This window comes from Brassica rapa, chromosome A05, assembly GCF_000309985.2.
Source record: "Brassica rapa cultivar Chiifu-401-42 chromosome A05, CAAS_Brap_v3.01, whole genome shotgun sequence".
Taxonomy (NCBI): Eukaryota; Viridiplantae; Streptophyta; class Magnoliopsida; order Brassicales; family Brassicaceae; genus Brassica; species Brassica rapa.
Genome location: NC_024799.2, coordinates 9,307,528 through 9,429,050, shown reverse-complemented (window position 1 = coordinate 9,429,050; position 121,523 = coordinate 9,307,528). Strand labels below are relative to the sequence as shown.

Below are 121,523 nucleotides of genomic sequence, written 5' to 3'. Positions count from 1 at the left end.
GATAATGTTGGACACGGGATTTCGCAATCCCACAAAACGTGACCAAGAGTAGCAAGTGAGACAAGAGAGGTGCTGCTGCTGCTTATAGCTTGTCCCGAAAACAGATATCAAGAGTACAAATGTTGAGGAAGATGAAAATCGATGAAGAAGGAAAGAGGGAGAGAAAAGTTTGTTATGAAATTGTAACTTCCCGTCTGCTCACTGTTAATGGGGTAATTCACGCTCGTTCTCTTGGTCTGATGGGTCATCCACGCCCATTCTTTTGGTCTGTGGACCTTATCCGTTTGTTCCAACGGTCGGTGCTTAATTTTCAAAGATCCGAAAGTCTTGTTTTACTGACCCTGCAATCACCACCCGACGCAATCACCATCCAATTTTTTTCCGTGCTTTGGCCTCACTTACACGATATCACAAATCACGTCCTGATATGTCACATATTCTTTCACTACTCTAGTGCAAGCACGCTTAACTATGAAGTTCTAAACGGGTGTATAAACGAAAAGATAAACCAGCTTTGGTGACATAGGTAGCCAAATCAATTCTCTTAAACTTTTCATATATCACAACTTGGGATGTTACATAAATATTCATCTCAACATTAACTGTAACTATATAGTAAAGTCAGCTTTATAAAAAAGTGTTAATCTACCTAACTTAAGCTTAACCACCATCTAACCACACTAACGTATACACTGAGTTAACAACACATGAATTACATGTGATACACTCCCTCAAGCCTTCAATCCGGTTCAGGTGGAGGAGTTTAAAGGTTTGACATAGACATCCTGTCAAGAAGAGAGTGAAATGGTCCAGAATGAAGTGGCTGACTTTAAGGAAATTTTCTCGTAAAAGACTTACAAAACCAGAAAAAATTTAAAGAGATTATATCAGTAAAAATGCATACTGATTTTTTTTGTTTGGTCATAAAAAGTTAGTTGTAATTTCACTAGCATTTTAAGTTAATTTTTTATTTGATTTAATTTAGAGTATGCTTTTACATTTAAAATCAGCTTTTAAGTCATTTTAGACAATTTTCCCTTAACTCATTTATATTAAAAATTGATAAGAATAAAATTTGACCAATGCAAGACATGTTTAAAAATGCCATTACTCCTGTTTCATTTTTAATTTTTTAAAAATAAAGAAGAATTTCATGTTTACCACTTTCAATTGGTACAATTCATGTTTACCACCACTAAAGAGACATTTTCAAAAATACCTTATTAAAAGATTCTTATACCTTTATTTTATATATATAATAAATAATTATTTAAATAAATATTTTTTATGTTTTTGAATTATACTTTTTCAAATTCGAACTTTTTTTATAAATGTTTTTTTAAAATTCTTTTATGAATATTTTTTCAAATTCTTTTTTTTAATAGAAAATTATTTTTGAAACTATTTTTTAAAATTTTTAAATTTTTTGAATTTTTAAGTATTATTTATATATTTATTAGAAACCTAAATTTTATAATCCAAAACCCTACCATATCCTTCAATTCTAAACCATAAGTCTAGATTAGTTAACGTTAGAGTTATAAATTTCTTTTATCCTTAATTCAAAGTGAATGTAAAAGTGGTTAATGTAAACATGAAAAATGGTACTATGAATGTAATATTTTTGGCAATTTCACAAAAAAAAAATATATGAATAATTTCAATTTGATTATTATATAGGTATATTTATGTAAAATTTTACTTAGAATATTAAAAACACGAATAAAAATTTAAATGAACGTATGTTATTCTATAAAAAAAATTATAAATAAACGCAATGCATATTAAACTTAAGATGGTCACTTTATTAAAAAAATGTGTTTTGAAATTGTTGATCAAAATCAAAATTTCTTTTAATAAAATAACTAGATTTTTATCCGCGCAACCGCGCGGTTGTTTGTTTTCATTTTTCTACTCACAAATTATTGTTTTAGAACATCATCATATACTTAAATGTTTATATAACTATTTCAAATACAGTAATTTTATAATTTATATGTTATAATTAATTAATTGTTTAAAACTGTATGTATTTGTCACTTCTTATGATATATTTATCTTATTGTAATTGCATTTAATTATTAAGCAAATTAATACATTCATGAGAAAAAATATTTGAAAATTATTTTGTATTTAATTTATGCTAAATTCTGAGTCGTCTTTCAAAGTTGTATTTCTTTTTACTAATTTTTTAAGCTTATTTATTTTAGATAATATATTATTGTATATACAAAAGTCTAAGATATGTCAATTTTTAGACATGTATTATATAGTTTTCTAATTTTAAGCCGCTCTATCATCATATTATATTTTTAAAATAAATAGTTTATATTTATGAAAGTAAATTTTATAAATTTATCAGTTGAATATACTATTATCATATTTATTTTTCATTTTATCAACGATAACTTAAAATATATTTATTTTATCAGTTGAATACATTAAGTTATTGTTAAAATATTTTTAGATAGATTTATTAGAATTATTAAAATATAATATATAAATATATATTATATTTAAAGTGAAAATATATTATGATTAAATTAGTTACAAAGATTTTATATTATTAACTTTAAAGAAATACATGTTAATTTTTATACATGTATTATATTGTTTGCTAATGTTAACCCATCTTTCCACATATTATATTTTATTTTTGAACATAAATATTTATACTTACGAAAATAAAATATATAAATTTAATATAATTTTATTATATGTAGCTTAATATAATAATTTATTTTAATATGATTGATTATGATTATATAATAGATAAAATATTCTAAAGTTTTTTATTCTCCATTTTATAAATGATAATTGAATATATTTATGTATAATAATATTTCAAACTAATTTTAAAATTAGTGAAAATATTTAAATGTAATTTCGAAAATGAAGATCTTGTAAAAATCGTTTAAAACAGATTTGTTAGAGTTTTAAAATAAATATATATATATATTTAAAATAAAAAGATATCAAAAGATATTATGATTAAAGTATTTTAAAGATTTTATGTATTATTAGTCTTAATAAAATATATTTGATAAGATTTCTAAGTGATGGTCCAAATTAAAAAAAAAATCAAAAAATAAAAGAAATTATAACTTCTATTTTAATATATAAGATATTTATTTTGTCCGTAATATTAACGTATGTTTTTTTTTTCTTTTTTGGTCAAAAAATATTAACCTATGTCTAATTGTGTGTGATATACGGTTCATGTAAATAGTAATCAAATTTCAAATAAGTAGAAAGTACAAACCTTTTTCATTCATCATGTTGAGAAATCTCAGAGGTAGATTTCATCCCTTCTGGAGCAACGCCACCACCAAGGTGCGATACTCCACTTGTTCAGCGGATGATTCACACGAACAATCCTCCTATGTTCCTCTCACTGATCACCCGAACTTACCCGAATCTCCCAACGTCTCCGTCTCTCGAGACACCAGAGATTACATCTCCGCGATCCTTACCTGCAAAAACGTGTCAGAGGTTGGGAAAATCCACGCGCGAGCAATCGTCAATGGCTTCTTACAAGACCTTACCGTCGCAAACAAGCTCCTTTACATATACTCTCAACTCAGAGCCATAGCTGATGCAGAGACTCTGTTCGATGAAATGAGCGTTAAGGATCCCGTCTCCTGGAGCGTTATGGTTGGTGGGTTTGCGAAAACTAACGATTTCGTCAATAGTTTGCGGGTTTTCAGAGAGATTCTTCGATCAAGTTTGAATCTTGATAACTACACGTTGCCTATAATTATTAGGGTTTGCAGAGAGAAGAGAGATGTTGTGGTAGGTAGATTGATTCATAAAGTAGCGTTGAAGTCTGGCATGGATTTGGACTGTTATGTTTGTGCTGCGCTTGTTGATATGTACGCGAAATGTGGAGAGATTGATGATGCATGTAAGCTGTTCGATGAAATGCCTAAGAGAGACCTTGTGACTTGGACCGTGATGATTGGTGCGTGTGCTGATTCAGGGAAGCCTGATGAATCGTGGGTTTTGTTCGAAAGGATGAGGAATGAAGGGATTGTCCCTGATAGAGCTGCTGTTGTCACCATCGTTAACGCGTGTGCTAAGCTTGGAGCTTTGCACAAGGCGGTGATACTTCATGATTACATCCGCTTGATGAATTTTCCTGTTGGTGTGGTTCTTGGAACAGCTTTGATTGATATGCATGCGAAATGTGGGAACCTTGATGCTGCGAGAGAGATGTTTGATTCGATGAAGGACAGAAATGTTATCTCGTGGAGTGCGATGATTGCAGCGTACGGGTATCACGGGAAAGCAACTAAGGCTCTTGAGCTTTTTGATGTGATGGTTGGAGATGGAAGGTTACCTCCTAATGAGATCACTTTTGTTTCTCTGCTTAATGCTTGCAGCCACGCAGGGTTTGTCAAAGAGGGTCTCGAGATTTTTGATTTGATGACAAAGTACGGCGTTAGGCCAAACGTGAAACACTATACTTGTATGATCGATCTCTTGGGTCGAGCTGGTAGGCTCACTGAGGCTAGTGGGATGATTGAAACCATGTCTATTCAAAAAGATGAAACTTTATGGGGTTCCTTTCTCGGAGCTTGCAGGATCCATAAGAATGTAGAAATGGCAGAGAAGGCTGCTATGTTCTTGCTTGAGCTACAGCCACAAAACCCAGGTCACTACATTTTACTCTCTAACATTTATGCAAACGACGGTAAGTGGGAGGAGGTTGCTAAAGTTAGGAACTTGATGAACCAACGAGGTTTAAAGAAAGTCCCCGGTTATACTTGGATTGAAGCTAATAACAGAACACATAGGTTCAAGGTTGGGGACAGGACTCATCCTAAGTCTAAAGAGATATATGATGCTCTCAGGGACTTGACTGAGAAGCTTGAAGAGGCGGGTTTTGTCCCTGATACAAACTTTGTGTTGCATGATGTCGATGAAGAGGTTAAAGTCGGGATGTTATCTTTACATAGCGAAAAGCTAGCGTTAGCGTTTGGTTTGATTGCGACTCCTGAAGGTAGTCTCTTAAGAATCACGAAGAATCTCAGAGTATGTGGTGACTGCCATAGCTTTTTCAAGTTTGCATCATTGGTTACAAAGCGAGAGATTATTGTAAGAGATGCAAATCGGTTTCATTGCTTCAAAGAAGGTTCTTGCTCATGTGGAGACTATTGGTAACTTCAACTTGTTCCTTCTTGTAACAAGGTTAGTTGAATCTTGACACCATGGTTAAATCCCGATGAAATTATATTTGATATATCTTGAATTAAAGACAATACTCTGTTCAACTCATCAGCAATCTGCCATTGATGTGGCTTCTTAACCGCCAAGAACAGTTCTTTGAAATCATATGCAAAGATAATCCTATGGAAATATAGGTTTGTCGCCCATAAAAATATAGTAAATATCGCATAGTCAAGGGTCACTATGTTAGAGAAAGCTCTTCGACTATGAATTACCACCATTCCTCTCTAATTTTACATTTTTTTTATTTATTTATTTACAAAGCGATCTGTAAATAAATAAAAAATTGTAAAATGAAAATCAAACTGAAATAAATAGCTGTAGAATTTTCTTACACCAATGAATGCTTCAAATATTATTTATGCGTTACTATTGCTTGTATTCATCAATATAAGCACTAATACCATCAATAGCGTCCATGCATCTCACAAAATTTTCAAGAAATTGCAATCTAAGTCAATGTTCTTGGAAGTAGTGAACTATCTTCACAGAACCGGCTTTCACTTTCAACCTCCCCGACTTTGGATCAACGGTAGGTACATTGTCACAACTTATTTGTAGTTCATATTTATTTGGTCGTCATACTATTTTCAGAATTATTGACTAGAAGTCTAAAGACCCTGTATATTATAGTAGAAATCAAAAGAGTTTATTCTGTTAAGCTCAATTTCTTAAAGATATATATTTTACCAGAATACACACGTCGAAGATATTGTTTCTAGGAGAAAAAATGTGATAATGTATGTGGTTGTACTCTTTTTTCTTATCATGGTTTTTATCCCATTGAATTTTTCCGTGACAAAATTTTAACGATGCAACAGAAAACACATAAACTCTAGACACCCAAAGGAGATATTATAATTTCAAAGATAAAAATCTATTACCGTTTTGGAGTCTATGAGATCAAGAGAATCAAAGAAAATGATCAAGTCGTAGGAAGATTCATGAACCGCATAAGAATAGAGATGTATGTGTCTTACATGTTCATTCAAGTGACAACTTATCAATTTAACAAGGCGTTACACACTGCCACCAGGGGCGGACCCACCCTTCGAGAGGGTGTGGCATGTGCCACATACTAAATGTCTAATATAAAGAAAGAAACATATTGATGTTGTCAGCTCTGATGGTTTGATGGCTAAAAGGTGCCACATCCAACCCATGTTCCAGCACCCTGAGTGTTTTTTTTTTCAAATTATTTTTTACTTTAATGTATTTACTCACATTAATATAAAATACGTTTCCTTTTCTTCCTTTTAGATCTAATAGTCCTTTCTTCTTCTTTGTTTTTTTGCTATATAATGGAAAAAGATTTATTTTTCTTCTTTTGCGTTGATATTAGCTTTTACCTTTTCCAAAAGAAATATTTTTATTTGTTTTATTTTATTAACTTTATTTTAATACATATTAAAATAACCAATAAAAAGTATTTGATATAAAAATATGTTTATCTTATTAATTGACTCAAGTTTTTTAAAGTGATTTTTTTAAAAAAATAATTATTCTTTACAAAATTTTAATTATATATTAATAAATTGAATTATTATTTAAATTATAATATATATATATATACGATAAGATTTTATAAATATATAATGTGCCACACATTAAAATATTTTCTGGATCCGCCCCTGACTGCCACATCCAAAAAGTCAGTTCATCTTATCAGATTATATCGCCTCAAAGGTCTCAACCTATACATGAGAGGAAATCATTTCGTGCTGTACTTTTTTCCCCTAAACCATAATTTTTTCCATTGAAATTTTTGATAAATTTTTTAATGAGGCAACATCTACGACATTTAAAAGCATTTTAGTATAATGAACATCAAAAAAAACTGTTCTGAATATTGTGTGATATTCCTTATAGAACGTGTTAGATTTACTTGATTGTCAAGTTTACTTTTTCTCCAAGTTATACTTAGTTCTAAAGCTATTGTAATCCTATATAAATGATTCATTATTCATGGAATAAAATACGCCGAATCTTTTATTGGTTGCTGATTTTTTAGCTAGGAATATTCGATCTTTTCACAGATCTCTTTGTTTTATTAGTTGTTCTATTCCGGTCTGTTTACCCAGACCACTTCATGTTTGAGTAATAAAATAGCTGTTTGTTGCAAAAAAAAAAAAAAAAAGATACACCGAATCATTTTCTCTTTTTTACTTATAACACTTTCTCATCTTTTAGCTTCTTTTTCTTTGACTATTCATTATTTTATTGGCTTTTAGAGAAATCCATGTAAAAGTGAACCTATCAAGTGCTCTAAAATACTTCGAGGTGTCTCGCTAAAAAGTGAGGAAACTATAGTTATTAGTTAACACCGTAAATTGAGTTCTCCTCACGATCTGATGGTCCGTAAACGTCCAAGTAAACAAAATGAGCAATCATAAAATTGAAATTTTTTTTTTTTTTTTTGGTCTAAATGTTAAGATTTATAACCATTTTCTGAGTTTTACATGTTGTGAAAAACACAACTTATTACAAAAAAGAAAAGGGGAGAGACGAAGAGAGTAACGAACAGGGAGCGATCATCATACAACAAAGAGAGAGAGAGAGAGGGAGATTAACTATATGGTGAGACAATCCATAAATACAGCTCGAGAAGGGAGGGAGAAGGAGCAGCCACAGCTGGGAGCGACAGCAACCTATCTCGCATAGCACGATCCACCACCCTAAAGAATGCCTCTTGAGTCATCGAAACATCTCTGAAGATTCTGGCATTCCGCTCGCGCCATAGGTGATAGATAATAACTTGATTCAACAGTTTCAGCACAGCTACCGCCCGCGAAGCATGAGTTCCCCGCAATTGATCACAATGAGCCACCACTGCTGCAACGGAGGAAGGGATAGACGCCAAGAACCTGCCACAAAAATGATTCCAAACGACAGCAGCAAACGAACACTCAAAGAAAAGATGGGAATGAGATTCATCAGCATTAGAACATAGCACACAACCTGGTGGAAGAGATATTCCCCAAGAGATCAATCTATCTCGTGTTGGAAGTCTTTTTAGAAAAACAGTCCAAGTAATGAACGAACAACGGGGTATCTCCTCCTTAAACCAAACCACTGAGTCCACCGGACCATCGGATTTGGAGTACGCAACCTCTCCCAAGTAACTGGAGAAGAGAAAGAAGCACCAAAGCCACCCGATTGCAGTCGCCACAAGTGGACGTCACTACCATTAGCGGCACATGGAACTTCCATACTGGTTAGTACAACTTGAAGCGTTTCAGCATATTCAGAGCGAGCAGGTGGTAAGTGCCAGTGGCCATCACGAACCCCTTGCGAAACAGTAGCATTGATGGGGATCCTAAGGGACGCAGGCCCTGAGGTTCCGAAGAGAAGATACAGAGGACCCAAATCATTCCAAAAATCGAACCAGAACAGAGCTGTATTCCCATCACGAATGTCGCAACGGAGGTAGTGCTGAAGCTGTTGTCTCAAATCTAGCATACTTCGAACAGTTCTCGAGAACCTCGGCGAGTCATTTACAAGCCAAATGCTTCTCCCACCAAATCTGTTACTTTGCAGCCAGGGAACCCATAAGGACCCAGAGGCCGTGAAGAAGAGCCACACCCTCTTCAATCTGAAGACCATCTCGAAATCTTCAAGCTTTCTAAGACCAAGGCCACCCTCCTTCTTAGGTTTACATATATCAGCCCAGGATACACGTGCTCCCGCCGCAGAAGAGGTGTTATTCCTCCATAAAAAACCAGAACAGAGAGAATCAATTTTAGCATAGAACCATTTGGGAAGAACAAAAATCGAACTCCAGAAGTTGACCATTCCATAAATAACCGAAGATATCATCTGAACCTTTCCAGCAAACGACAGAAACTTAACCGTCCAGGAATGAAGTTTAGAAGTTATACGGTCCAAAAAAGGTTGCAAAGTAGCAGCGGAGATCCTCTTGGGACTTAAAGGTAGACCTAAGTATCTTGTTGGGAAGTCACCACGCTTGAAACCTGAGAGATCAGTAAGGACAAATGCTTGGATTTCTGTGTAGCCTCCATAAAAAATCTCAGATTTTGATTCATTAGTATCTAACCCTGACCAATCCTTGAAGTTAAGCATTACACCCTGTATACCCGCCGTAGACTCAGATGAGCCATCAGAAAAAACGAGTAGATCATCCGCAAACAGAAGATGGGTAAGCTTAGGCGATGCACAGAGTGGGTGAAGCTTAAAAGCTCCATCAGCCTCAGCCTTGTTCAGCAAAAGAGATAGTACTTCCATCAGCATAATGAACAAGTAAGGAGAAATAGAATCGCCTTGACGGAGGCCCTTCCTACCCTCAAAGAACCCCGCTAATTCTCCATTAATGGAGACAGAAAAGCGTGGAGAGGAGATACACTCAGTGACCCAAGTGATAAACATAGGAGGGAACTGCTGTGCTTGCAAAACCTTTATCACAAAGTCCCAACAGACAGTATCAAATGCCTTGCGGATATCTATTTTCAGCATAGCGCTCATGAGACAAGAGGATTTGTTATAATCCTTGATGAGTTCAGTTGCTAACAAAACGTTCTCCCCAAGGCTGCGTCCTTTCAGGAAAGCTGCCTGATTTGGACTTACACACTTCGACAAGATAGGCTTTAGGCGATTTGCGATGATCTTGGAAATGAGCTTGTAGACAATGTTACAACAGCTTATGGGTCTGTAGTCACCCAGCGAGCAAGCCTGAGGCTTCTTAGGAATTAAAGAAATAGCTGTAGTATTCATGTCCTTGAGCAAACGTCCATTCCTAAAAAACTCACAAACTGCCTTGATGATATCCCCGCCCACAGTATCCCAAGAGGCACGAATAAACTCAACAGAAAAGCCATCTGGTCCCGGGCTTTTATTCAGAGGCATAGAGAATAAAGTTGCTTTAACTTCAGCTGCAGTAACCTCCCGCTTTAAGTAATTCTGTTGAAGCTCGGAGCAACGAAAAGGTAGAAGATTACGAAGCTCATCCGCAGTGGCCGGAGAGAGGGGTAGATCAGTTGACCCGAGGATCCCTTGAAAATAATCTGCAGCATGCCCTTTAATGTCGTCCATTCCATAAAGCAAATTATCATTGGCATCTTTGAGGAAATGAATGTGATTTCTTGAGGCATGATTAGAGACTACACGATGGTAAAACGGAGTGTTGCGATCTCCAAGACCGGCCCATCTAACTCTTGATCGCTGTTTATAATATTTCTCTTCAGCCTTCAGCAGAATGTTTAATTTGTCCCGCTCTAAATGCTCTTCCCGCGCCGTAGACTCTTCAGGTAAGGTAAGTAAACGCCGCTGTAAGTCATCCACCCTTTCTTTCTGAGCTTTAACTCTCTGAGAAATACCACTGAAGTTACGCTTGTTGAGTTTACGCAGTGGTCTCTTCAATAACTTCAGGGAGCGAACCAGTTTAAACTGATCCGTACCCATAATATGCTCACAATTCCAAGCTCCACTAACTGTCTCAGCATACTCCGGATGATCTAAAACATGATGAAAGAATTTGAAAGGTTTGATAACCTGGCGTCTGATGGCGGGCATACGAAATAGGCAGGGAGCATGATCAGATTGAGAAGGATCCAGATAGTCCGCAAACGAGTCAGGGAAGGAAGAAGACCAAGACTGGTTAATAAAAGTGTGATCAATCTTTGTGGAGATTGGATTATCATCCTGACAGTTTCTCCAAGTAAAGGGCAACCCTTTTGCTTGAGCTTCAAATAGTTGAGCATCCTGCAAACCAAGATTCGCTTCATCCATTCCAGAGTCGTCAGTACGCGAAGTGAGATGATTGGAGTGGTGGGATGAACGCAGCATCTGATTGAAATCACCCAGGACACACCACAGAAATACTGATACCGGAGTTGTAGCCTGTAAATCCACGAGATTGACCCATAGACTCCTCCGATCCTCCAACAAGTTGAAACCATAAACAAAAGTGACCGTGAAGGTAATGTTCTCAGACAGGAGTGTGACTCCGCAGGTGACTGATTGAGCTGATGCATGGTAGATAAACATTGTAACCCTCGGATCCCAGACAACAACAATACGACCTGAATCATTTGCCTCATAGTTTCCATAATAGTTCCAATCCCTCGGAATAGCTCTCAAAATTCTCTCTTTATTATTCTCCAAAATATGAGTCTCCAAAAAAGCTCCAAAATAAGGCCTATGGATATTAATCCAATCTTTGGTCATGGTGTGGCGTCTTTCACTATTCAGTCCACGAACATTCCACGCAAAAAAACACATATCTATATTTTAGTTGTGTTTGGTGACCCTGCGGCCACACTTCCTGTTTTTAACCAGGACGAAGGGGTTGTCTGGATCCTCCGTTGGATCACTGTTGTCACCTAATTCTGTATCTGCTGGGGCAGACATCATCTGAGAAGTATACTCCACCACCGTTCCAAGAGCAGAGCCAGGAGCAGAAACCGACGGACCCTCGCTGTCATCCTTATGAAGATCCTCAACATCCTGATGATGAAAAACCATAGAGACCGGGTCAGAGACCGTATCATCAATTTCTGAGGTAGCCAGCACGAACCCTTCAGACGTAGGCATAGTAACCCTATGGAGGTCAGACTCCTCTATGCCCTCATGATGTACCACCACAGGCGGTTCAGAGACCGTAGCATCGACTGCAGTTTCAGTCAGTCCTTCTTGACAAATTTCACCCTCCTCTAAAATCTCTGCATCACCAAACCGAGTAGATACTGCCGGGTCTTGCACAAGGACATCAATGCCACTTCGCTCACCAGCAACCTCTTCATCATTAGCACGGACCACCGGAACATAACGAGTAACCACCTTCTCCTTAAGCTTATCTCTAGACCGTCCAGGCCTTGATTTAGATCTTTTCCTTGACGTTTCAGGAACGAACTTCCTATTACTCTGTTGTCCATATGAACCAACAGAGACTCCAAAAGTGCATCTATCTGTCTTATGACCGAAACGCTGACACGCATCACATTTGATTGGAAGCCAAGGATATGAAACATCAATTTGAACCTCCCTACCATTTGAGAAACCTGAGACTATCTTCTGAGGCAGTGGGGCAGTAAGGTCAACCCTGACATAAAGTTTTGCAACTTCGAAGTTTTCCTTGCGTTCCGTTTCAGGAGCTAGGGACTCTGGTTTGCCAAGAGCTGTTGCTATACGGCTCAAACTCTCCTTGTTAAACAATAGATAGGGAACATTCCGCATCTCAACTGGAATTATTGCGCTTGTAAGCGGAGGTTCTTCAGGAGAGTAGTCGGGAGACCAGGGAGCCACAAACATAGGCAGACCACCAATATTCCAACAGGTCCGCGATAGAAGAGTCTTTGGATTGTTGACCCGTAGAAGATACATACCCTGTCCAAGATTATGAACAAAGATCCTAGGGCCAGTTCTTGCCCACACTGCATTAACCACCCCAATAATCTTTCCCATGGTGGGATAATCACCATGGAAACGAGCATAGATGAAGTCTTTGAATTCCAGCTTCGCAGCCTCGATGTTCTCGTCTGGAATCAGGACAAAAGGGACACCGGAAACATGTTCCGAAGGAGAACCCATCTCTTGAAGCTGAGCAGAACTCCTAAGAAGCGCAGCATAATTCCTCTCAGGACTGATTGTATCCCCAGCAGAATTGGGAGGAATAAATTTTTGAGGAGAAGCCCCAATCAACGGCAACATACCACCATCGGCGGAGCTTCCGAGCAGAACAGATCGAGATTCAGCAGAGCCGTTTGAAACCTCCGACAAAGGAGGAAAATCAGGTACCAGGGTAGAAGAAGAAACCCCCAGCGATGGCAGTAGAGCACCACCAGAGCCGGAGCTAACAACTAGAGCGGATCCAGATCCAGATAAGGTAGGAAAAGTAGCCGGGGAAGAATTTGTCGGAGGGTGCGAAGACCCAGATACAGCTACGCCTAGACCGGCGAGAGAGATCGACTTGTTCTTCCTCATGCCCATTCCACCACTCCTTCTGGAAGCACGCGCTAGATGGAGGACTTTAAAAGACAGAGCCAGAGGCGGACGAGGTTTCTTTTTCTTGACGAGCATCGGAACATCAGAGAACACAGAGTAGCAGAAGAGAGGGGGCTGAGAGTTCTCACCGGAGAGCGTGATGCCCACCGACGGCGGATCTAGAGCACGGAGCCTTATCACCTTGACAGTCGCACTTTCCTAGAGAGAGAAAGAGCCGTTGATTCGACAATTTAAATTGAAATTTTTCATATCTAATCCACCGAACATTGTCATCTCAAACTCGTAGCATGGCTTGTTCGCCAACCCATCTCATCAATGGCGTCTCTAAGAATTCAGTCCATTAGTATGTTTTCTTCCAAGTTTCTATACTCAATCTACGTTACTTGAAGTAAACCAAACCTGTGGTTGTTGGATTATGATCAGGGTATGGCCTTTATTTCACGGCATGAAGTACCTTGGCAGAAAGTGCACTCATCCATGTCCTCTATCACTTTTGGCAACTGCTTCCTTTGTTGAGAAATAAAACAGTTTTCTATTATCCCAAGTTCCAAAGACGCTAATACAGAGATTGTTTAAACTTGATCTGCTCCTGGTGTGAAGGATGAACAAGAGTCTATTCTGAATAAAAAGAACCTGCCGTTTAAAGAAAAAGATGGTTTTGCCAGTTTGTAATTAGTTTAAAAAAAACGTTTCAGTATTGCAATTATAAGTTCATCAACCACTAACTAAAGATTTGGAAACTAAGACTTGGCAAATAGTTGCAAACAAAATCCAAGACAATGTTTATGAGAATAGCAGCAAGATAAATATGTTAAGAGTTGAGACTACAACATATAGTTAATCAAAAACTCAATTTCAATATCTGAAAACAAAATGAAACAGAAAGAGATGGAGAGAGCTGAATATAGAGATGACTCCATAAAAAGAACTCAAAGCCTCATTCCCCTTCTTCCACTCTTTCGGCGAGTACTGTCTGTCCGTTGGGATTGGGGTCACATCCTCTGTGTTCAAAATCAATAACAATGTTAGATATTTGTTCTCATTCTAAGATGCAATAACAATAAAATTACTCGAGATGAAGAATTTGTTTTTATTTACCAATGCGACCAATTTTCATGCCAGAACGCGCAAGGGCTCTGACTGCAGAGTGAGCACCAGGACCAGGGGTCTTGGTCTTGTTACCACAAGTTGCATGAAGCTTCACATGCATCGCAGTGATTCCAAGTTCCTGAAAACACACAAAATCGATTACAATTACAAAAAAAAAATGATTTACAAAACCATAAGCTTGGAGAAGCATATTCTCTAGGCTCTTATACCTTGCATCGCTGAGCAACATCGTGTGCAGCAAGCATAGCAGCATAAGGTGCGGACCCATCTCTGTCGGCTGTCAGCTTCATCCCACCTATACATAACATAAAATACAACAATTTAAAAGGCAATGGGTATATTTCAATCAAGAACAATGCAAATTCCCATAACAGATAATAACGATCGAGTTTCCTCAAAGATTAGAAGCCTCATAAGAATAGAGTCTAACAACACCGAATTTAAAGAGGAACTTAATAGCAGCCAAATACGAAGTCAAGGAAATCAATTTTATATCAAAGACTACATTAAAGTTCTCAAGTGTGATGAGAATAGAAACAATTCATCTTAGAGAGTGCACGGACCATATTAGAAAAAATAAAACAATCCATTCTAAATTATAGATAAGCTAAATCATATCACTAGAGAGAGATGCATGTAGATGCTTACTAGTGATACGAACAAGTGTCTCACGTCCAGACAAATCAGTCACGTGCTGAAAAATTGAAGATTTACAAAATTTCAGCAAAAAAAAAAAATTACTTTGGTCAAAAATGAAAGAACAAGGGTAGGGTTAGGTTACAGACGATTAAAGTGTCGTTGAAAGAAGCAGAGATGTGGACAACACCAAAGACTTGCTCGCCATCACGAACAGCTGGACCAAGAGTCACTGTCTCTTCCTTTGGCTCTCTCGTCTTTCTCCTCGACTACACCATAAATTTCACACCAAAACGTACATCACACGGTTTTTGTAACATCTTAAACACTTGTTAGAGAATCGATACTTCAAGTGCTAAATTGCAAATCCAAATCACCGGAAAATTTCATATAATCTCAGAAAAAGATTCTCATTTTGTCAGAGAGACTGACTCAGAGCTATAATTACTAAAAATCCAAATAACATAACATCTAAACCTATAATACGATTTCGAAACTGTGGATTCTCTATTTGAATGTAAATCGGAACGATAAAAGTTCTTTCAATAACTAAATTTAAGAAACCAAAAACAGCAAGTTCCAGACAAAGCTTACCATGGTTTCGAAAGGAAAAAGTGCAGAATCTAGGGTTTCTTCTTGCTTAGTTTTTGGTAGCTAAAGGAATCATAATTGGCTTAATAGTCTAAACTTCCGTTAGGGTTCAGAGTTGTGATTTTATGGCCGTACAGGATAACTGAGATCCAATATATCTAGGCCCAACATTTTACGCCCATTAAGTTGAACAAAGTCTATTGTTATATAATTTTTATTTATACGTTTTTTTTTTAAAAACTATCATTTTGAATATAAAATAAGTTATGATAATGTACGTTTTATAATTTTCAGTGTTTTTTAAATAATTTATTTGAAACTTTTATATTTGGTGAAAAGATATTCTGATGAAATTATAATTTTCACATGCTAACATAGGTTTGGCCTTTCAGTATTCTGTACGGTTCATTAGATTTTGTTTCTTCGATCCAGAGATATAGTCAATGTTCCGTTATTTATGAAATTCATTTTGGTTTATAAAATTATTAGGTTCCCGCTTTTCATGTCAGTGCTTATGTTAACATATTGTTTTTTAGATTTTCAATTTATAATGAGATTTTATTTGATTTTTAGTGTTTTACTAATTATGATTTGTAAATTATTTTAGCATTTATTGAATTTTTTAAACAAAAAGAATATTTGTCGGAACTTTCGCTCATACTATTTGAATAAATTGTGTGTTATAAATTAATAAAGTATTATATTTATAACAGAATTTTACTTGAGTTTCATATCTTATCATATCAAATAATTTACTTTGAATAATTTAGAGTGAACCAAACATAATTTAACCAAAATAACTTAAATGTAGTGTAACAATTAATAATCTGGATATTAACATAACCAAACTGCGTACAAATATTTTCTGAAAATTGTTTTTTTCTTTAAAGACTAAAACCAAAAGAAGTAAATAAATCCTTTAATATTTTTAGTGTTGGCTGTATTGAATTAATTTCATTCTCAGTTTTCATATAGTAACAACGATAACATCGTAAAGCATATATAATTAACAATTAAATGGAACAAAACAATATGTTAGCCTTAGCCCAAAACAATTAAAGAATGAGATAGCCCAAAACATTGTTACGGTGTGAAACTAGTTCTCTCGCTCCTCACCATTTCCTGCAGGTGATCAGTAGGAAGGACCATAGCGGAACTAGTGTAGATTGGATATTTTTTGCTAATCACTTGTTTCAAGATATAAGAATGTATGTTTTTCTTTCGTTTGTGTCAATGGACCTTATGTATAATATTTTGGGCTTGTAAACTTCATATCATATTTTTTTCTTCGAGACGTGTTGAATCTGATATTAGGATTGTCCAACCTAACACAACTCTATGACTTGACATATGCTTTTCTCGTGGATGCCATGACTAGCGCAATTCGCGTGACCAACTTGACATGACGAAAGAAAAGGCAGTGTAGAGAGAGAAGCAGAGAAGAGAGAGAAAGTATATGGATATGCGGAGAAGAATAGAGAGAATGACACACACCCGTCTATTTATAAGAAGCAGAGCACAGATCTCTAGAGGCGTCATCATTAGGTCTAAACGGGCTATTAGAACCCACGAAACCGCTAAAGTTCATCCTCCACTCTTCGCGACGTTTCCACTTCTAGGGGAAAACCGGAAATCGGTTAGAGGCAAACCGAATATTCGAATAATCGGTTAAGACGAACCATATTTGATTCGCGATTGATAGTTGAACCAAACCATAAGGAAACCCGGCGACAGACCGCGATACTGCTGCCCCTACTCACGGTCCCGATTGCATAGTTGCTGCATAGTCGATAGGGCCATCATCGAACTCCAACAGAGTCTCCGATTTTCTAAACCTAGCTCGAAAAATTCACTAAGATCGACTACGCTTATCATGAGTGAACTAAGGGGGACAAACTGTAGGAGATGAATTACATCTTTCCACAAAGCCCATCATATAGGAGACTTGATCCGCTAAGCCGGCCCAAGAAACCGGATCAAGTTGACGGCTCCCGACTAAGCGACGACTGGAGCTCAGCCCTCCGCTCGACGCCTCAGAGAAGTGCTCCAAATCGGCCCATGAGAGATTGCTCGGCCCCAACGTCCAATCCGACCACAACATGCCCATTAGGTCAGACATACCTAAAATTGGGAACAAAACGGCAGCTATAAAGGGAAGGAGAGAGGAAGCCGAACATACACACACTCATTTGATAGCTAGAATTAGAGTTTTATTCTTTTAGATTCTCGCCGATTTGTATTTTTCCGGCCATGGCTCCCCGAGCATCGACTTACTTTCAGATCAAACTTTTCTTATTTGTAACTTTACCGTTCACCGATTAAAAAACACCTTTGAACTAATGCACCAGCAAGTTCCGTATCTCTTTACTCGTTTCGACCGAACTCGGTTCAAACGGATTATACATTAGAAAATAATTTTCTGGGTAGTAAAGTTGCAAATTGAACACTTTTTCCATTTTTCCCTAAATTACCCGATTTACCCCTTAAAGATAGCTTTCTCTCATTGTACAAGATTCTCTCTTGATTTTCGTTGCCTCATCTCTCGTCTCTCTCGTCTCTCTCGTCTCTGCACGATCAGATCTCAAAATCGGATCGGATCGAATAGAATCCACGAGTTTGATCAAATATGACCCTTGGCTCCGGAGGAACGAGTGTTGTTGGTAAACGATTTCGATTGCTTTAGTCTCTCTTCTTCTCGTTTTGATTTTCCTGTTCTAGGGTTTTGAAATCCGTATTCTGATGATTTGCCTGGTCAATGATAATATGACTTGATGATGTCTCAAGATTGTGATTGTGTCTAGTGTTATGATTCATGTGTTTGAATATGGATTGTTATAACAATATAGTACCGAGGAATTTCCGGCTGCTGGAGGAGCTTGAACGTGGGGAGAAAGGTATTGGAGATGGAACTGTGAGCTACGGAATGGATGATGGTGATGACATTTACATGCGCTCTTGGACTGGCACTATCATCGCTCCTCACAACGTACTTATATCTTTCTCCTTTTAATAAGCATTGATCAATGCTCTTATCCTAAGCTTTTTTCTTTAGCACTAAGGTTCTTGTTTCTGCTTGTCCTTACAGATATCTATTTTTTTTTTTTTTTTTATCTTCTTCTATGAGCAGACTGTTCATGAAGGTAGGATCTATCAGTTGAAGCTCTTTTGTGACAAAGATTACCCTGAGAAACCTCCCACTGTCCGGTTCCATTCACGTATCAACATGACTTGTGTCAACCATGAAACAGGAGTGGTACTCATAATAAAATCATCATCCTGCCATTCTCTGACTCGTTCCTTTCGGTAACTTTTGTCTGAAGATGCATTTGTAATGTATAGGTGGATCCCAAGAAGTTCGGGCTTCTTGCGAACTGGCAAAGGGAGTACACAATGGAAGATATACTGGTACAGCTGAAGAAGGAAATGACTGCGTCGCATAACCGTAAGCTTGTTCAACCTCCAGAAGGCACTTCCTTCTAGTAGCTTCTGGTTTGCTGAAAACATCTTTGCCCCCTTCTAACACTAAACTTTGTATCTGGGGTAAATCCATTGTCGTTCTCAAGCTTTTTATGATAAAAAAAAATGGTCTATGTGGATGGTGGTGATGTTGTTCGATTGATCATGAAGTTTCTACTTGTGTGCAAATTATCAAAAACAGCGTCTTCCCCAGTCCATCTGTTCAATCTTTTGAATTTAATTATTAGTTGCATATAGAGAGGACTGAGAGAGAGAGAGAGGTCCAAAATCTCTTGTAAATTGTTATTTTGTACTTGTTGATGTTCTGTGTCGTCATTCTTGATTTGCAATCTCTGCCAAACACTAATCATTCGACATGAAAACACTACATATACGATTTCAGTATTTAACACTAACCTTGTTGGTCGATTCTACCCGTGAGGTTTGTTTCTCGCGGTTGATGTCAAAGGTTTTGTAACTTACTATGCAAAGTTATAGCATAATTTCAAAGTAGACTTCCACTTAATGTTTCTTCTCTTATCATGTAGTTAGATAATATCACAATGTGCATATTTGACTAGAGATGCTTAAGCTATTTAAATTTTCTTAAAAAATCTGTAGCTACCTCTGCAAATGTTAAGGAAAAGCCAAAAAGGTCATACGCAGTAACACCTACACACATGTTGTTATTCTGAAACAAACACTTTCTGATTGACACACACTTTATGAGTATTGAATGGCCAATATACCCTCTTAACCATTTTCTCTCTCATTACTTTTAAAACCAAACTTCTTCCTTATTTTTCTTCTTTGTTTCAAATTTCAAAAACTTTATCTCACCAGTTTATATTTCTCTATTTCTAATTCCTAACCCTAATTCTCCTTTTTTTTTCCTATCGACAAGGTGACGAGGCTCAGTCTATGGAAAAAGTGGTGGGATAGAGGACGTGATCGTGGATACCGCACTGGGGAGACGGTTGTGGATATGGGAGAGGTTGTGGTGGAAGACGTGAGGAAGGATACAGTGGAGATGTATACAGTGGAGGTCCGCCGTGACAGCTGCCCGAAGTCTTCGTCGTCGCTTCCGTTACAGAAAAAGTTCTAGAAGCAACAATGGTCAAATTACTCTATTTTACACATGGTCCTTCCGTTTTTTTGGATTTATGCAATTTGACCCCAACAGCAATTTGACCCCAACATTTTCTAATTTGCTTATAGATCCTCTTGGTTTTATCCCAAACTTTTAATTATTTATTTTAATCCATAACAATAATTTTTTTATCAACTCATATCCACATTTTTTATGTCCACTAGAAATTATTTAATAAAATATCAAAAATATATATATGGATACAAATATATTTTGTCCATAGAAACTTGTCCACAAAAAAATTATAACATTTTTTGTATCCACATAAATTGTGTCCACAGAAGCTGCTTCCACTGAATCGTGTCCACAAAAAAAGCTTAATCCCTTTCTCTCTTTCAAAACGTCACAATATGTTCTCTACATGTATTATCTTCACAAACAATCATAGTTACACAACTATAATTGTAAGAGCTTGTCGTCCATAAGAATACGTCCACCACAAACTTGATTATAAAAACACATTCACGCACTACAAGAAAACATATTTTTTACGAGGGCAATATACGTTGTAACTTCGTCGTAAACGGGGTGTTACAACGAATGAACCTCGAAACACGTTTCGTCGTAAAACGCCCGTCGTAACCGACGTTTCGTCGTAAATGACTTGTTAAGTTTACGACGAAATATATTCCTCGTAAAGCGCAGGGCAGAGATTCGTCGTAAACTACACGTAAAATTTCGTGGTAAACTCCACGTAATGGATTCGATGTAAAGCACACGTAAACATTTTCGTTGTAACACCCTCGTAAATGTTTCGATGTAAACTCCACGTAACATTTCGATGTAAAGATCACGTAAAATCTTCGATGTAAAAGACTCGTAATTATTTTCGACGGTAATCAGTTGTAAATGTTTACGTCGAGCCTACATCGACGTTTCGTTTTATAATATATTTTGAATATTGTTTTTAACCTCAAATATATATATATATATATATATATATATATATATATATATATATATATATATATATATATAAATTTGAATTTATTTAAAATTCAGAATTTTAAATAATTTTAATTTTAAAACGAAATATGAAAATAAAAAACATTTATAAAAAAGCATTTAAAAGTCATAATATTTAAATTCATAATACAAACCGAAATATTAAAAAAACTACATATCATCGAAGTAGTCGGTGGGGTTGCTCGGCTGTTGACGGGTTGGATCGGACTCTTGGGGATCTCGTACTGGCAACCCAAGAGCGGCTCGTCTCTGACTCAACATTCTCTGCATAACCGGGTTTCCCACGGCCATCACGTCTAGCAAATCCTCAAGAGAGTCTAAACGAACCTGCTGGCTATCCATTCGAGCTTTCATCTGAGAAGTCTCTTCATCCCGTCTCGAAGTGTATGACGAAGTTGCCCTTGCAACTTGGTTAACAGAGCCTATACCGACTATTCGTCCCTTCTTTCTAGGAGCCAGCTATAAAATTAAAACATATATTAATATAGTTATTAAAAATAATGTAAACAAAAATTTTTAGTTGTACTACCTCTTCGAAGATTCTGTCGGCTTCTTCGGTGGACAATGTGACGGGTAATCCATGGGGAGACTCCTGAGTTAGTTGCGTCTCCCGTTCTTCAATCCGAGTAGCCACTGCTTGAGCGAGTTTCTCAGATGCAGGATCCACAAAAACTCCGTCGGATGTGGCGTGAGTCATCTTGAATAGGTCAGACAGAGATGGTAAGACTCCCGTCTTCTCCAACTACAAAAAAAAAATATTAAAAATTATATTAATTGAATATTTTAAAATAAATATTTAAAAACAAAACTTACAACTTCTAGACGGATGCCTGCATGTGGTTTTTGGCCGGTTCTGTGAAGCATGGGCAAATTACCATCTTTATCCTTCGTTCTTCGAGAAGCCGAGCACGAATTGGCCTTTTTGATCGAAGAGGGGTGCTTCCAGTAGGCGATGAGGCCATCCCACACATCCTTCGTGAGCTCAGTGGGCTTTCCCTCATACCCGTCGAGCTCCCACTTGTCCTTCCAATCGGAGACTGTGTTGCAGAGGCGGATCTTTGCTTTTGCAACGAATTCCGCCTTCACCATCTCGGTGATTCCCAAAGACCAATGCCACTTTTGCTGAAACACAAAAAATTTGAAAAAATTACAATTAATAATAATATTTAAAAAATATATACATATTTAAAAGTGAAAATTTAATTAAATTTAAAAATCTTACCGCAAACATTTTAAACCAAGTGATCTTAACGTGATTTGGAGTCTTGCTCCAGTTCGGATATGCCCCGTCGTAGTAACCCTTAATCGTTTTCGAAACGCTCCGGCCAACACGGTTGTTAGCCCCAAACCTGAAAGGAAAACAATTTAACCGTTTAAAAATAAAAATAATTTAAATTTTAATGTAATAAAAATTAATAACTTACCAATAAGTTCCTCGGGGTCTATCGGGGTCTAGAACATCCAAACCCTCCCGTCCAGGCTGGGCAAGCAAATCCTCTACCGTATATCTCGCGAATGGGGCATATGAAGGCACACGCAAATCCGGATGAACTGCACCTTCTGGGACAGGCTCAGGTGCAGCCGCTGGAGGAGGAGGTGGAGGCATATGCGGTGGAGGCATTTGCGGTGGAGGCATCTGCGGTGGAGGAGGACTCCAAGCAACTCTCTGAGAAGGCTGAGAGTCTGGAACTGCGGTGGAGGATGATGGACCGGAAGACGATGGACAGGAAGAAGATGTACCGGAACCATCGTCGCCAAACAAATCTCTATAGCTAGGTGCTCTGGATTTTCTTCTAGGAGCCATCTAAAAAAACTAAAATAAATTTAATCAATTACGACATAATAAAAATATTATTCTGTTACCTAACTAATCACCTAAACTAATTACTTAACTAATCACCTAAACTAATTCCGTTACCTAACTAATCACCTAAACTAATTTAAAAAAAAAAAAAAAAGAGAGAAGAGAGAGTTTACCTTAGAGAGAGCAAAGGAATTTGGGAGGAATGAGCGAGGCAGCCTCGCTCTCGGCGTCCCCTTATATAGATTAGGATTCGTCGTAAAAGCGACGTAATTTTACGACGAATTCACCAGGCCCGCGTTTTTCCATTTACGACGAATTTACCAGGCCCGCGTTTTTTCATTTACGACGAAATTACCAGGCCCGTGTTTTTCGTTTTACGACGAAATTACCAGGCCCGCGTTTTTCCATTTACGACGAAATTACGACGCTTAACCCTAAACACCGAGAATGAAATCCCTAAACCCCAAAGTCACATATCATCTAACATCATATCTTATTTCATACTACTTCTTACTCTTTCTTTTAGAAAATGTTACAATAGAGAAATCCAACATTTGATACATATATTACATCACTCTAAATCGTTTTCGTTCTCATCACTATTACATCACTCTAAATCGTTTTCGTTCTCATCACTATCATTACAATCATCATCGTCGCTTCTCTCGAACTCGTCTTCACGTGCTTCATCTGTCGCATCTTCGGGAATATCTTCATATTGAAAGTTTTGCGGGTCGATCAAAAGGATTTCATCAGTTGGTTGTTCTGGTACCTCAACTTCAGTGATAGCGTCTTCTTCTTGCAAGGGCGGTTCTTCTCTAACGACAATGCGTCCACGAGGTGTAACTTTGATAGCAGTTACCCAGTTTATCCCGAAAGTTCGAAGCCGAGGATAAGGAAGGAAGCTAACTTGCTCGGCTTGTGAAGCTAAAATGAAAGGCTCAAATTTGTTGTATCTTCTCCCAAAATTGACATCCACAACACCAAATTTGTTATACCGAATCCCTCGGTTCACAACAGGATCGAACCATTCACATTTGAAGAGGACGCATTTTAGCTTCAATAACCCCGGAAATTCCACTTCAATAATCTCCTGCAATATCCCGTAAAAGTCTGTTTCACCTTTCACACATATTCCGTAGTTACTCGTTGCCCGATGTCTCCCATACTCGTATGTGTGAAAGGTAAATCCTCGTGTGAAATACATAGGTGATGTGGTGACCTTTGCAACTGGACCTTGAACCAATTCGTGAAACCATACGGGATAATAAGGATCGTCATAATCAACCTGCAAAAAACATATATATATATATATTCTTAAACACTTACTTAATTAATATAATAGTATGAGATATATTACCTGTGATTAATATGGTCAAAAATAGAAATTCTTGTTCCATGCACATATCCGGCGGTAAATTATACGGCGTAAGAATGACTGGCCACAAAGAATATTGTCTACCAGACATTCCAAATGGACTAAATCCATCGGTGCATAACCCAAGATAGTCATTCCGAATATTTGTAGCAAAATCTCCGTGTACCTTGTTGAAATGTTTTCACGCTCTTGCGTCTGATGGATGTGCAACCTCACCATCTCTCTGGACATGTTTGGCATGCCACCTCATCGACGCAGCAGTCCTCTCAGATTGATATAATCTTTTCAATCTGTCTGTAATTGGTAGGTACCACATCCTTTGGTACGGTACCCTATTCCTCCCACGGCCTTGCGGTTTGAATCGTGGTTTTTTGCAGAATCGACACTCTTCTAACTTGTCATCTTCCTTCCAGTAGATCATGCAGTTGTCGATGCAAACATCAATCATCTCCGAGGGTAACCCAAGACTATAAACCAATTTCTGAATCTCATAATAAGATTCAGCAGACACGTTGTCTTCTGGCAAATACTCTTTAAACAACTCCGCCCATGCATCAATGCAATTCTCAGGTAAATTATGATCCGTTTTAATATTCATCATCCTAGCTGCTAGAGACAATTTAGAGAGACCTTCTCTACAACCAGTGTAGATTGGTTGATTTGCAGCATCTAGCATTTTATAAAACCTTTTTGCATCCAAATTAGGTTCTTCTACATTTCCAGTTCCATCTGCTATTGTTGTAGTTGTTTCTAAAAATGCATCACTAATCATATCTTGAACCCTATCATGATCTACCATCTGCTCCTCTTGATGATAATTATGTTCATTATGCACATGATTCAGTTCTTCATTATGATGAGCATCCTCAAAATTAGCATTACTACTACTAGCTTCATTTCCCCCATAACCCTCTCCATGTTGATACCAAATGTAGTGCTGTGGTGTAAATCCTCTGTTTACTAAATGATTCCATACAGTTTCACTACGTGCAAATTTTAAATTCTTGCATTTTGAACATGGGCAGAACATCTTACCGCTTTCCTGCGTGATCGGTGTACAGCCCGCCTGGTGCATGAATGTCTCTAGCCCGTTCAGAAATGCATTCGTCACTCTCCCGTCGGAATCTTTGTGCAAATACATCCAACTTCGTAACTCGTAAATACTACCGCCACCGACCATTTTTTCTTCTATTTTTTTAAAAAATTTTTTTTTTCCGTTTGGGTCTTCTGAGGAAGAGAGTTGTGTGTTGTGAGGAAGAGAGTTGTGGGAAATGACATATATATAGAGAAATTTTCGAGTTGGGTAGTTGAAATATAACAACGATTTTACAAGGAAACTTTTACATGGATTTTACATAGTTTTTTTACAACGACTTTACAACGAACTTCGATAAGTTTTTCACCTAAATATAACGGTAACATGATTCGTTGTAATATCGATGTAAAGTTTTCTTTTCGACGTACTTACGTCGTAATATTACATGGCGTTTACGACGAAATTTGGTTTCGTTGGATTCGTCGTAATTGCATTGTTAACCCACCATTTACTATTTCTAAGACAACGATAAGGAACCTGTGTCGTTCGTCTGTCTGCCAATTCAGTGGAACGACAAGGAGAAAGTGGACGGAAATGCAGCTGGTTTGTACTTGAGAGGAACCTTTGACGATGGTCGGAGGTTCCACTCAAGTATAAACCAACTGCACTTCCCTCCATTTTCTCCTTGTCGCTCCACTGAATGGCAGACAGACGAATGACTCATGTTCGTTATCGTTATCTTCGAAATAGTAATTGGTGGCTGAATGAGGAGTTGTGTGTTGTGAGGAAGAGAGTTGTGTGTTGTGAGGAAGAGAGTTGTGGGAAATGACATATATATAGAGAAATATGGTAAGTTTTACATGGATTTTACATAGAAAATTTACAACGCGTTTACAACGAATTTAGGTAAGTTAAAGCACATTGAATACACGTTTTCACCTTTATATAACGGTAACACGATTCGTTGTAATGTCGATGTAACGTTTACAACTATTTCGCATTCCATGTACTTTCGTCGTAAACTTACATTGACTTTACGACGAAAACGTTTCGTCGTAAATTACCATGGAGTTTACGACGAAGTTATGTCTCGTCGTAATTGCGTTGTAAAGCGTATGTAAATTTACGAGGAAATTATTTCCTCGTAAAACGCCGTTGTTACTGCTACGTTTTCTTGTAGTGACGTGACTTGTCCACAACATATGTATCCACCAGAAAACTGTCCACAATGTTAATATATACTAAAAAAATTGAAGTATTATAATATATATACATATGGATGTCAAAATAAAAATAAAAAATATTTTATTTTAACGTCAATATTTTATTTTATATATTTACATATTGAAAGTATTAAATAATGATGAATAAAAGGTGATGGGGGAACTTTAGTCATTAAAAAATCACTATCAAGCTAATCCTAGACCGTTGGATCTTCTTCTACGAAAACAGATCTAACAGCCAAAAGTAATTCACTACATCCCATACAACTAACTAGTCTCGTAATAAATATTCAATTTATTGTAAACATCCATAAACCAATTTCCTTATAGTTAGCTACCTCAAACCAAGCGCTTTCTCTTTTGTCAAAAGCAAGACAATTTTGGTCTGAAAATAGCACACCGTACAAGAGAAAGTGTGTCAAATAATATTGTGTCTTCAGACGTAAAGGAAAGATAGAATGTGTCTTTTAGATGGATCTCAATATAAGTATTATATCAACCCCACAAAGACATGTCTATTTTTAGAAAGAGAAAAAAATTTGATTAGTTAGGATAAAGAGATGAGAAAGAAACAAGAGAGAGTATTAAAAGGTAAAAAAAAGAATACTAAAGGGTATAAGTGACAATAGATAACCAAAAAGTGTGTGGCAAGTGGATTGTGTCTCTAAGTGTAAATAGAAAGTTAAAATGTGTGTCTAGATGTAAGTTTTTCTAAAGATGGTGACATTTCTTTTCTATTGAAACTAAAGCACAAAACAATACTTGTCTATTTTAAATGATTTTTTTACAGGTTTTCATTCTGTTTTTTAATTAATTGTTACAACTTCATTTATTATTTTTTTTCTAACTAAATTGACATCATTTACTAAAAAAGTACACAAGAATGTAGTTACCTATTTTTAATTGTTTTATTATATCTTTTACATTAATTTTTCATTGTTTTTAACTGCTTCATTAATTATCTTTACTGGTTTAAAGTTGGGTCTTCCCAAGTTTGGATGGATTCATTTTTGATGTATAGAAACATAAAAATATCCAAACTAATGTATCTGAACTAGGTTTAGATATTTGTACTAAAACTAACTATATTAACCTAAAAATAACCAAATAACCAAAAGTAACCATATTACCCGATTTGATTCATGTTCGATTGTGATGTATATGAACCTAAAAATATTCAAGTACTTATACAATTAATTATATGATGACACATAGAAAATATATAACACTAATGATTAAAAACAAAATACTAATTTATAAAGAAAAAATAGTATCCACATTGGTGTGCGGATTAATCTCTAGTTGAAATTAAATTCAGCGACATACTTGCTATTATGTTTATCAAAACTATACGAACGAAGGGGACCAAAGTCTACTAATACTAAAAGGACAATAAGTTCAACATCTAGTGTCCACATCATCTGATGAAATCAGCCAATCATAAAAAAAGCTTTTGACATGTCATTTCAGTTAATGTTATTGTTTTTTTCAACAACAAAAACTCATAAAATAACCAACATATCAGGCTCATGATGCTTTCTGACAGCTCAACGCTCATCAGAGATATAAACAATGACATTTAGGTGAAGAAAATATGTGGTATCATCAACGATATTCAGCAGATCGTCTCTGTTTTTGTCGAGATATAGCTTTCTCATCTTTCTCGGTCGCTGACATCGAGGCCTCTGAATTACCGAAGCAAGCCCTTTCTCTTTCTAATTATGCTGTATTGAACCCAATTTTGGACTAATTTGGACCGGAGGCCTTTTCTAGTTTAAACGAAATTTCACGGAAAAATCAGGCTTTATCGTATGATATTTTTCTAATTTATTCTTTTGATATTGTTTAGTGGTCCAGTGCAATCTATACTATATAAAAGTTGAGGCTATAAACCATTGAGAGCGTCCACCTAAGGTATAAAACCACCAATCGTAATACTCAAACATCTAATATACATGAATTTAGATAGCATTGTTTTTATTTCCAAATTAGTTGTATATAGACTATAAATAATCCTCTAAATTTATAATAAAGTTATAAAACTTTTATAAAAGTATTTTAAAAAATGAAATTGTAAATTTTGTTTCAAAGATTTTTTTTTTGAAGATATATGCTATACAAAATTTGAGTCTATAAATCACTCAATGTGGCCTCTAATGATTTAAAACCACCAGTCAAAATATGAAAAATCAATAAAAAAGCTTACTAGTTTCTAAAATATCATTATTTTCAACAAAAAAAATCATTCAAAATAAAAAAATAGTTACATATTAGTTAAAGTAAACTAAAAATAAAGGAAGTAACTTGACATATTACTTTAACATTTAACATAAAACTAATATTATTTTCTTATAAGCACAAAAACTTGAAAATCAAAGCTATCAATACTATTAAAAGGGAAGGAGTTTTAATAAATCTACTTAAAAAGATTGTTTGGACCCTTTCATTATTAATTTAATCTATTATATACAAGCAAATAAATCATAACTTAACCCTATATTCGTTCAAAAAAAAAACTTAAACCTATCAGTTTTAATAACAACCCGTAGAATACCATGGCGTAGCAAACCGGACTACGTTTTCATTTATGTCAAAATACTACGTGTTTGTTTTGTTAGGTTTCGTTAGATTCAAATTTTTATGATTAGGGCCACATGTTATTATCTAATGGATCATTTCCATTAACAAAAATATATTTTCTTCAAACTTTACGAACATATACCACACTGAATAGGAAAATATAATAAATGATGGCCTTATATCATATTAATCTCATAGTTTTACAATTGTAGCGTAAATAGTTTTTGCATATAAGGTTCTATGGTATCAGACAACATCGAATATTTATATCAAAAATATTATGTTAATCTTTTTAAAAACAACTATGTGTTTATGCAAATTATGTTTGATTTTTTTTAATTATATATAGTTCACTTAAAATTTAAAATTTAAAAATATAAAATTTATACAAATTTAAACATATATTATAGCACATGTTAAAATAAATTTATTATGTATAAAATTTATAATTTTCATTACATAAATATATAGGGCCTCATTTGAATATCCAGAAAATAATCAATTTGTGGACTGAACCTCACATTGAGAATTAATTTGAACTATTCAATAGGTTTAAAATACTAGGTTAAGAAAGATTTTTTTTAAAAGTAGCAATCCTGCCTTTTACAACTTGATTCAAAAGTTTGAATCTATATATTATTAAAAGAGAACTATCTAAAAATCTACGTGAAAAGGCTGTTACACCCATTATTAACTAATTATTATTTTTTGTTCTACTTTATATTTTTCTAACTATATCATAATAAATGTTCTTATTTTGACCTTTTAATGCAACTAATCTTAATAAATCTGATATCTAATATCAAAGCAAATACGGTTAGTTATGATTTATGCTCGGGTTTGGTTTAATTAATTTCAAAATCAAAATATATCTTTACCAACACGTTCTTCTATCTCGCCACATTTACACACAATGTCACATTATAATATTGAATAAAATAAATCCATATATGTCATATACCATATAATAAAAACTCATGTGTATCGTGTATCATTGATATCCTATGGATCCTTATACCCTAAACCCTTATCCAAAGTCTAAAAGTTTAATAAATATGTAAGGGAACCATGATCAGGATAATAAATTTTGTATTCTCATATCTAATTTATGTTATAACATATTTTTGTTCAAATGCGTAATAACATTGTTCTATTTTTTATATAAAAAAATCATAACTAATTTTAATTCCAAAATTCATAAATGTAACTTTAAAACAATAATTAGAAACATATAAATTAAAATGCATAACATAAAAACAACGCACTTACCTTATAAAACAAATCAAATAGTTTATTCAGTTTTATGTACTATTATAAAATATATGAGACGTTAAATAATAAGAAAATATTATCAAATTTTTATGGGTTCTTAGCGGGTAAACCGATATTGGTTCACAGGTTAATAACAGTTTTTTATCAGATTTTAATTAATGAATTTTCATTAAATCTGAATTTTGTGAAAATATATCAGTTGGTATAACCTCTCATAGAATGCTACATGAAGAACATAAGCATCTCTGAATTATATATGACCACCTGTTTTACTGGCTTGACAGCGGATCGGATATGGAAACACTGCTTACATTTCGAATAAAAAATATTAGGATAATTTAGGTTTTGGGTAATTTGTTTTATAAATAGTATTTTTAGGATATTTGTTTATTTAGAAATTAAATATAATTAATATTTGTAGGTAAATCATTTTTATTTTAAAAATACATATACCCATTTGGTTTTCGGTTTGGTTTCAATTTTTTGATTCAAGAGATAAAACATCTAGTCGGGTATTCATGAAATTCAGTTCAATTTTGTTTTTGGTTTTTTCTGTTGGTTCCTAGGTTCCGGATAAATGTTCTAAGACTTATATACTATTTCATATAGAAATTCATTAAAAAAAATTAAAACCAAAAATAAACTCGCGCTTTTCAGGCGCGGGTCAGAATCTAGTAGGAACTTAAAACACATATAATTTGAAAGTTATCCAAAAGCTACATACAGAATTCAAAGTTACCAAGATTTTCAAAATCCACTTATTTAAAATAAAATAATTCAATATCAAATACTGTAAACAAACATAGGGAATCTTTTTAAAATAATAACTTTATATACATGCCAATTATTTGGAAGAACGGCAAGGAAATTAATTAAAAAACTATTTTTTGAATTTTGAGTATGTTAAAACATAGAAATATAAGTATATATTGAAAAAATATAATTAATATAAATATTTCTTTACTAATAAAACAAAACAAGATTAACATGAAATTGAATATATTTTTTCCGAAGTAGTTGTGTACACTATAAATAATCATTTATTTTATAATAGGTTATACAAGTTTTGTTTATAAACAATGGATAGTTTCAGTTTTTTTTTACCGAGTTAATTCATTCTTTCGTTTTCAATACATTCACAAAAAGATATTTTAAAAAGAACCATTGATAAGAATAATCCACTTTATGTGAAACACTATAATGTTAATAAGAATTTTATTTATCATTTCAAACATGTTCTTTTGATCAAAAGGATATATAGAAAATAATATATATAAAATAAAAAGTCTAAAGACGCACATCAGTTAGTTGGATGGATAAGCCAGTGAGAGTCTTATCAAAAGTGTAATATTTTCTAAAATTTCAAAACAAATTCATACATTTTATCTAAGACTAACAAGAATTATGATAGGTTACTTTAGTGTATGATTAAAATTTATGATAAGAATAATAAAATGTACGGTAAAAATCATTAGACATTAAATATTATGCAAATAGATTAATCGAGCAAGATGATAGGTAAAATGATGATAATGTTTTATACAAAGTGTATTAACAGTTATATGTGTCGAGAAATATACATAATAGTTTTAAAAAAATTCAAAATATATTTTATAAACATTATAAGTACCTTTATACACATAATATATTCAGTTATAAAACAAAAAAAATATCTAAGAAGTAATTAGCTTAAAGCTATAATTTTATAGAATACATAAGTAGAATGGCAGAAAATAATATTTTAATACATTTATATTTAAATAAATTTATACAAAAACAAAGATTATATATTAGTGAGATTTAAAATTATTATAAAAATAAACTAAATTATTAATACAAAATTACACGTAGTGCGAATTTAAAATCTAGTCTATATATAAAAGTTGAAACTATAAGCCATTGAAGATATCCACATAGGATGTTAAACAACCAAACAAAACATGACAAAATACTATTTAAATTTATTATTCTTAACAATGTGAAAATTTTGTTTATATAGGATGTTAATCACCAATTATATTATGTCAAATCATTATCTTAATTAAACATCCAAAATAGCCTAAATACTATATTACCTTAACTATAAGACAAAACAACTCATATTTCCAAAGTGCAAGCGAACTTATTAAAATGTAATCTTAACAAAAAGAAAAACCTAACGATCACAAGCTATGACCAACCATTGTATACAGGACCGTGCCTGATAATTATTGGCCCATAAGCTAAAATTATTTTTTGGCCCTTTAAATTTTAAAATTCGCAAAAATACTAAATAGTGCATCAATGGAGGTTCAAACCATGGTATGTAATTGCAGTATCAGCCGCTTATACCAATAGAGCTACATGAGATTTCTGTAATTTTTGGCCCCAACAAATATTTATTGTCTCCGGCCCTAAAGCACATGCTTTACTGGTTTGTATTCAGGCCCGGCCCTGATTGTATATAATAATTTTAACTAACAAAAACGTAAATATTAAAAAATAATGTCTTAAGATATATCAAGTTTTAAAAATATATATAAATATAAATATTTTATTTAAAATCAACCCAAGATATGGGAATTGTGACATATACAACTGGGAAAATAAGCAAAATAACGGTACGACTACACAACCAAAAGGTTTAAAACTGCTAGCATACACTGTCAGGTTGGTTTGAGCAACCCCGGAGCACACATTTCCATCACCTCTCAGTTGCTGTTAATCCTGTTAAGGAGCCAAGGCATCCAACTCTTTTCCACAGTCTAATCCACCACATAAGTTGAAGCTCACCATTGCGAAGGAGGAACAGGGTACTCCATACCTGAGAGAATTAAGATATAATCAGCCCTGGCCCAGATAAAGACGAGATGAGAAGGAGCCGCTTTGTCGAGGAGGGAAAGAGCAACTCAGAAGAAAAAGATATTTCCTGTGAAGATAGACCAAGCGACACCACCACGACACTGGGATGGAGCTCTCCAAAACGCCATCACAAAAGGTTAAATCGGAGCTCCGATGACCGACAAATCTCTGCAAAACCCCACGCGATCCACCTCTAAAGACTATAGATGATTCTTCATCCTGCAAAGAGAAAGAGCAACCAGTGATAGAACGGTTGCAAGTAGACACAAACCAAACTCTCTGACCATCACCAAGAATAGCGCTACACCGGTGATGGCTCTCACACGCCAAAGCCATGGAATGAGAGAGACAAAGACTGGAGAAGACTGCCTGAACTGATGACGCCTGAGTATGGACGACTCCACGCGCCAAGTCAAGACTGGAAGTCAACACGCGTCGGTGGAGCTCAACAACTGACGCCGCCAGAAGAGAGTAAGGCCACCACACAACTTAAAGGAGCACCTCATATCTCTTATATACTAATTGAGAAACATTACAACATTTTTGTAGCCAGGTGTCATCACTATGATGATTCTTAGAATCTTTAAAGAAATATGTTGGTCCGTCTAATTATATAATAAAATTTTTATTAAACTAACCATAAATTCATTATTATTGTTCTTTATTATTTTCTTAAATAAAAGTTACAAAATTACCTAATGTGACTAAAGTATATATGACAATTAATGATTTTAAATAATAAAAATTTGATAAAAATTAGTGTATCTTCTATCATATTTCTTTAATTTTAAACTATTAAAATAAATTAAAAAACTACATTAACCATATAAAAAAATTTAGATTTTTCTGAATATGTTATATTTTAAATTTTTTAAAATGACTATAAATTACTAAAACTGATAAAATTTTCACATTCAAAATTTATGATCCATAGTTTAAAATTTTCGTTATGACAAGATACAAATGATTAAAAAATCATATAAGTAAATAGTCTAATTTAATTAATTATTAAGCTTAAAGGATATATATATATATATATATTATTTTAAATTAAACTATATACCATATAAAATATATAAATATTTTAATTTCAAAATTTACTTTAAACAATTTCTTTTGATAAAAGCTTTGAAAAAAATTAACAACTTAAGTTTTTAAAAATTAAAAGTTACTAAAAATACTTCTCTCACAATGAAAATTTTGTTATCAGTATTTTAAATGTTTTGCTATAATAGATACAAATGATCAAAAAAACCATATGAGTAGAAAATATCATTTAATAGACAGTAAAATTAAAAATATTTTATATATGTTAATATCATTTAAATTTAACTATATATCCTATCAAATAAAAAAATATTGCTGGATTAATAAAATTTATTTATATGTTTCACCAATTTAATTATATATGTAATAGTTACTGAATTTTCAATTATTCAAGGGGAATTGCCACAAATACCACTTTCAATGTACCATTTTTCATTAATACCTTAACCAATTTTACCATTAAAATTTTAATAGGCAAAATACAATTATGCCCCTATCTAATTAAAACTACAACTATTATCTTCTTCTCCACTATCCGATAATCAATCCGACGAGATCCGGTGATTCTGACGAGTTTTCCGGCGAGCTTTGACAACGAAGACGAGCTCTCTTGCGAAATCTGACGATGCTGATGAATTCTCTGGCGAAACACGAATGAGACGATCTCTCTCCTGATGCTGATGAGTTTCCGGTGAGATATGACGACGCTAACGAGTTTTCCGGCGAGATCTGACGATGCCGAGAAGTTCTACGGCAAAGCTGACAGACTCGACAAGCTCAGACGAACGAGACGATCTCTCTCCCAACGCCTAAGAAACACTAACAAAGGTAAGATGATAGTATATGGTGATTTTTGCCTCTTTCTGTAATTTTAGCTTGATTTATCAAAATCGATATGTTTCTAAGAAAGAAGACGAAGTTTTTCAAGTGAAGTTTTCAGATCTCATATTTATAAGATCTTATAAATTGGGTCCTTTCAAATCTTACTGTTGATCTGTTAGCAATCAAAAGACACAAAGCTTAACGTAAGAGTACAATTATTGATTTGGTTGATTTATTGTCATAGTTTTCAGATTTATATAATTATTTAATTCATGAGAAGGTACTAACCTAAGAGTATAATTATTCCATGATTACTTCTTCTCTTGGTTGATTTGGTGATGTTGCAGAGAATTAAAAATGTGTGTTGTCAGCTTTTGGATTTAAAGGATGTTGTGGAGAATATGTGTGGTGATATGCATATCTAAGTATCTCACTTCCTTAAGGTAATACAATGCTATTATTTGTAGTTTGACTAGCAATGTTTTAGTATGTGCAGTATATGAGGTGGAACGTTGGTGTTTTGGTAGTGTAACGTTCTATTTATACTTTGTGAGATTTATTTTTTATGTCTTGTTTTGTGTATAATATCTACAGAAGCAGTGGAGATGAAGGATGAGTTTGTTGAGTTACGAAAGCATACTATTTTTGAATCTTATTTTGGAAGTGAATGCTGATGCGTAGAAATAATATGTGACTGGCTTTTGTTCAGATTTTGAAAATTTACGAGGTTGGTGAGCTGTTTGAAGAGGCAAGAGAGACTCTGAAGAAGAATGTGGTTTGTGCTATCAAAGAATTACGTATTTATAACGCTTTATAAAAGTTGCAGAGTTGGCTTCTTAGTACATTCTTCTCTCTCATCTTCTTTAGACATCTCTTATACTAAAACAATTGTATCTCTCTTTTAGTAGTTGCATAGTTGAAGATATTAGTTGGACATGTAAGTGAGTTTGGTTTCAATTGTTTCTTTTATAGAAGAGTGAGATATGGAGAAGCCTTGATGTTCTCAGACTATGTTAAAGCAATATATCCCTTGTTGAAGGACGTGGCTCTTTCACCAGATATGTCTTTTTTGTGTTGATTATCTTTTGGAGGGATTTTAGAAAAATTACCTTATAAGCCATTGTAAATAAATTTATAAACGCTTATAAATCACTTTGAGTTTCTTACACTCATTCTGCCTAGCATTCCTCACAAGACTTCTCAAGTTCAAACATTTATGTGTTTTGTATAGACATATACAATCAACTCTTCTTTAAAAACTTCTTAATAAAAACTTATAAATCGTCGAGTTGTACTTTTAATAATGGACTTATAAATAGCTTATATGTTCTTGTAAATAGTTTAATACACCCTTTTAAATAGTTTTATAAACCTGTATAAATAGTTATATACTTTTGTAAAGAGATGATGATACGTGGCAGATTGTGAGGCACATGAGGACAGCAAGCAAGACTCCACCGCTTCAGAAATTTTACATACTTTTATAAATTATTTTATAATCCTTTATAATGGTGTATAAACTTTATAAATTATTTTTATAAACCCTTATAAATTATTTACATACTCTTATAAACCCTTATATATTATTATACAAACCATTATAAATTGTTTTATAAGGCTTTCATAAAGTTTTTATAAACCCTTATTAATAGTATACATACCTCTTATAAATTATTTATAAAATTTCATAACTTTCTTATAAACATTTATAAATGATTTATAGATCTTATAACTTGTTTTATATGTCATTATTAATGGTTTATATACTCTTACAAATAATCTTACATACCCTTATAAGGCTTTGTAAAGAGATGATGATACGTGACAGATTCTAAGGCACATGTGGACAGCAAGCACGGCTCCACCGCTTCAGAAATTTTACATATCCTTATAAATTGTTTTATTATAATCCTTTATAATGGTGTATAAACTTTATAAATTATTTTTATAAACCCGTATCCATTATTATACAAACCATTATAAATTATTTTATAAGGCTTTCTAAATGGTTATAGACTCTTTTAGTTGATTTATAAACCTATACAACTCTTATAATATCCCTTATAAATTGAATATAATCTTTCATAAAGTTTTTATAAACTCTTATTAATAGTATACATACCCCTTATAAATTATTTATAAACTTTCATAACTTTCTTATAAACATTTATAAATGGTTTATAGATTTTATAACTTGTTTTATATGCATTTATTAATGGTTTATAAACTCTTACAAATAATTTTACATATCTTTATAAGGATTTGTAAGGAGATAATGATACGTGGCAGGTTCTGAGGTACATGTGGACAGCAATCAAGACTCCACCGCTTCAGAAATTTTAAATTCCCTTATAAATCATTTTATAATATTTTATAATGGTATATAAACTTAATAAATTATTTTTATAAACCCGTATACATTATTTACATACCCTTATAAACCCTTATAAATTATTATACAAACCATTATAAATTGTTTTATAAGGCTTTCTAAATGGTTATAGACTCTTTTAGTTGATTTATAAACCTATACAACTCTTATAATACCTCTTATAAATTGAATATAATCTTTCATACAGTTTTTATAAACTCTTATTAATAGTATACATACCCCTTATAAACTATTTATAAACTTTCATAACTTTCTTATAAACATTTATAAATGGTTTATAGATTTTATAACTTGTTTTATATGCATTTATTAATAGTTTATAAACTCTTACAAATAATTTTACATATCCTTATAAGGCTTTGTAAAGAGATGATGATACATGGCAGATTCTGAGGTACATGTGGACAGCAATCAAGACTCCACCGCTTCAGAAATTTTAAATTCCCATATAAATCATTTTATAATATTTATAATGGTGTATAAACTTAATAAATTATTTTTATAAACCCATATACATTATTTACGTACCCTTATAAACCCTTATAAATTATTATACAAACCATTATAAATTATTTTATAAGGCTTTCTAAATGGTTATAGACTCTTTTAGTTGATTTATAAACCTATGGAACTCATATAATACCCTTATAAATTGAATGTATGCTTTCATAACGTTTTTTTATAAACTTTTATAAATTATTTACATTCATCAATAATCATAGATCTAACCCCATTGGTTGATATGAGAAAGTGAACCATAGATCTACCCCCATTCATGAATAATCTTATTTGCATAAGGTTCTCCTGAAAATTGAATGTTATTCTTTCTAGCTAGTTCTACAACACTTCCGCAAGGTGTGAATTCTCAATTTCACTAAATTCCTCCTTACCTAAAATACAAAAAATCATTTTCAACATAATTCATATTTGAACGTTGGATGATCAGTTTGGCTTGTCTGGTAGCTCTGTTGAAGTATCACAATACCTCGTAGTTAACTTCAAAATTGTGCAGAATTTATAAACCTTATAAATTATTTAACAAACTTTATAAACTGTCTTATAAGCCTTTCTAAATTGTCTTTAATTAATTGAGTTACTTAACACATCGTTTTCTGCAGCTGAGGTGGAGCCTTCACTTGCGTTATATCATACTTTTTATCACTGCTAAAAGAAACAGACTCTGCAATCTAAGACACAAGAAGAAACTAAAAAATGTCAATGGTTGGTCAATAAGACTTTAGAAAAAAAAACAAGAGACAATGATGAATTTGATGATTAACATTGTAGATCAAAGAAAATGTGTGATGGCAGAGTTGTGGCTCTCATATAAGCTTGAACATATGCTTCTTTTATGAGTGTCGGGAACTGAACATGTCAATTACATTACTAAATAACTTCGATTTATAAAGAGTTATAAATTTTCAAAAACTCAATGTTCACTATTAGAAATCATTCTCTTAGATCAGACTATTAATAGATAACTCTTTCTCTTAGATCAAAACAACAAAATCCGAAAAAATACTTACAGGTTGTGATTCTTGCTGAGGATTCAACATTTGAAGTTTTGAGTCTCGATCTCGATTGCTTCGTGGATCTGGACGAAGACGACGAATCTGGACGAAGACGTCGGTTCAGGACAGAGACGGTGGATCTGGAGGACAGAGACGGCGAATAGACGGCGAATCTGAACGGAGACGGCGGATCTGAACGGAAAACAGCGGATCTGAACAGAGACGATAGACGACGGACGACGGACGGAGATTCACGAGAGAGAGAGAAATGAGTTGAAGATAAGTTAAGGGCAATATTGTCTTTTACACATTAATGAATGTTGTATTTTTGAAAATGTCTTTTGATTGATGGTAAAGTTGAAAAGTGGTATCATAAAAGATGTATAAGTAAAATTTTCCCATTATTCAATATATATGTATTATTTTATAATAGATAAAAAATATATAAAACCTAAAATAATTTATATATCTAATATTCATTCTGCATCTTCTTTGGTATTCCATGACCTCAAACATGTTTTTAAGAAGAAGGAACCTTTTGCCAGAGTGGTTATTTTTTAGGGGTTTACTTATGGGTTCATTGTTTAACTCGCCCATATCACAAGTAACATCTAAAAGAGTGTTTATTATGGGTTTGAGTTGCTTCTCATTGATCAAAAGGCATAATGAAGTTTATTTAGTCATTACTAATCTATACATGTTCATGAAACACTATATATTATGTTTGACACGAATTCTTACAGGCAACAACAATAATCAGTGTTCTAAAATAAGTTATACGCTAGCTAGGCGGTGAACTACCGTATAGTGTCTAACTATATATGCGGACAAATATTCGGAGTATATGCGGTAGGTTTTTACAAAGAGAAAAATAATATATTTAGTAATTAAATTGATAAATCCAGTTTTTTATAATCAATGCAGATAGTTCTTATTATTTTCTAATCTAAGATAAACGATACCATTCTGCTGAATATGTACTAAGATTGATATTTTTTTTGTAAAAGCCCGTTGTAAAACAAAATTATATAGTTCTAATATTTTGGACAAGAAAATACAACTCTGGACAATATAATACAACAATCATGTCGAGAAAAAATGAAAAGTTGTACAAACCTTTATATAAATTTTGAATTCAACGCACACTTTTAAAGTCATTAGAAACAATATTTACTTCATTTTATATTCGTATAAGTGCATATACAAACCACACTGAGTCAATTTCATGTTTAGATTTCTAAGTTTTTAGGTGGCCGTATACGAACGGTAACAAATCTCACAAGGACAGTGCAATTTTACATTGTGGTTGTAAACGTCCGTCATCAATGTTGAGAGCTGAATGGAAGTCGGTATGTTGTCCATAGGATCATGACTTCAGAAACAGTCTTGGCCTGCTAAATCGATGATTTTCTTCTCAATGTCACGGTGGTGTGCACGATTCAAGTTCAGTTGCACTTCACACTGTCAATCTTCTGACCTCAACAATTAAAGTTGATACAGATCAGCTGTATCTAAGATTCTGTTTTCGAACTATTTCGCTAACAAAAGGTTATACACTGCAGGTATATGAAGGAAAACATGACTGAAAAGTAGAAAGATCTTCTATTTATTTACCATACGGAACCTTAGCAACTTTCTACAAGGCTCGGGTGTTTTTGCATAAGGTGTTCTTGATACCTTGTGTTTCCATGTCCATTAACTGTAGTCTCTATTACTCAGTTTTCGAGAAAAATGATTGTGTTAATCCTTTTCACCATTTATGATAGATGGAGCTCTGAATGTCTCATTTACCTTATGTCTGACTAGATACTTTTAAGATATTCAGATTACCATGAGATTACATAAGGGTAATTGGGGGCTATAACCACAGAAAAAACCAATATTCACCATGTAGCCATTTAACCTAACGAATCTATAGACGCTGTTAGAAATATAAAATAATACTGTAATACCCCTAAAAACAACCGGCTCAACCTGATAGAAAAATAATTAAATATTTTAATTATTCATCCCACAAAAATAACTCAGTGTCTCATCCTTCTTCACTTCTTCTCCTTTTAACTTCTCTGGTAATTTTGCTGCAGTCAAACGGTCTCCAGCACCGCTTTCATCCATCGCTTCCACTCTGCATGCAATCAACATCTTTTCCAGCTCCTCCGTTCTCTGTTTTTAATCTTCTTCGGCGTTACAGTTCTTGGTTAGGATTTCAGCGGCGGTAGTAAGAAACCCTTTCTACCCAATTTCACCCCTTCGATTCTTCTCCGATCTCTGAACCCCCCGTAAGTTCTCCTTCTCTCTTGTAGATTCTCTTCACCGTGTCGTCCTATGTGTTTATTTTCTTTCAATTTGGGGCTCATCTCATAATCAAAGTGTTATAGTTTCTAAGTCTGTATCATCGGCTGATGTGAATTCGATCGTCCCCGATTCAGAATTAGTCTCTCCCACTAAGTTCTCTGTGTTGCGAAATAAGTAGTGTAGTAATTTAGGGGAAGATGCATGGAATATCATTGCTTAGAAATTCTCAGTCGGTACACATAGTATGATATTTCGACTCTGATTTCCATTTGAAATGTAATAGTATACTTATCCCATTCAACTATTCCACTGAGGATATTATCACTTGCAATTATGTTTTGCTTTGCTGCAATTTGTGGTCGGTTGTGGTTCTCTCTCTGATGTTCTTATTCTAAGTTATGCTTGAATTGGGGTTTTTGTGGCTGGAGCCGCTGCGAACCTCTAGTCTTCTCTTTTACATAGGCGATTCGTCTGAGATCTGTTGCAATATTGTAAGTTCTCATATGTCTGGCTTTGATTATATGCTTGCGCTGCTTTTTCCCCCATTCAAATATTGTAGCTCTAGCTTAATCTAATTTGTTAAATCTAACCCAACAGTTCATTTGCATGTCGGATCTAGTAGAGAGAGGTCCCTGAATTGATTGAGTGTCTAAGTTCCCCGGTTTGTCGGATTCTACGAAGTCCTCCGGGATAAATTATGTTTGGAATCGAAAGGAACATATGTGGGGTAGAACTATATTGATTGATTGTGTCAAATGGAATAGCTTAATAACTATGTCTGAAATGGAACATCTTATCTTGTAGTTGTCTTATCGTTCTATTCCATGTAGCTAGTCGTCATGAAGTATCGTAGTATAAGTATACAAAATTGCTATTCCATTTCGTGTATGTTTCTATTCCATACTATACCGAAAGTAGCTAAACTATGTAAAATATTATATCTTATATTATGCTTCGTATCACTGCTATTTTTTTCACTGCATATTTGGTTTGATAAACATACACTACTTACCATTAATTTGGCGTTCTGCTTTTGTTCGTCAGGTTTGTCATGGATGAGTTGGAGCTTCCATTCACATATTAGATCGACATTGTCACTACTGTCTGAGTTCTGGGAGTCTTTTGCGATCGAAAAACTTCTCCCAAAATTCTAACCTTCTCTTCTTCCAAAACCGCCAGTGCGCCACCCCAGTTACAGCCGAGGCGGCGAGGAGCATCACCCCGAACGACAGTGTTATGGCTCCGTGCATCCATCTTCCCAATCCAAGATTTGTCACTGAGTGAAGACGAAATATGAAAACATAGTTTATTATGCGATATATTATGTTACTATACTATTTCATCAGGTTCCATTTCATTTGACGATTACTAAAAAGTGCTCTATTTTGTTTAGAAATATAGTTTGTAATTTCCTTAGGTTCTAACTATCGTTACATGTTTTTGAACCTGTAAAAATTGTACTATAATCTATATTATATAGTGTAATATTACATAATATAATTTAATATTACACATGCACTTTTTAGATTTTGATATTTGGGTTTAGGGTTTATATTTGGATTAAGGTTTAGTGATTTGAGTTTAGGGTTTAGTATTTAAAAGGTGAAGGGGTACAGTTAGGGTCAACATTAACTTCTTACATGCAATCGTATACATTTCATAATTTCACTCATATGTACTATGTTATTTATTTTGTTCCATTCTATTTGGGTTTAAGATTTATATTTGGGTTTAGAGTTTATATTTGTGTTATGGTTTAGTGATTAGAGTTTAGAGTTTAGTATTTCGAAGGTCAGAGGGTATGGTTGTGGTCAACATTATAGACACTTCAAAATTTAAACAATATATATATGTACTGTGCTATATCATTTGTCACATTTTATATTCTATAGCTCATGTAAAATGGAAATGCATGTTACTTGGGGGTTTAATTTATGAAAGATTGAGGTTGACATTGGATTAGAGTTTATATTTCCATATAGGGTTTAGTGATTAATGGCTATGGTTTAGTTTATGGAAGATTGAAGTTGACATTGGATTAGAGTTTATATTTTTATGTAGGGTTTAGTGATAGTTAAATTCCTTCGGATGGACTTACAGTGGTAATTAGATGGAATACAACACTTATTGGTACACGTTCTAATTTACACCACTTATTTAACTCTGCACAGTAAAACATCTCTAATAACTCCACCTATTTGCGTGGCTTCCTCCTAATCTTTTATATGGAATAGTTGTAATCCATTAGTGGTCATTAACTGTAGGGAATAAATCATCATCTCTGCACAACGCACACATCAGCGTCTACATAAGTGGTTATTTTGGGTCATGTGCATACACCTATTCTACTTTATGTAGTTCATGTGGAATGGAAAGAAGATTCTTCGCATGTATCTATTTACGTTCATAATATATATTACATTCCATCTGACTCATGTTAAACGGAAAGTTTCGTCTACTGAACTCGGCTTGACTTTCTATAAACCATTTCGTATTTTACTTTCACTATGCATCTTATTACGGTTCTAAAATTAAGAATACCATCACTCCATTGTAAATGAACTTACAATAAACCATTCCACGTACGTGACATAGTATGGAAAGCAATACAATCGGAATAGTATTTGTCATCATTTTCGGATCGCCGCTGCGTACAACGATCCTTATTATATGTGATTGTTACTATGGCAGAAAAACTCTCCACGTCGTTCACTTTATAACAACGAACCGGCAACCTGTTATGGTAAGGGGTATAACCGGGTAAAATCAAGCCAAAAAGTCTGATAATAAATTACGTCAAAATCATTGTTACTTTCTTCATTTGTCTTTGAAATCTGGCTATACGGCCAATAAGCCCATTACATAATACACTCTGTTTTATTGTATTTCTTTGTTCTATTACTAAGTATCCATGGATCCTCACCTTCTTTTTTTTTTTTTTTTTTTTTGATCCTCACCTTCATGAATATACAGAAATGGAGAATTAATCTGTGTATATATAGATCCTCACCTTCATGAATATACACAGATTAATTCTCCATTTCTGACACCAGCAGGACAGGACCTCCTACCCGAAGGTCAAAATCCTCTGGTTACACACAAAGCCGGACAGAGAATAAGATAAAATAATTGCTCTTCACCAAAAGATACTGTACAAGACAGCCTGAGATATAGAAGTAGAACCGTGTTAATGGATACCAAGACTTTTTAGGACCAGGGCTTTGCAAATAATTACAAAAAAACTGAAACTATTTCTTTTGGAAATTGAGTTTGCTCATGAAGAAGGCAAAAAGAGAAGCCACGACAATGGGGAAAGCGATGAGGACAAACGCTACAAGAGCCAACGAGTCATGTCTGTAACCAAAGTAATCCACCAGGAAAGCTGAAACTCTCTTCGTCTCACCAAATGCTATTATCTCTTTGTCAACATCTCCGTACTGCGAATTCAGTAAGCCTTCCAACACCCATGATGTGGGGCTCAAGTAGTACATCCATATCCACCATTTTGGGATTTTCTGTGGAAAAAGATTTACATTTTTCATGTTCACAAGTCTGAAACTTGATTTCAACCCAAGGCACCATAATATCGTTCTTATATGATACAATTTCATTCAATGCAGAAACATTTTGAGCTACATATAAGACCTAAAGAAATGTCTATAAGAACACATACTTCATATCTTGGTTATTTGTGAAAATGGCATGAGAGAGAAGGGGGGCTTACCTGTTTCGGAATGGTAAAGCCAGCAAACAGATTTACCATGGAGAAAAAAGTCGTCCGTAGAGTCAATGCCATATGGATGTTAGGCGTCAAAGCGACCATAAGCATGCCACAGTAGTTGAAGACAAGCAACGAGCAAAAAGTGCTGTACCAGCTCCAAAACATTTTGTAGACTGACATATGGTAACCGATCATTGGATATACGATTATAGTACATAGAAGGGACTGGAGTAATGAGTATGGAATCTCAACAAGGACCTGCAAAGCCATATAAGGATTCAACTCTGGATGCTATCCGACAAAAGTATTGGCATCTAATAATAGGAGTGAAAGCAAGATCTATTAACCTGAGAAAATGAGTATGCCCATGAGGAATACATCCGAGCAAACCTTTCACGGTAGAAAACGTTGCGTTCGGTTGCAATGAAGTTCATCACTGTTGCACAGTTGTTTATACCCGAGAAGATTACTAGAGTGTACATTGAGCCAAATATGCTGAAAAGATCTTGCTGATTATTTCTGCAGAGTAAAAAAGAAACACAGACTGATTAACTTGAATTTTTGGTGGAGACTCGCAACTCACAATTATATTTCAAAATAGGGAACAGAGACTTACATGTCCTTAGCTTTTTGCCAGAAGAGAAGGCCACATAACGTAGAGTTGAGAAACATGAAGACTATGCGAGTGAGATTGTGAGAAGGGTTTCTCCAATACGAGCAATGTTGTTTCCAAAGGCAAGCCTTTAGTTGCCCCCAACCTGTCTGTGAAAAACGCGAAGGAAAGCTCAAATCTTCTGATCCCAAAGACGAAGAACTCAGTTTCTCAACCACCAGTTTGTTCTCCCTGCAAGAAATTACCGAACAAAACAACACTGAGAACAATAGTTTTTACCGACGGATGCAAACCATTATGAGGATTGCTGCACAAAGACTCACTTGTACAGAGTTGAATCCTTGTATGCTTGTGCAAAATCCATTCCAAGTTGTTCCTCTGTATATTTACTAGTAATATCTAACATCCAGGTGGCTGGATTACAGTTCTTTTGGATCTTTGGAACTCCAGGAATTCTCTATTGATAAAATAGTTACTCTAAAAAGTTATTTCGTGAAAAAAAATAAAAAAATAGCCTAGGATGAAAGCAGTCTAGTATTGTCCAGAAACTGACCTCAAAGTAGTCTATAACTTTACTTGAATGTTTTCCAAGAGGGCCATAGTAGACAAGCTGTCCCCCGTTTTTCATTAGGATCAGCTGCAATTACAGTAATAAGAAGCTGCAGAGGAAGTTTAGCGTATGAGGTTAGAGTCAATTGTGTTTTAGCCGTTTTACCTCATCAAATGTCTCGAAGATATCTATGCTCGGCTGGTGGATCGTGCAAACAACCGTTCTCCCAGTCTCAGCAACATTTTTCACAGCCCTCATAACAATGGCAGCGGCTCTTGCGTCTAGCCCTGTGGTAGGTTCATCCATAAATATGATGGAAGGGTTAGCAACAAGCTCCACAGCTATAGTCAGCCTTTTGCGTTGTTCTGTGGATAAACCACTAACTCCTGGAAGTCCCACCATGGAATATTTAATATCCTCAAGCTCGACTGTCTCAAGAACTTCATTGACGAGTTCCTGAAGCCACATCCAGAGTATATATAGTCAGATTAAAATGCTGTCTGTGCCTTGTTGTGGACTCTTTTTTGGAGAATGTGACTACTTACATTCTTGATCTTTGAATCGATGTTATAGGGAAGTCGAAGCCAAGCAGAGTATTTCAAAGACTCTTCCACTGTTATATTAGGAGAATGAATATCAAACTGTTCACAGTAACCTGATACTCGTGCAAAAGTTTCTTGAACCTTAGGATACCCTCCAACTCGGATCTCTCCTTTGATGTCACCACGTGTTTTCCTTCCAGAAAGGACATCAAGAAGAGTCGTTTTACCAGCTCCACTGACACCCATCAGAGATGTGAGAACTCCGGGCTTCAATGCGCCTGTCACATCCGAGAGAAGCTGCCGCTTCTTTCCCTAAGAGGGACATGAGTTACATGTAAGCTTGTGCTCTGCTTGAGAAAATATAAGTATAATTTTACCTGAGGAGTCTCAATCTGATACTGCACGTTTTGAAATGTGACATTGAGGGGCTTGAAAGGCAAGATGATTTTTCCTGTCAAAATGGACCAAAAGATATTAAAATATATGTCAGTCAATGGCTAGTTTTTTTTTTTTTGAATGAACGGCAAGTTAAAACTGAAGAAGAGGTATCAGACTACAAGAAAAAGATACCTGTTTTAGCTCGGGACGGACAGGGCTTAAAATCTTCGTCTGAGGGCTGAATATTCTTCCCATGAGAGACAATAGCACGGGATCTTTGTGGATCTTAACATGCAAGAGATGTTCTTGTCAAAGATATAATTGAATAACCAGTTATAAAGTCATTTGTGATGAACTTACTATTCCGATATGTCAAAGCCAATGCGTAGAGGACATTGAAGAAGAATATAAACCCGATTAAAGCCGCAAAACCTATCCAATAAGAGTGCCTTCCGAAATTCAGTCCACGTACATCTAACACTTGTTCCCCGGCCGTAGTGTTGCCAGAGATTAACTATTGCAAAAGATGTAGCAGATCAAGAAAACTAGAGTTGCTAGAAGAAAAAATGTGAAAGACTTCTGAAGTATTATATTTACCTTTCTCCACCGTGGAGCGTAAAATTCATTTGCAGTTAGACCAATCTCAGCATATGACAATGGAGAAATCCAAAATCCCCATTCCAGCCAAGCAGGCATGGACGCTGAAATATACAACCCCTTTTTTTGGTTAACTAATCCTCACAAAGTGCATGGTTATAATCACCACTGAAACTTACATTTTGGAATAACGAAGCCTCCGAATGATGAGAGAAACAATACAGAGATAGCTCCGATGATTGAGGAAGCAACAAACGTGCGAAAGATTGCTGCTATGGCGCGAAACATTGATACACACGAAATGTTGAATGTAAATAAGATAAGGAACTGTCGAAAGAACCTGAAGGAAAGTAACACTTACTGTTAGAAGCAGTTTTACTCGAACTGAGTTTTGGATTTAGTTTTAAAAAAACTAAAATAAAGTTACCTACCTTCCGACTTCGGGGCTGTAAACAATGGCATAATATGTGAGTAATGTCCAAAGGAACGAGTCAAAAACCGAAAGAGGTATCTTTAAGAAAATTGAAGGGATTGCATATGCCCAAGCAGGATAGAAGTATAAATCTTTTTGTTTGCAGAACACTCCCATTCTAGAGAGAGTCAAAGTGAGCTCTGGAAGCCCATCAGCAAGAAGTCTAAACAGAGCAGTGAAGAGAGAACCCATAAGATAGTTCCCATGACGAGCATCCGTCGTAGCTCCAGCTTGTAGAAAAACGGTCATTGTTACTAGCGCATTGAAAACTAACTGCAGAAAAAAAAGGGGGTTGAGCATAGAATGGTAAATAATGATGGAACCTTCTTTAGAGAGTAGAAGGAAGGTTACCAGTCCAGATTTGAACAAGTAAATGAAAGAGTTGCGTTTCATCAAAAGATACTCTCTCCTCGAGCAAGCTTTAAGCATCTCCCATTTACCCAATGAGTATTTTCTAAAACATAAACCATCCTTGCGAGACTGAGACTTTTGAAACGGCTTGGAGAGTTCTTCCTTTACCAGAACCCCAAGATTTGATTCTTGAAACTTGTCGATGAATGAATCAACAGATATATAACTGTAGGGCTTGTCTCTCAGGCACCAATATTGTTCTTGATCTTTTTTAGACATAACCTGTTGCAGCAGAATCATGTAAATGGTTAAGGTTCTCCACCAGATATGGTCTATTTTAGTCCCATACCTCTTGGAGGAAGTCAGCAACGCCTTTCCTCTCTGGACACTTAAATCCAAAATCTTCAAAGAATCTGCAGATATCAGCTCGAGGAGCATGGTAAATTATCTTTCCTTCGCCCATCAGAATCACATCGTCGAAAAGCTCAAACGTTTCTGGTGCAGGCTGAAGAAGTGAAACCAATATGGTGGCTCCAGCTATATGCGCCAACTGCTGGAGACATGACACTATCTGGAACGTAGTTGAGCTGTCCAAACCATTCGATATTTCATCCATGAACAGAGTCGTAGCTGGACCCACAACCAGTTCTCCTAGTAGCCGCGACATAGATATTTTAATAGCTCTGTTCAGACGACTGTGAATGGCTGTAGGAAAAGGAAATTACCTGTTGTCAACCTCCTCTTTTGGCCACCAGATATTCCAGGCCTCGAGGCATCTCCAACTCGTGTATCTGCACAGATATCGAGTCCCAGGATCTGAAAGATTGATTCGTGAGATCATGTTAACTGTGGAATAGGGATAAATGGTCAGAAACTTAAGTAAGCAGCATACCTTTAAGATATAGTCAGTTTGCATATTGTTTTTCAAACCTATAACAGATATTGCCTGTCACAGTAAAGATAAAAGAGCAAATTGAGATCTCTTTACGTTTTCAAAGTGTTTCAAGAAGAATTGCAATCTTTCATTAGATACCTTCATGTAAGCATCTATATCAGGATCTGGAACAATTTCTCGGACTTTCTCCCTTCTACTGATCTCCTTCATAATTTCTGTTGAATCAACCATGGCTTGTTAATGTAAAAACTGAGTCCAGCGAATTAGGAAAAATATTAGAAATTTGGTCCACACCCATTCGGCTTCCGATGCCCTGGCAACACGCAGAGAAGTCGAGCGTCTCTCTCACACTCATCTCTGGAATATGCAGATCGTTTTGACTTATATAACTCGACGTTTTCTCTGGAATAAACTCTGAAAGTAAGCAACCATTGTAACTTACTTCTCCTCCAACCTGTAAAGTGAAGACAACCACTTGTGATCTCTGATAACACTATAAGAGGTTTTGTTCAGAAGGCTTATGCATTTACTTCTTTAGTCACACCTTTACTGAAGGGGCAAGTCGTCCAGAAAGTGCCTGTAACAGAGTGGTTTTGCCACAACCAGGAGGACCGAGCAACAATGTCATTCTGAGAGCAAGACCAATCCATCTTTTAACTCGGTGATAAAAATATTTTTACAGGAAAAGAAGCACTACACAAGATAGCCAATCACCCTTCATTTCTTATTCCTTGCAACATAAGTTATTAGGAAACTGCCTCTTGAATAAATTTACCTTCCAGGCCTTACGATACCGCTCAAGCCTTTTAAGATGCTTATCTTGGTTTCTTTCTTTGAACAGATGAACTCCTGTAAACAACCATCAAGTGTTTTTGAATTAGCCACACAGAGAAACAACCTTCCGTAAAGAACATGGAAACGGCAACAGCCCTCCATTTCCAGATCGATGTAGCAAACACATTTAATGTTACTTACAGATAGTATGCCTTTGACACTATTCCAAAGAGTGGGGATAGGCTTTCCATGAACTACCTCACATTCCGCTTCAACAGAAAGGTCACTGAACCTCACTTCCACCGTTGGTAACTCTATACCAACCCTACAGGTACAACGGATTAAAAGGTTGTGATAAAAACACATTAACATAAACAGATAACTATAACATGGCTTACTCATCGATTCTCTTCCTTATCTTTCTGAGTAAATGGAGGTTATCAGCCTGGATTTGTTTGACAAGCTTTTCAATCAGCAAATGTCTCTCAGCAGCCTCAAGTTTAGTAACATCAATGACTCTCCCTTTATCCGAAGATTCATCTCTTCTCTGAAACAGAGCAGTAGTAATCCTTTTATACGTAGGTAATCTCTCAACTGTAGCCCACTGCGACCGAAGCTCCTCCTTGTCATCGCCAGAAGCAAACTCAGCTTGTAAAGACTGTGCCTTTTCATCATCATCTGCACCTGTTTGAGCCATTGTCAAGTAAAAGATACTTAAAAAACAAGGACAAGCAAATTTCAGGATGAAGAAGAAGCTGCTAATAGTCAAAATCTTTGAATATATATATAACTTTAACAAAACTCACGTATACATTACTCGAGCTGCACGTGTGAATACGTGATCTCATCCATAGAATCCGGTCTTGTACAGAGAAATAAAAAACTGCACAAAAGAAATGAATAAACTAATAAAAGTCTGCTAAGCGTTGAAAACTCTGATTAAAAGTAAAGAAAATGGAATCAAAATAAGATCTTTTCACCAATAGTCAACTCATTAATAGTGTGCGAACAGATTCAGGGTATTCATACTTCCATACAGCTCACTGGGTTTCTCTGAGGCATTCCATCGAACACATTGCCCACGTTTGTTTGAATCAATGATACGACTTAGTAGGAAACTTCTATTTCCCAAGATTTCTTCAAAGTAATAGTTTTTGCTGATCGAGTCGAATCAAATCTGCTGTCAGAGACACGAATTGAAGATGAGTGAAAACAAAAAAGAAAACACATGCAAATTTCTTTAACATCACGTCCTCTCTACAGAGATCATCATTATTACAAAATAATTAAGGTTCATGTCAGAGATTAATGAGATAGGTTTTAATTGTAATTCAACGAGAGAAACTATTACCTTGCATTGCAAGGAACAGTTGAATCATTGGCCAACGCCCTCTGTTATTCCCCAGACCCTGACATTATCAATATTCGTGATGCCTACATTAACTTTACAACTGATTTCTTTTGTTTTTTTTTCTCTTGAAAACATGAAATTTTCTTTTAGTGCTTGCTACCTTTTATACACAAGTCCAATTAGAAGAGCTCTAAGCTTGAAATGAAAAAAAAAAAAAATCTAGCTTATTTAGCAGATCTAGCAAAACAAAATTGGTTCAAGCGGTATAAAGTTGGCAGCTCAAATACTCTCCCAATTTTTTCTTTTTTACTAGTATTACCTCCTGTGCTTTCGCACAGGTCAATCATTTTTACTATTCCAAAAATTTTGATCATAAAACTATAATGATTATCATCATATCAAAATAAATTACTATTTTAATCCCATATATTTTTTTTTCAAATCAAAGTCACCTAAACTTGCACATTGTATAAAAATATAGATTTCACATTTGCACATAAACTTAGCACAATTTATAAAAGTACAGATTTCATAGAACATGTTTAATATCAAATGTATGTTAACTGTGATTAAAATCTCTAAAATGAATATACCTGCACACACGTTTTCATATCATTTTATATATATCTGCAAAAAATTTCATAGGTAGATTAGTAGAGTTAACAAACTTTAAAATAGTATATACATAAATACTTAGTACTCCCTACCGAGCTTCACATATATGACATAATAGAAATAGGAATATGTTCTCCCTACCGAGCTTCACATATATGACATAATAGAATTTAACATAACTCTCATTTTTCTAATTCCCTTTTAATTTTTATCTTGTTTTGTTTCACAGAAGCTTGAATTATTTTTCCTTGCTATATAAAAGTCTATACAAAACTGAGTTTCATTTATTTAAACAGTTTTAGATATTATAATTCAAATGTGTTTACCTTTCTCCATAAAAATATAGATTTTCACATTGAGAATAACTTTATGTCTGTGACAATAGTACTTTGTGAACCAAAACTGTGACTTTCCATTCCTTTGTGAAAAATCAAGTTACAAAATAGAAATATAATTTGATAGAATCTTCAACTTAAACTTTTGAAGAAAGAATCATAGAAAATTATTTTCAAAAAAGAAAAGAAGATGATGAATCAATAGAGAAGAAGAGGAGAGAAAAAATACAGATAAAATTTTGATTGAATGTTATATAGGAGAGTTGCTGAATTTTTGAACGTATCCTGATAAAAGTTAGAGAAAAAATAGGAATTTTTTTTTTTTTGCAGTTACATAAAACTAAAGGAACTTGAGACAGTTTTGATTTTTTTTTGGTAGTATGTTAAATTTTAACTTTTTGAAAACAGATTACTTTTTTTAAGGCTTTGTAAGGAAATTACACATGTCAAATTTGGTCGGTCAAGTGATTTGTACTTTATTATATAAGATAAATAAATAAGAACAAAAATAATTAGATTTTTTAAGATTTACCCTTTGAAATAATATATATTTTGGTTATTAGAAAACTGTTACAACTTTTTAAGATTTACCCTTAATATTTTAGAAATTATTTTTGCTTACTGGAGACTGGTATAAGAAATAAAAGCTGATTCAAGAAGACCATATGAGGGATCAGAAATTTTTTTGGACAGATCTGCTCTACAGTAAACTTTGCAAAGGTTGTATATTTACTTATTATTTATTTGTTCTTATATTTTATATTTACTTATTATAATTGTTTTGATTTTATATCGAATTCTAATATTACGATAGATGTTTAATATAATATTTCTGTTTCTTATACAATATATTTACTTATTATTTATTTTATTATATATTTTTCAGATAGATGTTTAATGTAGTTTTCTAGTTCTTATATTATATATTTACTTGTTATTTATTTTTCTTATATTTTATATTTACTTAATCTAATATTATAATAGATGTTTAATGTAATATGTTTTTTTTGTTTTTATGTGTATTTTTACTTATTATTTATTTTATTATACATTTTTCACATAGATGTTTAATTTAGTTTTTCCATTTTTGATATTGTATATTTACTTATTTTTTATTTTTATATATTCTATATTTAATTATTCCAATTTTTTGCTTTTATATCAAATGATAATATTAAATTAGATGTTTAATGTAATATTTATATTTATTATACTATATATTTACTGATTGTTTATTTCTTTGTATTGCATATATACTTAGTCTAATATTACAATAGATGTTTAATATAATATTTTTATTTCTTATATTGTATATTTACTTATTATTTATTCTACTATAGATTTTTCAGATAGATAGTTAATTTATTTATTTCCATTTCTTAATTGTATATTTACTTATTATTTATTTTTATATTAAATATTTAAGTGTTCAAATATTGCATATTTACATTTTTTTATCATATTGTATATTTACTTATTCTAATTGTTTTGCTTTATATCAAATTCTAATATTACGATAGATGTTTAATGTAATATCTCTGTTTCTTATACAATATATTTACTTATTATATTTTTATTATATATTTTCAGATAGATTTTTAATGTAGTTTTCTATTTCTTATATTATATATTTTCTTCTTATTTATTTTTCTTATATTTTATATTTACTTCTTCTAATATTATAATAAATGTTCAATGTAATATTTCAATTTTTATATTATATATTACTTATTATTTATTTTTCTTTGTATTGTATATTTACTTTTTATTTTTTAGCAATAATGCCACGTGGTATTTTTCGGGAGAAATTGTTTTGATTATGTGGACATCCCATGGAACCTCAAAAGGTCTCTTTTATTAGTATAAATTTTTATTTGTCAATCTTGTATACATAAATGTATTTGCAACTCACATAACTTTATTATCATTAGAAAATGTATAATAGAAGAAATTATTAACTACTGAATTGGTTGTTCAATGATTTTTTTTATAAAAAAATTCAATACACATTTTCAAAGTGTCTCTTCTTTTATGATCACTATAACGCATGCACAATTAAGTGATTAACTCGCAACAATTACATTATGCTCATGGTGTGTTTTAAATTTCAACATTTGATATGATTAAACATTGAGTAATTATTCTTGGATAAATGAAGATTGTTAAATTTCATTATATATATATACTGATGTAAAAGTAGAACTAATTTTTTTTCTTCTAAAATCTTCTTCCTTATCATAGAAAGATAGGTTTCATGTAATTTGATTTCCCTAATCAGCTTTTGTATCACTCCATATCCACCTCTGATATTATCATCGATCCATGCAGCACCTTCTTTGAGTATCGATGATGCTAACAAATGTTTTTGTTCATGAGGATCAAGTTTCATCATTTTTATAATATTTGGTGCACTTGTCAAGGTATGTCTAGCTATTAAAACCATATTCCCCTGGCAAGTATATAATCTGAGAATTAATCAACCATTTTAACATGCTAAAACCTTTGAGTGAAAACTGTTAAGACATCACAGAATCATTGTTATTTTTATATTGGTGTTAGCAACATTGTTCATTTGTTTTGGTAGGTTGAGGATACGGAAGTGATCAAGTTCCTTCTTGAAACTGAAATCATCCCATTGTGCCTCCAGACAATGGAAAGTGGCAGCGAGTTATCAAAAACTGTGAGTTTTCTCTACTTTCAGATGCTTCTTATGATTGATTTCGGCAATGCAACAGCTCATTAGATTGATTTGTTTTTGTTTTTTTTTTAGTGTCAGGTTGCAACCTTCATTATCCAGAAAATTTTGCTGGACAACGAAGGGCTTCGTTACATGTGCGTCTGTGTGGATAGATTCTTTGCTCTGAGTCGAGTTTTGGGGAATATGGTGACTTCACTTGCAGAAGCACCTTCTCCTAGGCTTCTAAAGCACATCGTCCGCTGTTACCTTCGCTTGACAGATAACATCTTCTATTACATAAAACTAAAGGAACTTGAGACAGTTTTGATTTTTTTTTGGTAGTATGTTAAATTTTAACTTTTTGAAAACATATTACTTTTTTTAAGGCTTTGTAAGGAAATTACACATGTCAAATTTGGTCGGTCAAGTGACTTGTACTTTAGTATATAAGAGAAATAAATAAGAACAAAAATAATTAGATTTTTTAAGATTTACCCTTTGAAATAATATATATTTTGGTTTTTAGAAAACTGTTACAACTTTTTAAGATTTACCCTTAATATTTTAGAAATTATTTTTGCTTACTGGAGACTGGTATAAGAAATAAAAGCTGATTCAAGAAGACCATATGAGGGATCAGAAAAAAATTTGGACAGATCTGCTCTACAGTAAATTTTGCAAAGGTTGTATATTTACTTATTATTTATTTGTTCTTATATTTTATATTTACTTATTACAATTGTTTTGATTTTATATCGAATTCTAATATTACGATAGATGTTTAATATAATATTTCTGTTTCTTATACAATATATTTACTTATTATTTATTTTATTATATATTTTTCAGATAGATGTTTAATGTAGTTTTCTAGTTCTTATATTATATATTTACTTGTTATTTATTTTTCTTATATTTTATATTTACTTATTCTAATATTATAAGAGATGTTTAATGTAATATATTTTTTTTGTTTTTTATGTGTATTTTTACTTATTATTTATTTTATTATACATTTTTCACATAGATGTTTAATTTAGTTTTTCCATTTTTGATATTGTATATTTACTTATTGTTTATTTTTATATATTGTATATTTAATTATTCCAATTTTTTGCTTTTATATCAAATGATAATATTAAATTAGATGTTTAATGTAATATTTATATTTATTATAATATATATTTACTTATTGTTTATTTTTTTTTGTATTGTATATATACTTAGTCTAATATTACAATAGATGTTTAATATAATATTTTTGTTTCTTATATTCTATATTTACTTATTATTTATTCTACTATAGATTTTCCAGATAGAAAGTTAATTTATGTATTTCCATTTCTTAATTGTATATTTACTTATTATTTATTTTTATATTAAATATTTATGTGTTCAAATATTGCATATTTACATTTTTTTTATCATATTTTATATTTACTTATTCTAATTGTTTTGCTTTTATATCAAATTCTAATATTACGATAGATGTTTAATGTAATATCTCTGTTTCTTATACAATATATTTACTTATTATTTTTTTATTATATATTTTTCAGATAGATTTTTAATGTAGTTTTCTATTTTTTATATTATATATTTACTTCTTATTTATTTTTCTTATATTTTATATTTACTTCTTCTAATATTATAATAAATGTTCAATGTAATATTTCTATTTTTATATTATATATTACTTATTATTTATTTTTCTTTGTATTGTATATTTACTTTTTATTTTTTAGCAATAATGCCACGTGGTATTTTTTGGGAGATTTTACTTTGATTATGTGGACATCCCATGGAACCTCAAAATGTCTATTTCATTAGTATAAATTTTTATTTGTCAATCTTGTATACATAAATGTATTTGCAACTCACATAACTGTATTATCATTAGAAAATATATAATAGAAGAAATTATTAACTACTGAATTGGTTGTTCAATGATTTTTTTTTAAATTTCAATACACATTTTCAAAGTGTCTCTTCTTTTATGATCACTATAATGCATGCACAATTAAGTGATTAACTCGCAACAATTACATTATGCTCATGGTGTGTTTTAAATTTCAACATTTGATATGATTAAACATTGAGTAATTATTCTTGGATAAATGAAGATTGTTAAATTTCATTATATATATACTGATGTAAAAGTAGAACTAATTTTTTTCTTCTGAAATCTTCTTCCTTATCATAGAAAGATAGGTTTCATGTAATTTGATTTCCCTAATCAGCTTTTGTATCACTCCATATCCACCTCTGATATTATCATTGGTCCATGCAGCACCTTCTTTGAGTATCGATGATGCTAACAAATGTTTTTGTTCATGAGGAGCAAGTTTCATCATTCTTATAATAATTGGTGCACTTGTCAAGGTATGTCTAGCTATTAAACCACATTCCCCTGGCAAGTATATAATCTGAGAATTAATCAACCATTTTAACATGCTAAAACCTTTGAGTGAAAACTGTTAAGACATCACAGAATCATTGTTATTTTTATATTGGTGTTAGCAACATTGTTCATTTGTTTTGGTAGGTTGAGGATACGGAAGTGATCAAGTTCCTTCTTGAAACTGAAATCATCCCATTGTGCCTCCAGACAATGGAAAGTGGCAGCGAGTTATCAAAAACTGTGAGTTTTCTCTACTTTCAGATGCTTTTTATGATTGATTTCGGCAATGCAACAGCTCATTAGATTGATTTGTTTTTGTTTTTTTTTTAATGTCAGGTTGCAACCTTCATTATCCAGAAAATTTTGCTGGACAACGAAGGGCTTCGTTACATGTGCGTCTGTGTGGATAGATTCTTTGCTCCGAGTCGAGTTTTGGGGAATATGGTGACTTCACTTGAAGAAGCACCTTCTCCTAGGCTTCTAAAGCACATCGTCCGCTGTTACCTTCGCTTGACAGATAACATCATCTATTACATAAAACTAAAGGAACTTAAGACAGTTTTGATTTTTTTTTGGTAGTATGTTAAATTTTAACTTTTTGAAAACAGATTACCTTTTTTAAGGCTTTGTAAGGAAATTACACATGTCAAATTTGGTCGGCCAAGTGACTTGTACTTTAGTATATAAGAGAAATAAATAAGACCAAAAATAAATAGATTTTTTAAGATTTACCCTTCGAAATAATATATATTTTGGTTTTTAGAAAACTGTTACAACTTTTTAAGATTTACCCTTAATATTTTAGAAATTATTTTTGCTTACTGGAGACTGGTATAAGAAATAAAAGCTGATTCAAGAAGACCATATGAGGGATCATAAAAAATTTGGACAGATCTGCTCTACGGTAAACTTTGCAAAGGTTGTATATTTACTTTTTATTTATTTGTTCTTATATTTTATATTTACTTATTATAATTGTTTTGATTTTATATTGAATTCTAATATTACGATAGATGTTTAATATAATATTTATGTTTCTTATACAATATATTTACTTATTATTTATTTTATTATATATTTTTCAGATAGATGTTTAATGTAGTTTTCTAGTTCTTATATTATATATTTACTTGTTATTTATTTTCTTTTATTTTAGATTTACTTATTCTAATATTATAATAGATGTTTAATGTAATATGTTTTTTTTTATGTGTATTTTTACTTATTATTTATTTTATTATACATTTTTCACATAGATGTTTAATTTTAGTTTTTCCATTTTTGATATTTTATATTTACTTATTGTTTATTTTTATATATTGTATATTTAATTATTCCAATTTTTTGCTTTTATATCAAATGATAATATTAAATTAGATGTTTAATGTAATATTTATGTTTATTATACTATATATTTACTTATTGTTTATTTTTTTGTATTGTATATATACTTAGTCTAATATTACAATACATGTATAATATAATATTTTTATTTCTTATATTGTATATTTACTTATTATTTATTCTACTTTAGATTTTTCAGATAGATAGTTAATTTATTTATTTCCATTTCTTAATTTATATTTATTTATTATTTATTTTTATATTAAATATTTATGTGTTCAAATATTGCATATTTACATTTTTTTTATCATATTGTATATTTACTTATTCTAATTGTTTTGCTTTTATATCAAATTCTAATATTACGATAGATGTTTAATGTAATATCTCTTTTTTATACAATATATTTACTTATTATTTTTTTATTATATATTTTTCAGATAGATTTTTAATGTAGTTTTCTATTTCTTATATTATATATTTACTTCTTATTTATTTTTCTTATATTTTATATTTACTTCTTCTAATATTATAATAAATGTTCAATGTAATATTTCTATTTTTATATTATATATTACTTATTATTTATATTTCTTTGTATTGTATATTTACTTTTTATTTTTTAGCAATAATGCCACGTGGTATTTTTCAGGAGATTTTACTTTGATTATGTGGACATCCCATGGAACCTCAAAAGGTCTATTTCATTAGTATAAATTTTTATTTGTCAATCTTGTATACATAAATGTATTTGCAACTCACATAACTGTATTATCATTAGAAAATGTATAATAGAAGAAATTATTAACTACTGAATTGGTTGTTCAATGATTTTTTTTTTAAAAAATTTCAATACACATTTTCAAAGTGTCTCTTCTTTTATGATCACTATAACGCATGCACAATTAAGTGATTAACTCGCACCAATTACATTATGCTCATGGTGTGTTTTAAATTTCAACATTTGATATGATTAAACATTGAGTAATTATTCTTGGATAAATGAAGATTGTTAAATTTCATTATATATATATACTGATGTAAAAGTAGAACTAATTTTTTTTCTTCTGAAATCTTCTTCCTTATCATAGAAAGATAGGTTTCATGTAATTTGATTTCCCTAATCAGCTTTTGTATCACTCCATATCCACCTCTGATATTATCATCGATCCATGCAGCACCTTCTTTGAGTATCGATGATGCTAACAAATGTTTTTTGTTCATGAGGATCAAGTTTCATCATTCTTATAATATTTGGTGCACTTGTCAAGGTATGTCTAGCTATTAAAACCATTTTCCCCTGGCAAGTATATAATCTGAGAATTAATCAACCATTTTAACATGCTAAAACCTTTGAGTGAAAACTGTTAAGACATCACAGAATCATTGTTATTTTTATATTGGTGTTAGCAACATTGTTCATTTGTTTTGGTAGGTTGAGGATACGGAAGTGATCAAGTTCCTTCTTGAAACTGAAATCATCCCATTGTGCCTCCAGACAATGGAAAGTGGCAGCGAGTTATCAAAAACTGTGAGTTTTCTCTACTTTCAGATGCTTCTTATGATTGATTTCGGCAATGCAACAGCCCATTAGATTGATTTGTTTTTGTTTTTTTTTTAATGTCAGGTTGCAACCTTCATTATCCAGAAAATTTTGCTGGACAACGAAGGGCTTCGTTACATGTGCGTCTGTGTGGATAGATTCTTTGCTCTGAGTCGAGTTTTGGGGAATATGGTGACTTCACTTGCAGAAGCACCTTCTCCTAGGCTTCTAAAGCACATCGTCCGCTGTTACCTTCGCTTGACAGATAACATCTTCTATTACATAAAATTAAAGGAACTTGAGATAGTTTTGATTTTTTTTGGTAGTATGTTAAATTTGAACTTTGTGAAAACAGATTACTTTTTTTAGGGCTTTGTAAGGAAATTACACATGTCAAATTTGGTCGGTCAAGTGACTTGTACTTTAGTATATAAGAGAAATAAATAAGAACAAAAATAATTAGATTTTTTAAGATTTACCCTTTGAAATATTATATATTTTGGTTTTTAGAAAACTGTTACAACTTTTTAAGATTTACCCTTAATATTTTAGAAATTATTTTTGCTTACTGGAGACTGGTATAAGAAATAAAAGCTGATTCAAGAAGACCATATGAGGGATCAGAAAAAATTTGGACAGATCTGCTCTACAGTAAACTTTGCAAAGGTTGTATATTTACTTATTATTTATTTGTTCTTATATTTTATATTTACTTATTATAATTGTTTTGATTTTATATCGAATTCTAATATTACGATAGATGTTTAATATAATATTTCTGTTTCTTATACAATATATTTACTTATTATTTATTTTATTATATATTTTTCAGATAGATGTTTAATGTAGTTTTCTAGTTCTTATATTATATATTTACTTGTTATTTATTTTTCTTATACTTTATATTTACTTATTCTAATATTATAATAGATGTTTAATGTAATATGTTTTTTTGCTTTTATGTGTATTTTTACTTATTATTTATTTTATTATACATTTTTCACATAGATGTTTAATTTAGTTTTTCTATTTTTGATATTTTATATTTACTTATTGTTTATTTTTATATATTTATATTTAATTATTCCAATTTTTTGCTTTTATATCAAATGATAATATTAAATTAGATGTTTAATGTAATATTTATATTTATTATACTATATATTTACTTATTGTTTTTTTTTTGTATTGTATATATACTTAGTCTAATATTACAATAGATGTATAATATAATATTTTTATTTCTTATATTATATATTTACTTATTATTTATTCTACTTTAGATTTTTCAGATAGATAGTTAATTTATTTATTTCCATTTCTTAATTGTATATTTATTTATTATTTATTTTTATATTAAATATTTATGTGTTCAAATATTGCATATTTACATTTTTTTTATCATATTGTATATTTACCTATTCTAATTGTTTTGCTTTTATATCAAATTCTAATATTACGATAGATGTTTAATGTAATATCTCTATTTCTTATACAATATATTTACTTATTATTTTTTTATTATATATTTTTCAGATAGATTTTTAATGTAGTTTTCTATTTCTTATATTATATATTTACTTCTTATTTATTTTTCTTATATTTTATATTTACTTCTTCTAATATTATAATAAATGTTCAATGTAATATTTCTATTTTTATATTATATATTACTTATTATTTATATTTCTTTGTATTGTATATTTACTTTTTATTTTTTAGCAATAATGCCACGTGGTATTTTTTGGGAGATTTTACTTTGATTATGTGGACATCCCATGGAACCTCAAAATGTCTATTTCATTAGTATAAATTTTTATTTGTCAATCTTGTATACATAAATGTATTTCCAACTCACATAACTATATTATCATTAGAAAATATATAATAGAAGAAATTATTAACTACTGAATTGGTTGTTCAATGATTTTTTTTTAAATTTCAATACACATTTTCAAAGTGTCTCTTCTTTTATGATCACTATAATGCATGCACAATTAAGTGATTAACTCGCAACAATTACATTATGCTCATGGTGTGTTTTAAATTTCAACATTTGATATGATTAAACATTGAGTAATTATTCTTGGATAAATGAAGATTGTTAAATTTCATTATATATATATACTGATGTAAAAGTAGAACTAATTTTTTTTCTTCTGAAATCTTCTTCCTTATCATAGAAAGATAGGTTTCATGTAATTTGATTTCCCTAATCAGCTTTTGTATCACTCCATATCCACCTCTGATATTATCATCGATCCATGCAGCACCTTCTTTGAGTATCGATGATGCTAACAAATGTTTTTTGTTCATGAGGATCAAGTTTCATCATTCTTATAATATTTGGTGCACTTGTCAAGGTATGTCTAGCTATTAAAACCATTTTCCCCTGGCAAGTATATAATCTGAGAATTAATCAACCATTTTAACATGCTAAAACCTTTGAGTGAAAACTGTTAAGACATCACAGAATCATTGTTATTTTTATATTGGTGTTAGCAACATTGTTCATTTGTTTTGGTAGGTTGAGGATACGGAAGTGATCAAGTTCCTTCTTGAAACTGAAATCATCCCATTGTGCCTCCAGACAATGGAAAGTGGCAGCGAGTTATCAAAAACTGTGAGTTTTCTCTACTTTCAGATGCTTCTTATGATTGATTTCGGCAATGCAACAGCCCATTAGATTGATTTGTTTTTTTTTTTTTTTAATGTCAGGTTGCAACCTTCATTATCCAGAAAATTTTGCTGGACAACGAAGGGCTTCGTTACATGTGCGTCTGTGTGGATAGATTCTTTGCTCTGAGTCGAGTTTTGGGGAATATGGTGACTTCACTTGCAGAAGCACCTTCTCCTAGGCTTCTAAAGCACATCGTCCGCTGTTACCTTCGCTTGACAGATAACATCTTCTATTACATAAAATTAAAGGAACTTGAGATAGTTTTGATTTTTTTTTGGTAGTATGTTAAATTTGAACTTTGTGAAAACATATTACTTTTTTTTAAGGCTTTGTAAGGAAATTACACATGTCAAATTTGGTCGGTCAAGTGACTTGTACTTTAGTATATAAGAGAAATAAATAAGAACAAAAATAATTAGATTTTTTTAAGATTTACCCTTTGAAATATTATATATTTTGGTTTTTAGAAAACTGTTACAACTTTTTAAGATTTACCCTTAATATTTTAGAAATTATTTTTGCTTACTGGAGACTGGTATAAGAAATAAAAGCTGTTTCAAGAAGACCATATGAGGGATCAGAAAAAATTTGGACAGATCTGCTCTACAGTAAACTTTGCAAAGGTTGTATATTTACTTATTATTTATTTGTTCTTATATTTTATATTTACTTATTATAATTGTTTTGATTTTATATCGAATTCTAATATTACGATAGATGTTTAATATAATATTTCTGTTTCTTATACAATATATTTACTTATTATTTATTTTATTATATATTTTTCAGATAGATGTTTAATGTAGTTTTCTAGTTCTTATATTATATATTTACTTGTTATTTATTTTTCTTATACTTTATATTTACTTATTCTAATATTATAATAGATGTTTAATGTAATATGTTTTTTTTGCTTTTTATGTGTATTTTTACTTATTATTTATTTTATTATACATTTTTCACATAGATGTTTAATTTAGTTTTTCTATTTTTGATATTTTATATTTACTTATTGTTTATTTTTATATATTTTATATTTAATTATTCCAATTTTTTGCTTTTATATCAAATGATAATATTAAATTAGATGTTTAATGTAATATTTATATTTATTATACTATATATTTACTTATTGTTTTTTTTTTGTATTGTATATATACTTAGTCTAATATTACAATAGATGTATAATATAATATTTTTATTTCTTATATTATATATTTACTTATTATTTATTCTACTTTAGATTTTTCAGATAGATAGTTAATTTATTTATTTCCATTTCTTAATTGTATATTTATTTATTATTTATTTTTATATTAAATATTTATGTGTTCAAATATTGCATATTTACATTTTTTTATCATATTGTATATTTACCTATTCTAATTGTTTTGCTTTTATATCAAATTCTAATATTACGATAGATGTTTAATGTAATATCTCTATTTCTTATACAATATATTTACTTATTATTTTTTATTATATATTTTTCAGATAGATTTTTAATGTAGTTTTCTATTTCTTATATTATATATTTACTTCTTATTTATTTTTCTTATATTTTATATTTACTTCTTCTAATATTATAATAAATGTTCAATGTAATATTTCTATTTTTATATTATATATTACTTATTATTTATTTTTCTTTGTATTGTATATTTACTTTTTATTTTTTAGCAATAATGCCACGTGGTATTTTTCGGGAGATTTTTTTTTGATTATGTGGACATCCCATGGAACCTCAAAAGGTCTATTTCATTAGTATAAATTTTTATTTGTCAATCTTGTATACATAAATGTATTTGCAACTCACATAACTGTATTATCATTAGAAAATGTATAATAGAAGAAATTATTAACTACTGAATTGGTTGTTCAATGATTTTTTTTTTTAAATTTCAATACACATTTTCAAAGTGTCTCTTCTTTTATGATCACTATAACGTATGCACAATTAAGTGATTAACTCGCAACAATTACATTATGCTCATGGTGTGTTTTAAATTTCAACATTTGATATGATTAAACATTGAGTAATTATTCTTGGATAAATGAAGATTGTTAAATTTCATTATATATATATACTGATGTAAAAGTAGAACTAATTTTTTTTCTTCTGAAATCTTCTTCCTTATCATAGAAAGATAGGTTTCATGTAATTTGATTTCCCTAATCAGCTTTTGTATCACTCCATATCCACCTCTGATATTATCATCGATCCATGCAGCACCTTCTTTGAGTATCGATGATGCTAACAAATGTTTTTGATCATGAGGATCAAGTTTCATCATTCTTATAATATTTGGTGCACTTGTCAAGGTATGTCTAGCTATTAAAACCATATTCCCCTGGCAAGTATATAATCTGAGAATTAAATTAACCATTTTAACATGCTAAAACCTTTGAGTGAAAACTGTTAAGACATCACAGAATCATTGTTATTTTTATATTGGTGTTAGCAACATTGTTCATTTGTTTTGGTAGGTTGAGGATACGGAAGTGATCAAGTTCCTTCTTGAAACTGAAATCATCCCATTGTGCCTCCAGACAATGGAAAGTGGCAGCGAGTTATCAAAAACTGTGAGTTTTCTCTACTTTCAGATGCTTCTTATGATTGATTTCGGCAATGCAACAGCTCATTAGATTGATTTGTTTTTGTTTTTTTTTTTAATGTCAGGTTGCAACCTTCATTATCCAGAAAATTTTGCTGGACAACGAAGGGCTTCGTTACATGTGCGTCTGTGTGGATAGATTCTTTGCTCTGAGTCGAGTTTTGGGGAATATGGTGACTTCACTTGCAGAAGCACCTTCTCCTAGGCTTCTAAAGCACATCGTCCGCTGTTACCTTCGCTTGACAGATAACATCATCTATTACATAAAACTAAAGGAACTTGAGACAGTTTTGATTTTTTTTTGGTAGTATGTTAAATTTTAACTTTTTGAAAACAAATTACTTTTTTTAAGGCTTTGTAAGGAAATTACATATGTCAAATTTGGTCGGTCAAGTGACTTGTACTTTAGTATATAAGAGAAATAAAGAAGAACAAAAATAATTAGATTTTTTAAGATTTACCCTTTGAAATAATATATATTTTGGTTTTTAGAAAACTGTTACAACTTTTTAAGATTTACCCTTAATATTTTAGAAATTATTTTTGCTTACTGGAGACTGGTATAAGAAATAAAAGCTGATTCAAGAAGACCATATGAGGGATCAGAAAAAATTTGGACAGATCTGCTCTACAGTAAAGTTTGCAAAGGTTGTATATTTACTTATTATTTATTTGTTCTTATATTTTATATTTACTTATTATAATTGTTTTGATTTTATATCGAATTCTAATATTACGATAGATGTTTAATATAATATTTATGTTTCTTATACAATATATTTACTTATTATTTATTTTATTATATATTTTTCAGATAGATGTTTAATGTAGTTTTCTAGTTCTTATATTATATATTTACTTGTTATTTTTTTTTTTTTTTATTTTATATTTACTTATCCTAATATTATAATAGATGTTTAATGTAATATGTTTTTTTTGTTTTTTATGTGTATCTTTACTTATTATTTATTTTATTATACATTTTTCACATAGATGTTTAATTTATTTTTTCCATTTTTGATATTTTATATTTACTTATTGTTTATTTTTATATATTGTATATTTAATTATTCCAATTTTTTGCTTTTATATCAAATGATAATATTAAATTAGATGTTTAATGTAATATTTATATTTATTATACTATATATTTACTTATTGTTTATTTTTTTGTATTGTATATATACTTAGTCTAATATTACAATAGATGTATAATATAATATCTTTATTTCTTATATTGTATATTTACTTATTATTTATTCTACTTTAGATTTTTCAGATAGATAGTTAATTTATTTATTTCCATTTTTTATTGTATATTTATTTATTATTTATTTTTATATTAAATATTTATGTGTTCAAATATTGCATATTTTTTTTTTATCATATTGTATATTTACTTATTCTAATTCTTTTGCTTTTATATCAAATTTAATATATACGATAGATGTTTAATAATATCTATTTCTAATACAATATACTTATTTATTATATATTTTTCAGATAGATTTTTTAGTTTTCTAATTGTAGTTTTATTATATTTTTTCTTATTTATTTTTCTTATATTTTATATTTACTTCTTCTAATATTATAATAAATGTTCAATGTAATATTTATTTTATCAATATATTACTTATTATTTTTTTTCTTTGTATTGTATATACTTTTATTTTTTAGCAATAATGCCACGTGGTATTTTTCGGGAGATTTTTTTTGATTATGTGGACATCCCATGGAACCTCAAAAGGTCTATTTCATTAGTATAAATTTTTATTTGTCAATCTTGTATACATAAATGTATTTGCAACTCACATAACTGTATTATCATTAGAAAATGTATAATAGAAGAAATTATTAACTACTGAATTGGTTGTTCAATGATTTTTTTTTTTTAATTTTAATACACATTTTCAAAGTGTCTCTTCTTTTATGATCACTATAACGCATGCACAGTTAAGTGATTAACTCGCAACAATTACATTATGCTCATGGTGTGTTTTAAATTTCAACATTTGATATGATTAAACATTGAGTAATTATTCTTGGATAAATGAAGATTGTTAAATTTCATTATATATATACTGATGTAAAAGTAGAACTAATTTTTTTTCTTCCGAAATCTTCTTCCTTATCATAGAAAGATAGGTTTCATGTAATTTGATTTCCCTAATCAGCTTTTGTATCACTCCATATCCACCTTTGATATTATCATCGGTCCATGCAGCACCTTCTTTGAGTATCGATGATGCTAACAAATGTTTTTGTTCATGAGGAGCAAGTTTCATCATTCTTATAATATTTGGTGCACTTGTCAAGGTATGTCTAGCTATTAAAACCACATTCCCCTGGCAAGTATATAGTCTGAGAATTAATCAACCATTTTAACATGCTAAAACCTTTGAGTGAAAACTGTTAAGACATCACAGAATCATTGTTATTTTTATATTGGTGTTAGCAACATTGTTCATTTGTTTTGGTAGGTTGAGGATACGGAAGTGATCAAGTTCCTTCTTGAAACTGAAATCATCCCATTGTGCCTCCAGACAATGGAAAGTGGCAGCGAGTTATCAAAAACTGTGAGTTTTCTCTACTTTCAGATGCTTCTTATGATTGATTTCGGCAATGCAACAGCTCATTAGATTGATTTGTTTTTGTTTTTTTTTAATGTCAGGTTGCAACCTTCATTATTCAGAAAATTTTGCTGGACAACAAAGGGCTTCGTTACATGTGCGTCTGTGTGGATAGATTCTTTGCTCTGAGTCGACTTTTGGGGAATATGGTGACTTCACTTGCAGAAGCACCTTCTCCTAGGCTTCTAAAGCACATCGTCCGCTGTTACCTTCGCTTGACAGATAACATCATCTATTACATAAAACTAAAGGAACTTGAGACAGTTTTGATTTTTTTTTGGTAGTATGTTAAATTTGAACTTTTTGAAAACAGATTACTTTTTTTAAGGCTTTGTAAGGAAATTACACATGTCAAATTTGGTCGGTCAAGTGACTTGTACTTTAGTATATAAGAGAAATAAAGAAGAACAAAAATAATTAGATTTTTTAAGATTTACCCTTTGAAATAATATATATTTTGGTTTTTAGAAAACTGTTACAACTTTTTAAGATTTACCCTTAATATTTTAGAAATTATTTTTGCTTACTGGAGACTGGTATAAGAAATAAAAGCTGATTCAAGAAGACCATATGAGGGATCAGAAAAAATTTGGACAGATCTGCTCTACAGTAAACTTTGCAAAGGTTGTATATTTACTTATTACTTATTTGTTCTTATATTTTATATTTACTTATTATAATTGTTTTGATTTTATATCGAATTCTAATAGTACGATAGATGTTTAATATAATATTTATGTTTCTTATACAATATATTTACTTATTATTTATTTTATTATATATTTTTCAGATAGATGTTTAATGTAGTTTTCTATTTCTTATATTATATATTTACTTGTTATTTTTTTTTATATATTTTATATTTACTTATTCTAATATTATAATAGATGTTTAATGTAATATGTTTTTTTGTTTTTTATGTGTATTTTTACTTATTATTTATTTTATTATACATTTTTCACATAGATGTTTAATTTAGTTTTTCCATTTTTGATATTGTATATTTACTTATTGTTTATTTTTATATATTGTATATTTAATTATTCCAATTTTTTGCTTTTATATCAAATGATAATATTAAATTAGATGTTTAATGTAATATTTATATTTATTTTACTATATATTTACTTATTGTTTATTTTTTTTTGTATTGTATATATAACTTAGTCTAATATTACAATAGATGTTTAATATAATATTTTTATTTCTTATATTGTATATTTACTTATTATTTATTCTACTATAGATTTTTCAGATAGAGTTAATTTATTTATTTCCATTTCTTAATTGTATATTTACTTATTATTAATTTTTATATTAAATATTTATGTATTCAAATATTGCATATTTATATTTTTTTTATCATATTGTATATTTACGTATTCTAATTGTTTTGCTTTTATATCAACTTCTAATATTACGATAGATGTTTAATGTAATATCACTGTTTCTTATACAATATATTTACTTATTATTTTTTATTATATATTTTTCAGATAGATTTTTAATGTAGTTTTCTATTTCTTATATTATATATTTACTTCTTATTTATTTTTCTTATATTTTATATTTACTTCTTCTAATATTATAATAAATGTTCAATGTAATATTTCTATTTTTATATTATATATTACTTATTATTTATTTTTCTTTGTATTGTATATTTACTTTTTATTTTTTAGAATTAATGCCACGTGGTATTTTTCGGGAGAAATTTTTTTGATTATGTGGACATCCCATGGAGCCTCAAAAGGTCTCTTTTATTAGTATAAATTTTTATTTGTCAAGCTTGTATACATAAATGTATTTGCAACTCACATAACTGTATTATCATTAGAAAATGTATAATAGAAGAAATTATTAACTACTGAATTGGTTGTTCAATGATTGTTTTTTTTTAAATTTCAATACACATTTTCAAAGTGTGTCTTCTTTTATGATCACTATAACGCATGCACAATTAAGTGATTAACTCACAACAATTACATTATGCTCATGGTGTGTTTTAAATTTCAACATTTGATATGATTAAACATTGAGTAATTATTCTTGGATAAATGAAGATTGTTAAATTTCATTATATATATACTGATGTAAAAGTAGAACTAATTTTTTTTCTTCTGAAATCTTCTTCCTTATCATAGAAAGATAGGTTTCATGTAATTTGATTTCCCTAATCAGCTTTTGTATCACTCTATATCCACCTCTGATATTATCATCGGTCCATGCAGCACCTTCTTTGAATATCGATGATGCTAACAAATGTTTTTGTTCATGAGGAGCAAGTTTCATCATTCTTACAAGATTTGGTGTACCAAATAATCTAGTAGCAGCTTCATAATCGCCTTGCCTATAAAAGATTGATTTAACAATACATCAAAATTAAATTCTAGTTCAAAAATCGTATCTAATACGTTAAGAGAAAAGACAGATTATAAAGATTAAAAAAATATATACACTTCATTTGGAAAATATGCAGCAAATTCACATTTTCTGGTACATATTTTGTTTTTCTCGATGCAAACGCAACAACGACCATGTTTAGTATCGGTTCGTAGAGCTTCCATCACAATATTTCTTCTTCTTTGGAAGAAATATGTAGATTATTAAGTAAGATTCATAAAAAAAAATTAAGAAGTATTTATATGTGAAATTGAGAAAATACAGTCAACAAAAAATTAATTATATATATCCAAATATGAGGATATGCTTAAAAACTTCATGATTTTGTGTAATTAACAACTCAAAGTCATCTGATCCAAGTTTAAAATTATATGGATAATTATATTTATAATATAATTAAAACCAAATTATTATAGTCTGATAAAAATTATCAAATAACTTATATATCAAATAATTGACAAGATTTTCTTGCCAAAGTAATTGAAAAGTTTTGAAATTCATAGAACTTTTTTACTATATTTTGCATTTAATGTATGACTATAGTCAAATTAAAGTGTTCTTAATTTCAAACTTGTCAAAGAATTAATTATAAATTATTTTTAGATTATTATCTGAATATTTACCAAATCTAATATTTTATATTTACTTATTATGTATTATTTCTTATATTGTATATTTATTTATTCTAATTGTTTTGATTTTATATCAAATTCTAATATTACGATAGATGTTTAATATAATATTTCTCTTTCTTATACAATATATTTACTTATTATTTATTTTATTATATATTTTTCAAATAGATGTTTAATGTAGTTTTCTAGTTCTTATATTATATATTTACTTATTATTTATTTTTCTTATATTTTATATTTACTTATTCTAATATGATAATAGATGTTTAATGTAATATTGTTTGTTTTTTATGTTGTATATTTACTTATTATTTATTTTATTATACATTTTTCAAATAAATGTTTAATTTAGTTTCTGTATTTCTTATATTATATATTTACTTTTTTTGTATGTATATTTACTTATTACTAATTTTTCCTTATATTGTATATTTACTTATTATTTACTTTATATTTTTGGTAATAATTCCACGTGGTATTTTCGGGAGAAATTCTTTCGCTTATGTGGACATCCATGGAGCCTCATTACAAAATGTATAATAGTAGAAATTATTAACTACTGAATTGGTTGTTCAATGAAAAAAAGTGTAAAATTTTCAATACACAAATGAGAAAATTGCTATAATTAGAATTTGAAAGTGCCATTATAAATTGCTTTATGACATTTGATATCATTTTTAGGTTTCAAAGTGTCTCTTCTTTTATGATCACTATAACGCATGCACAATTAAGTGATTATCTCGCAACAATTACATTGTGCTCATGGTATGTTTTAAATTTCAACATTTGATATGATTAACCATTGAATAATTATTATTGGATAAATGAAGAAAGATAAATTTCATTATATATACTGATTTAAAAGTAGTACTAATTGTTTTTCTTCTTCTGAAATCTTCTTCCTTATCTCAAAGAGGTAGATTTCATGTAATTTGATTTCCCACATCAGCTTTTGTATCACTCCATATCCACCTCTGATATTATCATCGCTCCATGCAGCACCTGCTTTGAGTATCGATTATGCTAACAAACTTTTGTTCATGAGGAGCAAGTTTCATAATTCTAATAATATTTGGTGACCAAACCATTTAGTAGGAGCTTCATAATCGCCTTGCCTATAAAAAATTGATTTAACAATACATCAAAATTGAATTCTAGTTTAAAAATCATGTCTAACACGTTAAGAGAAAACACATATTATAAAGTATAAGAAAATATATACACTTCATTTGGAAAATATGCAGCAAATTCACATTTTCTGGTATATATATATTTTTTTCCGATGCAAACGCAGCAACGACCATGTTTAGTATTGGTTCCTAGAGCTTCCATCACAATGCATTTTTTTTTCTTTGGAAGAAATTTGTAGATTTTTAAGTAAGATGACAAAAAAAGTTTTATCAAAGAAGTATTTAAATGTGAAATTTTGGAAATACAATCAACAAAAAAGTTAATTATATATATCCAAATATGAGGATATGCTTAAAACAATGCATGATTTTGTGTAATTAATAACTCAAAAGTAATCAGATCCAAGTTTAAAATTATATGGATAATTATATTTATAATGTAATTAAAACCAAATTATTATAGTGTGATAAAAAAATATCAAATCCCTTATATATCAAATAATTGACAAGATTTTCATGCCAAAGTAATGGACAAGTTTTGAAATCATAGAACTTTTTTTACTATATTTTGCATCTAAAGTATGACTATAGTCAAATTAAAGTGTTCTTAAATATAAATTATTTATATATTATTATCTGAATATTTACCTATTCTAATATTGTATATTTACTTATTATTTATTTTTCTTATATTGTATATTTACTTATTCTAATTGTTTTGCTTTTATATCAAATTAGAATATTACGATAGATGTTCAATGTAATATTTCTATTTCTTATACAATTAATTTAGTTATTATTTATTTTATTATACATTTTTCAGATAGATGTTTAATGTAGTTTTCTATTTCTTATATTATATATTTACTTATTATTTATTTTTCTTATATTTTACATTTACTTATTCTAATATTATAGTAGACGTTTAATGTAATATTTTTTAATTTTATGTTGTATATTTTCTATACATTTTTCAGATAGATGTTTAATTTAATTTTTTTATTTCTTATACTGTATATTTACTTATTTTTTCTTATATGTATATTTACTTATTATTCATTTTTATTATATTTTATATTTACTTATTATTATTATTATTTTTAGTAATGATACCATGTGCTATTTTTTGGGAGAAATTGTTTATCTTATGTGGACATCCCATGGAGCCTCAAAATGTTCCTTTTATTGGTATAGATTTTTATTTGCCAATCTTGTATACATAAATGTATTTGCAACTCACATAACTATATTATCATTTCCAAAATGTATAATAGAAGAAATAATTAACTACTGAATTGATTGTCAATTGAAAAAAAAGTTTATAAAGTTTTCTTATAAATTGCTTTATGACATTTGATATCATGTTTAAGTTTCAAAGTGTCTCTTCTCTTATGATCACTATAACACATGCACGATTAAGTGATTAACTCGCAACAATTACTCATGGTATGTTTTAAATTTCAATATTTGATATGATTAAACATTGAGTAATTATTATTGGATAAGTGAAGATAGATAAATTTCATTATATATACTGATTTAAAAGTATAACTAATTGTTTTTTTTCTTCTGAAATCTTCTTCCTTATCTGAGAGAGGTAGGCTTCTTGTAATTTGATTTCCCACATCAGCTTTTGTATCACTCCATATGGACCTCTGATATTATCATCGGTCCATGCAGCACCTTTCTGAGTATCGATGATGCTTACAAATGCTTTTGTTCACGAGGAACAAGTTTCATCATTCTTATAATATTTAGTGTACCAAACAATTTAGTAGCAGCTTCATAATCGCGCCTTGCCTATTAAAGATTGATTTAACAATATATCAACATTAAATTCTAGTTCAAAATTCATGTCTAACACATTAAGTGAAAAGACAGATTATAAAGTATAAGAAAATATATACACTTCATTTGGAAAATTAAATATGCAGCAAATTCACATTTTCTGGTACATATTTTGTTTTTTTTTCCGATGCCAACGCAACAACGACCATGTTTAGTATCTGTTCCTAGAGTTTCCATCACAGTGTTTTTTTTTCCTTGGAAGAAATATGTAGATTATTAAGTGAGATGCATAAAAAAATTATCAAAGAAGTATTTATATGTGAAATTGTGGAAATATGGTAAAAACAAAATTAATTATATATATATATATATATATATATCCAAATATGAGGATATGCTTAAAAACTTCATGAATTTATGTAATTAATAACTCAAAAGTCATCAGATCTAAGTTTAAAATTATATGGATAATTATATTTATAATATAATTAAAACCAAATTATTATAGTCTGATTAAAATTATCAAATCCCTTATATATCAAATAATTGCAAGTTTTGAAATTCATAGAACTTATTTTTTACTATATTTTGCATCTAAAGTATGACTATAGTCAAATTAAAGTGTTCTTAATTTCAAACCTTGTCAAAGAACTAAATATAAATTATTTTTAGATTATGTATCTGAATATTTACCTGTTATAATATTGTATATTTACTTATTATTTATTTTTCTTATATTTTATATTTACTTATTCTAATTGTTTTGCTTTTATATCTAACTGTATTACGGTAGATGTTTCATGTAATATTTCGATCTCTTATACAATATATTTACTTATTATTTATTTTATTATACATTTTTCAGATAGATATTTAATGTTGTTTTCTATTTTTTATATTATGTATTTACTTATTACTTATTTTTATTGTATTTTATATTTACTTATTCTAATATTCTAATAGATGTTTAATGTAATATTTTTTTTATTTTTTTGTTGTATATTTACTTATTATTTATTTTACTATATATTTTGAGATAGATGCTTAATTTAGTTTTTCTATTTCTTATATTGTATATTAGTTATTTTTCTTGTATTTATATTTACTTATTATTTATTTTACTATATATTTTGAGATAGATGCTTAATTTAGTTTTTCTATTTCTTATATTGTATATTAGTTATTTTTCTTGTATTTATATTTACTTATTATTTATTTTTTCTAATATTTTATATTTACTTATTTTATATTTTTATTTTTATTTTTTAGTAATACTGCCACGTGGTATTTTTCAGAAGAATTTTTTTTATCTTATGTGGACATCCCATGGAGCCTCAAATGGTCTATTTTATTAGTATAGATTTAATATTTATTTGAATCACAAAAATTATTAAAAGACCACCTAAAAAAAATATTAAAAGTTAACCAGTAGACTACCAAACCCAAAACCATACCCAGAGCCGTTAAATCCAGATTCAGTCCTAAGAATCTAAAATTGACTAAGTGTTTTTAAGGTCTTCTCATTCTTCATATGTCTTCCTTTTTCGATAAACCAAATCAATCATTCCGATTCTTTTTCACTCTTACTAGAGAAAGGATAATCTTTCAATAAGAGACGAGAAAAATAATGAATTATCCAGCAAAATAGGAGAAAAACGAACTCAGAATGGTATACCTTAGTAAAACTTGATGTAACTATAAACTTTGTACAATTTAGTAAAAAACTTCAACTGATTTGGATTGTATAACTTAGTAATACTTTGTGCAATTTTATGATGATGATTAATTTGATACACTTAAATACACTTTTTTATGAAGTGCAACTTTTAAAGAACGAAAGTGAAGCCTTAAAACCTCTGATGTTGTAGACATGGAACAAAGTGAAAAGGATGGTGGTTCAGGTAGTGGAGAGATATAAAAAAGAGTGTTGGCTAGGGCACAAATGAGAAGGACAGTGGAAGTGGTAATGGAAAAAGGTTGTTGGGGATGTGTAAAACAAGTTTGTGTAACTTGTTATTTCAGTAAAATTTTGTTATTTATGTTTGTTTAACTAGGTAAAACTTAGTGAAAGGTTTCCATTTAAGTTTGTCAAACTTTATATAAATTGAGATTATTTTGTTTTTGTGTTTGTGTAACTCGGTAGAAAATTGAGACTATTACTTTGTTTTAAGTGTTTGTGTAAACTTGGTAAAACAGGGAAAAACTTAACATTCCATCAAATTGATGCATGTTCTGATTAGTTGTAAATTTGAATTCGTAAAACTACTATGATAATAATTATAAGAATAAGACAGCATAGAGCTATCACAATCTTCCTCTGCAATATAGGGTTTCTCAATCTTCATAGTTTCCATAAAAAGTAGATTTTTTTTCTTCTAATACCATAGTTTCCCTTTTTCATTTGTCAAACTTCAGAAACTTAAAAAGCTCATCACTGCATTAGTTTGATATAAGTTCTGATTAGTTGTACAACCAAATTCTTAGAACTACTTACATTTATCAATATTTTTCTTCCATTATGGTGTCCCTTCAATCTTCATGGCCATTTTGACAAGTCACATGGAGACATTGATGGTATAAGCGATAAGGATTTGAATAAGATTTGATTATTCCCGAAAGATTGTTCACTAGGCGAAGACCCATGGGAAAATGGGAAAAGAGATAAGAGAAAATTGGTTGAGAGGATTGGGAAGATAGTAGAAGTGAAGAAAACCTAAAAAAATAAGGTAATTATAGTTACCAATTTGTTTTTGGGGTCTGAAAAAAAATAGAATTTTGGGAGAGAATATTCTGTAGCTTTGGGCGGGAAAATTATTTCCCAAATTTTTAGGGTCAAAGTTTTACCAAGTTTGTAGTTTTCCAAAAATCTTCAAAGTTTTACTTGTCTATATTTAGTATTTCTTTTAGTTTTACTGTACTCAAAAAAACTTATATCATAGATATACCACTTATATTCAGTTTCCTACAAACATTTCTCATAAAGTCATGTTATAATATAATCAATTTCAGGACAAAATATAAGTTTTTTCATGTCATAAGATCAATACTAAGAAAAAAGACAAAAGATAATAAGGTATTTCTTCTACTATGTATAATATAAAGCCATGTGATGAAAATTTTGAATATAATTATTTTGAATTTAAATCGGAAAAACACTAACAAATAATTAGCGTAAAACTTATAAATAACCAAACAAGTTTAGAATTTTGTATCTTCAATTTGCTTTTGTATTTTATCAATATTATTAAGTTTTACTAAGTTTTCATATTGTTTTGAAGAATAGATGCAACTAATTGTGGTGTTTCCTTCTGGTTCCGAACTTAATATTTAGAGCTTTCACATACCTGCAGTATCAAAATAACAATTTCAAAATAGTTATGGTGTTATGCTCAATGACCTAAATCTTTCACAACTTCTTTACTTGGAATGAACAGAAGGCATACGTACTAACCAAAGCTTTGGGAAGAATTAAGTACAAAGAAATGCGAGACCTCATTGGTGTTCATGATGTAGAAAAGGACTACAAGCTTAAAGGAGAGAATAGAATGTTGAAATAAGCTTGAAGATAGCTTGAGGAATAAGCTATCCTAATCCTAAGTGAGTTTGGTGATCAAAGAGATAAAAGTCAATTGTGTTTAGGAGTTATCTGAACATATGTGATTACTAATAGGATTAGGATAATATGCTCTTATATAGAGAGAAATTGAGAGATATATATGTGTGAGTTTTGACATTGAGAACTTAAGTTTTGTGTAAGTTTCTAAAGCAATAAGAAGAGCAAGTTTTTATTATCTTTGAGTTCATACAAACGTCAGATAACTATAATATTGACTATTATACAATTGACATGTGGGTGGTAAAAGATTTTAGATTTTTGATAAAATCTCCTGAAAGATGATTTTCGTCCTATTTTATTGAAAACTAGGTATTTTGCCCGAGATGCAGGCTTAAACATTTTCATAATTTTTGAAAACTTCTTTATACACTATATTTATTATACTAAAATAAATCTTAAAATAACTTAATATTATATTTTTAATTATATAATTGAAAAATATTATTTGATTAATATTTAATTATATAATTTATGTTTTAACTTTTTACTAAAATACCTTTTCAGATAACAATAAATATATATATATATATAAAAATTATCTTTTTTAATTATATTTTTAGATTTTGGATAATTCAATATTCTATTTTTAATTATATAATTAAGAATTTTGTTTGATTAGTATTTAGTTATATAATTCATGTTTTAACTTTTTACTAAAATACCTTTTCAGATAACAATACAATATATACAGAAATTGTCTCTTTTTAAAATTATATTTTCAGATTTTGGATAATTCTAACTATTATTAATAATTTAATATTCTATTTTTAATTATATAATTAATAATTTTATTTGATTAGTATTTAGTTATATTATTCTTGTTTTTAACTTTTTACTAAAAGACTTTCAGATAACAATACAGTTTATACAAAAATTATCTCTTTTTAAAATTATATTTTCAGATTTTGGATAATTCTTACTATTATTAATTTTAATCAATTATCTAATCAAATTAATTAAAATTTCGTTTTAATTTTTTAATTTAGTTATATATTTTATTCACTAAGGGTATAAACGATATTAACCACTTTAACTTTTAACGTAAGAACACGATTCCAAAATTTTACTTCGCAAATAATAGTAAAGATTTGGTTAAATCTTTCAAACATATCGATGAAATCTTACAATTTTAATTTATGATAGAACATATAAAAACAAAAAAAAAAAATGAAAAATACAGGCAAACTGAATTAACTATCTTCGTTTCTGTCACTGACAGGAGGACACAACATCTATAAAAAAACTACGTTCAAAAAAAAAAAAAGGCCTAAAACAGAGCTTTTCTCTTAGTTGTTTTTAAAAGAAACCACATTTTTAGTTGTCTTCCTGTTTTAGACAACATTTTCCGCGTGTGGTTGCGATTGTTCGGCGCCGTAAAAAAGCGTTCGGACGTGGTCGGAGCTTCTCTGCATGGCGGTTTGCTTCCGAGGGAGTACGGCAAAGATATCTACCGTCGTTGTTCTTCCCTCATCCAACTCTCGGCGTTTCCGTGACATGAGAAACGGAGGTTAATGGGGAGATTGACAAAAGCTTTTCTGGCCATCTTTCTCGTTGTTCTTGTTTGTGTCTCCGTTGAGATCATCGCTCGTGACGGTGCCAATCGCTTACGATCCTCTGTTTCCGAGGAGGCTCATGGCGTCGATATGGTAAATTCATTCTCCTTGTGGTTAAGGTTTAGGTTTTTTGTTTCTTGACGAACAATCTCATTTCTGATAGGCAGAGAAAACAAAGATACGTTGTCGAAAAGAACTCAAAGATGAGAACAAAGATTGTCTTGTCTACATCTCTCGTGAAGCAGCAGCAAATGGGTACGTAAAACTATCCGTCTTAACCGGTTATGGGCATTGGTTTGGACCTCTCCTTGATTCTACTCCAAGAAGGAAGCTGATCAGTAAGAAAAAGAAGTTCACAGTATCTGCTCCAAACTTCGCTCTTGGTCCTGCACCACGTCTCACTCCAGGTCCCGCTCCTTCAACCTCTCCATCTCAACCTTCTTCACATTCACCACCCGATGAATCAAACTCTGCTCCGGTTAAGAGAAAACCGAGCGTTGTTGCTCCTAGTCCAAGTGTTGTTCTATCACCGGCGAAGAAATATGATATTTTGATGCAACTTATCATCGCTGTTGCTTCAACAGCTGTATTAACCTTCTTTCTAGTTACATTGCTCTTCTTATGTTGCTTCAGACGCAACCGCAGTCCTAGAGATGGACCAAGAGATGAAGGACAGTTTCTACATCTAGTTGATTTATCACCTGGTAATGATGATGCTTTCTTTTAATCGAAACGGTTCATGTTTTGATCTTTCAACAACTATAAACTCATAGCTGGACAAAGCCGAATGAAACATTAGCCTCTATCTCCTAATTTTTTTTTTTGTTGAAGAAAATTACATAGACATAGACCCCCAACTATAACTCTTGTATTTGCTCTTCCAGGATCAAATGAGACATCTCCCGCCGCTGCAAACCCAAGCAGAAGATTTTTCAGTGCTAGTTCCAAAAAGAAATCGTTTCTTTCAAGAATGTCTCTAAAGAGAAGTGGTCATGATCAGTTTTCAACAGCTCAAGCGTCCACATCCTCAGGACATCCTCCTCCATTAAAGCTTCCCCCGGGAAGAACAGCAGCTCCTCCTCCTCCTCCTCCTCCTCCTGCAGCTCCAGCTCCACCACCTCCACAGCCGCCGCCACCTCCTAAATCAAAGCCTCCTCCACCACCTAAACTTGTACGTCCTCCACCCGCACCACCAAAAGGTGCGGCTGGAAAGCGCCAAGGCCATCATAGTTCCTCTGGAGATGCTTCTGATGTTGATTCTGAGACTGGAGCTCCAAAGACAAAACTAAAACCGTTTTTCTGGGATAAAATGGCTAACCCTGACCAGAAAATGGTTTGGCATGAGATCAGCGCCGGCTCATTCCAGTTAGTTTAAACATCTTGTGTAAGCTTTTGTTTCCTGGGGCTTTTACCTAACGTGCGCGCCTTGTGCTTTTGTAGGTTCAACGAAGAGGCGATGGAGTCACTGTTTGGTTACAATGATGGGAACAAGAACAAGAGTGGTCAAAGAGGAGAATCATCTAGAGACTCTCATGTCCAGTACATACAGATCATTGATCCAAGGAAAGCTCAGAACTTATCTATTCTTCTCCGAGCTTTGAATGTAACAACGGAGGAAGTGGTCGAGGCCATTAAAGAAGGTAATGAGCTCCCGGTGGAGCTCCTCCAAACGTTGCTGAAGATGGCTCCAACTACAGAAGAGGAACTCAAACTTAGACTATACTCAGGAGATGTTAACCTACTTGGCCCTGCAGAGAGGTTTTTGAAGATTCTTGTTGATATACCTTTTGCATTCAAACGTATAGAGTCTCTTCTGTTCATGATCTCACTTCAGGAAGAAGTCTCTGGCATCAAAGAATCACTCTCCACTCTCGAGGTAACTAGTCTACACAAATTAAACACCTGAATCTACTACTAAACATAACTTATCTCCCTGCATGTGTTGTGTCAGGTGGCTTGCAAGAAACTGAGGAACAGCAGACTGTTCCTGAAACTACTAGAAGCAGTTCTCAAGACAGGAAACCGAATGAATGTCGGAACCTTCCGTGGTGACGCACAAGCTTTCAAACTAGACACGCTCTTGAAACTATCTGACGTGAAAGGAACAGATGGTAAAACCACACTCTTGAACTTTGTTGTCCTTGAGATCATTCGTTCCGAAGGAGTTCGTGCTCTCCGCCTCCAAAGCAAAAGCTTCTCGAGCGTTAGAACAGAGGAGGACACCAACAACAACAACACAGACTCAAGTCCACAGTCAGTGGAGCGTTACCGAAGCACGGGACTCCAAGTGGTTTCGGGATTAACAACAGAGCTTGAAGATGTCAAGAGAGCAGCGGTCATAGACGCTGATGGATTAGCTGCGACGCTGACGAATCTAAGCGACTCGCTGACGAACGCGAGGGAGTTTTTGAAGTCCATGGAGGAAGAGAGCGACTTCGAGAAAGCTTTAGCTGGGTTTATAGAACGTGCGGATGCTGATATTAAATGGTTGAAGGAAGAAGAAGAGAGGATCATGGCGTTGGTCAAAAGCTCTGCCGATTATTTCCATGGCAAGTCTGCTAAGAACGAAGGGTTGCGTTTGTTTGCTATAGTGCGTGATTTCTTGATCATGTTGGAGAAAGTTTGTAGACATGTTAAGGAAACTACGACATCAGCTACCAAGACAAGGACTCATTCCGGCAAGAAAGAAACTCAAGTGACGATGCAGGAGGATAGTCATCAACCGTCCACCGATAATATTCAACAGCGTTTGTTTCCGGCTATTGCTGAACGGAGAGATGACAGTTCCGATGATTCAGACGATGAGTAGTTCTTCATCTTCTTAGTTGTTTTATCTTTTATACACTTGCTGTAATACGCTGTTTGGTAATAGCAAAATATCCGCACCAAACTGTAACAATATTATACAATATACTTATATGCATCTATTTTATAGTTGTATAATGTATATTCCTTTAATATCATCTGGGTGCCAACCTTTATAATATATAGATCTAGGAACAAAAGAACATGAGATCTATTATTACCAAGGTAACAAAATAAGAAGAAGAGATACAAAGCTAAGTCGAATGATTCTCTTCTCTGGAAAATTGTGTGACAGCCTAACATCTAACAATGGTTCCTAACCCAAAAGTTATATTATCAATTTCCAAAATCTTATATTATATTATATGTGGCGAAAGCTATACAATAAAAATCGAGGGGAAAGCGCTGCTTGATTGAGGCTATTCGCTGCCAATGGCACTGCTTTTGCTTCGGTCATATCGATAAGAGACTATTTCTAGTAACTGTGTGTTGCCTCCCCCCCCACCCTTGGGCTGCTCGCTTTCCCAAAAAGGGAACCTTCTGAAATAATAAAAAGGTGTTGTACCTAACTATCCCATGTCGCTTGAAAGACATGCCGTCTGCTTCTTAGCCACTGCAACAGTTCTCTATCTAGTGACGAGTCGTTGAGGACAGCATCGAACATCGGGCTTCCAAATACTCCCGGGTTGCTTTTGAACATCCATATTTTATCCTTTGCCCATGGTTTTTGAGGTTGCTTTAACTGTGTACACACAGATAGTAAGAAATAAATGAGAAAAAATAACAACGACAAAGTGAAGACACCTGAAAATGTACTTCGGAAGTGGGGTCAAAGCAAGGACTTTTACCATCTGTGAAACCATGGTTTTCACCGTCTTTGGTCCATAAACACGATGCTTAGATGGTTTCTGGGCCTTTGCGTAGAAGGAAGCAACGTCGGGCAAAGACAAGCACCCTCTGGTTGCTTTCACCAATGTAACATCTGGATCAGTATTCGTCTGTTCATACCAGTAAATTAGCTGCCCGAGACAATAGTTCTCGCCATAAGTTTTCCGGTACTCCTTCATACTGTCACCTAGTTTCTCCGCATACTTGGCTCCCAAATCTAAAGGGCTTATGTGTACAGGAGAAGAGACAAAGGACTTATATTCCTGCCACATATCCAAGACCCATCTGTCAGATAAAAAGTTCAACAAGATTTTGCCTTCTTTTTTCACTTAAGAGATTATACGGAACAGCTTACCCGAACTTTAAAAAAGCACTTCGTATAGGCATATATGTGTATTAAATCAGCTGCAGCATCATTCCGACACTTGTATGTACAAGGTAGATCTCGAATCTCATCTCTCAACCTTCATAGAGAACAGAATTTTTTTTTAATATAAGTATAATCTGTTTCCTAAAAGTACAGTGTTTCAAGTATAAGTAAATACTAGATTTTGACCCGCACGCCCGTGCGGGTGTATTTATTTTTAAAAAAATATGATGTTATTTGATTTTTATGTCACTATTTAAGGTTGGGCAAAAAACTCGAATTCGAAGAATTGAACCCATCCCAATCCGAATAAGTAGTACTAAATTCGAACCGGAATTGATTAAATATCTGAATTATTTAAAATTTTGGTATTTGAAGAACTGAAATCTAATCCGATCCGAACCGAAGCATTTTGGGTATCCAAAATAGATTTATATACTTATATATATATTAATAATTTTTAAGAACATCCAGAATATATATGATACTTTTAAGTTCGCTTAAATACTTGAAAATATATACAAATAATCAAACGTAAATATTTTAAATAGTTAAAATATACTCAAAACTCCAAAAATACTTAAATAATTATTAATTCTCTATCCAAATATTTAAACCAAACCTATTTAAATTTACTATCCAAATCCGAACCAAATCTTCAAAGATCTGAACTGAACACAAAATCCCAAAAAGACCCGAAAACGAACCCGAACGCCCACCCCTAATCACTATTATATATATATATATATATCCTATATCTGTCATCATAGGTTACAAAATATGTGTTATCATATAATTAATCGTATTTTCTACGAACCATCAAATAAGTTTTCTTATAATTAATAATATTTTATACGTACAATCATATAAATAATCACATATATTATATTTTAAAATTTAATGTGAAATATAAAAACCATAATTTAAGTTGGTGTTTGAAATTGGGCCTTGTATTGTATTTTTCTTATATATATTGAACACATTTTTATAATAGTTATTGGAAAATATGTTAGTAAAATCAAATTTTGAATATATATATATATATATATGAATGAATTTTTGATATTAATTAATTTTAAATTATTATTTTGATTTGAATATATATATCAAGTAACATAGACCCATTACTTTTTAATATAATGTAATGGACTTTCAATTTTTTTTAGTAGCATTAAGCCCATTATTTTTTTTCCTAACTTACTGCTATCCATGTTTCCAAACAGTACTATTTTTTTAACTACTATCCATATTGCCAAACAATCTCAATGTGTACTTCAACTTTAATAATATAGATGATTGATGCACTAACCAAAGTAATGATCTCTGAAGCTCCTCAAGGACATCTGCAGATCCAGATGGATCATGGGCGCGAATTTTGTATCTAAGTTCATCAACAATGCCTTCCTCCACGTGAGGTGACAGGCACTGAAGCAGCTCTTCAACTAAGGAACCATCCCCGTTCCATAAAAGAGAGACTGTTTCTTCAGGAGTAAGCCTCTCGAGCGGGGGAGGAGCGTTCTTTGGATCCCCAAACACACGTCTCATAACATATCTTACCTGTGCATAACATTTTTCAGAGACTACCTTCGTTTGGGGATAACGTTTTTACAAACACTTGCACAAAAAATGTGAAAGGTAAGGAAGAAAAGATTGCAGTCACCTTGTCAAGTGTGACAGCCAAATTCTGAAGCCTCTGATTGTAGACACCCTCAGCCTGTACCATCAAAGTTACAGATATAACAAGCTATAAAAGTTGGAGAAAAATCAAACCCCTTTTACTATTCATATCACAAAAGACATGACCTATTGAAAGAACCTGCAAAAAGATTAAAAGAATGATAATCTGACCTGAACCTCAGCATCACTTTTCTCAACATCAAGGTGTACGTCTGAGAAATATTTTCTCTTTTCTTCCATATTATGCTTAAGAATTTCCTCTGGAAGCTTAGTTCTCTCGAAATTGATGAATCGCACCTTTATGCACAAGAAACTTTCTGTCAGAAGTTGTAATCCCATCAATAGTTTTGCGATAAACTAACATAAACTGATTCAAGACTAACCAGACGAGCAGTATACGCAATCACCCAATCTGGCAGCCCACCAAGCAAACAACTTCCCAGTCCAGCTCTTCCCAACTCAAGATAATCTTCTTCTGAAACTGAATTTAGTATACAAGCTTCTAGCATCAGTTTGTGTCGATCCAGCAGACCATGCCATTCCTTTAATACCTGTTACAAATATGGTTCGCAAAACTAAATCAACAATTAGGACAAAAGAAGATAAACTTCGGTACAAAGAAACTAATTAGTCGTTAGTGAACAAGCACACACCAAACCTCTAAGCCAAGCACACAGAAAAAATCTATAGCCCTTTTAAACCAAGCACACAGAACCAATATCATTATCACGTATCTTTGATACCATATATATGTTAATAGCACAATTACCTTCTGAAATGCACCTTCACCAGTGAGATTCAAGTAGCTGCCCCGGCAAACTTGGCTACCACACAAGCAAACAGACGCCTCATATTCTTCCTTACTCTGTTGCAGGCATAAGTATCATTCTTTAGACAGTGGAGTGGAACATAAAGATTTACCCAACGAATTAATACTTTCCTACAGTAGGAACTGGACATGAAAAGAGGGAAGAACAGACCTCAGTTACAGAATTATAATCAAAAGTTATCTCTTCGCCATACTCAATAGGACGTACTGAATATATGCCAATCTGGTAGTGTCCATCCACCGCAGTAACCCTAGAAGCACCAGATGACAAAGGAGGGGGGGTGAGTGAACCATCTATAACTTATTATTAGATAGGAAGACAGTCAAGCGACTCAAGCATCTGGAGTTCCACTCCCAATTTTCGAAATGCATGTATGCTATGCATCGGTAAAAGAACGAGACTTGCCAAATGCGTATGAGCAGAGCAGATACAACCATAAGCAAATGTTGTTAAGTGTATCCAGACTAATTTTCTAAATAAACAATTGATATATGTGTATTGATCTGAGTATGCTTAAGCAGGCTAGTTTATGCATGCATCATGTATGACACTAATTATAATAACGGTCACTTGGTTCTGCTCTCAGAATCCAAAATTCTGGCAGAAATGGATGAGTGCAGACGGGGAGAATTTAACTTACTTAGCTTCACAGTTCGGTCGGCAAGAGTGACAAATTCGACTAGCATAATTAGCCTTGTGCATGGCATCAACAACAACTAAATCATATCCATCAGCATCACCCTGCCGTGCAAAATACAAAGTAAGAAAATGGTCTAAAATAATAAATACAAGCCGAAGCATCATCTTTTATTCATACCTTTGGTCTCTCAAGATATATATTGTAAAACTCTGGTGCAGGATCAGTTTTGTTTTCCTGCAAGGAACGAATTCCATCTTGCTTCTCAAACCACTTCCAAACAGGATAAACCTACAATATCCAAAACATACGTTCAGAGCTCCCTTTCAGAGAATGTTCCACAGCATGCCCAGTGAATTTCAGAAATGGTGCACGTGAGTAACTGACAAACATAAAACTGCAAAGCTGAAGACCCACCTCTCCAAGAAATTCAACAACAAAATCTTCTACTACAAAACCACTTTGTTTGTTGCACACCACACCGAGGCCCTACTTGGACAAAAAAAAAGTAGCAGATTAACAAAGGTAGTCCTAAATAAATTGATGATTTCCCTATGAAAGAATGACAGAGCGATACCTTCCGATAAGACACATAATTATCATCAGAACGACTTTCTATAGCCTTTAAGATGCCTTGACACATCCTCATTGTTTGTATATCACACTCTTCACGAGCATTCTCTTTGAGCTCTTCAATCACAGGCCTTAAAGGGAATACCATGGGGGTGTTACCAGATCCAGTGAACAACCTAGCTTGCCTGTTCAGGGTACGTAAGACTACATCTTCTATAAACGAATGTTTATCCTGCAGTGACCAGTCCAATTCTGGCATTGAATCAAGTAAGAGGTTATGAGTGTAGGGATCGATTCCATACACCTCTTGCTCTAAAACCTCGTTGCCAAGAAGCTTTCTTGGTTTATACTCCTTGACTTCAGGAAGTTCCATATCTAACTCTTCAGTACCATTTTTTTGTGCCTTAAGCTTCTCAGCATAGTCTTCTGGCAAAGAAACCCGCATCTTTCGTTGTACCTCCTCCTCGTCAGCGACAATTGTGTACTTTTCAATCACTTCATATTTCCTAGTGACTGGTGGCACAAGACCAGCTTTGGTCATACGTGCACCCCATTCTCGCTCTTCGATCACAGAATCAAAGGACTCATCTGATGTGAAGTATTTCTCGACACGTGAGTCCTGTGATCGACCTTCTGAACGGATGTCCGATTCACTTTCTGAAGCTGAAGCTGAGCTATAACTGTCATTCTCAGATAGCTCAGAAGATGTTTCACTTCCCGAACCAAATGATTTACGATTCAGTTTAGACAAACGCCTTCTGATTTCTCGGTCAGATGCATATTCTCCGTAGTCCAACGCACCATTTACACCCAATGTGTCACTAGTCCTGCTCATGAACTTCTTTTCAGTTACTGATTTACTCAACTTCTTGTTGTACTTAGAGGCTGATGAGAATCCTGAGCCATCTTGCCATGACTTCATTAATTCATCTCTTCTGTATGAAGACGTAACCATAGAGACCTCTTCTAAACGTGTGGCAAGTTGAATAAATGGTACGATGATTCGGTTCATGTCTTTGGAGCCTCCCCGATTCCGCCCTCTGGATACATAAGATAAAATCAGAAGAAAGTTACAAGCCACAAGTAAAGAAAGTAAATAAAAAACAACTCCTACCTCTTTTACAACAGACTAAATCCTACTTGAGAACTAGGAGCCTAGGAATAAGAAGTCTGAAATACGAAATCCTACAGCCCAACAAACTGATGCCAAAACCGAGCACATGGGAAGAAAACGGTTATTGACTTGAGAAATGATAACCCATAATCAAGAAAGGATATCAGCAGTCAATCTACATATTGTTTGGCAAGCAGAAGATCAGTAGCGAAGAAGTTGCGTATCTATAATTTGCAAGAAAAGATCGAAGTATCATTGGAACAATCAACGAACTAAAGAAGTCACCCAGACAAAGAAGAAAGAAGCCTTACTTAATTGCTTCCCTGCACATCCGACTGATATCCTCCTTGACAGATTTCAAACCATGACTAACGTAGTAACCGTTTTTCATTTTTTCCTCTATTTGAGCGACCTGGTAACCCAAAATACATTAGGATTAATTTAAACTGATGGTAAAGAAATGAGAGCAGACATAATATTGAGCATACATGAAAACCAGAAAGCACCTTTAAAGTAAAGAAGTCAAAAGTATTTTGCTTCATGATGCCCCTAAGGCTTGAAGCAAGGAATTCCTCTACTCGCTTATACCCATGTTCTGACTTTTTAACCGCCCATCGCCTGATACGAGCATCCCTGGATAGAATTGCCGATGATTTCCTTGCATCATACAATTTTGAACGTTTGTATAAGCTCTTTCGGAATAACTGATTAGCTGAGTCTCGCTTTTCCACTCGATCAAAGTAATCCTTAAGGTTACCAAAATCATCTGTATCACCTCCTAAGCCCTTAGACTTAGCAACATCTGTAGCCTGTTTCAAACTCCTTAACCTGGAACGCAATTCACCTGATCGAGGATGCTGGAATTTGAGCCAACTTACTTTTTTATAGTTCAATGTCAAATCTCCAAACTGGGAGCAGCCTGTGATGTTTACAGAAGATATATGGGGAAATAAACGAAGAACTTCCTCAAGCATGCTGGAAGTCACGTTTGTACAACCAACCAGAATGACAGAGTCTATCTTCTGCGTGTTGTAAGTGTTCTGCAAGAGAATGTCATGTCAGATCAGTGAAAGTACTAAATTGCTCAAATACAGTAAACGGAAAGCATAGAGTGCTCACCATGATACTCCAAAGCCTAGAATCTGTGCAGTTGGGACCCAAAGAAGATAAGTCAACTTGTCTTGAAATATCCTTGTATGAATTAACAGTGGCTTTCCAATGTCTACAAGTCATGGACGCAAATGCAAGTGATTTTACATCATATCTCAACAAATGAAACACCCGTGCTAACGCATGACCATCTAACAGATCCCAGTAAATCCCCGCGGTGCGAGAAGATCCACTTCCTTCTACATGGAAGGTAGCGTCCCCACATAAATCCTCAAATGCCAACTCATCCTTCTGAAACACATCATCCACTTCAGAATGGTCCCCACTTTCACCAGCCATCAATCGAGCTCTTTTTGGATAGGATAAATCAAATTCTGAGGTTTATGAACCAAAAAAAAACAAAAGGTAGAAGAGAGTTAATGTTCAAAACATATGAGAGCAGAAATTGAACACTGTTATAACAGAAGGGATGAAGAAAAGGAAATAACCGATAATAACTTCAAAGAAAAACATGAGCTAATAAGAGGGGATGGAATGGCCTTAAAATACTGGCAGTCGTGCATACCTGAAGAGTGGTACATGTACTTGTCAGTCTCTTTCTTTGACTGTTTCCCATTGATCCAAGTGTCTAAAACATCGTTTATGGCAGCAGAAAATTCCCGACTCTTGAATGTTTTCATAACCAATTGATGGAGTTTCCCACGGAAATACCCAAGGAACTGAGGGTGCATACTATGGAAAGAGCTTAGACTAGTGTCCATTTCAGAATGCTTGAAATCCTGCGACTCTGAGACAACAAGGCTTTGACAATCTGAAGGCAGGGCTGGTTTTTTTCCCTGGAGTTTGGCACTTGTTTCAAGAGTTTTTGTGATAGAAGTAACAGGTACCCAAATTTTATCAGATTTCCTGAAGACACTACTATGGCTCTTTATTAAACCTTTATCAACCAATATCTGGAGCGCTGAAAATGGCAGAGGTCCTTGTTCTTGCCCAGCCCCATCTATATAGAACCAATCACCCAAATGCAATTGCAAATCCTCGACTGTATACAGACGATCTGTAGGGGTATTAGCAGATGCGCCGGTTTTCCAACACCCCTGCAAATCTTGACTGCCGCAAGATGTTGATTGAGAAATCGTTTCGACTGATTCCCACTTGGAATCACTAGATGCAGGGGAAGGACGAGCATGCCTTGAAGAGCACTTTTCCCTACCACGAACTTTGACATGGGGATCAGGAATCGATGGAACTTGATCATTTACGACCAATGAGTTAAGCCTAACTACAGAGAGCACATTAGCCTTGACTCCCCTCGCCTGATTTCTCTCATCTACACCAGAAAAAGCCCACAGGGGAAGTTCCAGCCTGGAGCTGCTTCGAGAATAATACAAATCATCCTTCTGATGCCTTCGAGGATCCTCATGACCTGACTTCTGCATCAGGCATAATGGGAAACCATCATTCAGAACCAACTTCTTTTTGTAATATATATCTTGCGAAGCTTCATCGCGTCTTATCCAGTCCCCTCCTTTGCAAGACCAACGACCTGATAACCAGCTTCCTATTTCATCTCTCTCAGATCCATCAACATTTTCTGACGTCAACTCTTCGACATCCCTTGTCTTGGGCTCTGAAGACCCCGACGCCTCATCCCCTAGCAACTGATCTACCACTTGATAGTAGCACCAGGTGATATCTGCAAATACCAGAGTAGAACTTCTAAATAGTGTCATGTAAAACATGCAGCTAAACAATAAGCTACGATTATTCAAACTTGATGTCTAAATGGATCTCCATGTTCAAGTACAAACCATCTTATGGTGGCAGTAGGCGGCTACTACATCTTTAAAAACATACAACACTTCCAAATAGTACAAACGAACTAATGTAGATATAACATATCTAACATAAGTAGATATAAACACTCGTATCGTTGTGTTTTCTTATAGACAGTAGGTGATGTAGGTAAAGTTAGGAATATAAACTGCCAGAAAAGAACAGAAGCAAATAAAAAAAAAAGCATATCATGCTACAGAAAAAGTGTAAGTGGTGCCAACGAAACATACCTTCAGGACTCACAAATTTTCTAGTCTCTTCACGCTCAACTTCAATCTGCATAGCTTCTGCAAAATGGTACAAATACGCCTATCTTAGGTATGGCGGAGAAGCTCCAGGATACAATAAACTAAATTTACAAAGAAAAATGCTCTAGATATATGCTCGCTTTTTGGCTGAAAAGCATAAAATCTGTGGCCGGAAAAAAATAATATAATACATTCATTACAGTACCTCCAAGTGTTTCAAGTTCCCTTCCAGGGGTGATAGTACAACCCTCCACGAGACTAGCGATCCTTTTATCAAACTGAAAATCTTCATGATGTTCTACTAAAATTTCCTTAGTATCTGGTATAGACACTGATTCAGGCAAGGAATATCCAGCTTCTTGGTCCATAGGAACTGCTTCGGCAGCATCTACAATGTCTTCTAATAAATTACCAGGCGCTTCAGGAGGATTGACGAGCCGTGTCACTGCATCTGACACGACCGATGGAAAATTTAAGTTGACCGTAGGAGATGTTGCATTTTCAATAGTGACCCACCTATTGTTATCTGAATGTTTAATCATATGGTCAGAGAAAAGAATGCCTTGCTCCATAAGAGCTTTAAGCTCGGATAACTTTGCAGGCCCATTTTCCATGCCATAGTAATCAAGATAAAACCACTTCCCCAAAGATGAATCAGCCGCCACAGACTCTTTTCCCTTTGCAGGCTCATGCGGTGGCGTATCACAAATGTCCATATCTACCTCCATTGATGGCAACTCCTCAGTAGGAGCTTCAGAGACTTGCACAGACTCGTTTCCCTTTGCACACGGACTTGGAATCTTGGATGAATCACAAATAGAACTTTTTTCAACCACCGGATCATTGTTGTACAAAATGTTTTGACCTTGCAATTCTTTGCTTGATGAAGCCGACTCTTTCCCATTAGAATCCCTATGTCTGTACTTATGCTCGAGCTCCGTACCAGCCTGAGAATCCCCCTTCTCCCTAACTCCACTTTTCCTGCTTATTTCTCTGTGGCCATTACGTCTGTTACGATCGCTCTGGGGATCTTCCCTATAGTTAGAAGTGCCATCCCTACGATCACTGGACCACTCAGAGTAACTTGGACTTCTTCTATAATCATGGTGATGGCTGCGGTCATGGGGAGACCTTTTACGAGCATGTGAAGACTTCTCAAAGATGTATGGCGACCTCTCCCGGGCATATGGTGACCTCTCCCGATGGAGTGGACTTCTATCCCTGTGTTCATGGTACCTAGACCGATCATGTGGAGAAAGGTCAGATCGTGCAGGACTGTGTCCATGTCTGTCCGAAAAAGCCCTAGCAGGGAAAGATGAGTCTTGGTGCTTTCTAGAATACTTTTCCAGAGATGAAGTTTTTGATGAATATGAATCTTTGTAGGGTCTCTCAGCAGAGTGACGTGAATAGTGGTCTGAGTGAAGCGAACGGGAATAATCATCAGAAATTTTTCTACACTTGGAGCTCCCATAATCCCCATAATCATCATAAGAGTGTTTGCGCTCAAAGCTATCCGGTTCAGCTCCATGTCGCTTCAGCTTGTTCACGGTAGAAGAATACTCTTTCCCAAGACCATTGGGATCGTTGTATTCGTTCTTGTGTAAATTATCCTCTATTACAATTTTAGAACTGATCCTCGTAGTCCTGTCATTCCCACTTCTGAATTCTCTCCGGCGATAGAAATCCTCATTCACGAACCTTCCACCAGGCGGGGTACGTTCATGTTCATAATCATACTCGTATCTCCACGTTTTCTCTCTGTCTGATCCATTCCTACGAGACCGGTTGTAACTATGATCATCCCTTACTGTATCCATTTTATGCCATCTGTCTGGGATGAACTCCCCCTTCTCAATTTCATCACCGGGATCTCTCCATGACCTGAAGTCTCTCTCTTCCCCTTTCCTGTACTTATCTGAGGATAAATCCCTTCTCTCTGCGTACCCTTTATCATAATGCATGTAACTGAACTCCGCATTTGCAGTCTCGTCTTTCTTCCAACCCTCCCCAGAAATCTCGCCCTTTTCGATCTCACTCCTCTGCAATGACTTCACCGGCGAAATTTCACCGTTCTCCAAAACCCCATGAGAACTCATTGTACCTAACTCACCCTCTTCCACTTCATCTTTAAACCCAGAATCTCCACCGTTTTCGAGTTGTCCATTACAAGTATTCTCATGCAGAGGTTCACTCTTCTTATCGTGCTCTTTCGTCTGAGCCTGTGATTCTCCAGGGAGTTGCACTGCCTGCTGTTTCGGCTGCTTCTGCTTTCTCACCATAACTTTACGAATTACCTTCTTAACAATTTTCTTCTTCTTCTTCTTAGGTGGCTGAGCTGGCTGAGAGTCTGGAAGCTTATCATCATTAGCTGAGATTGATGCGTGGCCATTCTCAGAATTAGCAGCAAGCTTGGTATCATTGTTGCCTCCACAAAGCGTCTTCTCCACAGCTGGAAGCTTCTCCATGATATTCAGTAGAGGCATGCATGCTACACCCCCATCGCTCATGGAAACCTTCAACAATTCTTCCTCTACCCAAAGCTTCCTTAAGCCTCCCCTTCCCCGGGGATATCAATACTCATGCTTCAGAATCCACCGCCCAAAGTTCGTCGCACTCAACAACCTGCAAACACACAAAAACAATCAGCAACAAAACTGAATGTAGACCAAGGGGGACGAGCGAGAATCTCAAAACCCTACAGGGTCGATTGATGAAATTAGAGGAGACGAAGATACGCGAGACGGCGAATTGAAGTTTACCGGGAGGGTAAGGAAACGTAGCGAGACGGATCAAGAAACCCTAGAATGGAGGTGGGAGGGACGATGAATGAAGAAGAATGAAGATTTAGAGAATAGATCGAGGTCAAAGAAAGCGAAATCGAGAAGGAAACCCTAGAACGCTCTCGCTGAATCCCAATCTCTTTGTTCCCGTTTCGCCGGGAAATCTACGCCGCCGCGTGTGTCCGTCTCTCTCTGTGACCTTCGCTTCTCTTCTGTATCGTTGTGTTCTCTCTCTCCGTTGTGTTTTTTTTTCTGAAAGAAGAAGGCGTCCGTCGTGTTAATACTACTTTTTATGTGTATTTATTTATTTTACTGGAATTAATTATGTTTGCTTTTTCACCGTAATTAATTTGATATAAAATTGATGACGGAAAAAAAGTTACCGAAATGGTAAATCTGAAATTTTGGTAACTAAAAAGGCAATACGGGATTACTTACTTGTAAGGAAAATAGGATTCAGTATTTTAATCTTTGTAATTAAATTTTTTTAAGCGCAAAATAATTTTCTGATGAAAATTTTATATAATCGCATTGTCTTTTTCTAAGGTAGTGTTTGAGCACAAAATCTATTATCTAGAGTCTGAATCGAACTCAAACTAAAAAAAACTTTATCTGTACCTTGTCTGAAATGTAAAAAAATATCAGAATGAATGTTGTACACAAAACATATCAGATCCCGGCATGTTATACCCAAACCCGAATGGGTAATCCAAAAAATAAAAAAAAACGAGAGGAAACCGATTCAAATGTACTAATTAATCACAAGTATAAATATTTAAAATATAAATATGTACTTCAAATATTTAATTCTACATTTATTTTGAAATGGTATCTAAAATTAAGTATTTAAATTTTAAATAAATATCTTAAATATCCAATTCTATATAAATAAGTATTTACTTCTTATGTTTTTTTTTTTAATTTTGGATTTAACTTCAGATATACCCGAACCGAACTAATATAATCCAAAGCTGAACAATATATGGTTACTTTATGGGGTTTAGGATGTGATACAAATTAGAACCAAAAACGATATGTTATATCCTAACATGATCCGTTCTTACAATATAAATTTACTTTTTATTTGTTCTATTTTTTAGAAATTATTTTATTGTTATATTTATTAAATATTTATTATAATATAAATTTATTATATGATGTTTAACCCATTTCATACTTAAGAAATGTTTACATTTCTATGAAATAAGCGGCAAGAAACTACAATTGTAATTTATAATATATATAATTCAATATACCATATAATCAAATAATATTAATGTCAACTAAATTTAGTATTGTATTTATCAAATTAAAATATATTTTAATGTTCTAATTTAGATATTATATTAAAATATAAAATTATTTATTATTTTAAATATCCTATTTGAATATTTTGCATTAATAAAATGAAGTATGTTGTAAACGGTATGAATCCCTATATGTTATTATGTATATGTAATTCTTTTAATTTATAATTTGTAAAACAGTTAGTTAATAGATTAAGTTATTATACATACATATATTATTTGCTGTAATAATTTGATTATAAATATGAATTATGTATATATAAATATTGTAGAAATGTTATTTCTTATTTTTGTAAAAAAATGAATTAATATTCATTTGTAATAAAATTTTAAAATAATTACTAATTTTCATTATTTAAAATATATATTAAAAAAAATAAATATCTATACTTTTTTATAAAAAGAGATTAAAAGATATTGTTAAATGCAATATTCGAAAATATACTGAATAATATATTTTGATTTATTATTTTGAAAATATTTTAACAATATAAGATTGTGTGTATATTTTTAATAAGTAAGTTTGGTATATGCAAAATAATAAAAACTAAATAAATGAAATGGTTTAGCCTAGAGTATTTGTAAGTAGATAAAAATGTTTTTGTTTTAATAGTAGTGATTTATCTTCGCAAATTATAACACATGTTTTTTTTGTTAATATTTACGTAGACCTTGAATATATTCAAAATATTATCTTCCTATAATAAGTGATATTCATGATTTTTCTGTATGTATAAACATATGATTTGTTATTGTTTTTAGTTACCAGTCATCTACACGAATATATGTAATCATAAAATTATAAAAATTATAAGTTTATAACCCAATTTTTTCTCAAAGGTTTTCCTTTAATATACCTTATTCATATTCTCACAAATATATATACCTTATTCATTGTAGTCTAACTATATTTTTTATACTCTCACTTTTCCCATTTCCACATTTTTAATAATTTACTAGGGTTTAGCCCACCCGTAGGATGGATGATCAAACAAGAAATAATTATTAATATGTAATTATATTAAAAGTTTGCTAAGCACTAGTTAAAAATTATTCTTAAAGAAATTAGTAAAAAGAATTTTTTTTGTGAAATTATATTATAAATTTTAATAAGTATATAAAATGTTCAGTTTGATCTTAATTAAAAAATAAATAATAGTGTTTACTCCTCTGTACTAATTGTGTAGAGATTATAAAATTAATCAAATATTAAAAATGAAAAGAATGTATTTTTGAAAATGTCTTCTTAGTGATGGTAAAAATGAAAAGTAGTACTATAAAAGTGGTAAACATGTAATTTTTTCTTTGTATTTTATATATAAATATAATGATTTTAAGTGTGATTTCTTGAGTTGGGTTAGGAGGGAAGCGATCATCTGTCTTTGCACCTCCACCTCATTTTTTGTTTCATTTATTACCTTTTGTGATTTCTCCAAAACTATCGATCTTAGCTTTTGAATTCTCGTATTACGACTCAAAAGATGCTTATGTACATGTCACTGTCCACCAGGTTTGATTATCCGATACATATTACCTTGGGTTAATTTCCTAAGACTTGGATCATAGATTTTGATTGCTCCAGTTGCAACTCAATTTAGGTTTTCTTTCCCTGCAGCTTAAGTTTTTCTGCGTCATCATCTTTGACCCTTTGTCTCTTCTCAAAATATTGAATCTTAGACTTTGACTGTTTGAATTGCAACGCAAGCTGTGTTTTCGTCTCTGCAACACACTCGTGTTTTGTTGATTCATCTTTTACATTGCGTGTTCTCCTCAAGTTATTCTTTTTGTCCATTCAGCTTAACCACCGGTTTTGATGAGTCATATTTACCTTTTACCTCTTCTCTGTATCTTGAGTCTAGCATTTGATTGTTTGCGTTGCGGCTCAAACTGTGCTTTCTGCTACTGGAAGTATAGTGCTTCATTAACTGAAGAAAAAGAGTAAGAAAGGGTATGTATAAGCAGAGCCGGGCTTTCTAGAGATCAAAGATCGTATAAAGTATAACTCACTTTATTAATGCTCAAGAAAATAACTCAAAACTTAAGCTCAATCTCTAAACTCTTAAGCTATGCAACACACTTGCATCTTCTTATATAGAGATTTATAATTCCTAATCCTAATAGGTAGTATATCTAGATAACTCCTAAACATACTAGTATTCCTATATTCCATAACTCGGTAGGATTAGGTGGATAACTTCTAACTCAAGTTTCCTTTTCTTTCAAGCTTATCTCAACAATCTCCTCCTTAAGCTTGAAACCCTCTTTTGATATATCTTGCATTCCAATGAGATCCCTCATTTCCTTGAACTTGATCCTTCCAAGTGCCTTGGTTAGTATATCAGCCTTTTGCATCTCTCCTGAAACATGTTCCACGTCCACTTGTCCCTTTTCAATGCACTCTCTTATAAAGTGATATCGCCGGTGTATGTGTTTGCTTCTACCATGAAATACCGAATTCTTGGTAAGAGCAATTGCAGACTGATTGTCGATTCTAATCAACACTTTCTCGACGGGCTGCTTGGTAACTTCACTCAGTAGCTCTTGTAGCCATATAGCCTGCTTTGCAGCCTCTGTTCCGGCCATAAATTCCGCTTCACAAGAAGAGAGAGCAACTGTATCCTGTTTGCTTGAGCTCCATGTGATCAAGCTTTTTCCAAGATAGAAAATGTGACCTGCAGTGCTTCTTCCATCGTCTATGTCGACGTTATGACTACTATCACTGTATCCAATAAGTTTTGGAACTCCAGGAGTGGATCGTTCGAATATAAGACCAAGTGATGTAGTTCCTTGTAGATACCTGAGACAATGCTTCATTGCCGCTTCATGAGATACTTTCGGACTAGTCATATATCGGCTCAGAACTCCTACCGTGTACGAGAGGTCAGGTCGAGTATGTATGAGATACCTTAAGCAGCCAATGATGCTTCTGTATCTCGTTGCATCAACATCCTTTTCTTCAATTGATTTTGACAATTTCAGACCAATCTCCATTGGTGTATGCGTCATGTTGCAATGTTTCATCCCACTCTCTTCTAAGATTTTAAGTGCATATCTCTTCTGATTTAAGCTAATGCAACCCTCTTTCTGATGAACTTCGATACCTAAATAATAACTTAGTCTTCCAAGATCACTCATATCAAATTTTGATGCCATCTCTCTCTTAAAATCTCTTATGATCTTTTCACTTGCTCCACTAACGAATAGATCGTCGACATACACAGCTATCACAAGTATGATGTGCTCCACGGTCTTTCTATACACCGAGTGTTCCTTAGAACACTTCTCAAAGCCAAACTGAAGAAGTATGCGGTTTAACTTGTTATTCCAAGCTCTTGGCGCTTGTCTCAAGCCGTACAGAGCTTTGTTGAGTTTATAAACTTTCTTCTCACTCCCTTTTACCTCAAAGCCCTCTGGCTGTGTAACATAGACTGTCTCTTTCAATTCTCCGTGCAAGAATGCTGTTTTGACATCAAGGTGGTGCACTTCCCATCCGTTTGTGGCTGCAATGCTGATAAGCAGTCTAATAGTTTCAAGCCGTGCCACAGGAGCAAAGACTTCATCGAAGTCAATCCCATGTTGCTGTACGTACCCTTTTGCTACTAGACGTGCTTTGTACTTGTTAATGGAGCCATCTGAATTGCGTTTGATCTTGAAGATCCATCTGAGACCAATCGATTTTGCACCAACCGGTAGCTCGACGAGATTCCATACTTCATTTTTCTCGATGGACTGTATTTCATCTTTGCACGCATCAGTCCACTCCTTAAGTTCTCTTGCTTCTGCGAAGTTTCTTGGCTCGTTGTTCAAGCACATCAAATGTATCTCTCCTTCTTCTTCGGCTAACAAGACATAATCCTCAAGGTACTTGGGTTGTGAAGTTTGTCTCTCGCTTCTTCTTAATGCTCTGTTTTCTTGCTCCTCCACGTCTATTGATTCTGATGTATTTGGCTCCGAGGTTTCTTGCTCAATATCCTCGCCATCTTCCTCTACTTTAGTTTCCTCATTTGCTGATATGTTTGCCCCTAGTTTGTCGTGATCACCACTTGCCTCTCCTTCTGTAATGCCATGGTTTCCAAACTCACCAGATGTGATCACAAAATCATTATAGCTTTCGGTTTCAGCATTAAGTTTCTTCCAGTTGAGGCCTTTTGTTTCATCAAACACGACGTCTCTACTCACTACTATTCTTTTTGTCTCAGCATTCAATAGTCTATAGGCTTTAGATCCTGGTTCCGTTCCCAGATGAACCAGCACTCGCGTCCTATCATCAAGCTTCTTCAGATGTATCTTGTCTACTTTAGCATAACCAATGCATCCAAATACCCTAAGATGACTTATGTTTGGAACTTTTCCCCGTAAGACTTCATACGGAGTTTGATTTTGTAGTGATCGTGTTGCTATCCGGTTGATGAGGTACGTTGCATGTCGGATTGCTTCACCCCATAGGTAGTTCGGCATGTGCATGTGCTTCAGTAGACTTCTTGCCATCTCCATTAATGTTCTGTTTCTTCTCTCCACCACTCCGTTTTGTTGTGGAGTATATGGAGCGGTAAGATGTCTTTTGATCCCTGCAATGTCACAGTATGAGTTAAACTCGTGAGAGACGAACTCTCCACCTCGGTCAGTTCTGAATGTTCCTATCTTCACTCCAGTTTCTCGTTCTACTAACTCTCTGAGCCGTTTGAATTTTGGGAATGCTTCACTTTTCTCTTTAAGCAAGATTGTCCACATATATCTTGAGTGGTCATCGATGACAACAAAAATATAACGGTTCCCGGCTTGTGTACTTGGCGTTATTGGTCCGCACAGGTCTCCATGGATAAGCTCGAGTGGTTTTGTTGCTCTGTATGTCGTTGCTTGAGGGAAGGTTTGTCTTGCTTGTTTTCCAAGTAAGCATGATGGACACAGTTCTTTCTCCACATTAATGTTTGGAATCCCACTAACGAGGCCCTTTTGTATCATCGTCTTCATGGTCATCGTATTAACATGTCCAAGTCGTGAATGCCACCTATTTGATTCGCTTATCTCGCTTAAGAAGAGCTGTGAAGTATCTCTGATTCCCATTCGTACTTTGTAAAGTCTGTTCTTCGATCTGTTTGCTTTGACTAAGAGCTTGCCGTTTTGATCATGCATGGTCAAGTCATCGCCTTTCAATCTTATATCACAGCCAGATTCAGTTGCTTGGCCAAGGCTGATGATATTGCTTCTCAAGTCAGGTATAAAGTACACATCCATCATCTTTCTTGCTTCACCATTCATGTCTGTGAAAGATATGGTCCCTTTACCTTTAATGTCAATCCGGGAATCATCACCAAACCTTACTTTTCCTGATATAGTTTCATCCATGCTTGAAAAATACCTTTTATCTCCCGTCATGTGATTACTAGCTCCGTTGTCTAAGTACCAGATGTCTCCAGTGTCTTTATTTGTCTCATACTTATCTGGAATGCAATTCTTCTCGTTTAGGTAAACTACTTCATGCATCATTAGCTCGTCCGCATCCTGTGTGTCGGTATTTTCATTCTCGTATGCTTCTTGTAGCTTGAGGATACGGTCCGGACAGTCACTGGCGTAATGACCCTTCTTATCACACCTGTAACAGGTCACTCTTGCCGTGTCTGTAGTTCCATTGTACCGTCCTCTGCCACGACCCCTATAGTACGAGCGTCCCCCGCGTCCTCGACCTCGCTGATTTCTGTAATCACGGTTTGATTGTGTAGATTGGGAGTCTGATGTTGCATACATTAGCTTAGTTTGATCCTCTTGTGGCTCCTCTTCTTCGGCAATACGTTCTTCATACGCCTTTAGGCGTCCTATGATGTCCTCAAAACTAGTTTTATTTAAGTCTAAAACTTGTTCTAAAGACGCAACGATGTGAATGTACTTTCTCCGAGGTAAACTACTCAAGAATTTCTTCACCAATTTTGGTTCTTCTAAGCTGACACCTAGGGCTGCTGATTTTGATGCTATCTCAGAAAGTTTTCCTCCAAAATCATCAATAGATTCTGTTTCTTTCATTTTCAAACGATCGAATTCACACATTAGAGTTTGTAAACGAGCTTCTTTGACTCTCTCAGCTCCAACATGCCTGGCTTAGATTGCATCCCATACTTTTTTTAGCTGTATCAAGTTCTCCAACTTGTAAGATTAAAGCTTCCGGTATGGACTGGAATAGTAATGCTATCGCTAGATCATTCTTTTCTCCATCAGTTGTTTCTTCTTCAATAGCCTCCCACGCTTTATGAACTTTGAGAGCGATTTTCATCCTAATTGCCCACACCGTATAGTTTGATGCACCAAGCATTGGACATTTGAGAGTCGTAGAGCTTCCTCCTTCCTTCTCCTTCGCTGTCGTTGCAACTATCTCTCCACTCATCTCTTTAGCTTTTGCTCTGATACCAAATCTAGAGATCAAAGATCGTATAAAGTATAACTCACTTTATTAATGCTCAAGAAAATAACTCAAAACTTAAGCTCAATCTCTAAACTCTTAAGCTATGCAACATACTTGCATCTTCTTATATAGAGATTTATAATTCCTAATCCTAATAGGAAGTATATCTAGATAACTCCTAAACATACTAGTATTCCTATATTCCATAACTCGGTAGGATTAGGTGGATAACTTCTAACTCAAGTTTCCTTTTCTTTCAAGCTTATCTCAACAGGCTTGACCCCATTTATGCGAAACATTTGAATGGGGCCCCCACTTTTGTGGGACCCCTTTTAAAAAAAAAAAATATTTTTTGTATACAATAAATATATAAATGTTTAATGTAAAATAGAAAAAATGATAAAAAATAAACAGATTTTAAAAATTATAATTATACAAATTTTTTTATAATAGACTAAAAATGTTCTTTTAAGTAAACAAAAAATGTTTTATCTTTAAAAAAAATTCAAAAACAAAATTTAAAAAAATATCTTAAAAAATTAATTTTTTTTTTATTTTGGATAGGATCCTTGGATCGCAGGCCCGGCTCTGTGTATAAGCAATTCAGAAGGACATAACAAAAGAGATTTGATTGTATGTGGCTATGTGCCTATGTATCAACTATTAAGAGCTCATACGAAGACTGAAGTATGAAGTCTTTACGAGTTTGTAGCTTTTTCAGATCTTTGTATTTTAACTACGAAACCTCTTGATGAATATTTTAACTATGAACCTAATTAATTGACGCATCATTAGGTATCTTTGTAATTATTACAAAATATATGTTATAATTTTTTAAATGTCTCAATTAATATATAGGGGATAATCTTTATTAAGACATTCATTACTATTAAAAAACTATAATTATAAATTAATATTTATGTTTTCTTTTTAACAAATTATTATTTATGTTTTCATTTGAAATTCTTACATTTAAATTCTTTGAAAATTTCTTTGCATATTATATTCATTATTAATAAATAAATCTTAAAAGGTATTCAATATTCTCGTTTTAATTATATAAATTTAAAATTTTACTTGATTAATATTTAGTTATGTGTTTTCAGTGTTTTAGTTTTTAATTTTTTTATTAACATGATATTTTCATATAACAACAATATATATATGAATTATTTTTTTATTTTAAAATATAGATTTAAAATTTGGATAATTTTTTACTATTAATTTAAATCATTTATTTAATAAAAATAATTTAAATTCATTTTAATTTTCCTAAGTATAAGCAATAACTTTCAACGCGAGAGTTCGAATGCAAAAATTCAACAAGAGCAATAATGAATTTGACAGGTTAGTGTAGTCATTTGTTATAAAACATAGGTTATTCTAGGTAATTTTCTCAATATTATATCACAATATAAAATGTTAACACAAAAAATGTCGGGGAAATTACATGTTTACCACTTTCATGGTACCACTTTTCATTTTTACCACCACTAGTGAGACATTTTCAAAAATACCTTCTTCATTAAGTGGCAAAAGACTCTTATATCCTTGTTATTTATATATATAATAAATTATTATTTAAATAAAAAATAAAATAAAAATAAAAAAAAAAATAAAAAAAAATAAAAAAAAATAAAAAAAATAAATTTTTTTTTATGTTTTCGAATTATACTTTTTCAAATTCAAATTTTTTTATAAAATTTTTTTTTTGAATTTCTTTTTTCAAATTTTTTTTTTATTTTTTTTTCAAATTTCTTTTTGAAAAAAGAAAATTATGTTTGAAACTATTTTTTAAACATTTTTATATATTTTTTAAGTATTTATATATTTATTAGAATCATAAATTTCACATTCCAAAAACCATACCCCACCCCTCAACTCTAAACCCTAAGTCTAGATTAGTTAACCCTAAGAGTATAATTATATTTTATCTTTCATTAAAAGTGAGGGTAAAAGTGGTTAGTGTAAACATAAAAAGTGGTACTATGAATGTGGTATTTGTGGCAATTTCCCAAAAATGTCGCAGAATAAAGTAGAGAAAAATAATACATTGCATTTATCATTTTGATGTGAAATTCATTTGTGGAGAAAAGAGACAAAACCGTTTCAAAAATAAAAGTGCTCCAGATTCGATACATATAACCCAACTGCATATAACTGAACCAACCCCTAACGTCAACCATCATGACATAACCAGAGTAGTAATTGATTTTGAGACAGTATCTTCAAGTCCAAAAGAAAACAAAGCAAATGGTAAAGCACAAACACAGAAATTCTGTGACAGAATGTCGATTACCGTACAAGTCTAGTGGTTTCAAGCTTAGGAAGCTTCTGCAGCTGGTTGGGTCACACCATGCTTAACCAAAAGCTTAGTGAGAGACTCAGGCGAGTGAACATGGTACTGAACACTCCCTGATGGAGTCAGAAACACCTCAGCAAGCTCGAGCTTTTCAGATGTCAAGCTCGTGCTGTCCATGGTCTTGCTCAAAACCTTGAGAGCCAGCTCAACCACATCTTCCCTCGACGCATCATCCTTATAGTCTTGCTTAAGAATAGACTGAGCAGCTTGATTATTAGCACCAACGGCTGCAGCTTTCCATCCACCGTAGTTCCCACTAGGGTCACTCATATAGAGTTGAAACCTAGGTTGCACGGGTACTCCAAGTTGGTGCCGTCTCACGTATCGGGTTCGTAGGGGGGACGGGGACGTCTCGGGTACGCCTAGGAAACGTCCCCAATATGTGTGAGGTGAACCCGGGACGTCAAGACTCATCGGGTACGGGCTTGGTCAGAGAAGGAGACGTTCCGGAAACGTTTCCGCAGAAAATAGACGTATCCATCTGATTTTTTGTGTTATAAGAAGTGTAAAAAATTAAACCATATATGTTTTTAACCTTTAATGTGTTTATTCTATCAATTTTGAAAAGATCAAAAGTTGTAATTAAAAAAAATAATAGTGTCTCTGTCTCTTCGATTCTTTCACTCTCACTTTAGTCTCTTGCACTTCCATCTTCTTTCTCTTTGAAACTCAAGTCTCGACCATATCTCTCTCTGTGATATATCAGCAACAGAACCCAGATGCACTTTCCTTACCTTCTTGTCTCTTTGTTGTTTATATCACAAGCAAAACGCGTAAGCATTTTCTTTACCTTCTTCTTGTAATCTTATCTTACGAAAATAATCCATATACAATGTTTCTGTGTTTTGTATACAAAGATGCGACTGTCATTTTATATGTATCATATTTTGTTTTTTAGCTTATTCTGTTGCTGTTTATTATTTTGATCAATTGTGTTTGCTGCTGTTTCTGTTGATGTCTAGTATTTTTATCATGTGTGTTATTGTTTCTGTTGATGTCTAGTATTTTGATTAAGTGTGTTTGATGCTGTTAAAACTTATGTTTCAGATTTTAACATTTTGACTTATGGATATTTTTATATTTTCTTATAATATGGTCGCCGTTTCTATGCCGTACCCGTATTTACAAATTTAAAGTTTGATGTTTCCCGTCCCCGCTCCCGTCCCAGTTTTCGGTCCCCGTCCCGGTCCCGGGGCTGCTTAGGTTGAAACCCATGGTTCTTGTCCCATCCTGCAAAAAGAAAAGAAACCCCAAAGGGACGAAGACCACCAAACTGTGTGTACCCTTGCTTGGTATCACATAGAGACTGAACCAGCTGCTCAACCGGCATAGGCTCTTGGTACATGAAGGTGTAACGCTGAGCTTGGACTCGAGCGGTGTTGATCAGAATGTTGGCGTCAGACATGATGCCAGCGACAGCACAGGCCACGTGGTCATCGATCTTGTACATTTTCTCAGCGGATGTGGAGGTCTGAAGAAGCTTAGAGGTGACTTTCTTTTCACCGATCAAGACAACTCCGTCTTTGGCCAAGATTCCAATAGCGGAGCCAGCGTTGCCAATGGCTTCCATAGCGTACTCAACTTGGTAGAGACGACCTTCCGGTGAGAAGATGGTGGTGCGACTGTCATACCTCCGAGACATGTTGGAAACAGCTGCATTGGAGAAAACATAAAAACGCCCAACAAATTATGACAATGAAAGTCTTCATCTTTATTCATTCTAAGCGCGCCTAAGTCATTGTTCTACACTATCTTAGCATCACACAAAAAAGCCACAAGTGAATCCCTGAACACTGATTAAACGAAAAATTCATAAAACTCTTCACTTTCTCAGGCTCATTCATTAACACACAGGTATTGAACTAGTGATGCCAAGATAAATCAAAATCAACAGAGAAACTAATATTAACGAATTATCCAGATTTTAGTCACTTCTGAAGAAAACTGATCCATGGGGACGGAACTAATGAATCAGATTTCAAAGATACTGAGGAACAAGAACAAAAGGAAAATTAACGGATTCGATTAACAAGTAAACTACCTGAAGAAACTTTCCTCTCACTCTTCTTCTGGGTTCTCGATTCCTTGATTTCGCTTACAACTTCCTCTGCTCTATACAAGGAAGGCACGGCGAGCTTGTTCAACAAGAAAAATAAATAACTTATTTACTGGACTTCTCAATTTTCGGCCCACTACATTAATGCCAAGTAAAGCCCACATACTCGTTTCAGATACACACGAACATCCTCCTCGGTATTCTATTATTTTTCGCTAGGTCACAGTTCTGAATTTTTTGGGTCTAAATATTAAAAAATTTAACCATTTTCGGAGTTTTATATATTACACTAGGTGGCCGGTCCGCACCCTGTGCGAACATAAACATATTCAAATTATTAACTAAGTAGTACATAGTAACGAATTTTATATCATAATACCACCGCCCTTGGGAGAAAGCATCAGGTACAAAAAAATGTTGGTATTCAATATTTTACATGGACGAGATGGAACAAAGTAATTTCAGTATCAAAAGGTATTTATTGTGTGTACGTATAATTGCAACGTTCTAAAATAATTTGTATGTTTAAGAAGATATTTTATTTTCAAAATCTGGAATAAATAGTGTATAGTTTCAGAGGTAACATATTTTATATTATCACTACATTCCCATTGAAACCCTCCTTTACCATTTCAGAATGTAATTAAGGACATAAAAAATTCAAAATATAGAATAAAAAGTTCAAAATATGTAATAAATATGGAATAAATAATGTTAGAAATGGGTTGAGCAGAGAGAAGATACGAATTGCAGTCGGTGATTTTCGAATCAGACTCTGTCAGCTTATCAAAACTATTAACTCGGCAATTAAATATCCAGCTCTCTATGGAGTGACTGCGGATATTGTATCGCATATGCGGATATTTTATCGCATATGCGGATATTAATATTATGATTAGTTTAATTTTACATGGTTAGTTAATTTTTACATACAATGACATGTATATGCATAATATATATTATATGTATAATAATCACATAGTTATGATTCATTATTTGTGGTTGAAAACTATAAATCTTCTTAACATTATTTAATTCAAGATATAATGCAATCTACTTTGCTGTTAGTTTTTATTTTTTTATTGTAAAATATACAAATTATATTCATTAATTTTTAAACTCTAAACTCTTGGTAAACCTTAAACCCTTAAGTATACTCTAACCCTTTGGCTTTACCGGATAAATCATAAACAATAAACTCAAAATTTTTGGATATACCGTAAACACTAATCTCTCTCTCTCCCTCTCTCCCACTCTCTCTCCCCTCTCCTCCTCCCTCCTCCCTCCCTCCCTCTCCCTCCCTCTCTCTCTCTCCGTCCCTCCCTCTCCCTCCCTCTCTCTCCCTCCCTCTCTCTCTCACCTATTAATAGTGAGAAAAATGTCTTTATTATTGATTTACTACATTACAATATCGCGAATTCCACAAAAGTAAAACAAAAAAAATTAATTAATAGAAAATCTAACAAAAGCCACATCTTAACCAATAGAAGAGTATACTATTGATAACACGTTTCAAAACTTAAACAATGTAAATGAGCTTCCGTTCAAACGCATGATTGATTCAATCTCCGCCAAAGATAAACTCTTAATTTGATCTTCTGATAAACTCAAGTCTGAAAGAACATGTAAAAATTAATATGATCTACTGACGTTTTCTTTTGATAAAAACATGATAAGCTAAGAAGTAAATATTCTTTAATAAATTCTCAATATATCTTATACTTATAAGGTAATATTATTTTTGGAATATCTTGTTAATAAAGCTAAATGAGAACATCTCGTGAATAGATTGTACCAGAGTTTTGGTTGACAAGTCTCACCATAAATATTAAGATTTAAATGCATGATTTTAGGAGAGAAAATATCTTGTCAATTAATTTCGTTTCTCTGACATCTAAAATATTTAGTGAGTATTTAATGAATTAAACAGAGAAATGATCTCAAAAAGATGTTATTTGAATCGAGCAAACACAAAAGATAAGTAAAATGCTAGACTTTACTAAAATATTTAGCTTTCACAATAAGCTATGTAATAGAATGTTCTCAAATTAATTTTAAAAATGTATCTACCTATAAGTTAGGATTATTTATGGAATATATTGTTACTAAAATTACATTTTAAATATAAAAAAGAGAATATCTCGGGAGTAGTTTACACTAATGATTTAATTAACAAATCTTGTCCTTAAAGTTTAAATATTAAAGCATGAGATTAGGAAATAAGATATTATTTCAGTAGAGAAAATACCATTCTACTATAGATATTTTAAAAATATAATTGATTATCCAATTTTGATGTACAGTAGAGAAAATACCATTCTAAGTGCACATCTTTTGCAGGATCGGAATGGTGAACTCTTAGAGGTATGAAATATGACCACTTCTCTCAAATCATCTCTGAAAAAAATATAAAAAAAATCACAATCAGCAAACCAAAAAACAAATATGTGTATATATAAGCTTATAATTCTAAACAATAATATAAATCTACAAATAAAAAAAAAAAATATTCGCAGCACAAAAAGATGCTATTGAAATGATTTAGCTGAGAGATGTTATCAAATTGAGTAAAATTTTTTTACCAGATTGAGGAACAAAGATGTTATCGAAATTATATATCAAAGAGGTGTACAATCAAATCATATATAGCTTCAGTGGAGAAATCGTCATAATAGAGTATCTGCATATAAACCAAAAGAAAAATCAGCTCTCATGAAATATAAAAGCTTAATGTTCTAAAATAAGAAGAAGAAAAAAGTTCAGAACATTATTAACATTAAAAGTTCAGAATACAAAGTTCAATTATTTCGTTTCTTCTACTGTGAATGTCTTATTTATAGTAAATTGGTAGACGTTTCTCATTGATTTAGCTTGCATGATAAGCTAAGAAGTAGAATATTCTTTAATAAATTCTCAATAAATCTTATACTTATAAGGTAATATTATTTTTGGAATATCTTGTTAATAAAGCTAAAGGAGAACATCTCGTGAATAGATTGCACCAGAATTTTGGTTGACAAGTCTCACCATATATATTAAGTTTTAAATGCATGATTTTAGGAGAGAAAATATCTTGTCAATTAATTTCGTTTCTCTAACATCTAAAATATTTAGTGAGTATTTAATGAATTAAACAGAGAAATGATCGCAAAAAGATGTTCTTTGAATCGAGAAAACACAAAAGTCCCCCTATACATTAAAAGAGAAGTCACTTTAGTGATTTCTGCTGAGGTGGCACTCATATAGAGCTTCTCAGGAAAAACGTTATAATTCTATTGGCTGGTTTTTTTGAATTTTTCTTTTTCATTTATTTTAATCAATTGCTTATGTAGACAAGCCCAAAACTATTGTCGATTTCGTTAAGCCCATATATAGCTAAGGGATAATAATTATCGATTTAGTTTAGCCTTGGGTACCCGTTCGGGTTTGGGTCGGGTATTTCGGATTTTCAGGTATTTCAGTATAGAGGTGTAGAACCCGTTCGGGTATTTCTGTACTTCGGGTCGGGTTCGGGTATTTTTAGTTCGGATTCGGTTATTTCGGATATGGTTCGGATATTTAGATTTTGAAAAAAATTAAAATTTTTATTTCTCAAGTTTCTTATATTTAAAAATATAACTTTCAGTTAACTAATTTTTTATTTTTAATAGATTGAATAGTTAATAGATTTGGACATAACATTTTAAAACTAAAAAGGCATTAATTTAGTTATTTTTTTTAAATTTCGGATGTAACTTTTTGTTAATTTTTTTAATAAAAAACTTGACATGCATTTTAAGTGAGTAGCAAATCATTTTTTTCGTAATTGTATGTATATCATATGAACTTAAAGTATGTGTAGTATCAATATAAATATTTTATATAAAATGAGAGATGTAAACTAAAAATATAAGGTTAATTATACATATGTTCGGTTATCTTGGGATATCCATTCGGGTTCGGGTATTATCCGTTCGGGTTCGGGTATCCAATCTCTCCTTATTCAATACCCGTTCGGGTATTTTGCTACTTCGGTTCGGATTTCAGTTCGTATTTTTCGGATCGGGTTCGGGTGCCACTTCGGATATCGGATAAAGTGCCCACCCCTACTAATTAGGTTGTTTGTTTTTAATAACTTACCTTTCTAATATAGATTACTTGCGTAAGTTGAAATCATTAAATATGCAAATAACTTATTGACAAAATTTGTTTTTAATAACTTACCTTTCTAATATAGATTACTTGCGCAAGTTGAAATCATTAAATATGCAAATCACTTATTCAGAATATGGATTACTTGCGCAAGTTGAATACATTAAATTTTATCGATTTAGTTTACCCTTGGGCAAGATTTAGAATTAAGACAAATATTAAAAACTTTTCTTATTATTCAAACGGTAAACTTGCGCATGTTGATATCATATTTATTATATTGCTTACAAAATATTTTAATGTTTCTAATTAGGTTGTTTGTTTTTAATAACTTACCTTTCTAATATGGATTACTTGCGCAAGTTAAAATCATATCATATGCAAATCATTTTTTGACAATACACATTTAATATCTTTCTTTAGACGATTTTATTACTTATTGTGCAAAATATTAAAATCATTAATATGAGAATAAATCGACTGTATATATATAGGAGATACCCAAGGTCTTAAAATACAAACATTCTCTTTTCATTCTTTAAAGTATTATTCACAAATCTCTCCTCTCATACTATTAAGGTATTACGACAATGCTGCTTGTGTGCTAAGAAAAATGTGTTTAGACGCAAAGGCTCCTCATCTTTAGAACCCTGAACTCAACTCTTTGTGTCTTGTCTCCAAAAAGCATGTGTGGTCTATGTTTTTCATGTGTTGAATACTGGTAACGACAATATGGTCTTCCTTTTTTTTATATGTAGACCAGGTCGTGAGAGTGATAGTGATCCAGAAAACCTTGATTGAAAATCATGAGAAGCTTCACCAAGTTAAAGCAGTTCTTGAAGAGGTTCTTTAGTACTTTCTCTCTCTTTGTTGAATATTGTCTGGGAAAGTATTACATAGTATCATTTAGTAATACTATCTTATATCATTTTTTTGTTGAATATACTATCTTATAAGTAAGCTAGCATTATGCATTTTTTATTTAATTCATGAGGTCATTTTCTCACAGGAGAGAACCTTTTGGAATGGCGCAGGGAGGTAATTTCTCAGGGATATACATGAAGGTTCAACTGAAGCCGTTGAAGTGGGATGGTGAAGGCGAAGAATAAAGACCTGTAGAGGCCCTTATGATTCTTAAATACGGCGGTGTTCTAACTCACGCTGGTAGAAAACAGGTGTTTACATACTCTACCATTTAATTTGTCATTGTTATATATATATATATATATATATGTTTTCCAAATATGGAAGAATTGTTTAACTTATTGACGTTTAACATCACTTGCCATATAATCTAACGAATATTACAAATAACAATTTATGGAAACTATTCTCGAAATTATAGAAAGATTAATAATGTTTTATTTATTACTTTTAATATTTATAAATTATAAAATACAATGAACGAAATTTTATATAAAATAATTATAATAGTTTTATACTCTACTTGATGAATTATGTTCGAATATAATTATATAATAACTATTTTAAATATTACTAAATCCAAAAATATTTATTAATATTATTTTTAAATTATTTATCGTTGTTTAAAGAATAAATTTTTCATAATTTTAAAATAATTTATAAAATGCTTACAAAATGCAAGGCAAAGTTTCACTTTCAAGAGTTAAGTCGAGATTTGGATTAAAAATCCTAATAACTGGTAAAGAAGGGAAGCCGCGGACAAAAATATTGAATGTTGTCTACAAACAAGTTTGTCAGAATATTTTGTAGTCACGGTACGTAATTTTAATCTACTTTTTTTTTCAAATACAAATTTTAAAATGAATAAACTGTTGCAATTATTTATTTTTTTGTATTTGCTAGATGGGTTGTGATGAGTTAGGAGACCGATGACGGTATGTCAATTTAATATTATCACATGTTCAATAAAATTTAAAAATTTAGAAATCTATCAAATATTGTTAACCCGTCAAATTGCTTACAAAATTTATTTAATTTTTTGCAAGTTTCTAATTGAATTTGCTTTCTTTATCGAGAAATGTACTTCATAATTTATATTATTTATGGATAATATTTTGATTTTTATTATATTTTCTTTTAATATGTCTACATAAATGTTTGTTTATTATTTATGGAAAAATAATATTATTCACCTAAAATAAAGAATTACGAAACATATACAATACAATTCTAATTAATGATAATATAAAATCTGTTACTTCAAAAACTATACACTATTTATTCCATTTTTTGAATGAAAGTATCTTCGTAAACACACAAAATATTTTGTGACGTTGCAATTATACATACACACAATATCTGGCTCTTCATACTGACGTTACTGTGTTCCCTCTCGTGAGATACGGGCCGAGAGAGAACACAGAGTGCGGACCGATCATGTTCTTATGCCCGCACAGGGTGCGGACCGGTCACCTAGTTAAGTATTAAAGTGATTTCATTTTTAGTAGTGTCGTTGATTAAAATAAATCGAAAAAGAAATTCTAAAAAATCAATCAACAAAATCAAGAGAATTCTTTCCATTTGTAATATGGAAACTAATTATTACATGTATTAACTAATATTGTTGCGCAAGTAATGTTAATAGAGGGATTAAATTATTTTTTCCTTTTCAATCATTATTCAATGTTACTTTCCTTTTATAGGGGATCGATGAATTAAAATAAATTATTTGATTTGATAAAATGACTTTATATTCTAATATATCTATAGACTACATAAAATAATAAACCAAAATATTTACTTGAATTGATAAAATGACTTTATATACCGTACTTTCGACAATTAGTTACCATAAATGGTTATTAATAATATTATGTAAGTCATTTGGAATCCAAAATATTTATTTGAATTAATAAAATGGATTTATATACCATACTTTCGACAATTAGTTACCATAAATAGTTATTAATAATATTATGTAAGTCATTTGGAAAGTGATGTTAATTGGTCATTAAATTATGTTTTCCCTTGCAATTAGTATTCAATGATACTTTCCTATTATAGTGGGATCGATGAATTAAATGATATATCGAAATTACAAAATAAGGTAAGTATTTAGAGGGCTTTCCTTTTTAATAGTGTCGATGGAAAATATAAATCAAAAAGAAATTCTAAAAAATATTTAAAAATAAACAAATATTCAATATAAAGTAAATTTAATTTTATTAATAATTTATAACATTCTGTAAATTATTTTAAAATTATGATAAATTTATTCTTTAAACAACGATAAATAATTTAAAAATAATATTAATAAACATGTTTGAATTTTTTAATATTTAAAATAATTATTATATAATTATATTCGAATACAATTCATCAAGTAGAGTATAAAACAATTATAATTATCTTATAAAAGATTTCGTTCATTATATTTTATAGTTTATAAATATTAAAAGTAATAAATAAAACATTATTAATCTTTCTATAATTTCGAGAATCAGTTTCCATAAATTGTTATTCTGTAGATTATATGGCAAGTGATGTTAAATGATTTTAAACTTACCTTAAATTTTAGATCAAAATTAAATAAATAAAAATTAAAAATCATCGACCAATCAAATTATAACAATTTTCTTGAAACTTCACCTATAAACGACACGTCACCAGAAATCACTAAAGTGACTTCTCTTTTAATATATAGGGGGATTAACAACTTACTATAAGAGCGAAAAGAAGAAAACCAGAGACACTGGAAACAACATTAGCTAAAAGAAGCAATAAACCGGCGAAACCAGACCTATTTTCTATTGGATGCATAAAAATTTAATATACTGAATATAATGATATAAGTTAAAATATGAGTATTGAACTTAGGTTGTTTAGAAGTTTAGGGTGCACCATGACCAAATAGGTCATTTTCACCTTTAATGTACAATATAAAAAAATCAAAAGTTAAATAATAATGGGTGCACGTGCACTCTTACTATACAACGTAGTTTCGCCCCTGAGAAAAGAGCGAGCATCATTTGGAGCTGGGGTAAGAGAAAGCAGCCTGTCTCTCATTTGCCGGTCAACCATCATGACGAAGACCCTCGGCTGGTGTTTGATACCCCTGAAGATTCGGCCGTAACGCTCTCACCGATGTGAGTAACAATGACCAAACAATAACTTCATAATAATCTTCACCTGCAATGCAAAGATACCATGATAATTCAAACACATCAAGACCGTTGAGGAGAGATCAGATGGAGGAGAAGTAATAAATCTGCTACTGAACATCACCCAAATAGCAGCAGCATATGAACACTAAAAAAAGAGATGCTGGTGAGATTCACATGGGAAGAACACAACAGACAAGCATCAGAAACTGTCAAACCCCATGAAATTAATCGATCCATAGTCGGTAACTCTTCAACAAAGACAACCAAGTGATAAAAAAACACCGGGGAATTTCTTCCCTGAACCAAACTACTTCATGCCACTCAACAGTAGGAGAACGTTGACGCAATAAGTTCCAAGTGACTGAAATGACAAAGTGGTCCCAAACCCACCCGTATGAGACCTCCACAAGTAGGATTCCTTGTCGTTTGCATGTGAGGGGACCGGAGAAGAGGAGACAACAATCTGCAGTGTTTCTGCATTTTAACTTCCTTGGACATATTGAATATAGGCTATACCATTGGACCGCAAGGAAGGTTTGCATTACCTCTGCCGTGATGTTATTGTTCCTATGTGTAGGAAAAAAACTCTGTTTAAATTGGAATCTTTATTTTCGTTGGGGTGATGACCAATGAAGCACAATTGAGTCTCTCTTTCAATCATCTTTAGTGGTCTCCGGTTGGTGTTGTATCTTGCATATGAAGTCACAGAATAAGTGAACTCATTTTCTTTTTGTGACGACAGATTAAAGGGGAGAGTAGAGGTCCTCAAACTCTTCATCACTCGCGACCCATTATCTATATATTTCATAAACGTATTCCCTGACAAATTACCAACAGCCTCTGTAACTCTTTTTTGTCCGAAATTCATGGTCGATGCAGGGATGTGAGAACTTTCCTATCACCATTGGTATGCATTCAACACATGTTTATTTCCTTTCTAAATTCTTGAATATGAGAAGAGAGAATACGAACTTGAGTTCTTCTAGAACACCTTCAAGTACATGATCTCGACATAAGGCAATTAGAAGTGAAATTGCAAAGTATCATCTTGATAATTGAGAGAGTGACTGACGGTTGAACCTTATGGTCCAAGAAGAACTTTGCTTAATATGCATGCTTTTGTAATACCCGATACATGGTGATACGTAGTCAACTGCCAACAATCTTTGGTTGATCAGTTTCCTCATTTTGTTGATATGTAGTTAGCTTCTAATATTATCGACCCATCAACTATGACTAAGGCCATTAGTTGGCTACTCATCAGTATTTTTGTGATTTGTGTTGTTAGGTTTTTTGTTAGTCTGCCTCGTATCTCTCATTTTATCTGTATTCACATTTTGTGCGCTACCACCGGATCCCACCGACCAGATGCTCGCGTCGCCGGTCGTTCGTCAAGTGCTCACCACCAGATCTAGACTTCCTCCCTTGGTCGCAATATATAGTTTGATGTGTTGTGTGCTCGTCATTCTTTGTTCTTCAAATCTGTGTGTCAGATCTACTTCTCCTAGATCCAGATCTATACCGTCAAGCCAAGCTAAGTTGAGGACGGACTCTGAAATCTTCTCATGTCACGCAAGCCTTCAAAAGAGATCGTCCTTTTTTTAATGTTGATGAGGTTTAGTTTAGGACGATATTGATATAATGAACTAATAAATAGAGTTGTTAATTTGTGCTGATTTGATAAAAAGCACTTAGACTTGCTAGGGTGTTAAAGGATAAAATGATTGTGTGATATGAATGATTGTGCTGATGAGTTGTGTGTTTTGACTGAACTAGATGAGGATATTTTAAGCGATAATGCTAGGGATGATGTGATGTGTGGAGTTATAACACCGAGAATGGGTGTGGTCAGGATTGTGGATGTGGATAGCGACACCAGTAAGATCGAGTCATGCTGGACCTGGGAAAAAATGACTATGGTGACCGGATTGCGTACAATGCTTGATGAGCCAACATGCCGTGACAGGTAGTCACGTAAGAGCTATTAATTGTAAGCCCGGTTTGGGCGCCCTACAGAACTACCGCGATGGGAATGGAAAACCATGGGCGTGTTATAAGTCCTAGAAGTATAGGTTGTTTACTGCTTGTTGCATGCTTGTAAATAGTAGCTTATGACTATGCTTGTTTTGTTTGACTGAAAATAAGTTTGTAGGTTTTCATTGCTCACACCTCCCTTTTGCAAGGTGGTGCTATCCATTTGGGTTTTTTTTTTTTAATTTTTCTTAAGGTATTTGAGACTATGTTTACCCTATCCGTTTTCATTTGGGTTTTAAGTTGCTTGTAAGACTATTCGTTTGAAATAAAATAAGTACGAAACTGAAAAGAAGTGTGTTAATTAGGGTTGAAAATAAGATCTTCGGGAACGAGGTTACACTAATGATATTGATCCTCCATTCACATTAACGTTAAAACCCTCGATGGCTACAGTAACAAGAACAATGCATCATTGGTTTATCGAAAACACAATGAATGTTGAAAATTGAGAGACAAAACAAAATGTTGTTTAGATCTAAATCACCATATTAATTAATCATATATACTTAGGCTTGTAAACATTATTTCACACATAAATTAAAAGAAAACACAAAATATCATCTCATTGCCAAAGATTATCGTGGAGAGATGATTACGCCGTCAATCGAATTTAGTTGATGTTTTAAAAAAAATTATATTCTAACAGTTTAAAATGAATCTTCTCAAAATTGAAAGGTTTAAAATCCCCTTGAAAAGCCCTTTGGAGTAGAAATCGAGAAACCTAACTCTTCTTCATGTTCCGACGCCCTATTGTTTTTATAATGTAGGTCTTCTCCCGTGATGCATCTTGAAAATATCAGCCCGTCCAAATCCAGATTTGTGGAGAAGGTATGGCTCTTAGCATGTGTTTTGGGTTTGCTTTAATTGATTAAACCAACAAAGATTTCTAGTAGGTTCACTAGGGGTTTTATCTGATTTTTTTTGCACAAATGGTCATATCTCTTTTTCTTGAAGAGATTAGCAATGGGTTCACCGTTTTCGACTCTTTCATCATTCTCTTTTGAGGAGAAAATCTTATCTACATACCTTCTTTCAATGAAGGAGAAGTTGTTTTGGCCTTGTTTATAAGCAAATTTTGTAATTTGTATACCGGTTTATCATCTTGCGTAACGCTCTTTAAGAAGCCAGAAGATGCAATCAAAAAAAAAAATTCATAGGTGAGGGTTGGATTTCAACTTCACAATTTATTCAATTACTTTCCTTCGGTTATTTCCGGTTTCCTTTTGCCGGTATAATCATTGTTGGTTTAGTGTAGTTTGTATATAAGTTGTACATTGTACCCATTTTGACGTTAATGAGAAATATCTTCATAACAAACTTTCTCTCTAGAATGTTGTTTCTCTCATTCAACTAATATGGTATCAGAGCCATCTGAACTGATTTTCGGTTGATTCTTCCATTGATAGTGCTCGATTCGTGTTCTCGATCGTCTCCTCTCCACTACGATGGTTTCCATGAAGAAAATCCCGCGAAAATCAACTCGAGTAGCTCTTCGTACGTCCAGATCCGTCGCTAGAAATGAATCACCTCCGCCTTCTCCTCCGGTAGCTACAGATCGCAACATCGGAGCTTCGCGAGCTGTGATCGTCCCAGACTCGATGGATCCCAATCAATCTCCGCTTTTTATGCACAATGCTGATCATCCAGGTTTACAGCTCATCTCTCTACGTCTCGATGGCTTAAACTATGATGATTGGAATGCTGCGATGACGATTGCTCTAGATGCGAAGAATAAGATAGGTTTTGTTGATGGATCTTTGACTCGTCCTGATACATTGGCACCTACATTTCGTTTGTGGTCTAGATGCAATAGTATGGTCAAATCGTGGATATTGAACTCTGTTTCTCCTCAGATCTATCGAAGCATACTTCGTTTGAGTGATGCAGTTGATATATGGCGTGATCTCCATGGTCGTTTTCATATGACGAACTTACCTCGCACCTTCAATCTGACTCAAGAGATTCAGGATCTCAAGCAAGGTTCGATGTCTTTATCTGAGTATTATACTACTTTGAAGACTCTGTGGGATAATTTGGAAAGTGTTGATGAACCAGTAACACCATGCGTTTGTGGTAATGCTGTGATCTTACAACAGAAGGCGGATAGAGCTAAGATTGTTAAGTTTCTTGCTGGACTTAATGAATCTTATGCGATTATTCGTAGACAGATTATAATGCAGAAAGCTTTACCTTCTCTAGTGGAAGTTTACAACATACTGGATCAAGATGACAGTCAACATGGTTTCTCCAGCTGTCCGACTTTATCGTGAAGATTCTGTAATGGATTCAAGCCTTTGTTTTGAATTCAATATCATTTTCTCATCAAGATATATTTGTTTGTATTTGTGTTGTTGTTCTATGTTATATGATTTATATCAAAGATAATGGTTAATTCTCTTTTTGTTTGTATGCAAACAGTGTAAGTAATGAAACTAAGTGGTGCTAAAAAATCCCCTTAAATTTTAAATTTCATGTAACATTGTTTACCACATACAATAACCTTACAATAACATAAAAGTTGCCTTTTGATTTAGAGAAGTAATAAAATTTGATCCTTTTTGGCTACTGATTTAGGAATCAGAAAACGTTAAAAAGAACATAAATCTTGAGAACTTAAATACTTTTCACGGAATCAAATGAAACACAAGGAGATCAACCCAAGAGAGGATTCCTTTGTTGTGGAGCAGGACACTTGAAGTCACGAGGTGGAGTCTTACCACAGTCGATAAGAAGCTCAAGAGCAATTGGAATAACCAGGTCAATATTGAGAAGCTTGGCTCTAATGCTGCTACAAAGACAAACCGCTGCGTCAAGACCCACTAAACCGTCAAGAACCGGGCAACATTTCGTCTTGGCATAGCCTTTCCCTAGTCCAACGTGAATCAAACCGCCAAGCACGTCCACACATGCGCCTAGCTTAAGCACGTTGATTGAGCAAGTCTTAGGCTTAGGTGTTGGTGCTGGAGGTGGAGGAGGACATGGGGTTGGTGGCGGTGGAGGAGATGGGGTTGGCGGTGGCGGTGGCTTGACGTATGGTGGTGGGGGCGATGGAGTTGGTGGTGGTGGTGGCTGGATGTGTGGTGGTGGAGGAGATGGGGTTGGCGGTGGCGGTGGCTTGACGTATGGTGGTGGGGGCGATGGAGTTGGCGGTGGCGGTGGCTGGATATGTGGTGGTGGGGGAGATGGGGTTGGCGGTGGCGGTGGCTTGACGTATGGTGGTGGGGGCGATGGAGTTGGTGGTGGCGGTGGCTGGATGTGTGGTGGGGGGGGCGATGGAGTTGGTGGTGGTGGTGGCTTCACGTAAGGTGGTGGGGGCGATGGAGTTGGTGGTGGTGGTGGCTTGACGTAAGGTGGTGGGGGCGATGGAGTTGGTGGTGGTGGTGGCTTGACGTAAGGTGGTGGGGGCGATGGAGTTGGTGGTGGTGGTGGCTTGACGTACGGTGGTGGGGGCGATAGGGTTGGCGGTGGTGGCTTGACGTACGGTGGTGGGGGCGAAGGGGTTGGAGGTGGCGGTGGTTTGACGTACGGTGGTGGAGGAGATGGGGTTGGTGGTGGCGGTGGCTTCGCGGTGGGAGGGCATGGAGTGTACGGTGGTGGAGTTGATGGTTTTGGAGGGTCACTACATTCACAAGCGTAAGAGATGGCGAGGAAACCAAAAAGGAGAAGTATCACAAAGGAGTGATACTGTTTGTGAAGAAACCCCATCTTGAGGTTTAAGGTTTGGTTTTGTGAGGAAATGATGAAGTACGTTGAAACTATTGAGTGTCGTCTTCTTTATATAGTGGTACCGAAAGGAATCATTAAGATATTTTTTCCCCTTTATGATAATTAATGTTCTCATTATCATCATCGTGATGATATGAACGTGCCAAATTGCGATTTATATAAGTTACAAAAAAAAATTGCGATTTATATAAGATGACTGAAATTGGATTATGATATAATTACAATATTACGTTAACAAAATAAGCACGTAAAAGGGTCTTGTAGGAGTTTCCGGAATTTCAGTACGTTCGTAGTTGTACAATTTTGTGTGTGCCAATAGTTGCACACTAGATAATAATTTGCATCCTGGGTGGAGTGATTTTTTTTATAAAATATATTGTAATTAATATTATAAAAATATATATTTGTTATCAATACTTTTTTTACATTTGATTAGAGGTGGACGTTTGAGTATCATTTGGTTCGATTCGAATCCTTAAGGGTTTGGTTTGGTTCGAATCGGATCTTTGCGGGTTTGGTTCGGGTTTGGGTTCGGATAACCTATTTAAATTTTTATCAAAAATAAAGTTCATATATAATTTAAATTTTTCAAAATCTAAAAACAAATAATATATAACATATAAATTTGAATGATGTATGCCAAAATACTTAAACTTAACATAAAAATTGGTTTAGCTTAAATATTTGGATAGAAAATCAATAGGTATTTTGAAGTATTTTAGGTATTATAAGTATCGTTAGCTATTTTAAACATGTACTTATAACTATTTGTATATATTTTCAAGTATTTTGGATAACTTAAAAACGTTATATATTTTGTATATTCTATTAGATATTAAATTTAAAAATAACTAATATATTTAAGTCTATAAATCTTGTTCGAATATATTCAGATACCTAAAATATTATGGTTTGGATCGGATTCGGTTCTGGTTCTCTAGATACCAAAATTTTGAATCCATTCGGATATCTAACCAATTTTTGTTAAAGTTTAGTACTATTCTTTGGATCGGCCTTAGTTCGGTTTTTATGGATTCACATTTTTTGCCCAACCCT

At 32.7% G+C, this 121,523-nt stretch overlaps 8 protein-coding genes, 4 long non-coding RNA genes and 1 pseudogene across 18 annotated transcripts in view; 6 read left to right on the top strand and 7 right to left on the bottom strand.

The window, feature by feature from the left end:
• The first annotated feature begins 3,276 nt into the window (after window positions 1-3,276).
• LOC103868369 (pentatricopeptide repeat-containing protein At2g33760-like) lies at window positions 3,277-5,163 on the top strand. Its single transcript, XM_009146476.2, has one exon. It carries the CDS (start codon window positions 3,277-3,279, stop codon window positions 5,161-5,163), a length of 1,887 nt encoding a protein of 628 aa, XP_009144724.1.
• Window positions 5,164-13,895: 8,732 nt separating this feature from the next.
• On the bottom strand, window positions 13,896-17,689 carry LOC103868368 (annotated as a pseudogene).
• A 213-nt stretch (window positions 17,690-17,902) lies between these two features.
• Window positions 17,903-19,314, top strand: LOC103868367 (ubiquitin-conjugating enzyme E2 variant 1D). The gene is made up of 4 exons (XM_009146475.3): window positions 17,903-18,182; window positions 18,369-18,508; window positions 18,650-18,775; window positions 18,862-19,314. Exons 1-4 carry the CDS (start codon window positions 18,149-18,151, stop codon window positions 19,000-19,002), a joined length of 441 nt encoding a protein of 146 aa, XP_009144723.1. The 5' UTR covers window positions 17,903-18,148; the 3' UTR covers window positions 19,003-19,314.
• A 15,218-nt stretch (window positions 19,315-34,532) lies between these two features.
• On the top strand, window positions 34,533-36,054 carry LOC117133943. Its single transcript, XR_004458017.1, has 2 exons — window positions 34,533-35,540; window positions 35,692-36,054. It is a non-coding gene; the product is annotated as an uncharacterized LOC117133943 (long non-coding RNA).
• Window positions 36,055-44,543: 8,489 nt separating this feature from the next.
• LOC103868363 (ABC transporter G family member 41) lies at window positions 44,544-52,283 on the bottom strand. 6 transcript variants are annotated; one of them, XM_009146472.2, is made up of 24 exons: window positions 50,587-52,283; window positions 50,390-50,513; window positions 50,190-50,263; window positions 49,959-50,043; window positions 49,709-49,868; window positions 49,553-49,629; window positions 49,412-49,465; window positions 49,245-49,335; window positions 48,869-49,170; window positions 48,520-48,801; window positions 48,128-48,441; window positions 47,876-48,036; window positions 47,697-47,800; window positions 47,460-47,613; window positions 47,292-47,384; window positions 47,099-47,172; window positions 46,725-47,033; window positions 46,345-46,635; window positions 46,183-46,266; window positions 45,953-46,086; window positions 45,633-45,860; window positions 45,364-45,535; window positions 45,020-45,274; window positions 44,544-44,810 (listed from the first exon to the last, which is right to left on the bottom strand). In XM_009146472.2, the coding sequence occupies exons 1-24, from the start codon at window positions 50,883-50,885 to the stop codon at window positions 44,544-44,546; spliced, it is 4,188 nt and encodes a 1,395-aa protein (XP_009144720.1). In that variant the 5' UTR covers window positions 50,886-52,283. The 6 variants fall into 6 exon arrangements, with proteins under 6 accessions (XP_009144720.1, XP_033146987.1, XP_033146988.1 ...); XM_033291096.1 differs by having other exon boundaries at window positions 50,190-50,513; XM_033291097.1 differs by having other exon boundaries at window positions 48,128-48,801.
• LOC117133948 lies at window positions 52,160-53,162 on the top strand. Its single transcript, XR_004458023.1, has 2 exons — window positions 52,160-52,216; window positions 52,279-53,162. It is a non-coding gene; the product is annotated as an uncharacterized LOC117133948 (long non-coding RNA).
• A 4,374-nt stretch (window positions 53,163-57,536) lies between these two features.
• On the top strand, window positions 57,537-58,680 carry LOC117133938 (CCR4-NOT transcription complex subunit 9-like). The gene is made up of 3 exons (XM_033291154.1): window positions 57,537-57,548; window positions 57,712-57,807; window positions 57,904-58,680. The coding sequence occupies exons 2-3, from the start codon at window positions 57,778-57,780 to the stop codon at window positions 58,144-58,146; spliced, it is 273 nt and encodes a 90-aa protein (XP_033147045.1). The 5' UTR covers window positions 57,537-57,548; window positions 57,712-57,777; the 3' UTR covers window positions 58,147-58,680.
• Window positions 58,681-70,035: 11,355 nt separating this feature from the next.
• LOC108871874 lies at window positions 70,036-71,567 on the bottom strand. Its single transcript, XR_004458016.1, has 2 exons — window positions 70,837-71,567; window positions 70,036-70,729 (listed from the first exon to the last, which is right to left on the bottom strand). It is a non-coding gene; the product is annotated as an uncharacterized LOC108871874 (long non-coding RNA).
• A 119-nt stretch (window positions 71,568-71,686) lies between these two features.
• LOC117133942 lies at window positions 71,687-73,353 on the bottom strand. Its single transcript, XR_004458014.1, has 2 exons — window positions 72,640-73,353; window positions 71,687-72,532 (listed from the first exon to the last, which is right to left on the bottom strand). It is a non-coding gene; the product is annotated as an uncharacterized LOC117133942 (long non-coding RNA).
• Window positions 73,354-78,765: 5,412 nt separating this feature from the next.
• Window positions 78,766-82,375, top strand: LOC103868360 (formin-like protein 3). The gene is made up of 5 exons (XM_009146471.3): window positions 78,766-79,597; window positions 79,668-80,208; window positions 80,389-80,869; window positions 80,945-81,380; window positions 81,456-82,375. Exons 1-5 carry the CDS (start codon window positions 79,463-79,465, stop codon window positions 82,311-82,313), a joined length of 2,451 nt encoding a protein of 816 aa, XP_009144719.1. The 5' UTR covers window positions 78,766-79,462; the 3' UTR covers window positions 82,314-82,375.
• A 129-nt stretch (window positions 82,376-82,504) lies between these two features.
• On the bottom strand, window positions 82,505-94,785 carry LOC103868359 (histone-lysine N-methyltransferase ATXR3). 2 transcript variants are annotated; one of them, XM_009146470.3, is made up of 20 exons: window positions 94,289-94,785; window positions 91,795-94,211; window positions 91,572-91,628; window positions 90,071-91,201; window positions 89,515-89,879; window positions 88,902-89,435; window positions 88,707-88,807; window positions 87,286-88,321; window positions 87,126-87,197; window positions 86,889-86,999; window positions 86,712-86,812; window positions 86,222-86,321; window positions 86,011-86,106; window positions 85,625-85,792; window positions 85,413-85,538; window positions 85,225-85,278; window positions 84,874-85,121; window positions 83,553-83,661; window positions 83,158-83,460; window positions 82,505-83,051 (listed from the first exon to the last, which is right to left on the bottom strand). In XM_009146470.3, the coding sequence occupies exons 2-20, from the start codon at window positions 94,094-94,096 to the stop codon at window positions 82,875-82,877; spliced, it is 7,191 nt and encodes a 2,396-aa protein (XP_009144718.1). In that variant the 5' UTR covers window positions 94,097-94,211; window positions 94,289-94,785; the 3' UTR covers window positions 82,505-82,874. The 2 variants fall into 2 exon arrangements, with proteins under 2 accessions (XP_009144718.1, XP_009144717.1); XM_009146469.3 differs by having other exon boundaries at window positions 94,349-94,783.
• A 9,324-nt stretch (window positions 94,786-104,109) lies between these two features.
• On the bottom strand, window positions 104,110-106,701 carry LOC103868357 (proteasome subunit alpha type-4-A). Its single transcript, XM_009146468.3, has 3 exons — window positions 106,474-106,701; window positions 105,644-106,085; window positions 104,110-104,715 (listed from the first exon to the last, which is right to left on the bottom strand). Exons 2-3 carry the CDS (start codon window positions 106,072-106,074, stop codon window positions 104,394-104,396), a joined length of 753 nt encoding a protein of 250 aa, XP_009144716.1. The 5' UTR covers window positions 106,075-106,085; window positions 106,474-106,701; the 3' UTR covers window positions 104,110-104,393.
• Window positions 106,702-119,168: 12,467 nt separating this feature from the next.
• The window catches only part of LOC103868355 (36.4 kDa proline-rich protein), a 2,965-nt gene continuing 610 nt past the window's right edge, over window positions 119,169-121,523 (bottom strand). The window contains exon 1 of the mRNA XM_009146467.3: window positions 119,169-121,523. This exon is cut by the window's right edge and continues 610 nt beyond it. Coding sequence (XP_009144715.2) covers window positions 119,394-120,446 — 1,053 coding nt within the window. The 5' untranslated portion in view covers window positions 120,447-121,523 and the 3' untranslated portion in view covers window positions 119,169-119,393.

What these genes read in the sequence shown, in the direction of transcription:
- LOC103868369 (XM_009146476.2), top strand. Translation starts at nt 3,277, where the DNA reads ATGTTGAGAAATCTCAGAGGTAGATTTCATCCCTTCTGGAGCAACGCC.
- LOC103868367 (XM_009146475.3), top strand. Translation starts at nt 18,149, where the DNA reads ATGACCCTTGGCTCCGGAGGAACGAGTGTTGTTG. An exon ending in CGGAGGAACGAGTGTTGTTG is followed by an intron (nt 18,183 to 18,368) that starts GTAAACGATTTC and finishes ATAACAATATAG; the next exon opens with TACCGAGGAATTTCCGGCTG. An exon ending in CTATCATCGCTCCTCACAAC is followed by an intron (nt 18,509 to 18,649) that starts GTACTTATATCT and finishes TTCTATGAGCAG; the next exon opens with ACTGTTCATGAAGGTAGGAT.
- LOC103868363 (XM_033291095.1), bottom strand. Translation starts at nt 50,885, where the DNA reads ATGGCTCAAACAGGTGCAGATGATGATGAAAAGGCACAGTCTTTACAA. An exon ending in AAACTGACTATATCTTAAAG is followed by an intron (nt 49,336 to 49,411) that starts GTATGCTGCTTA and finishes TCAATCTTTCAG; the next exon opens with ATCCTGGGACTCGATATCTG. An exon ending in GGGCATACTCATTTTCTCAG is followed by an intron (nt 45,275 to 45,363) that starts GTTAATAGATCT and finishes ATGGCTTTGCAG; the next exon opens with GTCCTTGTTGAGATTCCATA.
- LOC117133938 (XM_033291154.1), top strand. Translation starts at nt 57,778, where the DNA reads ATGGAAAGTGGCAGCGAGTTATCAAAAACT. An exon ending in GCAGCGAGTTATCAAAAACT is followed by an intron (nt 57,808 to 57,903) that starts GTGAGTTTTCTC and finishes TTTTAATGTCAG; the next exon opens with GTTGCAACCTTCATTATCCA.
- LOC103868360 (XM_009146471.3), top strand. Translation starts at nt 79,463, where the DNA reads ATGGGGAGATTGACAAAAGCTTTTCTGGCCATCTTTCTCGTTGTTCTT. An exon ending in AGGCTCATGGCGTCGATATG is followed by an intron (nt 79,598 to 79,667) that starts GTAAATTCATTC and finishes CATTTCTGATAG; the next exon opens with GCAGAGAAAACAAAGATACG. An exon ending in AATCACTCTCCACTCTCGAG is followed by an intron (nt 81,381 to 81,455) that starts GTAACTAGTCTA and finishes GTGTTGTGTCAG; the next exon opens with GTGGCTTGCAAGAAACTGAG.
- LOC103868359 (XM_009146470.3), bottom strand. Translation starts at nt 94,096, where the DNA reads ATGAGCGATGGGGGTGTAGCATGCATGCCTCTACTGAATATCATGGAG. An exon ending in GGAACTTGAAACACTTGGAG is followed by an intron (nt 91,629 to 91,794) that starts GTACTGTAATGA and finishes ACCATTTTGCAG; the next exon opens with AAGCTATGCAGATTGAAGTT. An exon ending in ATTATGTGTCTTATCGGAAG is followed by an intron (nt 87,198 to 87,285) that starts GTATCGCTCTGT and finishes TTGTCCAAGTAG; the next exon opens with GGCCTCGGTGTGGTGTGCAA.
- LOC103868357 (XM_009146468.3), bottom strand. Translation starts at nt 106,074, where the DNA reads ATGTCTCGGAGGTATGACAGTCGCACCACCATCTTCTCACCGGAAGGT. An exon ending in GGATGGGACAAGAACCATGG is followed by an intron (nt 104,716 to 105,643) that starts GTTTCAACCTAA and finishes CGTGCAACCTAG; the next exon opens with GTTTCAACTCTATATGAGTG.